Genomic DNA, 144179 nt, shown 5'->3' with positions numbered 1-144179 from the left:
CCATTTTTGTTTTGTTTTTAATTGATGCTTTTTATGCGGTTTTTGGCCTCAGGACAATTAAAAACTGATTTTTCCCAACCGATGTGATACGACCTTGTGGTGGTGGATGGACTTATACAACGAACAGTATCACACCAGCACACCCGTGCACACTGAGTAGTACAGTTTGTTTAACGTCAAACGTACACCTTAGGGATTGTTGTATGATTCATTTGTCATTTGTAGTCGACCACTATTAAATTATGATGCTTATAGCAGCATCTATTGCTACATTTTCTAACCATTCATTTTTCTTGTGCCATACGTATTCCCCCTTCTCCGATAGTATTCCGTTGCAATTTGACGTTATCCTGACGAGTGGTCTTATTACTACAGCGGTTTGAAAGCTCAACTATAATGACTCTGTATATATACTATGTGCGAAATAAATTACTGTCGTAACTTATGAGAGTAAGAAGCACAGAGAACCTCTAAATTTAATGACAATGTAGCGCCTGGTGAAGTTGTAATATTAGAAACTAGAGTTTATTTGCAATAATAATTATTGAATATAACGGGACTACCACGGGAAAGTGGGAGTTTTGGGCGGGGAGAAACGAAAATGCAGCACAACACGGCTGATCCCGGCGGAGGTTCGAGTCCTCCCTCGGGCATGGGTGTGTGTGTTTGTCCTTAGGATAATTTAGGTTAAGCAGTGTGTAAGTTAGGGACTGATGACCTTAGCAGTTAAGTCCCATAAGATTTCACACGCATTTGAACACATTTTGCAGCACATCATCAGGAAAATGAAATAAATAATAATGTATAACGAAACAGTAGCGTGAAATGTGGAAAAACCGACGCAGAAATCGTAAAAAAAGCCAGCACACAAATAGCGCAAATTCTCATAAAGTAACAAATATTGGAATCGTTAACAAGGACTGACGTCTTATATAGCTTAATTCTAGAAAGCGATTCCAATATTTGTAATTTTTTCGCAATAGTGTAGACAGCAACTGAAAATGGAGAAATCCCATTACATTTCAATGTACACACCTATCGGAAGAACGATGTAACTAATGAACCATGGAATTGTTGGAATCGATAACTAGAGATCAATTCTAAATACCGATTCCAACCATTCGATGGTTCATAATTTTGGACATGTTTGCAGTAAGTGTGTGAACTCGGTTTTGGAAGATTTCTAGAGTTCTTATTAATCTCTGAACTACTGTGAAAAAGTAACTAATATTGTAGTTGCCGTATCCAAATTTTATTCTTTTTCACGGTAGTGAAGGGAGTAATACCAAATGAAGAATTCCTACAACAATTTAGTGCAGACACTTGTTGCAAAAACGGTCTAAATAACGAACCGTGAAATGACTGGAATCGGTAACAAGAATTAACAACCTATATAGGTCAGTTCTAGTTATCGATTCCAATACTTGCTACTTTTTCGCAATACCTCAGAGAGAAATTACAAATGCAGAAATTCTATTAATCTAAGTGCACACATATGCTTGGAAAACGATCTAAATAATGAACTGTTCAAAAAAAATGGTTCAAATGGCTCTGAGCACTATGGGACTCAACATCTTAGGTCATAAGTCCCCTAGAACTTAGAACTACTTAAACCTAACTAACCTAAGGACATCACACACACCCATGCCCGAGGCAGGATTCGAACCTGCGACCGTAGCAGTCCCGCGGTTACGGACTGCAGCGCCAGAACCGCTAGACCACCGCGGCCGGCAATGAACTGTGGAATGGCTGGAATCGATAACTAGAAGTAAACTATATAGCTTGATTCTGAAACGTCCCCTTTGGAAAATTATATATTACTGTGCTGGTAAACCTCTTACGTTATTTGATTTTCAAACAGCTTAGCAAAACTGAACGTACTCAGACATTTCTCTCTTTACTTATTCTGATCATCACTAAACTGACACACAATTTTTTTTTTTTGAGCGCAACGCAGTCTGACTTTCAATAATCCCTACAAAAGATTTCCTAACAATAACCAATACGTTTCATGAATCACATACCTCACAAAAATCTTCGTTACACGAACTACTGCAATACAGCGAGCGCCAATACTGCCAGCTAAATGAAAGATTCTAACTACTGAAGGCACTAACTACTAATAGGCATACTTAGGAAATGAAAGATTTTGGTAGAGAACAAACAATGTATTTACCTTAATAGTGTTCTAAAGTCATCATATGTATATCTGTCAATTCATGACATCCATCTTTACAAATTTCCTTTTTCTGGCGGACGCACGTCCAGATCGTCCGTTCTCAAAACTCTGGCAACTCTCTCCCCACATCCACCGTTGTTGGCGGCTCACCTCCAACTGCACAATGCTATGCACTGTTCACATCGAACTGCCCAACACTACAATAGTGAATATTCCAACAATGCCGACCAGCGACAGACTGCACACAGCACAGTCAGTGATTTCCATACAGAGCGCTACGTGGCGTTACCAACATAAAAACCTAAACAGCCTACTTACAATTCTAGTTACCGGTTCTCACTTATTGTGAATTTTGGCTACTTGTGTAGTGGCTTTTCTGTCAGGATTTCGCTGTCGATTCCTCCACATTTCATGTGATCATTCTTTTTATGTTTCATATATGTTGTTATTTATTTCATTTATCGTTTGGACATACATGCATCTCCGAAGGAACTTGGCATCGTACTTTTGAACAACAAAGCACTGCAATATCGTATTCATTCGCCGACACCGGGCAAGCGATATTCAATTAAAATGTCTTTCCTCCGGAATATAAATAACGGGTGTACGAGTAGAGGTTGTGGACATGAGGAAGTATGCGCCTGGCCGTGAATCGTGTTCGGCACGGTAGCTCAGCTTGTTCGATCAGAGGGCTGGCTGCCCTTTGTAATGAAAAAAAGTGAATTATTCAGCGATGAAATTGAAGGGGTGACATTCACCCAGACGAAATACCGACAACAACAACGAACAAAATGGAAGAAAAAACGTGGTAAGGCGACCGCTCGCGATAAGGAGGGAATTCGGATTCGAGTCCTAGTCTGGCATAAGTTTCCACTATTCAGCTCACAGTTATCCATTCTCGCAACTGCAAACGCATTTCATGTATTTTATAACGACTACAGTCGCCGCAGTGCGTGTTCCTTTGGATACGCATGCGTTTCCGAAAGAAGTTTGCATCGTACTTGTGAACAATACAGGCACTGCAGTATCGTATAAGGTTTCCAGAATGAAATTTTACTGCGCAGCGGAGTGTGCGCTGATGTGAAACTGCCTGGCGGATTAAAACTGTGTGCCGGACCGAGACTCGAACTCGGGACCTCTGCCTTTCGCGGGCAAGTGCTCTACCAACTGAGGCCCCGGGTTTGAGTCACGGTCCGGCACACAGTTTTAACCCGCCAGGAAGTTTCACATCGTATAAGGTTTCTATTTTCAGTACAGTATCGTGCCAAGTAATCAGGGGATAGTATAATTTGTAACACCCCACCCGTCACTTATCTGGTTTTGGTGTGTGTTCGCCCCAGGTAATTGACTAACAGATCAACAGAGAGTGCAAAACTGCCGCAATGTCAGATAACGCAAAGAAAGTAATAAGACCCTGTGACTCCTGATTGAACTGCGGTGGCAGTGTTGACATTAATTGATTCAGAATTGATCCCTTTTAATTAAAAGGGGTCCACATTGATGTTATATTCAGCTATTGAGCACCACATGCAAATGTTGAACATAAAATTAATTAAGAAAGTGACTTGGGATTTCAACTACTTGATTGAAAACAGATGCAGTCGATTAGCACAGATTTATTTTAACTCACGACCTTCAATCATCACATTACATGACTCTCCTAACAGGCAGTGGTAATAAATTGCGTTTGCGTGGACTAAAGCGCGATAAATCAAAAGTAATTCCTATCGACTGACCCAGGCGTAATGCGAAGTGCGAGAAGAATTCTACAATACACGGCCCATGAAACATTCGTGGAAACTTAGCCGACGTGATCCAACAAATTAATCAGTGGCCGGAGCGGGCGCAATATCACCGAATTCAGCGTGGCGGCGCGGCGTCGTTATGCGGACGTCGGCCGACCTCGTGGTGCTGCAAGGCTGCGCTCGTCTATTCACTTCTAGCTATCTTACTCAGTACATAGCTGAACGAAAACTTTCTATCTCCAAGCTCAATCGTTCCATTTGCTAAGTCCTAAACTGCAGAGATGCTCACTCTCTCTCAGGCAAGCTGAGTAAAGAACGCCACGTCCACACTCTAGGCAAGCTGGGAACGGAAGACCACTACAGGGACTTCTCCCAGTCCGCTCTTCGCCTCGGTTTCCCCTCCAGCAAAATCACTTACGCCAATTTCAGCGAAAGTCGCGTTAATTATGCGTCGCTTCCCAGCGCCGACCAATGCCTGCTCTGGGAAGTGAACAAATTCCCACAAAATTTCCCTTCCTCTCAACTTCTGCTATTTAGCTCCTCCCAGGCCACCCATCAAGGTTAGCGTCTGCAAAAAACACCATTTTTTCTGGAATTGTGACTCCCAGGAGAGTACTTCAAATTCCTTGGTCCTATGTTCCCATCAGATGCCGGCATTGTGCCTTGTAAGTCATTTTTGTTCAGCCCTACTGCTCGCTTAATGTGAGTTAGGTGATCTTTAATGAATTCATCTAAGGGGCATAGTTCTTGCCATCTTACAAATTATCCAGTTATGTATGTTTCAGACACTCTTCAAAAGGCCCATTCATAAGTTTTGTAGACGTGTTCTTTCATTTTTCCCTCAGTGCGATTCTGAAATATCGAAGGGATTTCGCGCATTTTTTACGACGAAGCATTCACACACTGTAAATAGGCTGTTTAGGTTTTCTTATTGGTAACGCCACATAGCGCTCTGTATGAAAATCACCAGCTGTGCTGTGTGCAGTCTGTGGCTAGTTTGCATTTTTGTCTGCCATTGTAGTGTTGGGCAGCTGGATTTGGCTCATATTAGTTGTAATGCTGCATTTGCTCTGCTAATTTAGATTTACTGCTGCTTGCTTTGCCAATTTGCATTTTTTTGTCATTGTTGTTTGTGTTAATTGTTTTGTGCTGCTGCATTGCCTCGTCCCTTAGTTTAGCATCTGAGCTCAGTAGATTTAAGTTAACTTTGGAGGGGGTGGGCTATATAAGAGAATGAGTTGCGATGAACTGGAAGAAATGCATTGAGAAGTTATACGAAAAAAGTACAGAAAGGAGGTATAGATAGGACTTTTTGGGAATAATGATGAATGAAGGGAGATCTCCAAGAAGTAAAGAAAGTTTTGTTTGCAAAGCACTGCAGTAAAACAAACCCTACACTTCCCTCTTGTGTTATCCCACTATGTGTTTGTGTACCCTTGTTTATTTGTGTTTTTCCTGTCTTTATGTGTTTAGCTAATAAGATTTATGTTGTAGAATTTTTCTAATACTCAGCTACATTCACTATGATGAGGAATACTGTTATCCTCAAATATAATTTGCATTAATAATATGTTATTTACTTTGTAAAGATGTTAGACATTATTAATTCTGTTCTGTTTCAATGCTCATATGGGAAATTAATGTTTCGAAAACTATTCTCATTATTTTATATATTTACTTATGTCATAATTCCTGTAACACTGATGTATATGTTTATTTCTATTCTTTTGTAAAGCCTGTATTACTACAAATGTTATCTGTATTATTATGTTTTTAATGATGTTTTCTGTATCTCTGTAATTGTATCCTGATGTTATAAAATTGTAATTGACACCAGTTTATCAAATTAAGTAACTTGTAAGCATTCATTTCACTGCACACATTTCTGTTGGTCATAGTATATGCACAATATGTGAAAAAAAAGAGGACTGTTAATGTTTGCACATGTGATAACAATTCAGCAAGAGACTGGTTAACAGCATTGCTGGTTCTAAGGATGTTTAATTTTTTTTTTTTTTTTTGTGAGTGCACAAGTAGTGGTTCATGGACTTGCTATATTGTCCGCAAGACTCCTTGATGGTGATTGTGCACCTGCACAGTTACAACAGATGGCTGCTGGCCGTCTCTACAAGGACTACAGTGGGTCTGCACCTTTGATGGCCCACCAATACCACACTCTCCACTAGGACTACAGTCGGTATGCTCTGTGATGACCTACCTACCAATATTCTTCCAAACTTCGACTGACTCTGCTGTGAGTTTGCTCTGTTGTGGCCCATTACCTGTCAGCATGTCAAGAGTCAGCACTGTCTTTCTGTTGGAAGGACAACACTACTTCTTCAAGACCGCATGGAAATCCACTACTTCCATGTGCATTTTGTTTTACTGCTCAGACTTTGAGAAAAAGACTGCTATTTTACTGTGATGAATGATCAGGACTGTCTTTATGGACTGTGAGAAAATTTTAGCTTTTGACCAACATTGTATCAATAAGTGTGTTCATATGATTTCTTTGTTATCGTAATTGTGAAAATTTTTTTAACAAATATGTATTGGCCAGTGCCCAAAACATTTTGTAAAATTTTTTGTGGGGAGCATGGGGGCCATGTAAGTAGGCTGTTTAGGTTTTCTTATTGGTAACGCCACGTAGCGCTCTGTATGAAAATCACTGGCTGTGCTGTGTGCAGTCTGGCTAGTTTGCATTGTTGTCTGCCATTGTTGTGTTGGGCAGCTGGATGTTAACAGCGCATAGCGTTGCGCAGTTGGCGGTGAGCCGCCAGCAGTGGTGGATGTGGGGATGTGAGATTGCGGATTTTTGAGAGCAGATGATCTGGACGTGTGTCCATCAGAGACACTACATTTGTAAGACTACATGTCATGAACTGATATATATAATATGACTTTTGAACAATATTAAGGTAAATACATTGTTTGTTCTCTATCAAAATCTTTCTTTCGCTAACTGTGCCTATCAGCAGTTAGTGCCTTCAGTAGTTTGAATCTTTTATTTAGCTGGCAGTAGTGGCGCTCGCTGTATTGCAGTAGTTCGAGTAACGAAGATTTTTGTGAGGTAAGTGATTTGTGAAAGGTATAGGTTAATGTTAGTCAGGGCCATTCTTTTTTAGGGATTATTGAAAGTCGGATTGTGTTGCGGTAAAAAAATATTGTGTGTCAGTTTAGTGCTGGTCAGAATAGGTAAAGAGCAAACTGTCTGAGTACGTTCAGTTTTGCTCAGCTGTTTGAAAATCAAATAATGTAAGATATTTATCAGCACAGTAATTCAATAATTTTTCTAAGGGAATGTTTCAACACTGCTCAGCAGCTGTATTCAAATCACCGTCTGGCCACCCACATTCATATTTTCCGCGGTTTTTCCGTGCTATATCTTGATAACGTCGGGTTTATTCCTCCAACCAGACCACAGCCAATTTATTTTGCCACATTTGGCCAATCTGGATATAGCCAGGCGCATGTCCAGTGACACCGAAACAGAAGTAGAGTTGGTGGATGATGAAGAAGAGGTGTAGGGGTTTTCTTCTGGGGGAGGGGTTGGAGGAGGAGGAAGAGGTTGGGGGACTTCTATAGCCGACGAGAGTCAGGAATAAGGCAGAGGAAGGTGCTACAGGAAGCTCTCCACCTCATTTACCCGACCAAATAGGACGGATGTGCACCCAGTCAGTGTTTTGGCCGGCTACAGGCACATCTGATGAATAAAGGTTTTTAGCAACGACAGTTGCAAAGGAACACATCGGTAGGATGGGGATGGGGGGAGGCAAAGTTCCGGAGTTTGTAGTGATATCGACGTTGACGGAAACCATCATCACATGCCGTCTACTCGGTGTGTTGCGGGTGTTGTCACACTACAAATAAATACCGTCCATGTACACTTTATGCAATTTGTAACCGGCCACTTCATTCACTCGATTTCCTCACTCTCCCTTCGTCAGCAAAGAGGACTGTTCAATGAAGGCTGACTGTTTGGTCCAAGAAAACAGTCAGTACCCGTTGCTTCACTGAAGATCCTAACGTATCCCCCTGCTTCCTCAATTAAAATGCTTACCTCTCACACACCTCGCCAAGGAAATGATTACCCGCCCTCAGAAATACATTTTCTGTTGCTATGTTGGTACATGTTGCGAAAAAAAGTAAAGTGTGAACTTGATGTGTCAAATGATTATTTTTGCATAGCTTTTGTAAGTAGATCGTTTATGTTTTCTTATTGGCAACGTTACGTAGCGCTCTGTATGAAAATCACTGGCTGTGCTGTGTGGAGTCTGTGGTTAGTTTGCATTGTTGTCTGCCATTGTAGTGTTGGGCAGCGGCAGCTGGATGTGAACAGCGCGTAGCGTTGCGCAGTTGGAGGTGAGCCGCCAGCAGTGGTGGATGTGGGGAGAGAAATGGCGGAGTTTTGAAATTTGTAAGACTGGATGGCATATATATTATGATTATTAAGGTAAATACATTGTTTGTTCTCTATTAAAATCTTTCATTTGCTAACTATGCCTATCAGTAGTTAGTGCCTTCCGTAGTTTGAATCTGTTATTTAGCTGGCAGTAGTGGCGCTCGCTGTATTGCAATAGTTCGTGTAACGAAGATTTTTGTGAGGTAAGTGATTTGTGAAAGGTATAGGTTAATGTTAGTCAGGGCCATTGTTTTGTAGGGATTATTGAAAGTCAGATTGCGTTGCGCTAAAAAAATATTGTATGTCAGTTTAAGCACAGTCATGTATAATTTTTCAAAGGGGACGTTTCATATGTCGACCCTTAGCCTAGGATACCTCACTGGAATCTTCTGATTTTTTTCTTGTAGTTTGTGTAATTAGTGTAGCTGTTGTTTATTGCTAGCACGTAATTATAGAGAGAATTTCCTTTGTAGTTGTAGTTTTTCATTGTTGTACAGTAAAACAGTTGTGGCATGCATGTAGATTTGCACCAAGTATTTCGCAGCTGCGCTTGCAATTAACTAGACATTATTTTCAGTGCTATGTTAATGTGTTCCCCTATTTTTGCTCTTCAAATTGTGTTCTTCTGTGTTGTCGTGTGAAATATTGTGACAATAATGGCGTGTGAAAAACGTAATACTAGGCTCCAAAGTAAACTGAGAAATGACAGTGAAGACGAAAGCAGTGTGTTAGCGCCACCGAGTAATGAATTAACTAATGTTCAGAGTAGTAATTTGGTAATTGTACATAGGGAAATGGAGCGGGCTGCAAACAATGGTGTAGACAGTGAAACAATTAGTGAACAGGGAAGCATTATCGATCGATCCGTCGGCAACAGCTTGCCTCAGGAATCCGAAATGACAGGACACAGTCTTGCAAAAACTGTAGAATCAGGTTTTGCGTCCTCACCCTTTTCTCAAATAAGTCAAGACACATTTTCTGCTTTTCAAACTGCGTATATTGCCGGTTCAAATGCACTGCCGAATAGTACTGAGGAACATGTTTCAGACACCAGTGCATTGTTATTACAGTTAATGCAACAAATGGGACAAAGGTTACAAAAGTTAGACACAACGCTTGAACAAAATCAGAAACAAATGGGACAAAATCTCCAGAAGTTAGACACGATGGAACAGAATCAGAGACAAACACAGCAAAAGCTTCAAAAGTTAGACACAACGGAAGAAAATCTTCAAAAGTTAGACACAATGGAACAAAATCTTCAAAAGTTAGACACCACACTTGAACAAACACGTGAAGATTTAACTACTGAGTTACATAACATCGAATCGAAATGTCAAAAAATCTGTAATGACGTAAAAACACAAATTTGTGAGCATTTCCAACCTATTTTTTCGCGTCATGAAAATGCATTACAGAATCACGAAGCAGCCATAAAAGAACTGCAAACTATTGTTCATGAAAATCATGAGACCTTGCAAGCTAAAATTGACTCAGTTGCGTCTACCGATTCGATTACGCAACTTGCAAAAACTCAGGAAAACTTAAAGGACACAGTAGAAAGACACATGGAGGAAATTAGTTCATTATCAGAGAAAGTAGTTGAACTTTCGGATCAGCTAAATAATTTATCTACGAAGGTAGATGATAATCTGAATGACACAAAACCGGTAGTCTTTAATGACACAGAAGAGTGCGAACAAATTAGGAAACTGAAACAAAATCTGAATCAAATTGATACGCAGCACCAAAGAGAAATCCGGGAAGTACAAGATCAGCTGACACAGGTAATACAAGAATTAAGTATTTCAGAGGACACTCGCGCTCCAATACGGGAAGAGGGACATAGAAATACGGAACAGCCACAAAATAATAACACAGGACACTTCGGAAATTATGAAAGAAATTGGCAAGGTACACCGAATTTTGAGATGGAACCGCCGAAACGACGTAACAATGACCGACATGCGACTCGCCGACATGATGATTTTGACTATAAGCTGTTCATTACTACACGTAAATTCAAAACGTTTAAGAATTCTGCCAACGACATTCATCCACAAGCGTGGCTCCATTAATTCTCTCATTGTTTTCCTCCCAACTGGTCATTAGAGCACAGATTAGAATTTGTGTGTGGCTATTTAGAGAATGAACCAGCTGTAAGAATGCGATCGGTCATTCACGATTGCCACAGTGAAGGAGAATTTTACCATGCCTTCCTCTCAGCATATTGGTCTCAAGCTACACAAGACCGAGTAAATCATAGCATCATAATGATGAAACATTTCGAACAAACTGAATTTTTCAGTCTTGTGAAATATTTTGAAGACATGTTGCACAAGAATCAGTACCTGTCAAACACATACAGCCCCTCAGAACTCATCCGCATTTGCTTAATCAAATTACCTGAACATTTACGACATATTATTTTGGCAGGACATTGAAGCTTTTCAGGAACTGTTAAAAGAACTGGAAATTGACACTGACAATCGCGGAACGCGAAAACAGGAGCACAACAATTACAGATCACATCCGTCACAATTCCGCGATGACAGAAATAATATACGACAAGGCTATCCTTTCAATGTAAATCGTGACCGAAATAGACACCACCCGTATGACAACCGTTGGCAGAGTAGTAATAATTACAGGGAAAGATCACCTCTCCGCGGTAATGACTATCAGAGAGACAATCAGAGAAACAGACAATATGGGAACCAAAATAAATATTATCAAGGGAGACAGAATAACTTTTGAAGCAACGGTCCAGCATGCAGTTACGACTCAGGGAGAAATTCTCCACCACGTGACCAACAAGAAAGAAACTATGGAATCTACCGACATGACGACAGACGATATGATCGTAACGACAGACCTGAACTGCATCAGAACTGGCGGGATTTAAACAGAGCAGGGCCCTCTCGTCACGGTGAATTTGTAGAAGGTAGGTCTCCAAATCCCAATAACGATGCGCGCCAACAAAGAGACAATAGGCAATGACTCACACCGCTGGCAGCCATAAAACGTACTTATGAAACTGACGACACAGCTGCCGTAGCTAGTAATTACGTAAAAATGGAAGACATTAGGGACATCTTACTCCAGGAACATGACGTAAAACATAACAACATTGCATATCCTGTGATTCACATTACTGTAAATGACGTAAAATTTACGGCAGTACTTGACTCTGGCAGTCCCATTTCAGTAATTAGTGAAACAGCTTTTAGCAAATGCAACAAATCGAACGATTTCCCCACACTTCCGTTACGTAAGATTAAATTACAAGGTGCAATCTTTGGAAAAAGTGTAGATGTAAGCCAACAAACCAATTTAGAATTCTTTTGCCAAAGCCACAGCTTCTCTATGAACTTTCTTATTGTTCCATTATTGTCGACGGAAATTATACTAGGAGTAGACTTTTTGAATGAATACAAAGCTATCTTAAGCTTTCACGATGCTGAAATAAGTTTAGAGAAAGAAGGTAAGTCAATAGCTTTGAAATTTGAAGACTGGCTCTCAAACCATGATGAGGAAATTAATCGGCTTTACCTTCTGTTAGACAACAGTTCGGAATTTTCTACAGAACTAGACACTAACAATCACTCTGCAAGTACTGACAGGGATGATATCGACGGCATATTTTAAACTAACGAGTTAATTCAGAATAAAATTCAAACAATTGAGAATTGTATTGACACTGATAGGCAGGACCTTTTTGAGATTTTACAAGCACATTCCACAGTTTTTACTCACAAAACAGGAACAATCAAGGGATTTCAATACCAATTTCGTGTTCGTGAGCATACTAAATTTTGTGTTAGACCATACGTAATTCCAGCACATTATAGGGACCGTGTTAGAACAGAAATACAATCTATGCTTGACGAGGGCATTATTGGGCCTGCAGTAAGCTCATACAACAATCCGTTACATGTTGTTGAGAAGAAAAATGGATCTATCAGGCTTGTCTTAGATTCGAGACAAATCAATACTATCATTATTCCTGAAACAGACAGGCCGCAAACGTTGGAAGAACTTCTTCAAAATTTTAATGGTGTAAAAGTGTTGTCTTCCATTGATCTCAGATCCAGCTTCTATCAGATCGAACTTCATCCAGAATGTAGAAAATACACAGCTTTCCTTTGTTTCGGCGTTTGTTATCAGTTTCGGAAACTTCCTTTTGGTTTGAGCATTTCTTCGGCAGCATTCATTCGCGGGCTACATTCCATATTACCTGAGTTCTTAAAACGTCACATCACCTTATATGTGGACGATATTCTAATAGCAGAAGCTTCATGGGAACAACATAACCGCATCCTCAACAGTTTGTTACGTATTTTTGCAGAATCTGGAATTACAGTTAACTTTGAAAAGTCTGAATTCGGTAGGTCAAAGGTGAGGTTTTTGGGACATATTATTTCTTCTGAAGGCATTCAGCCGGATCCTGAAAAGTTAGAACAATCAGAGCCATTCCAGTTCCATCCACAAAAAAACAAGTCCGCAGTTTTCTAGGTCTCGTAAATTTTTACCGTCGTTTTCTGAATATGCAAATTCTTGTTACACCAAAACTTTGTTCTCTCACTGGAAAAAATACTATTTGGAACTGGGACGAACAAGCACAGTTGGAATTCAATTCTTTGAAAGAATCGCTACTTAACGCGCCAATACTAGCTCATCCAGATCTGTCACAAGATTTCTGCCTTAGCACGGATTCTTCTAAAGTCGGTCTTGGTGCCCATTTATTTCAAGAAGCCATAGAAAATGACACTACCATTCAGAAAACCATTGCTTTTGCTAGCCGAGTGCTAACAAAATCTGAAAAAAATTATTCCATTACTGAATTAGAACCTTTAGCTATCGTTTGGGCATTTAACAAATTCCGTTTCTTTCTTTCTGGCAAGCACGTAAAAGTATACAGTGATCATCGTGCATTACAATTTCTTATGTCTTCAAAATTAAATCATGACAGGTTAAAACGTTGGGCATTGTTTCTGCAAGAATTCCGCTTCACAATAGTCTACATTCCCGGCAAGGAGAACATTGTTGCGGGCGCGCTGTCACGCGCACCGGCTGGGCTTGAGAAAAGTACCACAGAAGGCAACCTCGAGAAAAATTTCAGTATTCTTTACATTCAGAAAGTCGCCTTTGAAAACTTCATCACCACATCTTTAAAGGACATTGCTCATGAACAAGATAAAGATCCGATTTGGAAAGACATCAAGAACAAATGGCATGAAAAGACACACACGCAGATTCGACATTATTATCTGGTTAGAAACAACATACTGTTCAAACGCTGCTCTGTTGATCACAAGCTATGGGTACTTTGCATTCCTGACGATTTTGTTAATAAGCTCATTTGGTACATTCATTTCAGCTATGCACATTTTGGTCCACGAAAATGTTATCATATTCTTCGAACGACTTGTTATTTTAACAATATGGAAAAGAGAATTCGAAGAGTCTTGTCTATTTGTAAACTTTGTAACTCCGTTACGTAAAGCCACTGGACGGTCTGTATCCAACGCCTTTGTTAAAAATTTCTTACGTGAAGTTGGCCACGTTGCTAAAGTCATTTCAGATAACGGACCGCAATTCAGATCTGCTGTTTGGTCACGCATGCTTCGGAATCATAAAATAAAACCTGTTTTTATTTCATTGTATTCACCACATTGTAACCCCTCCGAACGGATTATGAAAGAAATCAATAAGCTTTGCAGACTTTATTGTCACAGAAAGCATCAGCATTGGGACAGATATTTACACTTATTTCAAAACGTGCTGAATGAAATGCCTCATGACTCCACTGCTTTACCACCTACTCTTGTACTGAAGAATGAAGAACCACCGAACAGAATCAGAGAGCTTGTAACTTTCCCGAATACACGTAAACTTCGACACAAAGACATAATTGATGTGGCTCTTAAAAATATAAAATCTGCGGCAGACAAAAGGAGAAAACTACATGGTAAAGCAAATGCAAAGAAATTATATATTGGTCAGAAAGTTCTCATTAAAGCTCATTCATTGTCACATAAGAAGAAACACTTGAGTCACAAATTCTTTCTAGTTTACAATGGACCTTACAGAATCCGACGTATACCACATGATAACTGCGTTGAAGTTGAAACTCTGCATACTAGGAAGAGTAAAGGTTTACACCACATTTCACACGTAAAACCGTTTATTGAAAGATAATCTGCTTTTTAACTTTGTCTTTGCCATAAAACGTTTCACTTCACGTTACTAGTATGCTTTAGAAACTGTTACCGTGCAACAATGTTTGAAGTTAAATATCCAGTCAAGAACCAAGAGAACTTATTTAAACAGAAATTACGAATGCATTGTTATTGCGAACAGACGACACAGTGTTATTGTGTGTGTACATTCTTGCTTGTTAGTTGCACGATGACGTAACGACTATAAGGCTCACATACTTAGAACATTTACCAGTACTGCTAATGAGATTTTAATGCAACATTTTGGTTTACTTGAAAATACATTCTGAATTAAAGTACTTTCTGAGAGATACCAGATGACACAGTGGTTAGTTTATGTGACAGCTACACGATTATATCACGACATTACTAATGAGTGACAGACAATTTACAATGTTGCTTTTATGGTGTATCTGTTTTATATCTGCACAGTTTTTCTGAATTATTCTGGAAAGTAAAAATGTTTTAGTAGTGACTTTTGTGGTATAGCTACAAGGAGACAGCCTTTTCCGTAGCACAACAATACGTTACAGCACAGTACTTTCATCATCACAACAATAAGTGTAATAACTAAGATATCTCCACACAAAGCATTTCACTTTTGTTTATCATGAGGTAAGTACATTGGCTTCTGCAGAACTTAGCTTTCGGAGGAAAATAACTAGGACACTTCCACAGAGATTATCTTACAACAAGATGCACATTTAGCGCTACAGGACACGCATTTCAGTGATTAATTTTGTACTTAAAACATTTATTTTTAAAGATTTTTGAATTACAAAGATTGTTTTCTGTGATACATTTCATTCCATTGCTGTAATCTGTAACACCTGAGGGTATAATTACATTAATGCTCAGGGGGTTACACGCCTACTTTGTGTACCATGTGTTTGGCAAGCACAAGGAACCCTAGCTAATGTGGTATTTGCTTATACAACTTTACACATCGGTACCATATTCCTCTAACACATAAATTACATAGCTATCTGATCATTTAACTGAGAGATAAACTTTTTTACTACATCAGTGACACATGTTTACACAATTACACAGTTGGATAACTTCACACTTATGAACTGTATTTTGTCTGTACTGTGTGAACTGTTCATATTTTTTCGGAACCATTGTGATACTATGAGAGCTTTGAATGATGTATTTGGTATGAGATCATGATTTTTAAAGTACGTTTGAAGTAGATGACACTATTGAAATCAGCAGAGAATTTTTTTAGGTTTTGGAGGAAGCTACGACGATTTTGAGAATTGACTGAGATGTTATGATATTATTACGATGACGATGTGTATTATGCTGTTGCGGTATGTTTATGATCAATAAGCTGATGCTATATGAGTTATTTGAGTATGCTACGTATCTGTTATGATGAAATATTGAAGAAGTGTCGACGAATACGTATATGAATAATGAGTAGTGGTTAGGGACTCTGATTTGTGGAAAACGATGTTGGAAACCAAGAATCGTACTTTAAGAGTTATGAAATGTGTGTAAATGCGTGAATGTATCACAATACCGACGAAAATTTTTTGGACAATGTTATATTCATAGGATTTTGTTTCTACACATTTGCAACGCAAATTCTTGACCTGTGAAATATTTTTATATGAGACTGTCACTGTAACGGAAACTGCTGTCGTAAATATTTCCGTAAGAAAGTTAAGTGACCACCTGCACGTAATGCATCGTGGGCACCCAGGTGCGTCAGACGCCTGGAGAAAAAGCCATTAGTGTGTGTGTTTTCAGAGGCACAGGTAGAAAAGAAAAAAAAGGGAGGCCATTATCCTCGCTATTGACATTCCTTTGTAGAAAACACCGCAAATACGACACGCTCATTACTTGGAAAGATACTTACATCTGCACACCTGATTATGACAAGCGTCTTTCTCGAGAACTGAGAGAATTTTTTACTACCTTATGAAATGCCATATGGCTAATGAATGATGTTTCATGCCTTCCTTTGCACATATTTGTTCATTTTCTTTAATATCTAGTTCCTAGCTGCACTGCAGCATTGGTTAAAATAAAATTTTATAGATGTACTAATATAAATATTTTCTGTCTACAGATCCAGTAAATACTAATTTTGTAATACATTTCCCAAAAATGGGGAAGCACAAAGACATTTCCCTTCACAGGAATTGCATACGGAATTTTCTTTTCAACTACTTGGTAATTTGTTTTGTAGAATAACTTCTTGTGGTGCACCACTTTAATTACATAGACATTAAGATGTGAATATACATTTCCCTCATCTGCATTATTGTCTTTAGTGTAATGTTTTTTTTCTGCTTGAGCTTTGTCATGCTTAGGTATAAGTTATAGCATTTACTGCTGCTGTTTGCCAGGCATAGTGTTACTGAATTTGACTTTGTGTTACTCTTCTAAGCCAGTTTCCTACTGATTTATTTTTCTTGTTTGCTACACATTGCCTTATATTAGTTGTAATATTGGAATTGCTTTGCTAATTTCTATAATGCTGCTTGCTTCGCAAATCTGCATTTTTTTCATTGCTTTTTGCGTTAATTGTTTTGTGCTGCTGCATTGCCTCGTCCCTTAGTATACATATCTGAGCTCAGTAGATTTAAGTTAGCTTAAGAGGGGGTAGACTATGTAAGAAACTAACTATGATGAATTGGAAGAAATGCATTAAGAAGTTATAAGAAAATAGTTTGGCAAAAAAAGTAGTGCACAGTGGAGAAAAACTATTTTTGAAAGAGGATGTGAACAGAATACAGAAAGTATGCTTGGATAGGATTTTTTTGGTGGAAGCAAAGGTTGAAATAAGACGAAAGATCTATGGAATGAAGTTTTGGGTTGGACTGCAGTACCAAATGTTATACTGAAACCGACCCCTGTCCTTTTCTTTTGTGTTATCCCACTATGTGTTTGTGTACCCTTGTATATTTGTGTTTTTCCTGTCTTTATGTGTTTAGCTGATGAGAGCTATGTTGTAGAATTTTTCTAATACTATGTTATTTACCTTGTAAATATGCTTAGACATTATTTATTCTGTTTTGTTTTAATGCTCATGTGTAAAGATGATGTTTCAAAAGTTATTCTGATCTTTTATGTATGTACTCATGTCATAATTCCTGTAACAGTGATGTATATGTTATTTCGATTCTTTTGTAAAGCCTTTATTACTACAAATGTTATCTGTATTGTTATGTTTTTAATGATGTATTTTGTACCTTTGTAATTGTATTCTCATGTTATAATATTGTAATTGACACCTGTTCATCAAATTAAGTAACTTGTAAGCATTCATTTCACTGCACACATTTCTGTTGGTCATAGTAATGCACACTGTGTGAGAAGTAGGGACTGCTAGTGTTTGCACGTGTGTTAATAATTCAGCAAGGGACTGGATAACAGCATTGCTGGTTCTAAGGACAATTCCAAAATTTTTGTGAGTGCACAAGTAGTGGTTTATGGACTTGCTATCTTCTCTGCAAGACTCTTCGATGGTGATTGTGCACCTGCACAGTCGCAGCAGATGGCTGCTGGCCATCTCTACAAGGACTACAGTGGATCTACACCTTTGCTGACTCACCAATACCATACTCTCTACCAGGACTACAGTCAGTCTGCTTTGTGATGACCTACCTACCGATATTCTTCAAAAGTTCGAATGACTCTGCTGTGGGTTTGTTCTGTTGTGGCCCTTTACCTGTCAGCATGTCAAGAGTCAGCACTGTCTTTCCGTTGGAAGGACAACACTACTTCTTCAAGACTGCATGGAAATCCACTACTTCCGTGTGCATTCTTTTACTACTCAGACTTTGAGAAAAAAAACACTGTAATTTTACTGTGATAAATGATCAGGACTGTCTTTATGGACTGTGAGAAAATTTTAGCCTTTGATCAACATTGTATTAATAAGTGTGTGCATTTGATATCTTTCTTACTGTAATTATGAAAAAAGTTTTCACAATTTTGTATTGGCCAGTGCCCAAAACAATTTGTAAAATTTTTTGTGGGGAGCATGGGGGCTATGTAAGTAGGTCGTTTATGTTTTCTTATTGGCAACGTTACGTAGCGCTCTGTATGAAAATCACTGGCTGTGCTGTGTGCATTCTGTGGTTAGTTTGCATTGTTGTTTGCCATTGTAGTGTTGGGAAGCGGCAGCTGGATGTGAACAGCGCGTAGCGTTGCGCAGTTGGAGGTGAGCCGCCAGCAGTGGTGGATGTGGGGAGAGAAATGGCGGAGTTTTGAAATTTGTAAGACTGGATGGCATATATATTATGATTATTAAGGTAAATACATTGTTTGTTCTCTATTAAAATCTTTCATTTGCTAACTATGCCTATCAGCAGTTAGTGCCTTCCGTAGTTTGAATTTGTTATTTAGCCAGCAGTAGTGGCGCTCGCTGTATTGCAGTAGTTCGAGTAACGAAGATTTTTGTGAGGTAAGTGATTTGTGAAAGGTATAGGTTAATGGTAGTCAGGGCCATTGTTTTGTAGGGATTATTGAAAGTCAGATTGCGTTGCGCTAAAAAAATATTGTGTGTCAGTTTAAGCACAGTCATGTATAATTTTTCAAAGGGGACGTTTCACTTTTTATAAAATATTTGAGTTGACTATGTTTCGTTTAAATGAATAAACTGGAACACTGTGCCGATATCAAATTCTAAATTGCGTAAATTTTACCAGCAACTGAAATTTATCCAAAGTTTTTCGAGTTTTATGAGCAGCCTATTGTTTCGTTTTCTACAGTTATGGAATGAGTCGGTTAATTCAAACGTAGTCGTAATTCATATGAAGATGATCCACATTAGGAATGGTCCAAATGGCTGTAAGCACTATGGGACCTGACACCTGAGGTCACCAGTCCCCTAGACTTAGAACTACTTAAACATAACTAACCTAAGGACATCACATTTTATCTGACAGGTAATGGCCAGTGTTTCCTTGGATACTTATCGATTATCTTGAAAAGGACATAACCATGACTGATGATGTAACTCTTCAAGCTTTCCCGGCGATCTAATGACATCTTGGGTTGTCGGGTGTTCTGCCGGATATCAGCTTCGTACTTGCACGATATTTCGGTCACGTAGCTCGAGACCTTCATCAGGTGCGACCTGAGACTGCTGCTCGAGTGGACCTGGTCCAGTATTTATGCCTATGGCCTTCCCCCTCCACCAACGGCTGCAGGCGCTTCGTCTGTGGTCCGCGCCCATTCCCTGCGACCTGCTGGAGCGTTGCTGCTCCGTTTTCCGTCCGCTGCGGTTCTAAGTGTTCCCTCTGCGGTCCGCGCCCACCAAACCCGCTCCTGGGGGTTTCATCTACGGTCTGGGGTACCAAGCGTTCCCCCTGCGGTCCGCGCCCGCTCACCACGACCTGTTGGAGCGTTGCCGCTCCGTTTTTCTTCCGCTGCGGCTCTGGATGTCCCCTCTGCGGTCCGCGCCCACCAGTCCCACTTCTGGGTGTTCCATCTTCGGTCTGGTGCGCCTGGCAGTCCGTCAGGGGCTCGTTTACCACCTCCATGTCTCTGGTTCTTCTGTATGTGTAGTGTTGCAGCTGGCCCCGTTGCTCCTTTAACAATTCCAGAGCCGGATCCCAGGCTCTGCTTAGCTGGTATCCCGTGTCACGATTCATAAGATCGTCAGCCATTTTAATCTCTATCGATTCTCTTATAACACTGTCCCAAAATCTGGGTGTTTGTGCTAGAATCTTGGTATCCTCATATTTCATGGCATGATCTAGTTCTAGACAGTGTTCAGCAATGGCTGACTTAGTCACCTGTCTTAATCTAGTGTGCCTCTGATGTTCTTTGCACCTGATCTCCACAGTTCTTGTCGTCTGGCCAATGTAGGACATGCCACATTGACAAGGTATATTGTAAATCCCTGGTTTTCGTAACCCCAGGTCGTCTTTGACACTCCCCAGCAGTCCCCCGATCTTGTTGGATGGACAGAAAACACACTTGATATTGTGTTTACGGAGGATCCTACTGATTCTGGCAGAAATAGAGCCAGCATAGGGCAGATATGCCACCTTCTTTGCTTAATCTTGGTCTTCTTCAGGAACCTGTGGTATAGTGGCTGGTCGGAGTGCCCTCTCAATTTGTCTGTCTGTGTGTCCATTCTTGGAGAAAACTGTTTTGAGACGTTCTACCTCTATGGGTAGATTCTCTTGGTCTGACAGGGCACGTGCTCTGTGGACCAAAGTCTTCAGAACCCCATTCTTCTGTGCAGGGTGGTGACAACTGCTGGCCTGCAGATATAAATCAGTGTGTGTTGGTTTTCGGTACACACTGTGGCCAATTGATCCATCTGCTTTCCTCTGGACTAGTACATCCAGAAATGGCAGCTGGCCATTCTTCTCCAGTTCCATGGTGAACTTGATATTAGGGTGGCATGAGTTAAGATGTTCAAGAAACTCATTGAGCCTGTCCATCCCATGTGGCCAGATCACGAAGGTGTCATCCACATACCTAAAGAAGCATGTGGGTTTAAATGTGGCTGTCTCCAATGCCCTCTCCTCAAAACTCTCCATAAACATGTTGGCAACCACAGGGGACAGTGGGCTGCCCATAGCTACACCTTCAGTTTGCTTGTAATATTGGTTTCTGTACAGGAAATACGTGGATGTCAGTGTATGACTGAACAGGTCCAACAGAGCACCGTCAAATTTCTCTGCAATCAGTTCTAGTGAGTCCTTCAGTGGGACCCTGGTGAAAAGCCATACCACATCAAAACTAACCATGATGTCCGAATCTGTGATGTGCAATTGCTTGAGCCGTTGCAGGAAATCTTCTGAGTTGCGGATGTGGTGAATACATTTCCCCACATATGGAGACAGGAGGCCTTTCAAGTACTTGGCTGTTGTGTACGTAGGTGCCCCAATGTTACTGACAATAGGACGTAGGGGCACGCCCTTCTTGTGTATTTTAGGCAGACCATACAGTCTAGGTGGCACTGGCGCTTTTTCCCGTAGTTGTCTGATGATCTTATCGGGCATCCCTGTTTCCTTCAAGAGAGCACTAGTCTTCTTGGCCACCTTGTCCGTGGGGTCACACTCCAGAATTCTGTATGCAGGGTCCTCCAGAAGATGGCGCACTTTCTCATCATGATCCACCCGCTGCAAGATGACAGTGGAGTTCCCTTTGTCTGCTGGCAGTACCACAATGCTGTTGTCTTCCCGTAGTTTCTTGAGTGCAAGCCTCTCCTCGGTTGTGATGTTCGATTTCGACGGCCTGGTCTTGGTGAGGGCCCTGCAGGTCTCTCGGCGGACTTCCTCTGCCACATTAGGTGGAAGTGTGGCTGCAACTTGCTCTACTGCACTGACGAACCCTGAAATGGGTATGTTTCTAGGGGTCGTAGCAAAGTTGAGACCCTTGCTGAGTACCTTTAAGGTTGTATCATCAAACTGTATGCCACTCAGATTCGTCACCGTGCGTGTCTCTTCCATCTGCTGTGCTTTCTTGCTCATGCGGTCAAACTTTGCAGATTGGCAAGATGAGGCGAACGACCGTCGCAGGTAGCAAGAGGAGAACCGCACCGGAAATGACCGCGGAGAAGCCCTCGGACGCTGGCGCGCCAGGTACATACAGTCTGCGGCCGCGAGCCCGGCTCCAGTTCACCACCGGCAATGGAGAGTGAAGCTTTGACAATGCCAGCTACTCGTGCTGGAGAAACGTCAGTAAAATCATTAGATTAACGTCAGCCGGAGAACCCGAGACAGAATTCAATAGGCAGTTTGTCAACGAGTGGCCACAAAAGCCTTAACAATTTCGTATCTGGTGTTTTACCGGATACCTAGACCTCACGGCGCACTCGTGAAATGGTTGTACGGAAAAATCCCTTGTTCATCGTGTTGTGGGTTGGCAGGAGAGCCAACACCGGTATGAGAGGAAGCCGAAAGGCACGCGTTTTAGCTCACGCAGGCTGGCGTGAGGTCTGGAACAGGACAAGGAAATTAGACTGTAGAAAAAACTCACGTAGCTGGTGGAATACTTAACTTTAATCCATAAATGGTGAACGTCGCTCTTGATGGTACATTATTCATAATCCCAATAGTAACTGGTAATGGCGCCTTGCTAGGTCGTAGCAAATGACGTAGCTGAAGGCTATGCTAACTATCGTCTCGGCAAATGAGGCTCTGATTCATTTGGAGAAACTTAAGAATATGTAGTTCACTCAGGAAGAAGTGGCTAAAAAGATCCTTGTTCGACCGATGCTCATCAGTCTGGAACCCTTACCAGGTTGGGTTAAGAGATAAATAAGTTCCTACGAAGAGATTCATCAAGGGATCGTTTAGTCGACGTTACCACATTACGGAGGTGCTCAACGAACTACAGTGGCACTCGCTGCAAGAAAGAGTGTATGCGGCACGGTCAGGTTTACTATCGAAATTGCGAGAGAGTGCGTTCCGAGTAGAATTCGGTAATATAAAATAACAAATTCTAGAAATTAGGTTTAGCGACGGTCATCATTCCCAAGCGTCATCCGGGAATGGAATAGGTGGGAGGCGGGGGTGGGGAGGAGGGGAGAAGACAGTCTACCAGAAGTATTTTCCACCTTACATAGCAAGGTGGCTTGAGAAGTATAGTTGCAGATGTAGATGTAGAATGCTCTACAGCTTACATCGTTCAAATAAATTTGTCTTTAATCACTTTCGACTTTCGCCAGATCCGTCGCTTCCCACCTTTATTTCGAGAATTGTCTTGCGATAGACAACATCCTACAAATGATGGTAGTTTATAACACCAGACGCGGGGTCGTCCACCTTATGCTCAACTGGTGCACGAACGATCCCCCCCTCAGCACGCACCGCAAAATGCGACATCCGCAGTGCTTTACACCCGCGGACGGCGGCACGCTATTATCGCGTCCAATTATTGCAACAGGCGAAAATGGAAATGGGCGTTCGCAAATAAATCAGCAGACTTACCCTTATATTTGTTCAATAGTCGGACCATTTAATTACACACAATTACAGCCGATTATTTGTATTAAATTGAGTTTGGGTTATCTGCCGCTGAAAACTCAAATAATTAATGCAGTAATTTGTTAGGCTGCAGTGCCGCATTTAACGGTCGCATTTGTGCAGTTTTATTGCTTGCCAGCCACGGGTTGTTAGCGGTGCAGACTAGAACCACACGCAATGTGTTCTGAGACGTTTCCGCCCTCCTAGCATCTTAGCGCTATCGGTATGCCCTAAACAGCTATATCTCGCTCTGAGAAAATACACTACTCTGCAAAACGTAAGAACTAGGTAGATAATGTAACATAATATATTAAAACCTCGATGGAAGTATATGAAAACGCAGGAGCATGTTGACGAAGGGCTCCCCAGGTGTGCACAGAAATTTGAACGTCACAAGGCGTGAGATCATCGAGATTAGAGCGCCAAATGGAGGTGGCCCCACAATACGACACAGTTGGAGGAACAGGAAAAGATAGCATGCAGTTACGCTGAACTGTGGTGGCGTTCCTCATCGCAACGCGGCCCGCAGACGACACGTGAATGACTTCACGTGGGGAGGAGTAACCGGGAATATGACAGAAGGCCGAAGTGCGACGAGTGTAACCAAGGAGTTCGGTATTGCTCACACAGCATTCTTTCACGTGCATCGGAAGCGTTCCGAACCAGAGGCACTGCTGCCCTAAGGCGAGGAGGTGGTCGGCCGCGGTCAACTATAGCAGCAGATGACCGCTACTCCATGTAACAGGCAAGAAGGGACGGGCGTCGAACGGCTGGTGTAGCTTGTAATGGGACACCCGTCTCTAACACTAGCTTTTTTTTACAGAAATAACCGATACCATGTATACTGTCGATTCTTGTATAGGTGAACATTCTCAGCTGTTTCACTGATTTTGCATATGATGCATTATATTTCAGGCTAAAATGTATAAAAATAAATTAATTTGTTGTCCGCCCCCGGTAACTGAGTGGTCAGCGCGACAGAATGTCAGTCTTAAGGGCCCGGGTTCGATTCCTGGCTGGGTCGGAACTTTTCTTCGCTCAGGGACTGGGCGTTGTGTTGTCCTAACCATTCTTGCGAGATTGGTTTAGTAGGAGGGATAGAGAAGATGAAATGAGGAGTTGCGGTTTTAATCAAGGATTCGTTTAGTAAGCCCGGGGATGTTACAGAAACACTCGTCAAACTGCAGAGGAATATGTTGGAACAGATGTTATGTGAATCACGGCAGCAGTTGAAATTCCGAGAGTGTACGTTCCAAGGCTTCTCAAGCAAGATACTGCTGCCTCTCACATACATGTCTCGAGATGTAGAAAAAAAAGAGAAAAAAAAGAGTTGATACTGACAACTGTTTCTCTCACTATTCACGAATAGAAGAGAAAAGCGGGACTTGAGAATGAGAGGGAAACAAGAAATACACCAAGCCACATACCGTAATATGGAGTCGATAAGCAGATGTAGATGGAACTGCTAAAGCATAAATTTGACAAGAGTTATGTCAGTGTACTCGTTTTTTAAATGCTTTCTAATGTCGTTGTAATGAGTACATCGTTCTGTTGCTTCAGTATTTTTGTTGAAACAAGAGTTAACAGGATGAAACACGCTACATGCCCCTTTGCCTACTATCATCCGCTGGAAATCTCGTTTCAATGTGTTGAACAGTTCCCGAAATTGAATGGTCCTTATGTGCTACAGTGGAAAAAAAGTGTCTCGGAGCACAAGAGTTTATATTTAAATCGTTTCCGTATTGTGAATCATCCACGAAATAAAAAGAGTGTTACGTCCCATGCGACTCCCCTTATACTTACACTGATCAGCCAGGACACTATGGCCACCTATACGTAATAGCCGGTGTGTCCACCTTTGCACGGATAACAGTGGCGTCATGTCGTGGCATGGAAGCAATGAGGCCCTCGTAGGTCACTGCAGGGAGGTAGCACCACATCTGCACACACAAGTCACCTGATTCTCGTAAATTCCGGGAAAGGGGGCGATGAGCTATGAAGCCACGTTCAATCACATCCCAGATGCGTTCGGTCGGGTTCAGGTCTGGTGAGTTGGGGAGCCATCACAGCAATTGGAACTCGCTGCTGTGTTCCTCGAACCACTCCATCTCATTCCTGGCCTTATGACATGGCGCATTATCTTGCTGAAAACTTTCCAGGATCTGTGTCTCGTGCTTGGCTCAATGTAAATTTAATGAGTCCTGTCGTAAATCGTAGCCACTATTACGTCTGGAGTAACAGACACTGTACAGTTACTGCACCGAAAAAGCAAAACGACTCAGGTGAACCGGAGAACCGGATCAGAGATAAACGATATACAGGGTGAAGAGAAAACGCAGCACTTGGCGGTCGGCATGCGATTCCTCATGCCAATGCAAGGCAAAAGAGTACCATGCAAAACTTAGTCCCACCAATAGGTTTAATAGAAATGCGATTTAAAAAATGAGGCTCTAGCAATGCTGTAATTGTATGCTGTGTGGCCAAGAACAGGTAGCACGAACTCTGCACTGCGCCAGAGCTGTCCCATTAGCTCAGTATGCCATCGCAGCAGCTTAGCGTTTTCGGTCAGAGGTCTGGTAGCCCTCTGTAATAACAAAACTGAGTGAAGTATTCAACTACGAACTTGAAGGGGTGTCATGTGAAGTGCGCCAAGACCAATCCTCCAATAACGAACGAAGAGACGACCTTTTCTTTCTAAAAAAAAAAAAGAGAAAGAGAGAAAAAAGCGCGACGAAGCAATGCCATGGGGAACGATTGCAGACTCGTCGATGTTCGAGTCGCCTTCACGACAAGCATTTTTTTTCTGTTCGAGCATGAAATTGAATCCAGTTGAACACCTCCACAGTGCTGTGCCTTGTATATTTATTTAAGTACTGATATCCTTATTTAAGCATTAACATATAACATGGACGTCTTAACAGATTGAACGACCACTATGGTTCGTCTGTGGTACAAATAAAGCCAACAGAAAATAGCAGTGGATACAGGAACATAGTCTGCGTCCAACGCGGCACAAAAACCAGGGTAGGTAGGCTACACTAGATTGAACATTATGCTACGCACAATAATTCCATTCTCCATATCTGGCTCCAGGTTTATCTTCACAGAGCCGGTACGTACAGATACGAGCAACGTTCACTTTATATAAGATGTTTGCAGCGACGCCGGCCTCTATGACCGAGTGATTCTAGGCGCTTCAGTCTGTACCCGCGCGACCGCTCCGGTCGCAGGTTCGAATCCTGCCTCTGGCATGGATGTGTGTGATGTCCTTAGGTTAGTTAGGTTTAAGTAGTTCTAAGTTCTAGGGGACTGATGACCTCAGATGTTAAGTCCCATAGAGCCCAGGGCCATTTGAACTTAAAGCGACCACCGTGCATTTTCAAACACTTCTCAACTCACTGAATCATAATTTTCTGAACCCTATGCGACACACTTGCATGAATTATTGCCGAAGTGACATGCACACGAGCTATTAGACTGTCTACATCCACGGATGAAGTACTATAAACTTGTTCCTTCAAGTGTCGCCATAAAAATTCGGGGAATAGGGTAAGGGGAACTTGGAGATCAGAACACTGGACCTCCACGACCAATCCATTTCCCTGGCGACGCTTCATTTAAATTGTCATGCACATTCATTTTAAAGTGTGGCGGTGCTCCATGACGCTGGATCGATAGCTGTCGCCGAACACCAAGTGGGATGTTTTTTAATCGTCAGTCAAACTACTGCAAAGAAATGTACTGTACAGGGGCGCATTCAACTGTCCGACATTCGGTAAGGGTCCAACAGCACTCGTCCCACGATTCCAGTCCACAGGCTTATGCTAAAGCGTGCCTAAAAGCCATGATCACGGGTGACATGTGGGTTTTGTTCCAACCAATAATGATTGTTGTGGAGATTGAAAATGCCTTCATGAGTGAAGCTAGATTCGCAATTGCTACTAAATTGAAAGAATTAGCTGCAGTTGATCCTCTGGGACTCCTTGCTAAACCATTGAATGAATTTTCTTGTATTTTCGTCCCTGTTGAACCTACTTTAAAATTTGTTTCTTTCACACCGTTACGTTCTGTATCCAACGCCTTTCTTAAAAATTTCTTACGTGAAGTTGGACACGTTGACAAGGTCATTTCAGATAACGGTCCACAATTCAGATCTGCTATTTGCTCACGCATACTTCGGAATCGTAAAATCAAATCTGTTTTTATTTCATTGTACTCTCCACATTGTAACCCGTCTGAACACATTGTGAAAGAAATTAATAAGCTTTGCAGACTTTATTGTCACAGGAAGCATCAGCATTGGGACAAACTCTTATTTCAAAATGTACTGAATGAAATGCTTCATGATTCCACTGCTTTACCACATATTCTTGTACTGAAGAATGAGGAACCACCGAACAGAATCAAAGAGCTTGTACCTTTTCCGAGTACACGTAGACTTCGACATAAAGACTTCGTCGATTTGGCTATTAAAAATATAAATTCTGCTGAAGACAAAAGGAGAAAACTACACGTAAGGCAAATGCAAAGAAACTACACATTGGTCAAAAAGTTCTCATTAAATCCCATTCACTGTCACATAACAAGAAACATTTGAGTCACAAATTCTTTCTGATTTACAATGGACCTTGCAGGATCCGACGTACAACGCATGATAATTGCGTTTAAGTTGTAACTCTGCATACTAAGATATGGAAAGGATTACACGATATCTCTCATGTAAAACCGTTTATGGAGAAATAATTTGCTTTCTGACTTATTCTTTGCTGTAAAATTTTTTCTCTTCAAGTTACTATTACGCATTGTCACGTTTAAAAACTTAACATGCAGCGATGTTCTGAAGTCAGTTATCCAGTCAAGAACCTATAGAACATTTTAAGACAGTAATTTTACGAGTACTCTTTTATAGGGAACAGACGACACAGTCTTATTGTCTTTGACGACACAGTCTTCGCTTGTCAGTTGAACAATTACGTCACGACTATAATGCTCACATTCTTGGAACATATACAGATAATGAGGTTTTACTGCAACATTTTGATTTACCGGTACTTGAAAGACATTTTTAATTAAAGTGCTTTCTGGGAGGCCACAGATGACACAGTATTTGGTTTGTTTGACTGACACACGATTATACTACGACTCTACTGATGAGTGACACACTTTTCATTATTGCTTTTACGCTGTATCTGTTTTATGTCTGCATAGTCTCACATCCATACGTTACAGTACCTTCAAGGTCACGGCTATGAATGTAATAACTACATTTATACGCATAGCACTTTACTTTTGTATATGACAAGGTAAGTACATTGATTTTTGGAGAACTTTGCTTATGAACGACGATAACTACAACACTTGGTACATTTTTACTGTTAAGCTATGACAGAAATTTTCTTACAGCAAGAAGTACAGTTTAGCGCTACACGATACGCATTTGAGTGATTACTTTTTGTACTTGAAACATAATTAGAAATATTTTTGAACTACAATGATACAGAGAATATTTTCCGTGATACATTTCATTCTGCAGTTTTAATCTGTAAGATCTGAGGTATAATTACATTATCCCTTATGGGGGTACGCCTGCTTTATGTACCATCCGTGTGGCAAGCGCAAGGAGCCCTCGCTAATATGGTATTTGTTTATACAGCTTTATACATCGGTACCATAATTCTCTCACACAGAATTAAACAGCTACCTGGTCGTTTAACAGAGAGAAATGAACTACGTCTCTGACACGTGTGTAGATAATTACACCGTTGGATTACTTTGCATTTATGAAATTGTACTTTGTCTGCATTTTGTGAACTGTTGACAAATGTTTTCGGAACCACGGTGATATTGCGAGAGCTTTGAGTGATATATATTGTATGTATCATGATTTCTGATATATTTTTGAGGTAGATGACAATATTGAAACGTGTGGAGAGCATTTTTAGAGGTTTTGAGATTATTGAGGGAAACTACGACGATTTTGAGATTTGATTGATATGTTATGATGATATGTATTATGATGTCGAGATATGATTATGATCAATATGAAAGTAAAATATATGTGAATATGAGTACGAGAATGCTGACGGAAATTTTCGGACACTGTTATTGATGAGATTTCGCTTCAACACACTTCTCCCACAATTTTTCAACCTGTGGTTTTTTTTATTTGTATGAAACTGTCATTGTAGCTGAAACTGAAACTGTCATTGTAGCTGAAACTGTTACTAAAGAGTATACGTGATCTTAACGTCATGCTCTGCTGTGCTGGGCCACCTTGAAATATACTCATTGCTGTGTTGCATGCCAACTTTACTGGTGCCACTTCAGCCGCTTTTAAGCTCGCTGCACTCCCACAAGCGCTCGCATAGCTGTAGAAAGGAGAGGCCGTTGACCTCGCTATTAACATTTCGTTGCTGAACACACCACAAACACGACATACACGATTACTTATAAAAATATGATCACACTTTGAAGTTTGAACTTCGTGCTATTTAACTGAAATGCTTATTAATTGATGAGAAATATTTTTATGTTTACACACCTAATTATGACAAGTGTTTCTCTACGAGAGTTGAGAGAATTTCTACTGACTTATCAAATGCCACATGGCTATTAAATGATGTTTTTATGTTTTGCTTTGTACATATTTCCTTATTTTATTTGATATCTGGTTTCTAGCTGCGCTGCAGCATTGGTTTTATTAAATAAAATTCAATACGTATGCTAATGTGAACACTTTCTGTCAACAGATCCATTAAATAATAATTTTATGATCCACGTTCGTAATAGGAGCATTTGGAAACGAAAGAACAACAAGAAGGAGAAGGGACTAGTAACAGGAGCTGCATACATAATTTTCTTTTCAAGAACTTGGGATTTTTTCTGGTAGAATAAGTTGTTGTGGTGCACCACTTTAGTGTTAAGATGTGATACAGAATCATTACATTTCACATGGGAAATAGTATAGATCTTGTTCCTTGTGGTGGCGCTTTGCATAGTTTTATGGTCACAGATTCACACATGCTATTGTAAACTTATACATATATTTCCCTTATCTGCATTGCCCTATTTACTGTAATATTTTTTCTGCTTGTGCTTTGTGATGTTTAGGCATAAGTTATTACATTTTCTCCTGCTATTTGTCAGGCAATGTCCTACTGAATTTTACTAAGCCAGTTTTGCCACTGATTTATTTTTCTTGTTTGCTGCATGTTGCCTTATATTAGTTGTAATGTTGCATTTTATTTACTAATTTAGATATTCTGCTGCTTGCTTTGCCTATTTGTTAATTTTTTGTGCTCCTGCATTGTCTAGTTCTCTAGTTCATGTATCTGAGCTCAGTAGATTTAATTACCTTCAGAGGAGGAATGCTATATGAGAAAATGAGCTATGATGAGTTGGGAAGAAATGCATTGAGAAGCTATAAGGAAAAGGTCTGGCCAAAGAGTATTGTATATTGAGGAAGAATTATTTTGAAAGAGGAAATGAGCAGATATAAGTAGAGTATAGTAACAACAGGTTTAGATAGGATCTTCTTGGAAACGAATGATGAGGTAAGAAAAATATGAAAGTATAAGCACTGGTTGAAAGTATACATTCAGACAGCATGCTTAGATAGGAGTTTTTGTGGAAACAAATGTTGAAGTAAGAGAGGTCTGCGAGAATTAAATGAAGTTTTGGTTCGAAATGAAGTAGTTTTGGTTGAAAGTAAAGGAGATATGTGCATGAAAGATATTCTTGAAACGAGAAAAATGAAACAGAGGTATAAAATGCACACCACAAGTACTGCAGTATCAAAAGATACACTTATACTTTGACACATTTGCACTTGAAAACAGATCTTGTCCTTTCCTTTGTGTTATTCCGATATGTTTATGTGTACCCTTGTGTCTCTGTGTTCTTCCTATTTATTTGTGTTTACCTGATAAGATAAATGTAGTAGAATTTTTTTCTTCTAATACTAGGCTGCGTTCACGATGATGAGGAATACTGTTGTCCTCAAATCTAATCTCTGTTTTTGTACCATGTTCTTTACTTTAGGGTGATATTCAGACATTATTTATTCTGTTATGTTTACTTTTAATATTCATGTGCCAAGTTGTAGTACTCATATATATGCTTATTTCCATTCATTTTGTGAAGCCTTTATTACTACAAATGCTGTTTGTGTTATCGTGTTCTTTACTATAATGATGTTTTCTTTACAATTGTAATTCTATTCTTATGCTGTAAAATTGTAATTGTATAGACACCAGTTCTTCAAGTTAAGTAAATAGTAGGGATTCTTTTTACTGCACCCATTTGTCTGTTGGTCACACTATATGTATTAAATTTCAGAGAATTGGGATTCTTTTTACTGCACCCGTTTGTCTGTTGGTCACACTACATGTATTAAATTTCAGAGACTGTACGACTTTGGTAGTTATTGCACGTTTGTTGATTATTCAGCAAGGGACTGGTAGACAGAATTGCTGGTTGTAAGACTATTGCAAAAAAAAAAAAAAAAAAAAAAAAATTGTGAGTGCACAAGTGGTGGCTTAGGAACTTGTAAATATGCGTCAATCCTGACTACACAAGTGTGGTTCATGGACTTGCTATATTATCCTCAAGACTCTTCAATTGTGAATGTGCACCCCCACACTCTAAACGGATGGCTGCTGGCCATCTCTCCAAGGACTACAGTGGGTATGCACCTTTGATACTACAGTGCGTCTGCTCTGTGGTGACCCACCAATTCTCCAATATTCTTCAACATTTCGACTGATACTGCTGTGAGTCTGCTCTGTTGTGGCCTATTACCGATCTTACGAAATCAGCTGAAATCTTCATGTCAAGAGTCAGCACTGTGTTTCCGTGGGGAGGACAACACTACTTCAAGACAGCATGGTTGTCCACTACTTACTTGTGGATTTTCATATACTGCTCAGCCTTTGTGCGTAAAACTAGCGTAGACTTCTCTTCCGATGAATTTTTAGGATTGGTTTTAGTGACTGTGGAGAGAATTTTTACTTTATTGGTTCAAAAATGGTGCAAATGGATCTAAGCACTATGTGACTTAACATCTGAGGTCATCAGTCCCCTAGACTTAGATCTACTTAAACCTAACTAACCTAAGGACATCACACACATCCATGCCCGAGACAGGATTAGAACCTGCGACCGTAGCAGGCGCGTGATTCCGGGCTGAAGCGCCTAGAACCGCTCGGCCACCGTGGCTGGCTTTTACTTTATTGACCAACAGCATAGTACTTAAGCTTTGTGTGCATCTGATCTATTTGATACATCTAATATAAAAAATTTTAACAACTTAATCTTGGCCACTGCCCAAAACACTTCGTAAAATTTTTGAGGGGAGCAGGGGAGGGGGGGGGGGCTATGTTAGTAGCCAGTTTGTATGTTGCCAGCGCTATAGACTGTGTTAATATCGCTGACAGCGCTCTGCGCCCTCGGCAAGAGATTCTGTGGTTGGACGCACTAGCAATTAGCGAGTGGATGGAGAAGTGTGTGGACATGCGCATTTTTTTTATTGGAGACTCTTTGTTGGCAGGACATGCCCGATGGTTGTTGTAATGTTTGGGCACTTAAATTATTGGTAACTATATAATTTTTGGAACTAGATGTCACATGAATAAGCTAAAATTTTCTAAATACATTGTTTGCTCTTCAACAAAATCTTTCTTCTGCTAATCGTGTGGCACCTAGTAGTTAAGAGTCTGTAGTAGTTAGAATCTTTTCATTTAGATGGCTGTAGTTGCTGCTTGCTGTAATTCTGCAGTTCGTGTTATGAAGATTTTCTGTGAGGTAAGTGACTTTTTTAAAAAAAATGGGGATCGTGACTGGAATGAGTTTAGGCAATTAACAGAGTTGGAGGTAGTTTCATATTTTCTTTAATTTCATGTTCTTTGGATTTTTATTATTTTAAGATTTCTTTCAATTCAGGGCTATTCTTCCGTGTTAATCATTGGAAGTCATGTTGTCTCTATATAGCAGTCAGGATGCGTTGGGGTTGTATATTGTGGATTATAAATGAATAGGTTAAGTTTGAGTTGTCTTTGTCAAGGAAAATTCTGTAGGTCAGTGTTTAAACGATAAAAATAAGTAGAAAGACTTTAGTTTCAAGGCCTATGCGAAAAGGACGGTGGTCAGTCGGTATCAAACCACGAATGACCCTACACTACAACGAAGCAGTCTCCGTCGGTAATACAGGAAGACTAAGATGAGACAGAGAGTTTTACAGGATGTTGATGGGGAAGTTATTTCAACAGAGGAGAGGCAAGATGGCTGAACCGAACTGGATAATAAGTCGCCGGTAGTGAAGTGCGTCTTTGAAAGGAAATCCGCACCTAAGAAACTGAAAGTTATAAAATATTTGCCAGTGTATCGCAATTTAGGTTTAATCCGTCCAACATCAACGGGAGGAGTCAGACTGACCGGCTGGAGGCTTGAAAAGAAATGAGATGTAATGGAAAACGTCACCAGTGTGCATGTTAAGATATTGCGTCGTAAAAACAAGATGGATCCCTTCACTTTAATATCGGGAAGACCTAATCCTCCGAGCTTGCGGGGCATTGTCACCTCTTCATACTGAACTCTGAAGATATATCGTAGCCATAAGAATCGACTGCATTATTGTTTGAGTCTGCAATTCATCATCGTGGGAAACAGGAATATCTGTACAATGTAATGCACTTTACTGAAAATGTAGTTGCCCAGACCTGCACTTGGTGAAAGACTCTAAGGGAACGGCGTTCGAGTTTAAGTAACGCTCCCTAAACACGAGTCGTAACCTCTCGCCAGCTAAATGTCGTCATTTTGATAAGGTCTTCCATGATCCCCGAAGCCTTGCGACGAGCGAACACCGTCAGCCAAGGAATTACCACTTGGTTAAAGCTCTGCAATGACAGTAACGTGCATTTGTGATCACTAATGTGGGCACCAGCAATACGACAAAAGGGATCCAGGGTAACCTTGAGCGCGTAAATATCATCGGCATTTCGTACTAAAATCATGACGTCGTCGGCGTAAGCGCGGACCTAGAAACGTTCTCCCAATATAGTTCAGCCACGTAGTTGCATGACAGTACGCCGAAGCAAGGGTTCTAAGATCAAAACAAGGAATGATATGGATAAGGAGCTTCCCTGGAGCAGATACCGTCGGATCGAAATCCGGGAGGTTAAGGTGACCAGTGAAAAGATTGCCTAAGAACTGGCATGCGTCGTGAGAATCCAGAGCAGTTATCACATTCATAAAAAAACTGTGACTGACACTATCGAAGGCCTTGTGGAAGTCGAGAAAAAGGAAGTGGCCAGAGCCACCGTCACATCTTGACATTCCAAAACAAAAGTTAGTATCACAGTCCATTCACAAAAACTTAGTGAACGGCTATGATTTTGTCGAGCAACTTAGGGGGACAGGAGCTTTAGCTCGAGTAACAATTTTATAGTCGAAATTTAGGAGAGTAAGCGAGTCAAGATCAGTCGACCCTTGGTTTTGGATTTTACCTTCCGTGAAAGGAGCAGGAAGCGTATCACTTCATTGACCATCGACATTATTGTGTCACTTATGAGAGGCCAAAAATGAACATAAAATTCTTTTTCAATACCATCCCATCCACATAACTTCAATGATTGAAACCTCTAAAGAGCGTCATATACATCGTCTTTGTTTAAATCACTCAAAAAAAAAAGGTCATGAAATTTAGAGGTGACAACGCAATCCAGCAAAAGGGAAAAGTCAGGAAAATTTTCAGCCGGAGCATGGACATCGCACAGTTTATTAAAGTAGTTAAAAATAAAATTGAAAATGTCACGGTGGGAGGCTGACACACGACCATCGGCGTTAGCGAGGGATGTAATGCAAACGCGTTTCCTGCGCGCCCGCATACGGATAAGATGGTATATTGAAGTCAGTTCGTCTTGTAAAATAGAACGTAGTTTGTAATTTTGTCCGGAGTCCTTCCATCTGAAACTGTTTTAACTGTAGAAATTTGGCTTTAACTCTCCGTGCAGAGGAGCTTGCCTAGCGCTAACGTAAAGTTTATTTAAATGCGCAGTAATAAAATTCATGAGTCCACCGGACATCTGTCGCCCTTTAGGGCACCAAAACGCACGACAGACTTATGAATTTGTGGGTTCGCACGCAGTGCCCTCCAATACACAATAGACAAGTTCCGTGCTATAGTACTAGAGCAACAGGCACATACTTCCTGAATGACAACACCAAGGGAATGTTCTTGTAGATAAGCTATGATGAACATCCAGGGAAGACGATAAAATTTTACACACTGCTCACAGAGTTAAATGTGATGGCTACAGAAAAATTATCAGCAAAACAGGCGGGTATCACATCAATGTCCAAAAGCTGCCCGTACCAAGGAATCAGGAACGTAAAAGCGATCAAGTCAGCTGCTAGAGATGGCAGTAAAAACTGTGTAACGGACAAATGTAGGATACCGACAAACTCATACGTCACGTAGGTGCAAGGAATGTACCATGTCATCGGGTTCTTTACTAAAACTAAAACTGGGACTGACCCATCGGCTGAAGAACGCCGTTAAAATCACCACCCAATAGAATCTTTGTAGCGGACGAAGTAGGTAAATGGTTTCCTCTTTTAAGAAACGCGAACGTTCCATAGAGTGAGCGGATCCAGAATGGGTACAGAGAAGAAGTAAAGTGCGATAACAAAAGGTGCATTCGCGACCCCTACCATCATCGAGAACTTTGAAATCTCGTAATGGTATTTCCCCCCTAAAAAACCAGGCAGTGCCTGCAGACAGTTCGGAAACCACATTAAAAATAAAAAAAAGACCGAGAACCCAGGAATTGAAAACTGGTCAAACAATACTGTCTGTAGAAAAATTACGGGTCATACATAACTGTCGCAAAGCGGCGAGCGTGAGTTTAAAACCAATTCTGTTAATATTCTAAATTAGGAAAGTATATCCTTTGTGGACAACTGAACTGGAACAGAAACTACAAAATTGTAAAATCATCATCGAACAGACCTATGTACCAGTATCTGAGGCAGAATCAATGGACGAAACGGAGGGAGAAGTGTGAACATCTCTGCCCTTCTCCTATGGTTTTGCTTCTTCTTTGATGAAACTCTCTCAGGATGGATATGTTGTTCACTGCAGCTTCTCGGAATTGCTGCTGCCTCATGCAGTTGTGTGTGTGGGTCATGAACAAAATTCGTTTCAGACTCAGATGGAGAGGCTTTCGCAACTCACTTGTCGATGGTCAGGGACTTGCATATGGAGATTTGTTTGGTGATGACAGGGCCCTCCTGCCACTGGGAATCACTCAAATTATGCTCATCACGAGGTTGTAACATGGAGTCCACGACAGAGGCTGAGACAACAGGATAGGTATCCCACAGAGCCAGGGAGACAAGTGGGCTCAGTAGTGTAACAAAGCTGGTTCTGGTCCATTTTGTTTGTGTGGGTTGCATACGTTCAGAAGTGAGCATACATTCAGAGATAAAGTACCCCTCCTCCTCCCCTTAACCCAATGCTACACTAATTGATTTATGATCCGCTGGGTGTTGATTTATGACCCCCTTGGGATAATCCAGCCTTCTGAGAAATCCCCAACCTTCCAATACCCCATCCTCCTCCCTCACCCCTCTGGGAGAATCGACTCTTGTTCAATTGCACCTTTCCTGGGAAATCCCCCAACCACCACTCCTGTCCTTCAATTCACTCTCCCTTCATCCATCTGGAAATTGTGGGGAAAGACTCAATCTGTGCAGAGTTGATGGAGAGGAAGGATTTCACGACATTAAATTCAAATCGATGCCAGTTATATATTGATCAGTTCACATGCATATCCTTTATTTAATCAGTTTGTAGGAGGCAGGGCTCCTCTCTTCTACTCCCCCACTCATGAAAAGAGCCTGGAGAGGAAGGTGTTGTCTTTATAAGATGTTGGTGTTGGACAGAGAGAAGTTCAATACATGTATTACCTCTAAGCATGCAGCTGATTAATGAGGAATGGAGGGAGGTGATAATGGATGAGTGTGGGGTAAATACTTCAGAGCAAATAATGGCAATGCAGCAGGATGGGTCAAAGATACATTTCACAACTTATAAAGACTACTGCCTGTGCTGGAGCTGTTCATGTTTTTTTTTTTTTTTTTTTTTTTTTTCAAATGGCCTGTCGATTCACAGTGTAAGAGACAACTTTGTTCTATTCCACTCTCCCAGACAGAGTGTACCAGAGGTGTTTCCCTTGGTTTACAGGCCTCGACTGAGCTAGTTGAAAACATCACCACCAGTGGGCGCTTGAAATGGGTTTTGTTCCCCCACTACTTCCCTTGGGAACCAATAGGAATGTAGCATTTCTTCTCCCCCACCCAAAAATTGATAGGAACCAATAAGACATCTGATCACATGATTGTGAAATCAGGGAACATAAGACAGATGTGGTCTCAGTTAAAGTCAGCCAATGGAAGAACCATGAAATGTCAACAGCTGTTGATTTCCTCATCTGCCTCTGGCTCACAGAAACAGCATAAAAATAGATACATATAGTTCAGCTCCTTGTCTTTGTTCAACTCCATATCTTTATTCATGGATTCTTATCATTTCTTCTTGTTTGTTCAGTGACCTCCAATGTGTCCGGACTGGCAGCAACCTCTAGTGTGTCTGGACCAGCAGTGGAACAAGCACCACATGATCCTGTAGTGACCTCCAGCCTATTTGATCCAGTGCCATGAGATCCTGTAGTGTACCTGACCAGCATGTTGGAGCAGGACAATGAGCTAATATTATCCAATTCATTCATCAATGAAGACACCCAGCCAGTCCCTGACTTTCAGAAGAACTGTGCTAGGGTCCCCACAGAATACAGTGTGGGTCATAGCTGGTCTCTGACACACACACCATCCCAGAATACTCCAGAATTACTGCAAGGACAGGTTGCTGATGTGATAGGTGAGAAGCTGCCAATTTTCTCCAGTCTCTTATCTCTAATATTCACTTCAGAGCTTAAATATTGATAGAGAAGCATCAGTAGACAGTGACTGGCATGCTATGTTAAGAGACTGAAGATGCATCAACAAGGGCTAAAGTGCAGTTTATGGAGTTGGAATGGAATGAACTGTGTCATACAGAACCCTACATCAATTAACAGATGGTCACCAAGTATAATCCACCACATTCTGCCCTGCACACTTACTTTGTTGGCCTGATGCTATGTATAACCTCACTGTATTACTGTGTGGCACTTGTGGTGAATTTTGAATGTCAGTTCATTTATTTACAGCACACCACCATTAACAATTTCTTCAGTCTATAGGTAGTGCTATCCATTGTGTTGGAAAGACTGAAATGTGGGATGCTTTATGCTCAAACTGGTATAAAGACATTGTGAACTATCTCCATAAATATAGTGTGCATCTGTATGATTTAGAGTACTGCATCAAACAGAGTCAAAAGAAGAAGCTAAGGGAACACACATCAGTTTGAGAGAAATACTCACTGAATTCTATGCATACAAGAGACCTTTATTTCCAAAATACTGTACTATTGTGAAGACTGAACCAGTGTATACCATTGCTGATGTGTAAATGAAAAAAATTTATCGCATATCTTTGTTGTTTTTCTTATTTAACTACCCCATTACTATATAATGTAAGACATAGTCATTGTAGCTCAGTTGGTAAGATGGTTACACTACTATGGCTACATATATTATTATTACAAGCGTCCATTTTTTCTATGAAAGCCGACTGCACACCAAAACCTGACATAGTTAGTATCATGACTGGGCAGATCAAGCATCAGGACTTTGTTGTAAGTTACTGGTCCTGTGATGGTGCAGAAGAAGACTGGAAGAGGAAGAAGAATGAGTTACTCTTACCCAATAACATAAGACCGATAATTATAGATCCATTCAACTATGGCAAGGCAAATCTTCCCATGTCACTACTAACACACTTGGATGGAGTCCGCTTTGAGCATGTATGTGTATATTCAAAAAAAATGTTTAAGTACCATTTACCACAAAAGATATTATAAGGTGTAGATAGTGCAACATACAGGATATTCAGTCAAAGCAATCAAATCCCTCTGCAATAAAAAGTAAAGCCAAACACTGTGTTCATATTTGACTATGCTGCTGTGGAAAACCGAGATCAAATTCTACGATGTTTCTGTTTGTTCATCATGGGTGTTGATGTATTTTATTTGAGTCAAATATATTCTAGAATTTTGAAACAGTTGGTGACAGATAATGCAGATCTCATTATTGCTTTTAAACAAGACAATTTTAATTTAAAACAAATTCTCTGGGAGCAAACAGTAACTAACATGTCCTGCAATGATTTTGTAAAGATATGCACAAATTGCTGGATCACACACAGTACACGTTTCTCGTTATTGATGAATTAAGAGAACTGAATGATGGATACACATGGAACATCAAGGAGCTTCTTTATGTAGCTGTGAAAGAAGTGATGAGTACATTACTTTACATCAAACTATGGACAAGTTTGAATATATGTCAGGCACTGAGCCTGATAGTACAGACAGAGAATGGGTCTATACATAGATGGAAAATTTCAATCCTTTGAACATAAAGTTAAGGACCTAGAGATGTATGCCCAGACCCTTCTGAGACTGACTGATGACTTAGATGGTATGAGCTAGAGATGTACACTGGGATTATTCTGTGAAAGAAATTAGGCAACTTAGCTGTAAATGTTGATGGAACTGAAGAGAAAGTACATGACTTAACTGTAAAGGGTGATGGAATTGGATGGAATGTATGTAATGTGCAACCTTCAAAGAGGTCTGCTTGGTATATAACAAGTTGTAGACTAATGATAAGGTCATCATGGCACGAAATGCTGTATGAGAGAATTTATGACTGGTAAGGTTAGGACATCTGGATCAAATGCAAACACTGAGAGAGAAGCCTTCAAACCAGATACTGTATCTCTTGATGAACTTTCAACAAAATTACAAAATGACGATGGCATGGCGGATTTCATTAACTTTTTCAGTGATAACAGAATAGACAAAACATTCAGCATCAGTGGTGGAAAAATCATACATGTTGGGCACAAATCCCATAAATTTAAAATAAAAAAACCATACAGCTAAGCGACAGGGAATTTTAAAGAACAACTGATCTAATGAACCTCATTTTCCTGAATACCACAAGAACTGTAAATTATTCATCCAAAAATATGGAGATCAGCTTCTGTTGGTAATATTGCTCATTCGAATGAGGTTGATTCAGTAATCTCCAAGCGTAGAGAGAGAGTAAGAATTGAATGAGTATGGAGGCAAAAGTTCAAGAACTACACAAACCAGCACCCCCCCCCCCCCCATAGGCATGTTATTATTAAATGTTTGGATGACTTATGGCAGGCTGATCTTGTACACATGTAGGAATATTCACATGTGAATAATGGATTCAAGTATATTTTTATGGTTATTGATACATACTCCAAATTTGCTTGGGCATTATCAATTAAAACCAAAATGGGGAGTGATGTCGCAGAGGTCAAAGATTCTACAACTCCACAGCGCTGCCATCACAGACACAGATTCTGTTGCCTAACAAATGTTTCTCTGACCACAATTGTTCAAATATATCATTTTCCTTTTCAAATATTAACACATCCAACAACATCATCAAAAAATAGCCATCTTACCTCACCCCTCACACGTGAAGAAAAAATTTTATACTTTTATAACTTGTCATGGAAGACTTCTGAAAGCAATACTTAAATTCCTAAAAATAAAATTTCCTTTAACTATTTGCTCACATAACTACATTTTTATATGCGGATGCACAACCGCATAGTGAGAAATGTTTGCTAATTCACAGCTTAATTAGTAAGCAGTCCAAAAAATGACAAGCTATTTCTCAACACAGATCCTTTTAAAGTTTATATCACGCCCTTCATTAACACAGGACCAAACTTGGCTTAAGTCCTACTTGTCCAATGGTCACAATATAACATGTCCATTACTTAATACATCATATAAATGCACTAAATTGTCTGAAGAATAATTTTCTACCGCAGGTGCCTTCACTTAAGAATCCCACACGTAGCAACTATAACGCAAAAATAAGTCACTGAAAAAACTTTCACTGCAGACAGTGCTCCAGTATAGGAAGATAGTTGAAGCAGAGTTATGCCAGATGGTAGAATAATCTAAAGTACTAGCAATAGGGAATATGTAGTAGGCATTTGCATCTCGGAGACCAACACGCACAAGTAGATATTCCACTGTACTTGCACCAAAGATATGTCACTTCTTGTACATCCATTGATAGGCAAGGCAGTTGCAGGTGTACCACAGGTGCAAAAGAGGGAGTATTGCATGATGTGACAGGATAAGTCTCCTCACTGACCGAAGGGATAACTAGGCACTCGGAGCTAGGCTCTCAGAATAGCACAGCTTCGTATATCATAGTCACTCCCGCAGTATACTGTTTATGGCACAAGTTGAAAGAGAATATTTTTTCGAAACATCATTTCTACCGACCGGACACCACTATAGAGCTGTAAGTGGTGCTGAGTAGACTAGCGTTCCTTTCGAACATGTTGCATATCATCATAAGGGAACAGAGTGGATCGCAGGAAACTGCCATCTACCTCGAGTGAAAGATTAAAAACCCAAAATTTGTATAGACCACTTCTGCATTCGACAAAAAACCCATGCTAGTGGAACTTTCATGATCAGTAAAGGAGCCGTGGGCGTTATGACGTAATAATATCCTGTCAAATTTAAGCGGGTCAAGAAGCTTAACGAAAAACATACACTCAAGCACCAAAGAAACTGGTATAGGCATGCGTATTTCAATACAGAGATATGTAAACAGGCAGAATACGGCACTGCACTCGGCAAGCTCTGTATAAGACAACAAGTGTCTGTCGCAGTTTTTAGATCGGTTACTGCTGCTACAATGCAGTTTATCAACATTTAAGTGAGTTTGAACGTGGTGCTACAACCGGAGCACGAGTGACGCGACCCAGCATCTCCGAGGTAGCGATGAAGTGAGGATTTTCCGGTACGACCGTTTCACGAGTATACTGTGAATATCAGGAATCCGGTAAAACATCAAATCTCCGACATCACAGCAGCCGGAAAAATATCCTGCAAGAACGGGACCAATGACGACTGAAGAGGATTGTTCAAGGTGACAGAAGTGCAATCTTTCCTCACATTTCTGCATTCAATGCTGGGACATCAACAAGAGTCAGCGTGCGAACCATTCAGCGAAACATCATCGACATGGGCTTTCGGAGCCGAAGGCCCACTCATGTACCCTTGATGACTGCACGACACAAAGCTTTACACCTCGCCTGGGCTCGTCAACACCGACCTTGGACTGTTGGTGATTGGAAACATGTTTCCTGGTCGGACGAGTCACGTTTCACGTTGTATCAAGCGGATGGACGTGTACGGGTATGGAGACAACCTCATGAATCCATGGATCCTGCATGTCAGCAAGGGCTGTTAAAGTTGGTGGAGGATCTGTAATGGTGTGGGGCGTGTGCAGTTGAAGTGATATGGGACCCCTGATACGTCTAGAAACGACTCTAACAGGTGACACGTACCTAAGCATCCTGTCTGATCACATGCATCCATTCGTGTCCATTGTGCATTCCGACGAACTTGCGCAATTCCAGCAGGACAATGCGATACCCCACACGTCCTGAACTGCTAGAGATTGGTTCCGGAAACGTTTAAACAGTTCCGTTGGCCGGCAAACTGCTCACAGATGAATATTATTAAGCATATATGGGATGCCTTTAATCGTTCTGTTCAGAAGAGATCTCCGTCCCTTCGTACTCTTCCGGATTTACCGTATGGACGTGCAGCATTCATGGTGTCAGCTCTCTCCAGCACTTCTTCAGACGCTAGTCGGGTCCATGCCACGTCGTGTTGGCCTGTGCATTCTTGACGTCATCACTGGGAGCAATTATCATATTTAATCCTGCCTTCCGCCATAGGCTCTTTGTACCGTAGACTTCAGCACTTCAGATCCTTCCTTGGATTTGACCTGCTTGTTCCTGAAGATGATGGCGCGTTAAAGTTCAGGTTAGTCCTAGAGATTCTACGTCGTTGGCAACGGTATTTTGTCTCTTCTTGATTTCGTTAGGTTTGCGCTGTTTGTTTATGAGTGCATTTTTCCCTAATATTTTTGATATTTTCTTCTTTGCTGTGGGTCGATCATATTTTGGAGTGCATAAATAGAGGATAGGCCTACAATTGTTCGTACATCAGCTCTCGGAACTTCATTTGTGGTACGTTCTTGGCTTTCTCCTGGTGACTAGTCATCGGTCAGTGAGGAGCAGCATTTATCCGTGGGCTCCTGTTAAAATTCTTTGCCTTCTTGAGTTGTTGGAAATTCGGTTCTCTCAGTGATGTCTGATGCAGCTATGTCTCCTGCTGTGAAGACATCCAGAATGAACGGGAATATTCCTGTTCATTCGAAATATTACTCAGCTGTTTGGATTAGTAGTCGTTATAAACAAAGAGAGAGAGGGGTGGGTGGAGTTAAGAGTATGCGTGTAATCTTTTCCGTTATCTTACAGCATACTCTTGACCGATGCGCCATACAGTTCAATAAAGTATCACAAATGGCAGTCTCTGCTTGGTTTCGCTGTTTGTCGTTCCTCATACGACGGTGATTCTTTTGAAAAATAATTTTATTTTCTAGTGGATACCTAGATGGTAATCATTACTTACGATATACAACTTAAAGATTACGTAATTTGGAACAAAATCTTATATTTACCTGCTACAACCAATAAGATTACATGTGATGGTGTCAATATAGAATCAACAGCTGCATGTAGTTTTTCGTTATCGGTAATAGTTTCCAATGTAGAGAAAATGCCACTGCGTCTTATCAGACCTTACCCCATTGTATGGACAGAAATAATGTGGGGGGGGGGGGGTGGGGTGGGGGTGAGAACCACATAGCTGCCCTTTGGGTGCGGACGACGTAGGAGGTGGACATAGGGAAAATGGAGAGGAAGAGATGGGAGCATATAGCTAGGAAGGAGGGAGGAGAAGGTTGACAGAGAGAGGGGGGGTAGAAGGAGGTGGACAAAGAGAGGGGGAGGAGGAGATGTGGTCAGCGTATGTAACGTACATGTGCGTAGTCGAAGCCAGGGGTAAAAGCCTCTGTATATACACAATGGGCAGAAACAGTCTCAGTAGTTTGTAGGGATGCGCATGCAAATTCAAGCGGCGCGCTAGGTACCATTAGTGTCAGTTTTTTTCATAGCGTAGATGATAGCGCATGAGACTGTTCAGCGTTTGGCTCGGTTCGATCTTTACCACCGTCCCATGTTCAAATTTTGTATAGCTTCTTGTTAGATTTTAGGAAACCAAACGCAAAAAACATTTGGCGACATTGCCTCTGCCGTGCCGCTTTAATCTGTCCGCGCATAGTTATGGCCGGCTAAATTCAATGTTAATTAACTTGGAAACGGCGCAATTTTTTTCTTAAAAATTGTTTTTCAGCACAACCTACCCTGATACACAGAAGCTTTTCACGCTGTTTCTGACAACCCTGCATGCCACAGTGTAGACTCTACTTTTGAGATTAAGTGTAGCGACAAGTACCAGGTGCCGACCCAAGCTGAGAGACATTTATTAGTACATGGTTTAGCCTCAATGGGCGGCAGTGCATCCAGTCGATCGTACAAATGGTGAATACTGTCCTGGGATACGTTATTCCACGCCTGCTTGACATGTATACGTAGTTCTGTAAGAGCTGTTGGTCAACGAGTTGCATGAGTGACTTCTCGTCCCGTCATATTCCACACGTGCTGGAGTAGAGACAAGTCCGGAGATCAAGATGGCCAGGGAAGTTGCTGCACGTCTTGCAGAGGACATTGAGTTTCACGGGCAGTGTATCGTCGAGCGTTATCCTGTTGGAACAACATATCGCTTTCCTGATGCAAGAACGGCAAAAGAACGAGCTAACAATATTATGAAAGTTGTAGTGTACCGCGCCCCACGCCGTAAGGTGTAGGATGGGGTTACCTTAATGTCTCGGACGAACGCACTGTACAAGAGAGCACTCACCAGGTCTGTGTCGTAGTCTCAAACTACAATCAGTTGCGTGAAGGCAGAACCTCCTTTTATCACTGAAGAGCACTGCACGCCATTTCAACTTCCAAATGATCCTCTGACAGCATCAGTCGAGCCGAGCACGTCGATGCTGTATCGTGAGTGACAGACGAGCTAGAGGTGTGCATGCTCGTAGTCCCACTGCTACTAACTGGTTCGCAACAGTTCGTGCCGACACATCTGAGCTCACAAACCATCTGTGCTGTGGTAACTGTACGATCTGCCTCTGCTCCCCTTATAATTAGACGATCCTGGCTGGCGTGTGTGCTGCGTGGACCTCCCAAATATCGTCTACGTGTGTGAGAATGTTCACGTAAACACTGATACCAGCGTCGTTGCACAACTAACGCAGCACGTCCAGCTTATGTGGCAATTCTCCGAAAGGCTCATCCCGCCACTCGGAAGACCATAATTTGACTCCTTTCAAACTCGCTCAGTCGGCTGTAGGAAGCACGTCTCCGTGGCATGGTTGGCTGCTTGCATCACACTCTTGCACCACACTGAGCCTTCTGCCTGTGAGCATTCCGTATTAGACACAAATGGCTCTCTGGTAACTATGCTATTGCGTTATCCGTTGGCGGACGACGTTTGAAACGTCCCCTTAGAAAAATTATGAAAGAGTGTGCTAGTAAACTTCTGCTATAATAGCTAAAAATTATGAAAGAGTGTGCTAGTAAACTTCTACATTATTTCATTTTCAAACAGCTGAGCAAAACTCAACGTACTCAAACAGTTTTCTCTTTACTTATTCTGATCATCAGTAAACTGACACACAATATTTTTTTAGCGCAACGCAATCTGACTTTCAAAAATCCCTACAAAAGAATGGCCCTGACTAACAATAACGTATACCTTTCATGAATCACTTACCTCACAAAAATCTTCGTTACTCGAACTACTGCAATACAGCGAGCGCCAAATACTACCAGCTAAATAAAAGATTCTAACTACTTAAGGCACTAACTACTGATGAGTCCAAACGCCGGCCGCAGTGACCGAGCAGTTCTAGGCGCTTCAGTCTGGAATCGCGCAGCCACTACGGTCGCAAGTTCGAATCCTGCCTCAGGCATGGATGTGCGTTTTGTCCTTAGGTTAGTTAGGTTTAAGTAGTTCTAAGTTCTAGGAGACTGATGACCTCTGATGTTAATTCCCATAGTGCACAGAGCCATTTGAACCATTTGAGTCCAAACAGCCACAGACTGCACACAGCACAGTCAGGGATATTCATACAGAGCGCTACGTGGCGTTACCAACATAAAAACCTAAACAGCCTGCTTACACGTTGAACCCGTTATCAGTACATCTGCTATCCCTCAGGTGGCTTATGCCGTCATCGGATCAAAACCGACGTCGTCCTTCCGGATATATTAATATTTTTTCCGGATATAGATATATATATCACATTTTACGTCGAAAGGAGAGCCCGAACTGTGATCCTTTTTTTTTTCCGAGGGAGTCAGGCCTGTTGCAAGTTAGCCTGCCGTGTGCTATACCAACACGCCATACCGAACACGCACTACTCAGAGAAAAAGAGAGAGAGAGAGAGAGAGAGAGAGAGTAATAGAGAGACAGGGGGGAGGGAGGGAGAGAGAAGGAGAGTGAGAAACGAAAAGTGGAGGCGAGGGGATCCCCGGCGGCGTGGCGCGGCACCGGATGGATGCCTCGAAGCGGGCAATTATTATAGCAGCGGGAGAGACGAGATTTTCCGAAAAGTGATCGGATATAAGTCTGGCGCGGCGCGCGCCTGAATAATGTATGCGGCGCCGCTCCGTGCTGCGCAGCGCGCAACGGGCGGCCTTTCTTGAGGCGAGGCGAAGAGGCTAGCTGCGCCGCGCTGCTCATTGTCGGTGGCGCAGCGAGGCGGCGCACGTACGCCATTCAGAGATGGTATTACATCGGAAGGCAACTAAGGAAGCGCGGCCGACGGGGGAGGAGGCGGAGGCGGCGCTACGACTCGCAAGGAGGGGCGGCAGCCAAATAAAGAATTCAGCAATTTAAAAGGTGCGCCGAATTTCTCCCAGAGGGGCCACCGGGGCGCAAGTGTTTGGCAATTTCAGCGGGCGTGGCGGCGCCGGCAATGCATTGTAATGCGCCTCGCCGGCCGGCAGTACCGCGCTCCCCGCCATAAAGCAGCGCGATTTAGGCCCGACACCCGCCGCTGCCTGCCTGCCTGCGGCTCTGGGCACGCGGGAACCTGCGGTCGGGGCGCTCCGCACTTTCCCATTGTGACTCGCTTTGTAATGACGAAAGCAGTTCAGAACATTAAAAATATTCCGCGTAGCGCTAGACAGAGTACACTACCTCAATCGGTAGCGTTAACTTGTGGAAGGACAAGATTTACATTGAGAGCTGTTTGTGAAGGGTAAATGTACCAGTTTGAGGTAAAGGATAATGGTCCGGAAACGACAGAGTCCAAACATACACTATGTGATCAAAAGTATCCGGACACCCCCAAAACCACAGGTTTTTCATATCAGGTGCATTGTGCTGCCACCTACTGCCACGTACACCATATCAGCGACCTCAGTAGTCACTACACTTCATGAGAGAGCAGAATGGGGCGATCCGCGGAACTCACCGACTTCGAACGTGGTCAGGTGATTGGGTGTCACTTGCGTCATACGTCTGTACGCGAGATTTCCACACTCCTAAATATCCCTAGGTCCACTGTTTCCGATATGATAGTGAAGTGGAAACGCGAAGGGACACGTACAAATGGTTCAAATGGCTCTGAGCACTATGGGACTTAACTGCTGAGGTCATCAGTCCCCTAGAACTTAGAACTATTTAAACCTATCTAACCTAAGGACACCACACACATCCATGCCCGAGGCAGGATTCGTACCTGCGACCGGAGCGGTCGCGCGGCTCCAGACAAGGGACATGTACAGCACAAAAGCGTACAGACCGACATCGTCTGTTAACTGACAGAGACCGTAATGTGTAATAGGGTCGTAATGTGTAGTAGGCAGACATCTGTCCAGATCATCACACAGGAATTCCAAACTGCATCAGGAACCACTGCAAGTACTATGACAGTTGGGCGGAATGTGAGAAAACTTGGATATCATGGTTCAGCGGCAGCTCATGAACCATACATCACGCCGGTAAATGCCAAATGACGCATCGCTTGGTGTAAGGAGTGTAAACATTGCACGATTGAACAGTGGAAAAACGTTGTGTGGAGTGACGAATCACGGTACACAATGTGACGATCAGATGGCAAGGTGTGCGTACGGTGAATGCCCCGGGAACGTCATCTGCCAACGTGTGTAGTGCCAACAAAAAAAATCGGAGGCTGTGGTGTTATGGTGTGGTCCTGTTTTTCATAGAGGGGCCTTGCACCCCTTGTTGTTGTGCCTGGCACTATCACAGCGCAGGCCTACATTGATGTTTTATGCACCTTCTTGCTTTCCACTGTTGGATACTAATTCGGGGATGGCGATTGCATCTTTCAACACGATCGAACACCTGTTTATAAATACCGGTCTGTGGCGGAGTGCTTACACGACAATAACATCGCTGTAATGGACTGGCCTGCACAGAGTTCTGGCCTGAATCCTGTAGAACACCTCTGGGATATTTTGGAACGCCGACTTCGTGCCAGGCCTCACCGACCGATATCGATACCTCTCCTCAGTGCAGCACTCCGTGAAGAATGGGCTGCCATTCCTCAAGAAACCTTCTCGCACCTGACTGAACAATTGCCTGCAAGAGTGAAAGCTGTCATCAAGGTTAAGGGTGGGCCAACACCATACTGAATTCCAGCATTACCGATGGAGGTACGTACTTGTAAGTCATTTTCAGCCAAGTGTCCGGATTCTTTTGATGACGCAGTGTATAAGAGAAATACGTTCTGATATCTCGGACAGTGGAGTACCTGTATCGGAACTGTTGTTAAGTAAGGTAGGATTATTGGGTTTAGCTTCTCGTCGACATCGAGGTTATTAGGGATGGAGCACAAGCTCAGATGGTGTCAAGGATGGAGAAGGAAATCATCCATTCCCTTTCAAAGAAAGCATCCCGGCAATCTTCTAAGGTTAGCTTACACACTACTTGACCTAAATTATCCTAAGGACAAACACACACACCCATGCCCGAGGGAGGACTCGAACCTCTGCCGGGAGCAGCCGCACAGTCCATGACTGCAGCGTCTCAGATCGCTCGGCTAATCCCGCGCGGCAGCGATTTAGAGAAATCACAGAAAACCTGTATGTGGATGGCGGAGTTTGACCGTCGTCCACCTCGCTCGGTGTTATTGTTGTTGATAAGATCGTGGTGGAGGAAATTTCCAGACGTTGTAGTGTGGAACAACTCTACTAAAAATGGGCTCTAAAATAAATAACTTGAGAACTACGAGCACTTTTTCATCTTCGATACTGTGAAACACAGCTCTTCTTCTGAACAAGTGGTAATAGCTCTTAAGGTATGCAGGTTAGAGCCCATATTTACTGGATATATATATATATATATATATATATATATATATATATATATATATATATATATATATACTGGTTTGTGTATGAGGTTTAACAGTACCGTTTGTTACTGCAATTTTTTCTTCCATTTTCCCGTTTCATGAGTGGAAGAGAAGCCTCGAAAAGTGACCTCGAGCCTACTCTTTCCGAACGACACTTCTTATCTACGTTGTGCGTTCGTGTTTGTACAACTAAGACTTACGATACTACATAATTATGTTTATGTACAACTTTTATAAAGTCACGTGTCTTACAGTCCGTGTCTGACACAATTTACATATTACACAATTATAGGTTTGAAAATAATTATCAAAAACAGTACCTGTACAGCTACTTGGTATTCAGTAAAAGGTAGTGTACTAACATCCACATTATTAGCTTTAAAACGTTTTATTGTCTGTACCCATGTTTTGTCTACAGGGTTCTTGTCTAACTCCATAGTTTTTTTCTGCCATATTATGTCTGCTGTCTTCTTTCTTCATTCGTATTTTGTTATTAATATACAAAGTGTATCATGTATAAATGCAGATACTTTTATATCTGGTTTACTTACTATGTGCACATATCAGTGTGTTGGTCGTTTTTGTTCTGTGTCGAGCAGTCATCCCGCAAACACGTCAGGTAATTTACTACCTGATGTTATCGGTCGTAACTGCACCGCTAAGTGGAATAAGCCTGTTAGTGCAGACTAATCGTCTAGCGACCACATGTTCATACTACAACACCTGACTTCCTGCCCAGGGGAGTATAACCATTAAATGCTTTCTCTTGTTTCATGTATAACCTAAAAGGGGTTGTGTGATGTCCTTAGGTTAGTTAGGTTTAAGTAGTTCTAAGTTCTAGGGGACTGATGACCATTCCCACGCCCGGGTTCCCGGGTTCGATTCCCGGCGGGGTCAGGGATTTTCTCTGCCTCGTGATGGCTGGGTGTTGTGTGCTGTCCTTAGGTTAGTTAGGTTTAAGTAGTTCTAAGTTCTAGGGGACTGATGACCATAGATGTTAAGTCCCATAGTGCTCAGAGCCATTTGAACCATTTGAGCCAATAACCTAAAAACATACCACTTGTAATAGCTATAATGTTAGTCTGGAAATGACATAAATACTGATGTAATATCGTTCAGTACACTTTCCTCAGTCATCAACAGAAATCTCTGCACTTATACCTGTTACATTTTGTACAAGGATAAACTCTGTACAACTCTTTTAACATGAGATGGTATCCCTCTGTTTCTTAATATTTCTCCCATTTTGTTTTGATTTACTTAATCAAACACCATTGAGCAAGGCAAGGCAAGAAAAGGCGATAAACTGAATTCACGGTGTTTTTCTGTTAATTGTGTCATAGTGAAGATACAGTCTTTACATGATCTTCCTTTGTTGAGCGTCAATAACATAGTTTCAATAACTGTCGCTAAACGTTTTGTTGAAATTCCAGTATAAAATTTAAAACATTTGAGATTCAAGTCTACTTCCTTTCTTATAAATTGGGCATGTTGGGCTGTATTCCATTCTTCAAGTATATGCCCGCTTTACTAGCAATATTCATAAAATCGAGTGTTCTTATTTTTACAGTGTTAGATGCAAATTTTGTCACGTCCTGGAGTCCTCGTGTTCTTGCTAGACGTTATTGCATCCTGCAGTTCGCCCAGCGCTAAATCGACATTTCTTTCTGCTTCAACCCTAATCACCTGAGTATCTTGGACATCTGCCCAGAATGTTTTGTAGTACTGTAACCGATTAGTTTCCGATATTGTATTTATTTCCAGTTTTCTCTTGTCTTCCTCTTCCTTTACGTTCAATGCCTGTAAGATGCTTGTAGTTTTTCCAAGTATGGTTTCTAATTTGCGTGACTCACCTTTTCACTAGAGCTGATTTTCTTTTACAATCTAGTCTCATCTCTTGATAATTTGGGGGATTTAACATTTTTCATTAAGCATATTTCCTATCTTCGATAAGTCTACGTTTCATCATCCCTCTACTGCAGACTCCTTAGTCTTTTTTCCTTTATGTTATTCATATCTGATTCATGTTACTCACTTTAAAATTCAAACTTACGGACTCTTCAAGACTTTAATGATATACACTACTGGCCATTAAAATTGCTACACCACGAAGATGACGTGCTACAGACTCGAAATTTAACCGACAGGAAGAAGATGCTGTGATATGCGAATGATTCGCTTTTCAGAGCACTCACACAAGATTGGCGCCGGTGGCGACACCTACAACGTGCTGACGTGAGGAAAGTTTCCAACCGATTTCTCATACACAAACAGCAGTTGACCGGCGTTGCCTGGTGAAACGTTGTTGTGATGCCTCGTGTAAGGAGGAGAAATGCGTACCATCATGTTTCCGGCTTCGATTAAGTTCGGATTGTGGCCTATCGCGATTGCGGTTTATCGTATCGCGATATTGCTGCTCGCGTTGGTCGAGATCCCATGACTGTTATCAGAATATGGAATCGGTGGGTTCAGGAGGGTAATACGGAACGCCGTGCTGGATCCCAACGGCCTCATATCACTAGCAGTCGAGATGACATGACAGGCATCTTATCCGCATGACTGTAACGGATCGTGCATCCACGTCTCGATCCCTGAGTCAACAGATGGGGACGTTTGCAAGGCAACAACCATCTGCACGAACAGTTCAACGACGTTTGCAGCAGCATGGACTATCAGCTCGGAGACCAAGGCTGCGGTTATCCTTGACGCTGCATCACAGACAGGAGCGCATGCGATGGTGTCCTCAACGACGAGCCTGGGTGCACGATGGCAAAACGTCATTTTTTCGGATGAATCCAGCTTCTGTTTACAGTATCATGATGGTCGCATCCGTGTTTGGCGACATCGCGGTGAACGCACATTGGAAGCGTGTATTTGTCATCGCCATACTGGCGTATCACCCGGCGTGATGGTATGGGGTGCCATTGGTTACATGTCTCTGTCACCTCTTGTTCGCATTGACGGCACTTTGAACAGTGGACGTTACATTTCAGATGTGTTACGACCCGTGGCTCTACCCTTCATTCGATCCCTGCGAAACCCTACATTACAACAGGATAATGCACGACCGCATGTTGCAGGTCCTGTACGGGCCTTTCTGGATACAGAAAATGTTCGACTGCTGGCCTGGCCAGCACATTCTCTAGATCTCTCACCAATTGAAAACGTCTGGTCAATCGTGGCTGAGCAACTTGCTCGCTACAATACGCCAGTCACTACTCTTGATGAACTGTGGTATCGCGTTGAAGCTGCATGGGCAGCTGTCGCTGTACACGCCATCCAAGCTCTGTTTGACTCAATGGCCAGGCGTATCAAGGCCTGTTATTACGGCCAGAGGTGGTTGTTCTGGGTACTGATTTCTCAGGATCTATGCACCTAAATTGCGTGAAAATGTAATCACATGTCAATTCTAGTATAATATATTTGTCTAATGAATACCCGTTTATCATCTGCATTTCTTCTTGGTGTAGCAATTTTAATGGCCAGTATTGTATTATTAAAATTGTATCAGCATTATTTTGTTTCAGTTTTGAAGCTATGTTCCATCTTTTAAGTAATTTTATTTTTGAGATTAACAAGACTTGGTTTGCAGAAACATCTGAACCTCTAAATATTCTTTTGTCTTTCATTAGAAGCCAAGTCTTCTTATTTGCTATTACGTAGTCTAAAATTGTGGCAGAGTTTCTAGCTTACTATTTATACTTGTGGATCTGTTTATGCCTGAACAACTTGTTCGTTATCCTTCACTCATTATTTAATAATAACACCTTCAGTCTGTGTCCATTACTATTTTTTATATCTTCCCCTTTCGAACTAATAACATTTCCCACAGGGCTGTTACCCACCTGTGCATTTAAATTTCCTGTTATTATCCGATAGCCACTTATGTTTATTTTATATGGAGTTCTGTGTAAAATCTCGTAGAATTCTTCAGTTATCATACCGTTCCTCTTCTGTGGCACACACTTGGATGACCTCGTGGAATATTTATTCTGACCATAATTTCGGTTGACTAATTGACGTATGCCGTTCGTTAAAGTCTTCTTCCACAGAACAGCGACTCCAACACAGGCTCTACCAGTTTTAGCGACTCCACTCAAGACCGTTAGAACTTTTTTATTGTTCCAGAACGTCTTGATTTCTCTTATGGTTTGTGTTATGACAATATCAATATTTCTGAATTTTCCAGTCGTTCTCTTTTATCCCTGATCAGTGGTCATTCGAAGTAGCTAATTTGAATACACTGCCTACTACAAGCAGTTTGTTCCTGTTGCATACCAATGTTGTCTTCAACTGATCGGTCCAGATCGTTTTTTTTTCTGGAGATTTTGAGTATTTACTTGTATGTTCCAGGAAAAACGTGATGAAGCATCTAAATTTTAAGAAAGACGGCTCATAATAATCGTGAATATAGCCCCAATGAAGATAAGTATAACAGAGAAACTATTACTTCTCTGTCTTGTGCAAGCACAGGATAGCTCGATGACTGCAAAAAAGTAAAAGAAGATCGGTAAGAGAAATGTGATCTGTGAATCACACGCACATTTTTCGCGCTGAACAGAGTGCCACAACGTTCTCGTACAATAGGTAAAAAAGTTGTTGTCGTTATCAGACCGAGGGCGGGTTTGAAGCAGATCATCACGCTAGTGTATCCTCTGCAAGGCTTTCCATTTCCTAAGGGCGCAGTCTTGAAACATTCAGAGCTCTAATGTCCTCGGTATCGACGTGTCGTTAAACCCTAATCTTCCATCCTTCTACATCTCCTCATAATTTCGGCAACCTACACCCATATAAACCTGCCTACGTACTCAAGCCTTGGTCTCCCTCTACAATATTTACCCCCACCACCTCTCTCCATTGCAAAATTGTCAATGTGTTGATGTCTCAAGATGTGCCCTATCAACCGATCCCTTCTGTTAGATAAACTGCGCCACAAATTTCTGTTTTCCCCCTTCGGTTCGGTACCTCCTCATTGGTTATTCGATCTACGGTACTTATCTAATCTTAAACATTGTTCTATTGCATCGCATTTCAAAAGCTTGTACTATCTTCAGGTCTGAACTGATGCTCGTCTTCGTTTCACGTCTGTAAAAGACTACTCCGCAGTCGAGTAACTTCAGAAAACACTTCCTAACATTTAAATTTATATTCGAGGTAAGCAAATTTCTCTTTTTCAGAAACATTTTATTAATATTGCCAGTTTTCATGTTATAGCCTCTCTATTTCAGCTACCACCATTTCTTTTGCTGCAAAAATAGCAGAACCCGTCTACTACTTTTAGTGTGTCAGTTGCTTATCTAATTTCCGTTTCATCCTCTGATTGATTCGAATACTTTCCATTGTCGTTGTTTTACTTTTGTTAACGTTCGTCTTGTTATCTACACTCCTGGAAATTGAAATAAGAACACCGTGAATTCATTGTCCCAGGAAGGGGAAACTTTATTGACACATTCCTGGGGTCAGATACATCACATGATCACACTGACAGAACCACAGGCACATAGACACAGGCAACAGAGCATGCACAATGTCGGCACTAGTACAGTGTATATCCACCTTTCGCAGCAATGCAGGCTGCTATTCTCCCATGGAGACGATCGTAGAGATGCTGGATGTAGTCCTGTGGAACGGCTTACCATGCCATTTCCACCTGGCGCCTCAGTTGGACCAGCGTTCGTGCTGGACGTGCAGACCGCGTGAGACGACGCTTCATCCAGTCCCAAACATGCTCAATGGAGGACAGATCCGGAGATCTTGCTGGCCAGGGTAGTTGACTTACACCTCCTAGAGCACGTTGGGTGGCATGGGATACATGCGGACGTGCATTGTCCTGTTGGAACAGCAAGTTCCCTTGCCGGTCTAGGAATGGTAGAACGATGGGTTCGATGACGGTTTGGATGTACCGTGCACTATTCAGTGTCCCCTCGACGATCACCAGTGGTGTACGGCCAGTGTAGGAGATCGCTCCCCACGCCATGATGCCGGGTGTTGGCCCTGTGTGCCTCGGTCGTATGCAGTCCTGATTGTGGCGCTCACCTGCACGGCGCCAAACACGCATACGACCATCATTGGCACCAAGGCAGAAGCGACTCTCATCGCTGAAGACGACACGTCTCCTTTCGTCCCTCCATTCACGCCTGTCGCGACACCACTGGAGGCGGGCTGCACGATGTTGGGGCGTGAGCGGAAGACGGCCTAACGGTGTGCGGGACCGTAGCCCAGCTTCATGGAGACGGTTGCGAATGGTCCTCGCCGATACCCCAGGAGCAACAGTGTCCTTAATTTGCTGGGAAGTGGCGGTGCGGTCCCCTACGGCACTGCGTAGGATCCTACGGCCTTGGCGTGCATCCGTGCGTCGCTGCGGTCCGGTCCCAGGTCGACGAGCACGTGCACCTTCCGCCGACCACTGGCGACAACATCGATGTACTGTGGAGACCTCACGCCCCACGTGTTGAGCAATTCGGCGGTACGTCCACCCGGCCTCCCGCATGCCCACTATACGCCCTCGCTCAAAGTCCGTCAACTGCACATACGGTTCACGTCCACGCTGTCGCGGCATGCTACCAGTGGTAAAGACTGCGATGGAGCTCCGTATGCCACGGCAAACTGGCTGACACTGACGGCGGCGGTGCACAAATGCTGCGCAGCTAGCGCCATTCGACGGCCAGCACCGCGGTTCCTGGTGTGTCCGCTGTGCCGTGCGTGTGATCATTGCTTGTACAGCCCTCTCGCAGTGTCCGGAGCAAGTATGGTGGGTCTGACACACCGGTGTCAATGTGTTCTTTTTTCCATTTCCAGGAGTGTACTTTCCAGACACTATCCACTCCGTTAAACTTTTCTTCCAAGTCCTTGACAGAATTTCTAAGTCATGAACAACCGTCGAAGTGTGGTTCTTCAGCTTCTCCTGGCGTTTTTCACAACGAAATAGCTCGTGGATGAACGACCGGACGTCAGCGTGAAACGGGCATAATATTTCGGCAAGCGACCACACTGCCATCATCTGGTGCGCTGATGAACTGACCACTTTGGTGACGGTGCGATATGATGATGGCAACGCGGCCGCTTGCCGAAATACAGTGCCCATTTGACAGTTCACACGTGAAATATTTCGTCATACCTCAAAGATTTTATTTCTTCTACTGTACTTCAATTCCTTTTCCAAACTTCTCTAGGTTTTCTTCACAGTTGATTCGTTGTACGGATTGAATAAGCTGCGTGGGATTAGCCGAGCGTTCTGAGGCGCTGCAGTCACGGACTGTGCGGCTGGCCCCACCGGAGATTCGAGTCCTCCCTCGGACATGGGAGTGTGTGTTTGTCCTTAGGATAATTTAGGTTAAGTAGTGTGTAAGCTTAGGGGCTGTTGACCTTAGCAGTTAAGTCCCATAAGATTTCATACACATTTGAACTTTTTGATTGAATAACATCAGTTATTGCTCCCGAGTCTTACAACTGCCGGCTGGTGTGTGCAGAAGTTGTGAATGACCTTTTTCACCCTGTATTTGTAACATGTCAGTTCCTCGCTGCTAGTGTCGGCTAGTGATAGTGGCAGTTGTGAAAGCTAGCACTCTGTTTCCGGTTTCTTCGAAAGAGGACATTCTCCAGACTGCAGGTAATGGGCGGGTCTCCATTTAATCAGACTAAATAAATAGTGGCCGGAGCTAACCCTGCTGTTTTCAAAGACGGGTCATTTCCACGCCAGTACTGATGTTTCCCAGCACCATTTGGGAACAAACTTCTGAAAGTATCGGCAGCAAGAAGCAGCTTACAGTAGTGCTGTGGGTGGTAACAGCAAATGGCTAATCGAAGTGCCTGCAGTCTGCTCTGGAGGTTCACTGGCTTAAAGATCTGCGTGATAAAATAATTATGTGGAGCGGTTTGGATCCCGCGAAATTTAGGAGTCGGCGGCAACACTCGTGGACTCCCTTCTGGAGTGGAGGTGGTCTTGCAGAATGTGCTTCAGAAGTCATTAGACGGTGATCAAGGGAAGTTTCGAAAGTGTTCAGTAATGCGTCCCCGCGAGCGGGCGTGGGAACCGCCTTAGCCAGTTGGTTGCTTTCAGGGCTGCCGATGCTCTTTAGTGAGAGCACACGGACTCCATAGGACGAGACCGCCTAGCAGAGCGTGAAGCGTCTAGCAAGCTGGAGGTGTCGTTTAATGAACGAAGCGGATTTGTGAGGTATATTGGAAAGTAATAAATTCCATTTGGCTCCAGGGGAAATTTGAAGTATGAAGTTCTTAGGCGTCTACTTCGCCTTTTTAATTTTGCATTGTTATGCTGCGTTGTTTATAGAGTAGATGCCACTGGAGACGGTGTAGTGATTATCTGCGCTGTTAGTTTCCCAATCTAGTGGTCGGAACTGACAGTTTTTTGAATGTAGTCGATTTCCTACAGGGCACAGATCAGTGGTATAGAAGGAGTAACTATTTTAACCCCGTCTGGCGATCCTTACTCAGATTCATGGTATATGTGTAGCAGTGCACGAAAGTAATCCAGGCTCGCCCGCCCGGTTAGCCGTGCGGTCTAACGCACGGCTTTGCGGATGGGGAAGGAGCACCTGGTCCCCGGCACAAATCCGCCGGCCAGTCTGCGGATGGTTTTTAGGCGGTTTTCCATCTGCCTCGGCGAATGCGGGCTGGTTCCCCTTATTCCGCTACACTATGTCGGCAACTGCTGCGCAAACAAGTTCTCCACGTACGCGTGCACCACCATTAGTCTACCACTCAAGCATAGAGGTTACACTCGTCTGGTGTGAGACGTTCCCTGGGAGGCGGGGGAGGGGGGGACCGGGGGCCGAACCACACAATAACCCTGAAAGAGTGGTTCGGTGTGGGGCAGCGGAGGGGTGAAGTGGACTGTGTTAGTCGTCATGGGGTTGTGGACCACTGCGGCTGCGGCAGGGACGGAGTCTCTCCATCGTTTCTAGGCCCCCGGTTAACACACAATACAATACACCGGGGGAAGCCTGCAGAGCAATAAGGTGTGTGGTTGGTTTCGTGAACAGCACCGTAGGCTGTGACTGCGGACACAAATGGGACTTCACCAGATGCTACGAAAGCTTCGTAGACAGGACGATAAGGAACGGACCGTGTTTAATCGACGCTATCTTCAAATTTTCAAAGAGTGAGGTCCAGTGAACGTCGTCAAAAATAAAAATAATGAGAAAAGAAAAAAAATAAACGAAAAGCACGTCATGAACACGGAGATATGAACAGCCGTAGGTTTCTGCTAAAAAAGAACAACTCTTCATCAGACACTCGGGCCACACATTGCTGACGTCACGTAACGGATGTACGTACGAGGGTTGGTGAGTAGAGTTCCAGACTTCACCTCCTTTCAACGTCAGGATCATCTCAGACTGACAGATTTTATTCTATAAGTAGGACAAATGTCAACGGCGTTAGTCGCGAGGGCGCGCTTATCAGTGTTCGCCATACTGATGATCTAGTTTGTGACTAACAGTCCATTAATCTGGTGATATTACTGACGAAATCAGAATATCTGTAGACAATACACGCACTGTCAGTCGTAACTAACTCCGTTTACGATAGACAAGATGGGAGCCAGGAGGCCGCAGTGACACTTTCGTGAAATCAACCTAGTAAGCTTAAGGCCGTTTTCTAAGTAAATGCAGCCCCCGATCTGCATAAATACGGACCATGAAGTATGGTTGCGTAATGGACAGCCGGAAACAAGTATCCACGGTATGGAACCATACGTCGCCCTATCGTCTAACCAATTTAAAACAGTTCCATTTCGAAAGGAGGTATTGCTAACTGTATTTACGAGCCACATCGACGTTGTTTCACTCCCTCACTAGGAATCACAAAGTGATGCTACAAATTATTATAACATTTTTGAAGCTTGCGATAGGCACATCACAGAAAAAGACCTGCAATTTCGCTAAAGATATCGAATTGCCACACGATAGTTCCCTACCGTTTTCCAATATGTTTGGACCGTTGATAAATAATGATGTGTAACAGAACGTAAGGGCGATCGTACGGTGCCGGGATTTCCTTATTAATGACGTGAACAATAGTATTATTGCCGCGCGGGGTAGCCGAGCGGTCTCGGGCGCCTTGTCACGGTCCGCGCGGTTCTCCCCGTCGGAGGTTCGAGTCCTCCCTCGGGCGTGTGTCTCTGTGTGTGTGTGTGTGTGTGTGTGTGTGTGTGTGTGTGTGTGTGTGTGTGTGTGTGTTGTCCTTAGCGTAAGTTAGTTTCAATTAGATTAAGTAGTGTGTAAGCTTAGGGACCGATGACCCCAACAGTTTGGTCCCGTAGGACCTTACCATAAATTTTCAAAAATAGTATTATTGGATATGAATTGTAATTATCGGGAAAGCATAAGTTTACAATCCGAAGAAGATTTTGATAGTCAGAGCAAGGCTATGCGCTACACTTCGCGGGTTAGAAAATAGAGTGGTTAGATATGGATCAGCGCCCTTAGTAGCCGTTACGAACCGTAAAGCGGGATTGGCGATCCAACGTCAAAAAACAGGCATACTCAAACCTAGGAAGAAGAAATTGGCAGGGTGTGTCACAGCACCGCATTTAACTCGCGTATGACTTATTTTTACTAGCCATGGAGGCCTAGCGCATAGAGCACTAGGCTCAGGTCCTGGAGGTTCTGGGTTCAGTCCCAGCCAGGAGCTGGGATTTTTCCTCGTTATAATGCCAGCAACGTAGCCCCAGATCCACACAGCCTCCTATGAAATTGAGTATCCAGGGTCATTCCCGTGACTAAAAGGCGGCCGGTCACCCTCCCCTTCTAATGCCGCGGCGAATCAAAGGCTACAGTCAAGCCAGGAGTCCGTTCACAGTCAGCTTGCAGTTACGTAAAACTACAGAACACCAAGAGCGACGTGATGTTAGGTAAGGGCCAAAAGTGGTATCGCGAGATGGTCGGAAAACGATACTGCCTGCGTTTCCGTGAACTGAAATCTTCCTAGTCGCTTCTGGTTGCCTTTTTATTAATTCAAGTACGCTTCATTTGTGCAACTCAATGTTCTTGCAGATCATTGACAGTCTGTAGTGTAATCCTTCCTCTTCCCTCGCTACCTTCCCAGATTCAGTATCGAGATAAATAAAGTAAGGGGACAGCCTCAAATAATTAATTATTTAACAAATAAGACTCAATTAGCACAACGGGTATCACAAGGGAGCGCTCCGATTAGCGAGGAAGTTAGCCATCTATTCCACACACTCTGACTCGATCTATATTTTTTATGTCATTAAATTTTTGCCCTGCCTTGGTTATGCTCATTATAATGTTTACTTTTAATTCAGGGATGGCTGATATGGTGGGGATGGGGTCCAATTTTCTCTTTGCCAAAATTATTTATTACAGCTTTTGTGCACATGAAACCAAGGAAATGTATGCATTAACAGTATCCTTGCGCTGATGGCGCGTACTTCTTGGTCCACTGGTCTCTTAGGTACTATATGTTCGTGGATATTGGTGGAATCTATGTTGCTACACTAGGAGACAATGATGTTTCTATCAAAATGGATTTCGATGTGCAATTCAAGCACGAATATCTAGTACCCCTTGCGTACAGTCCGGAACAAACATTCTGCGGTAAATCCATTTTCTGTAACGTTATGTAGCTGCTACTTTAATCACTCTGTTTTCTCACTATCATTTTACTTTAAAAATAAAGTAACGTTAGAGATAAGTTTACTTATATCCGTACATGTCTTCCTTACTTCTACGCGTACAACCTGAAATGTATGATAATCCCTGATCAAGCCAATGACGAAGAATATCTGGGAGGAAAGAGATTTTCCAACGACGAGAATGTTGGTGCCTGGCGTGACAAAGGAGCAGAGTTGTACTTTAGAGGAACTAAATGACACACTGGACGTTCCGACCATTGTTAATAGAGACATGGTGACTGTTGAAAAATGGTATCACGTATCTATGTCACTCTGAAGGGAGTCATTCAGTAATAGTTACATGGACTCCCATAATCATGTGTAATTTTTTTATGTCGTACCCTATAATTCCCTAACAAGGTAATGTAGTGTTGCGGGTCGTTGATTGTCGAACCCAGGACTCCAGACGGCCGAGGTGAAGCCGGGACCCACCGCGCCGTATTTCGTCGGGAGGTCAAGCAAGTTCAACAGCGTCAAGGGCCAGTGCAGAGTGATACAGCGGTATTCGGAAGCGTTTCTTTATTCACATAATACTTCGATGGGTGCAGCTTAGTGTCAGCGTGCCGCCTGCAGCGTTGTCTCGCGAGTCCAGCCGACTGAGCAACTCCTGGTATGGCGACGCCGCTGCTCCGTCAACAAGGCCGCTCAGCTGGAAGTCAGCCGCCCCCTCCCCGGTCGCCGCCCACCGAAGCGTCGCGTCTTGTGATTCTGGAGGCTGCTACAGTCCCTGGTCGTCGCCACCCTCCACCCCGTTTGGCCTGCTCTGTCTAAGCATGGGACGAAGGTGGATGTACTGGTCACCTGTGGCGCTCAAGCCGCCGCTGCTCCCAGGAGAAGACCGGACTCGAACCCGCGCCCTCCTGGAAGCAGTGCCGCAACTTGCTGCTAGTGGTGCTTGCCGGATGACAACACCCGCCGCCATCCCTGGCGCTGCTCCAGCGCCGTTTCGCCTCGCCCGGACCCCGGTACGCCAGGTGGGAAGCGAGCGTGGCCCGTCCTGGACCCACTGAAGACTGCTATCATTGCCCTCCTTCAGGCAGACCGTGCAATCTCCAAGTACCTGGCTGCTGTTCCGTCCCACCCTGGTGTTGTGTCCCCAGAGGTGGAATGCAGCCCGAACAAGTACATAGAAACAAAGTACAGATTTACACAGAATATTTACAACATCGCTGCCAGACTGGGCCCTATAAGTGTAGACCAGCACAGGTCCGTCCCGACTCTCCACTGACCTGGCATACCCCTCAAGCTAAACGAGCCTGACTATTTATATTGCTTTTCCCCTCGCTTCTGACGTAGTGTCAGAGAGAGACAGAAACTATGGCAGCGGTAAATTCCCATATGTCGACCACTTACACATCACCACTCCTGGCTCTGGCCTACTGCCTCGCAATAACTTAAAGAAACGCTGCGGTTCCCTGCCTCGCTGTTGCTTCACACCAAACAAATCGTACGTGCAATACGCCACTGCAGCTCCGCGCCATGTTTACTCTGCCTGGCCTAATGGCTGCCGATTATAACCATACACTGCCAGTGGCCCGAGACTTCATCGCCCACCCGCCCTAACCGAATTTTGACAAAATTTCCCTTTCCTACGAGAAAGACTAATACTAGGGCAGCAGTAAAGTCACAATAGGAACCTTGGTTTACTGACGGAAGTAATGTTTCGTCGGTCACGGTGACTACGTTAAGGCAATTCTGCACCACAACACAGTGAAACAGTATAACTGGATGTGGTATAAAATTCGTCAACTTAGCTTTTCACTGGACACATTTTTCTTTTCCATTGCGACAGAGGAATAATCGTATATAGTGTTGACATTCTGCGTGACGACAAAAAATGCAAAATGAACGCAAGTAAGAGCCGAGAACTTGTCCTTTAGTAATATTATTTCATGAAGTATTTATCGACAGAAGCGTTACTGCCTGTTATCTCTCTATAAGTTGCTAGTGAAAAACTCTGTAGACGAATTTAGCTTTGTGAAGTGTCACTGAGGGCGAAGCGCGGTGTTTGCGCGGCAGGCAGAATATATGTGACGCGACCGCCCCGGAGCCATTTGTGATTCCTGCGCGATGGCAATTCCGCCGCGGGGTGCACTAAAATAAAGCGCGCCCGCAGTTATTGTAAAACACGCGGAGCGTGTTCTGCCGCAGGACGCCCTATATCACGTGAAGCTGGCAGCTTACTACGCGCTGGTAACTTCTGGGCATGTGCTCACCAATACTCATCAGCAGCCGCTCTCAACTGGAGCTGCTTCACGTGCTTCATTGCTGTGGCTCTTTTCAAATCCTTCACGTCTTATACACCAAGGGGAAAGAATTTAAATTACGCCAACAAATGCGTGTGTATGTATATCCGGAATGAATCTTTTACTCTGCAGCGGAGTGTGCGCTGTTTCGAAAATTCCCGGCAGATTACAACTGAGTATTTGAGAGGGGCTGAAAAACCCTGATCGTTCGATTGCGTGCTCGGTATTCTTGGCGACTGAACTATCAAGGCACCATTCATGAGCTTTACTTTCGAGTACCTCTCTCGTACCCTCCACACTTCACAGAAGTTATCCTACATATCGTCCGTGTGTGTGAGCGCGCGCGCGCGTTGTGTGTGTCTGTGTGTTAATGTCAAAAAGAAATTTTCTTAAACAAGTGTTGTTAAAATACTGACTTACGAAATACACTCTAACAAAAATAAACGACGCACCACGATGGAATTATGTATATTGGTCACAAATTCATACAGGTTTCGACGAAAAATGAAAAATTGTAAACTTTGGCGGCCGATGGATCAATGTGTGACGCTGAAGCACAATTTCAACTGCGCAGCTGGCAAGGATAGTAAACAGGGAACACGTAGATTTCCGGGTATTAAGTCTTTGCGAATTTCATTCTGTGTACTCAGTTGAACAATAATACGCCTCTCAGACAGGGCGTGAACAATGTACACAGTTTCAGCAGTTAGGAGAGGGCGTATAGTTGGACTCAAAGAAGCCAGTTAGAATAATCGGCGGATCGGCCGACTTTTGACTAGCAGCGATGTTTGCAGGAATGGGTGTACCTTACATATATACATATACAGTTAAGGCTCACCGGCCATTTGATCATCTTCTTCTGTGCGGATGCACAAACAGTGCCCGATCTCTTACGGGAATCGGCAAAAAGCCGCGAGTAATGAGTATAATGTGCCGGGGTACTATAAATATAGTGCGGGACAATAAGATGGGAATGTGGGTCTCACGGGAGGCGTGCCAGAGATGAGTCCCTGCAGTCGCACTATCCTCTGTGTCCTCGGTGGCGCCGGCCTTTTGTGGCCGAGCGGTTCTAGGCGCTTCAGTCCGGAATCGGGCTCCTGCTACGGTCGCAGGTTCGAATCCTGCCTCGGGCATGGATGTTTGTGGTCCTTATGTTAGTTAGGTTTAAGTAGTTCTAAGTCTAGGGGACTGATGACCTCAGATGTTAAGTCCCATAGTGCTCAGAGCCATTTGAACCATTTTTTCCTCGGTGGTTCAGGTGGATAGAGCGTCTGCCATGTAAGCAGGAGATCCTCGGTTCGAGTCCCGGTCGGGGCACACATTTTCAACTGTCCCCGTTGACTTATATCAACGCCTATATGCAGCTAGGGGTATTCATTTCATTGTAATGGGTGTACCTTGCCGAACACAGCGTCAGTGAGGAAGCGGTAGCCCCAGAGGGACGACAGACCCCGAATTCATCATTATCATCGATCCGACGCTCAACCCGTGCTTCAGTGATCACAAGGACCATTAATAGGCGGCTCACAGAAAGAGTGACGAGCTCACGGCGCCCCTTGCACCGAATAACGTTGACTTCTGTACACCAACAGTTCCACTTGCAGTGGTGTCGAACACATTCGGCCTGAAATCTCATTGACTGGAGAAGAGTTATCTTCAGTGATGAGCCCCACTTCTAATGAGCCCCGATGACCAGCGAAGAATTGTGTGGAGACCATCGGACAGCAATGTGATACCAACCAGAATATCGCCCGCCCTACAGCCCGACAACCTGGAGTGGTGGTCTTGGATGCTATTTCACTTCACAGCAAACCTCTTTGGTTTTCATCCGCGGCCCCCTTACACCACAACGAAACGTCCACGATATTTTGCGTCCCGTCTTGTTGCCCGTCATGGCAAGCCATCCTGGGTTTACATTTCAGCAAGGCAATGAATGCCTCTGTATTTTAATGTAATTTGTACCTTGGGGATGCACTCTCGTTGTTGGCTGTAGATCATGTTTGTGCTATTCCTATTATGTCTATTTTTTGTTGATGGGGTGTGTGTATATGAATAGCTGTCTTTTGTTCTTCACACCTTGTACAGAGACAAAGATACTGTTTCAGGCACGATGGAAGGAACTGGGCGGTAGCGTCTGCCTGTAAGGGCCTCTCAGATAACAGCGTCATATGACACTCTCAGCGCAGTGGCTGTGGACCTGGAGTTTTCTTCAGACATCTTCCTACGATCAACGAAAGGACAACATGGCCTGACGTACTACTCAAACCAATGGAAAACAACACACGGAACTGTTTTCAACGATGGGAAAGAAAGATGCAGATGTACATGGGCTCAAGTACAGCATATCCATGTTGCCTTTTTGTTTTTGTGGTGTCTCTTCCACAAACGCTATATTACAAGAGATATGGGGGTTATGCCGTCTTTTGCGGCTGTATAAAGTCTGTCACACACACACACACACACACACACACACACACACACACACACACACACACACACAAACAAATAGTTGGATACATAGAAACACAGTGATTAATAGCAGTCACAAAAAGTTGACATGTTGCCTCAAGACTATAGCATTCCATACGATCGAAACAAACGAAGTACATGTAGCCATGAGATAAATGTGGTAATATAAACCAAAATGCACAAGTGAGAGAGTGTTGTTGTTAGTGCAGTCCAATGCGTGAAAATTGGACGCCTGTGTACAGGAGAACGCACGAAAATAAGATTCTTAATAACTAAGTCATGAGCTGACAATAATTGTAGCTTCTAGATCAGGGATATTACTGATTATATTCGTTCAAAATTAGTCATGTAGCGCCGGCCACTGTGGCCGAGCGGCTCTAGGCGCTTCATTCCGGAACCGCTCGACTGCAACGGTCGCAGGTTCGAATCCTGCCTCGGGCATAGATGTGTGTAATGTCCTTAGGTTAGTTAGGTTTAAGTAGTTCTAAGATGTTAAGTCCCATAGTGCTCAGAGCCATTTGAACCAGAAATTTCTTCATTACTCGCTTCGAAACAGATTAAATGAATTGACAGCACGAGACAACAGTGACTACCTAAGGGCTACTACACAGCTGTACACAGTTTCATTATTGTTGTTGTTATTGTTATTGCTATTAGAGTGGTTTGACACAAAGCATTAACAGCTTGAAGTCATCCAATTTCTGCCAGTACAGAAATAAGGAGAGCAGCAATGAAGTGACATACGAACAGTAGGTACAGTGCACAAATCTGAATTTGTTTCGTTTTAAATGCGGTTGCAGTGTGAAAGTCAGAGTAGTGTCGCAATGGAGAAGATTAATACAGGGGAAGCATGTTCTGTAACAAGTGTGTACCCTCAATGTGGGCAGGTAGCTTTCTTTTGGTAGTGTATGCGATGCACCACGAATTCTTTCGTTATTCGTTCTGACTTTTGTGTTAGCACAAGAGCCAACACCGTGTTACGAGTGGAGGCAGAAATGCACGCGTTTTAGCTCACGCAGGCTGGCGTGTGGAGGGAAGAACTATACTGACGTGAGGTCTGGAACATGACAAGGAATGAGAATTCAGAAAGCGGACATAATTAGTTTGATACTTAACTTTAATCCATTAATGATGAACGTCGCTCTTGACGGTACATGATTCACAATATTATCTGTTCAGAATACATTCTTGACGCTAGTAATTATAGTAACCGAATAGGGCGCCTTGCTAGGTCGTAGCAAATGACGTAGCTAAAGGCTAGGCTAAACTGTCGTCTCTGCAAATGAGAGCGTATGGAGACAGTGAACCATCGCTAGCAAAGTCGGCTGTACAACTGGGGAGAGTGCTAGGGAGTCTCTCTAGACTAACCTGCCGTGTGGCGGCGCTCGGTCTGCAATCACTGATAGTGGCGACACGCGAGTCCGACGTATACTAACGGACCGCGGCCGATTTAAAGGCCACCACCTAGCAAGTGTGTTGTCTGTCGGTGACACCACACTAACACACAAAAATACACACGCACGCACACACACACACACACACGCACGCACACACACACACACACACACACACATACACACACACTAAAACCAAATATCGTTCATCATTTTAAAAATAAAAGGCTTCCAAGAAAAGTCTTTCATTCTTCAGTTTTAGTTAGGTGCTCAAGTTGGTGATAAAGTGGAGCAACGGCGGGGGGGGGGGTTGACGAGAGGAGGGGGGGGGGAGGTGGAGGGTACTAGCTAACGTCTGATTGTTCTGTGGGGTTACGGTCTAAGGAATGTTGGGAATCACTGGTCTAACGCAATGTCACGCTAAGACGAAACCGGCAAATCAGTCTTAGTACCTAGAGACAACGCATCCCGGTGGAACATACAGCGGGTGGTGTGTTTGCAGTGGCGCCACCCCGGCGCTCAAAAGCGAAACGAAACGCACGAGACACGGGGGCCGGCAGGGCGATTAAGACCCGGGGCGAGAACAAACAGGGCGCATCTGGCCAGCGAGTGACCGGGCCGCGCGGGGCTGCCAGCGCAAACACGCTCGCCGAGGAGGTGACCGGGCTACCGGCAGATAGCGGTTTAATTTGCTGCGCCGCGGCACCAGAGCAAACAGCCGGCTAACAAACCCTATTAATGGAATTTTCACCTCGGGCCAACAAATCTTAATCAGCGCGCTAGCCGCGGGCAACTTGTCCGTGGCGGGCGCCCGCCGCGCGGTGCCTCGCCGTCCCCGGCGATTGGTCAACACGGAGGAGGCCGGCGGCCGGTGTTTTATGTGTGCGGCCTTCTTTATTGGCAGAGCGCGGCCCGCGTGTCCGGAGGGCAGTAATCGAGTTAGCGGCGCTTTAGTGGCGGCCCCCGGGCCGAGGGCCGAGCGCCGGCTGAATGTTGCAGCGCGCCCGTCCGCGTTATAACTACCGGCGCGGCCCCTGCAAAATGCAGCGCGCGCGCCGTTTGCGCCAGCGGCTAGCCAGCCGGCTGCCTTCGTCGGTGTCGCCGTGGCGGGGGCAGGGAAGAGGCGGCAGCACGCGTGTCGCGTCCCTTACTTGTAAAGCAAACGTGAGTGCCACCCGCACATACCCCGTTCCGTGCCGATGCACTGCCTGACGAAAATAAGTGAAGCGCCCTGAAGACAGTTATCAGCGTAACTTCATACACATACACACTACCGCTGGGTATGTAAACGATAAAATTTGCGCCTGCATCTCGTGGTCGTGCGGTAGCGTTCTCGCTTCCCACGCCCGGGTTCCCGGGTTCGATTCGCGGCGGGGTCAGGGATTTTCTCTGCCTCGTGATGGCTGGGTGTTGTGTGCTGTCCTTAGGTTAGTTAGGTTTAAGTAGTTCTAAGTTCTAGGGGACTGATGATCATAGCTGTTAAGTCCCATAGTGCTCAGAGCCATTTGAACCATTTTTTGATAAAATTTGCAATTCTCGGTGACGGGTAGTACGGTCACTATATCAGAGTTCTTTCTGCTTACAAGGGGAACGCCTCAGATACGGCCAACCGATTCGGTCCATATTCGTCAAGTCGCTTGTGTAAATCCAGAGGCATGTGGCTCGCCGCGATACATCGATTCGGCTTCGTGCAATCTCTCCGTTGCGCGGTTTGGCGGGTCCGCAGCGCTTTCTGCCGGCCTTTTCGCGCAGTAGGGAGGTGGCTCGGAGCTGGCGAGGGAATTTGGAAACGAACACCAGTCAAGAGCAGACATCGCCTTCTTACTGGTGTCGCCTGATTACCTTCCCCACTGCTGTTGCGCGAAACTGAAAATTTGTGGTCCAAACTGCTGAAGTCATCGGTCCCTAGGCTTAGACACTAAGTAATCAAACTTAAACTAACTTACGCTAAGGATAACACACAGACCCATGCCCTCCCGCGTGAGGGGCCACGCAATCCTTGACAAGGCGCCCAAGACCGCGAGGCTACCCCGCGCGGCTCTGTTTCACGAACAGCTCTTCCGTATTTCTTCAGTGCGCCGAGCCCCATGGGAAGCAGGCGTGATGCGTTTTTACACGTTTTTTATTCAATATCACTTCACAGTCCTCCAATATAATCACCCTGCTTCTTTATGATTAAATCCCAAAGTCTCGGAAGTGCTATTATTCGATCCAGGACACCACTTCCGTTCATTAGTCGAATGGCTCACATAAAGTGGAAGAAAGCTCTTTCACAGAAAGATAACGACGTCTACGCACAGATTTTTTCAATTTCGGGAACAAGTCTGGTGGATTCACGTCCGAGCTCTAGGGAGGACGCTGTAACACTTCCCAACCGTATTCGCGCATTTTTGGGCTATAACAATGTAGATATGCGATCGAGTATTGTGTGGAGAATGAGTGACCCAGCCTCGAGCAACTGATGTCGGGTTTTGTGCATTTTTCTTCGCAGTTTTTGTGTGAATTTACGATAATACACTCCCGTGACGCTTCTTCCACATGGCATCCTATCATGATGATTCCTTGGTGATCATAAGCAAAAACCATAATTTGCTTGAGCTTTGATTGAGCGCGTCGAAAGTTTTTTGAACGTGGAAAATTTGAAGCTCTCCACTCACTGGACTATGATTTCAACTCCAATTCAGAGTCTCTAATCCGCGTTTCATCAATAGCGACAATTCGACACGAGAACCCTTGGCCTTCACAATCGAATCGTTGTTTCAGCAAGTTTGCAACGTCCAGGCGTTTCACCTTTTCTTCAGCAGTCAATCAGTCGAGGACCCAAAAATTTTTTTCTTCTTCAAATCATTTGTCAGAGTACAGGATACTGAAGCTGGGGGAATTCCCTTGGCTTCAGAGAGTTCCTCACAAGTCCCACTCCGATCTTCTTCAAGAGCATCTGCTACAAGTTTCACTCTTCGCTCGTCTGTTGTCGTTTATGGCCTTCCGGACCTAGGATTATCGTCTGTGCTCATACGACCATCACGAAAATGATTAAGCCAAATGTGAAACTGTACTACGGTCCACAGTAAACTCACCAAAAACTTCACTTAACGCGCTGTGGATTTCTGTCGCGTTTTTGTCGATTTAAGTTTCGATCTTGACGTACGATCTCTGGTCTTCAACAGTCCCCGAGAACCCTACAGGGTTCGTTTCTACCTGTCGCTAATTTTATTTCTGAGTACACAGTGAAAAAACAAAAACACGTGCTTCTTCCTCAAGCTCCAAACTACATCGACGTAATTTTGACTGTTGTTGCGTCAAACGATCTATAGTAATATAACCTGAGCATTATTTATGACAAGTCCCTCGTAGTTTCGGCTCCCCCAGAATTATTGGACGCTGGTTCTGTCAGTTGAGTGCAGGTAGGAATGCTTTTTTGAGGGCTGCAACCGCCTGAGTTTTGTTCAACGCAACATAGTGGATTCTTTTTTTTTCGATCGTTGGCGGGCGTGTTCTGGTGATGGAACTGTGGGCCATTAGTCGGAATATTTGGTGCCTTGTTGGCCGCTCCTGTTGGGCCCTTTTTACCGTGCCTTGTGCGTAACCTACATTAAACTTATGATTACGTGGCACTGCAAGAAAGAGGTTTAAATGTCACTCAGTTCCTTTAAAAGAACTAAAGACAGTTCAATGTAGTGAATACGTCACTAGCTTCTATCGCTTTTGAGCATTTACCAGTGATTACTTCAATCATACCATGCAAGTGTAGATAACATTGACTTACGTAAGATCTTTAAATCAAGTGTCATAGTGTCTTTCTTGTTAGTTAATGCTATCGAAATGAGTTGCTCGTACTGAGGCGTTAAGTTTATCTCTACCAGGACTGGTTGCATACAACCGTTAGTTGGTTGGCGTTGTATCGCGTAGCTGGACCGTTCTGATTTCATGTAAGGAGGATCACTCTGTCGCGTGCTTTCTGGTAGCTTTACTATCTTCTCACGTGCTCACGTGACCGTCTTACTGACCGCGCCAGTTGTGTTGTGCTTCCGCGACACGCGGCCGCGAGTCACTGACGCTTGTGTGCGATCCTTTCCCGGGCTTGGTGATTTCCGCTCTGTATCTTAAAACAACTCATTTGATAAGCTGTTCTTACATGGGAGTGTGTGTGCGTAATTTGCTATGCTATCCGGGCCACCATTGGTCGTTCATGCACAACCACAGTGTATTGTAGGTGTACCTCTGCATCTGTCTGGCGCTACAGTCTGGAACCGCGCGACCGCTACGGTCGCAGGTTCGAATCCTGCCTCGGGCATGGATGTGTGTGATGTCCTTAGGTTAGTTAGGTTTAAGTAGTTCTAAGTTCTAGGGGACTGATGGCCTCAGCAGTTAAGTCCCATACAGCTCAGAGCCATTTGAACCATTTTTTTGCATCTGTCTGGCCTTTCCAACAGTATGAACAGTGACGCCGTCTCGTAGTGCTGTCGGAGTGTTCCGTCGCACCTTTCTGGAATTATGATTTTAATACCTTTTCAACTGTTTGTTTGAATAAATGCTCAAAATTTTCGATGATTAATTACTGCTGTTTAAAATGAGAGGTTTTGGTCTTAATATTATCGCTATTTTGGCGTAAAATTTAACTGCTCTCAAGGTTAATTATTTTGGAATTGAAATCTGATTCTTAATACTGGAGTTATTTAACATATTTGATTCTATATTTTATTATTTACTGCATTAAATGAAATTTCTTGTCTTAGTATTAATCTCATTTGGGCGTATAATCTTTACTACTGTCAATTCCTGTAACTGAAGTTTATTTTAAATTTCCAGTCATTTAAGTTTACAGTCTGAGAAACAATTCATGATGATTACTGTTCAAGCCAAGTGCGTCGGCGAATTTTATTACGCGATTGGTCTACACAGCGCGTGTCCCACTAACGCCTATTTCTTCTCCTGTTCCAATCTACAATGCCGTGTGTGTTAATTTTAGCGTATTAATACGCCAGTAACGCGCTCAAGACGAATAGGTAAGCCGCAGCACACGGGACAGAAGATGAAACACCTGGAATGCATTCTGAAGAGCAGTTGGTACTACACCAGTTGCATGAGAGCTGTCACCCGGAGAAGAGAAAATAGGAAAAAGAAATGTTGAGAATGGTCTTTCTGGCATACATTCCCAAGATGACGGACAGAATCGGCGATATATTGCAAAAACTCGACGTAAAGACCGTTTTCAAACCAACCCCTAAGATCGAAGAGTGTTTTTGATCGAAAACGGACAAAAGGTATCCATCCGCAATGTCAAGAGTACACCCCGTGACGTGTACATACGAAAAAATACACATTGGAATGGCCGGACTATTCGTCAACATAAACGTGAGGATTGGTTGAGAGAACGGCTGTGGTGGAGAACGCGCTGTGTGAGACTGTCTACATAATAAAATTCACCGACACCCAACTTCCTGCTGCGGAGAAAAGCTACAACGCCTGTTTGTTCACGAAAGCCATAGAAATTGAAAACATGACAATGGTTTTAATAAGAATGAAGAAAGCCTCAAGATGAACGGATCCTGCATTTCGAAACTGCAGCGAACGACCATCAGAAGTAACAAGAGGAGAGTTGCAGCGGTAATGAGCATGGAAAGTCCCTCAGACATAGGCACAGTCGTAAACCTGTGGCCTCGGTCTCTACTCCGCCGCCAGCAAAGGAGGATGAATCTTTGCCACCCATGCTCACGAAACGTCAGACACATCATTAAAGAGACGTCGGACGAAGATACCGTCAAAACCAAACAGACAATACGTCAACTAGTCGCTCTGAAAGACTCAACAGTTTTAATTATCTCGTGAAAAAAACATCAAGCCACGACATTGTAGCTTGGTGATGATGTTGGCTTTCCCTACATATTAATACTTCATTTGCGACGAATTTCTCCCAACGGTGTATATCTTAGCAGAGACATTCGTTGGAGAATTCTGCATTTCGACTGTCCTACCTCGAAAATCACTTCATCATCGTTCCGGAAATAACTGCCAAGCAATTGTGTCTACACCTAAGGGAAGAGGAAGAAGTCAGTGTGTCATGTCAGGAGAAAACGGGAGGTGAGGTAAAAATTGATAGACCAGAGAAGCAGCATGTGTGATTGTGTTCTTTGCAGAACGAGTTGAGGGTTGTGGAGTAAAAAACTTCCCATAGACAGATTCATGCGACACTTCATCTTGACAGCCTCCTGCAACTTAGTCACGAGATTTGATTACTATGCCTGTAATACACGAAGCGCGTTTAGTAAGTAACGCATGTTTTCCAACATAATCTCCGTTCAATGCGACGGCTTTACGCAACCTCACTGGGAGGGCCTGAAGGCCTGCATGGTACCACTCTACTGGTCGACGTCAGAGCCATCGTATTGCTGCGTCGATCGTCTTCCCATCACCCACGTACTGCTTCCCGCGTAGTAAATCCGCCATTGGGTCCGACAGATGGAAGTCGAAAGATGGGACATCCAGGATGTAGGGTGGATGAGGAAGAACAGTCCAATGAAGCTTTGTGAGCTTCTCTGGAGAACACAGACTTGTTTGAGGCCTTGCGTTTTCGTGGAGAAAGAGAAGTTAGTTTGCATTTTTGTAGCGACAAACACGGCTGAAGTTTCCTGATGGTATCACAATACACTTCAGAGTTGATCTTTGCATCATGAGGGAAGACATCGAACAGAATAAACCGTCTTTATGGTCAACTGTTAGGTGGCGAGGAACCCAGCGTGCACACACCTTCGAGTACTCCAATTGGTGGATAAGTGTGTCAGCACTGCCAACACAGACGCCCAACAGAGCAGTGGTCCGTCAATCACCTCCATTGAGCGAGTCTGCACGTTCCATCACTGCAGGAATCACAGCTGTGTGCGATCTGCCGGCACGTGGGAGATGCGACCTTGTTGCAGACGTCTCACTCAACGACTCGCCGTGCTTTTGTTTACTGCCAGGTCTCCGTAGACATTCTGCAAGTGCTTATGAATATACGCGATGTTCTGGTTTCTACCAAAAGAAGCTCAATGACAACTCTCTGACGGGAACAGATGCCATTGTGAAGGCTACATATACCGCCACCATGTACCGGAGCTTCATGAAACTGTAGGAGCTGAAGCGGGAATATTCCGCGATGTCCCACAACAAATTCCGCATTTTTTAACCGAAATTGGTCGAGAAGAAAATGTTGCTGTTCTTATTCAACGCCCTTCGTATCATACCTCCCCCGCCTGTGACATTACCCTTCCCGTTTACTTCCGTGATGTTATGTGACGTTTTCATCTTTATTTTTCCGTTACTGTCGATTAGGCACCTATTTGAACAATATTATACGTCTGCTGCCGCATAATTTTCAGTTGTCTTAAAACCTATACTAATAATAAATCTGTAAAACTATCGTGTTTGTCTGTTTGAACACGCTTCTGCAAATGTAATACCCAATTTTCGTAAGGTTTTCGCTAACAACTTAAGCACATCTTGAGGCACCGTACAGGCTTAATTTATCAGAAAGGGATCACTGAAAAAAATGTGATTTGAGGTTTTACTCACGTTAATATTATAAATGTGAAAGTAACCCTGTCTGTCACGTTTTCACGGCTAAACCGCTGAACCGATTTAAATGAAATTTGGTATGCAGATAGCTTGAGCCCTGAGGAAGAACATACGCAACTTCAGAAAGTGTGTAGTACACGAAGACTTGAAGAATATTACGTGAATTAGGGTAGAGTAATTAGTCTTTGAAAAAGCTATGTATTGTCTGGATTTTGATCTTTACGTTATTTGTGTAAGTTCTTTTATTGGTAGATAAGTGCTACGTGATACGATTAAAAGTAAATAATACAATGCCTATACAATCTTCAATGTGTTTAATCCAGACTTCCCCACCATTTGTTGCATAGTGCTTATGCTTACCCTTTAACAGGCAGACACGTGAGGACAGCTGACGTTGTTGCACATGCATGTTACTTAGTCACCATCCCTCATCATAACAAAGCTACCGATATGTGAGCATAGTGCCAGGTAACAGCTAGTGAAAAATAAAGATACAGATCTAACCTGCCTTCTAGTAGAAACTGGGATAAGTGGATGCAGAGAGAGACACTCGTGCTGGCGTCATTGAAAAAGTTTCGATTATTGTGAACACTTTTTCTAGGTTTCACTGTGACTGTTACTGATATCGATTGAAACAACAAGTCTACTTTTACCACTCACTATTTATGTATTTCCAGAATGCATTTCGGTGGTTTAAATATCCGTCGTCAGGTGCATTTATCTAGGTTAATATACCATAATGTGTATGTTGTGTTACGCCTTTCGAAAAAATGGCTCTGAGCACTATGGGACTTAACTTCTGAGGTCATCAGTCCCCTAGAACTTAGAACTACTTAAACCTAACTAACCTAAGGACATCACACACATCCATGCCCAAGGCAGGATTGGAACCTGCGACCGTAGCGGTCGCGCGGTTCCAGACTGTAGCGCCTAGAACCGCTCGGCCACCCCGGCCGGCTACGCCTTGCGAGTGACCTATGGTACTGCCTAGTACAGAAAACACTATTTAAGTACGTGGCTCATAGTTTTGTGGACGTCTTTGGCTGAAAGAATAAACGAAAAGATAATTGTGAAGATCAAGTAAATGAAATTAAATATCTCCAGTACTTGCAATCTCCATTCCTGTACTATTACGTCACACACACAACACTGAAGGAACTAAACTAGCGTCTACAGTGATATAAGTACAAAGGATATGCAGAAACACAAAACAGCACTTTGGAGCAAGTCTCAAAGCATTGTGGAGATTTTTGGTTACATAGATAAATAGAAATGTAAGAGTAAATATTTCTATTGGAGACAAATTCTCTTCTCTCGAGTTTACGTCACTTAATACTTTGTACACATTTAAGTAATAAGGATGATATATTACAAACGTTAAATATAATAATTATGTTTCTAATAAAGGCAAAATTTATTTATAAACAACAGTTTACTTTTCATTATTGCGTTATATTTGTAGTGTGTGAGTGTGAGCGTATGTATGTACGTGTGTGTGTTTTATATCTAGATTTGTTTTACAATATAACCTGTCCAATGAGTCAGATTACTGAAGAGTGGCAGTAACAGTTAGAGAGGATACGTGCCACGTAGGCACACGGTTATGGATGTTATTGCAGTGATACGTGTACCTCGGGACTAATTTTGTCCAGTTATGCTGTCTACAAATAATCCGACGCCAAATCTCTGCGACAGCAAACAGCAGGTGAAGCAAAAGAATAGTCCACAAATTGTCTAAAAGACTGGACAACTTACAAAACAGTGACGCAGTTGTTGGAATAAGCGAAGACCTCTCTTCAAGCAAAGACTTGTTCATTAATTTTTCTACTAGTAACTACAGTTTTACACTCAAAAGTTTTCATATTTCAGGTTATATAAAGAAAAAGGTTGAAAGTATTTTCAGGTAGCTTTCCACTGGTGGCGTGTTTAGCGATCTATGGTTTCATACTCACTCCACTCTTCTTCACGCAACGTAGTGCTGAGTCTTTTAAGACCTTAGCATCGACAACACGTTACAGTGTTAGTAATGGACTATAATACACACGAAAGACATCATAGAGTGCAAAATCAGTAAATTATAAAACCATGACAGCACATACTCTAGGTATTTTTCTAAAACTACCTAAATTCTTGCTTCTTCACTCCAACAAATAGATGTATTGACCATCCCTCATGAGACGTCCGCTATACTTTCAAGCGTGTCAGTTCTCGGTATTAATCATGATACAACCATAAAAGATGAAGGAAAACTGCAGCACTTTGAACACTATGTCGGCAATCGCTGAGCAAACACTGTCTCCACATACGCGTACAGCATAATTACTCTACCAGTAGATGGGTTACCAATTAGGTACACTATGTGATCAAAAGTATCCGGACACCAGGCTGAAAAAAATTACAAGTTCGTGGCACCCTCTATCGTTAATGTTGGAATTCAATACGGTGTTGGCCCACCCTTAGCCTTGATGATAGCTTCCACACTTGCAGGCATATGTTCAATCAGGTGCTGGAAGGTTTCTTTGGCAATGGCAGCCCATTCTTCACGGAGTGCTGCACTGAGGAGTGGTATCGACGTCGGTCGGTGAGGCCTGGCATGAAGTCGGTGTTCCAAAACATCCCAAATGTGTACTGTAGGCTTCAGGCCAGGACTCTGTGCAGGCCAGTCCATTACACGGATGTTATTATCGTGTAACCACTCCTCCACAGGCCGTGCATTATAAACAGGTGTTCGATCGTGTTGAAAGATGCAATCGCCATTCCCGAATTGCTCTTCAACAGTGGGAAGCAGAAAGTTGCTTAAAACATCAATGTAGGCTTTTGCTTTGATGGTTCCACTCAAAACAACATGGGGTGCAAGCCCCTCCATGAAAAACACGACCACACCATAACACCACAACCTCCGAATTTTACTGTTGGCAGTACGCACGCTGGCAGATGACGTTCACCGGGCATTCGCCATACACACACCCTGCCATCGGATCGCCACATTGTGTACCGTGATTCGTCACTCCACACAACGTTTTCCCACTGCTCAATCGTCCAATGTTTACGCTCCTTACAACAAGCGAGGCGTCGTTTGGCATTTACCGGCGTGATGTGTGGCTTACGAGCAGCCGCTTGACCATGAAATGCATGTTTTCTCACCTTCTGCCTAAGGGTCATAGTACTTGCAGTGGATCCTGATGCAGTTTGGAACTCCTGTGTGATGGTCTGAATAGATTTATGCCTTTTACACATTACGATTCTCTTCAACTGTTGGCGGTCTCCGTCAGTCAACAGACGAGGTCGGCCTGTACGCTTTTGTGCTGTACATGTTCCTTCACGTTTCCGCTTCTCTATCACATCGTAGACAGTGGACCTATGGATGTTTAGGAGTGTGGAAATCTCGCGTATAGACGTAAAACACAAGTGACACCCAATCGCCGCCCAGAGTGGCCGAGCGGCTCTAAGCGCTACAGACTGGAACCGCGCGACCTGCCTCGGGCATGGATGTGTGTGATGTCCTTAGGTTAGTTAGGTTTAAGTAGTTCTAAGTTCTAGGGGACTGATGACCTCGGAAGTTAAGTCCCATAGTGCTCAGAGCCATTTGAACCATTTTTTTGGCACCCAAACACCAAACCACGTTCGAAGTCCGTGAGTTCGCTCCATTCTGCTCTCTCACGATGTTTAATGACTACTGAGGTCGCTGATATGTAGTAAGTGGCAGTAGGTGGCATCACAATGCACCTAATATGAAAAACGTATGTTTTTGAGGGTGTCCGGATACTTTTGATCACATAGTGTATGAGTAAACTAACCATGTAATTTAGCGTCAAAACAGCTTGACAACACACATTGGGGAAAAAGCAATGCTCAGAAAATCTCCTTAGAAACCCCAGCGAAATGAATGTTCGCCTTGCTGGTAGTGAGTAACTGATGCTGCATTTAGTGATTTTCGTGAGCTCCTGCAAAATATCTTTTCTCCAAGATAGCTGCAGATAAACTGTAGCCACAGTGGTAATACTCTAATACTCGTGAGCAGATAAGTATTTTTCATATTCATGTGCGATAAACTTTCTTTTTCACAACTCACCACCCAGCCATTACCGATTCTTCCTATAGCTAAACTCGATTCTACCATCTTCCACTCGGAACAATATCTCTGCTTGTGACGTCCTTTCGACTAACACGCTAATAAAACACATTAGCGTACTGCCACTACAGTCTATAGCCCACGAAGTTAATCTGTAAACCACATACCGTGGGCCACATTTGGCAAAAATATCGGTAGCAACAACATATTAACGCAACATCGGTCTCTGTCGACAGCTAGTTCCCCTGATAGTTAGGCAGCGTAACAAGTCACACAGCTGCATTCGTCGTACGGCACCAAAAGTGACCGCGCAACTTCCTGCAGTGTCATCCTACTTTCTAACAGCCTCCCGCAGCCACTGAAGAAGCCTGGAAGATTGCAGAATGCATGTGTAACTGACTAGAAGAACACATCATTTATCGACTTTTGTGAAGTGCACAGTTTTACATTTCTGAACATTTCTAGTAAGTATGTCGTCCTCGCACCACTTCAAGATGTTATCGACATTTGACTGGTTATTCACGCAACTTTTCGGGTGTTACTTACATATACATAACTGAATCAACAGTAATGAGTTCAAGGTCACTATTAACATTGTCTGCCATACCATTAATGTACGTGTACAACATCAACAGGAAACGTCCCAACAAACTTCCCTGAGGCGCTCCTCTTGTCGATGGTTTTCTCCAGCCAAGATAACATGCTGCGTTGGAGTGAGTCTTATTTGTCACTTTTTTCCTTTTTTCGTAATTTCCTTGTTCTATCCCACAGTTCGATTCGATGTCATGTGGAAATGAGCTGTGTAAAATTTGGACTTAGTAGAATAAAGGGCCTACAGAATCGGAAAATTCATAAAAATAATACCATCAATTTCGCAACGTATTACTTTTCGATGAGAAATTCATTCATTACCCGATGTAGGTCTGTGGTTTGATTATTTCAGGCGCACCGAGTGGCCGTGCGGTGAGAGGCGCCATGTCACTTATCGTGCGGTCCTCCCGACGGAGGTTCGATGCCTCCCTCGGGCATGGGTCTGAGTGTTGTTCTTAGCGTTAAGTTAGTTTAAGTAGTGTGTAAGACTAGGGACCGATGACCTCAGCTGTTTGGTCCCTTAGGAATTCACACACATTTGAACATTACTTCAGACTTTTTAACGTAATGCATTCTCATGTGTCAGATCAGTTTCATTAGATCACGTGAGACGTCAATGAGCCCAAGAAAGAGGGCAGAGAGTGTCAACTCGTTTCTTTTTACGACTCAACCCTGGCCACTACAACTAGTCTTTCACTTTCGAGGAAAGGCAGCAGCAGCGGCAAGGACCATGTCTTTGTCTTTAGTTTACGGGAAAAATTTTATTTACTCATATATTACTCTCACAAAATAACTAGAGGCAAACTGCCATGTGTTCAACAAACATTAAAGGTTTTCATTCACAATTTGCAGGTGTGAAAAAGTGCCGCATTAGCTGCGAGAGGAGTCATGACTTATTGGGTAAAAACACAAATTCTGCCACAAACTCAGAGCAATTGCGTATCAAAATTAGAAGCTTTGTACCAACAATAAGGGCAATTATAAAATCAAACCGGATGATCGTCGAACGTCCATAAGCGAAAAGAAGAAGAATTTCTTTAAAAATCTGATGTCAGTTTTCCAGAAGCTCGATCCAATGCAGTAAATATCATTACCATTCTTCTTCTTCAGGAACGGCGTCATCCAAGAAGTTTGATGATCCCCATTCTGATCTACTATTTGTCCGTGGCTTTTCTGAATAGCGGTTCTGTGCTCAATTCAAACAACTGGCTGAAGTTATTCAGTCACTATAATCTTCTACGTCTTGGACGAAGTCCGCCATCAGTACTTCCTCATAGTGTTAGTTGCAACAGATAGTATTTGTTGTTGTTTAAAACTTGGTTCCTAAATCTCTGTCTTACCATTAGACAGGGTGCGTCAAAAGAGTCATAGAAAATTTATTTCCCGTTCTACAATGTTAAATTTCTGGAAATGGAAAGCTTAAAGTCCAATTGGAAAAATAAATGTACTTTGCAAATGTTGACTTTGAATTGGGCTTCATCCGACCAAATTCTGCTACCCATAAATCCCGGTTCACGTCTCACCATCTCCTGAACCCATTCACAAAATTCTAACCTTCGATCTGGATCGTCGTCACTTAGCTGTTGCACTAGCCTTGGAATCTACACACGAAACTTGCCTTTCTTCAGAATGCGTAGCACACTACTAGCACTTACATTACTCTCATGTACCGCTTGCCTTGAAGAGTTTTGAGGCGAACGCTGAAACAGTTCCAAGACCGCAGTTGTGGAATCATCACTTGTAGCTGTACGAGGTCGCCTTGATCGACCTTTATGCACATCACACACTGTTCCATGAATTTCGAATTTGTCTCGTAGACGTGTAATTGTTAACTCTAAAGGTGGTTCTGTACCATACTCACTTCTCCACTGTCTTCGAACCTTAGCTACATTCTCAAACTTCCAGTACCACTTAATTATCTGCTTCCGCGCTTCAATGCTCAAACGCACATCCGCCATGTTGCAGTTACCTTCGTGCCACTGCTGCCACCTGTTGAAGAAACATAACATTACTTTCCCACAGATATTTAACCTTGTAGAACGGGAAATAAATTGTCTATGACAGTTCAGAGTGTGTATACATTTTTTTGACGCACCCTGTATAATCTATCTGAAACCTACCAGTGTCTCCAGGTCTATTCCACGTATACAACCTTCTTTCATGATTCTTAAACCAAGTATTAGCTATGATTAAGTTATGCTCCGTGCAAAATTCAGCTTCTTCTGGCATAGCTGAACCAGCCGATCACGTCGATCATGACCAATCCTTAAACCAAATTGACATACTTATGTCAACGTGCCGACCATAGCCTACCTTGGCACTACCACTAAAGAAGGTAAATGTTATTTGGCCAACCAATGATTGAAAGAACAACCAGGGTTCGTGCATAGAATCAACCACCAGCTACTTGAGAAAGAGAGAAGAGCATATGAGCGAACAGAGACAGCTTGGGGTGGCGAAAGTGAAGTCAACATGAAATTCTACATTTCTGTAGGTGATTTATTTATTAATTTATAACGTAGTTTTATACATAAATAAACTTGAAAATAATATAAAGGAACATCCACTATTGATTCAGTGCTGATAATTTTACTGACGTATCGATCGTTTAACTTTCTATCGTTCAGATCTGCCTTATCTTTTCCCTCAAAGAAATGTGCCGAAGTGTTGAAGTCAAGTTCAAACAGTGTTAAATCTTACTTAATTTCGAGGAAGCTTCGGGAGGATCGACTGATGACCAGGATTCGAACTTGATACCTTGCCTTTCGCGGGCTATGTTCTTATATAGAATTAAAGTGTTAATTTACATATTACATGACCACAAGTAATAAAGAGGAAAAGACGGCAAGCAGTAATGATTTCCACACTTGCTGCTGACTTTGATAAGTGTAGGATCAGCGACAGGAAATCGTTTAAAACCTGACTGCTACAATCAAAGCATTAGAACAAGATATCGTTGATTTTGCAGTCAACAGGAATTATTTTCGCAAGTCATGAGAGAATTTCTAAGAAAACTGTTGCTGAAGTCAAGAGCCAGTTTGAATACATCACATTACAGGCGGCTATCGTCCACTGGGATGGCAAATTACTCCCAGAATTAACAGGCAACCATAAGTTAGAGAGACCTGCTGCGGTTCTCCCATGGGACTGTTTTCTTATGGTTCTACAGAACAGTTACAGGATCGAAGAATAACATATGTTCCTATCTTACACGTACGTTTACATTTTACTTTTTAGTCATTTCCTAAACAATGACCCAAGTAAAAATGCGTTTTGTAAGATTACAAGCACAAGAAAAACGATATAATAATTTTAAATTAATTTTATCGATTTAGGATAAATGGAGAGATATTCTGTTTTCCACATCTTTATTTACGATGGACGTCACTTTGTAATAAACTTTTCCTTTTTCCTTAGTCTGTAGTCAATAAGCAGTGTACTTTTTTTCCTTCTGCCTTTGCTCCATTGTAACATATCAACATAATGTAAAGCTCTTTCTGACTTACACTATTGTTGGGTCAGTAGACTATAGTCAAACGTTTTTTGCTATACTGAACGAAAAACACGCCTAGGTCAGTATTTTTTATTAGTGATAACAGGTTTAGATCTGCCTAGTAGATCTTCTTCAGATGCACGCTGGAATCGCATACGGGAGGACGACCGTTCAAATCCGCGTCCGACCTTTACGTGATTTCCCTAAAACGCTTGAGGCGAATGTCGAGATGTTTGCTTTGAAAGGGCACCGCCGATTTTCTCTCCCCTCCTTAAAACACAGTCCAACGCTGCGCTCCTTCTACAAGTATTCGCCAGTCCTTCACACCTGAAACAGAATTTGTGTACCCTAACTGTCTGCCTGTAGCGTTATTCATGTGAAAGTGTGCGAATGTTTCTCAATGTTTGCCAATTGCATAGCCACAGTCTAAGGCATTGCTCCCAGAGCGATTCTTCCAATCCGGAGCGGAGTGTACGATGATATGAAACTTCTTGGCAGGTTAAAAATGTGTGCAGGACCAGGATTCGAACTTGATACCTTGCCTTTCGCGGGCTTTGTTCTTATAGAGAATTAAAGTGTTAATTTACATCTTGTGCTACAGTGACTTAATATCTCACATGTTGATTCCTATAATAGGGTGCCAGCCCGGTATTCACGTAGGGGGATGTGGAAAACCACCTAAAAATCACATCGAGGCTGGCCTGCACTCAAACCATTCGTTGTAAATCTGCCGGGCCGATTCGATCCTTGGCCAGCGCATCTCCCCGTTCTCGAAGCATTTTTTTAATTTCATTTTGTTCGTTGCATTTTATCGGGCGGACGTCCCATGACACCCGTTCAAGTTCATCGTTGATCCATTCACTAAGTTTTTATTAAAGAGGACAGCTAACCATCTGACCGAACACGCTTGGCTCTCCGGGAGAGTAATCGCTTAATGTTACAATGCTGCTTCCTTGCCTCCAGTCTGCGCATTTACATTAAATAACGACATATAATATTCCTAAATTTACATGCCCTTTACAGCTGCTCATCTAATGAAGTACACTCGGACTAATACTCATGCCCTTTTTCATCCGTTGGGAAGACTATTACCACGTGTTCATGGCACAGACGTCTGTAGAAATGCATGTTCTAACCAACTGTGAGCGGTTATCTACTCACAGTTAGTTATGGGTTTCAAAATAACTGGTTTAGGTTATTATAATAATATTGAAAATTTATACAGCAAAATATTTTATCGAAGAATTTCATTGTTTCTTCAGTACCTTTCATAAGCAGTAGTCCAACAAACAGAATTCATCAGACAGCACGGTTCGCACATTCGTCAGTAGATAGTTGATGAGCAATATATTTGTCAATGATAAAAGAAAAACGAAATTTAAATTTATTTCTTCCAGTATAAAGCAAATGTCGTCTGTGTCAATTTGCTGCGCACTTTCCCCCTGTACATCTGCGAAAAACAAACTTTCTCTTCCCGAAATACGATCTTTTGCTTCCACAGTTTACTCAGTATCGCAGAAGCGAGCGCTTTATGTAAACCAGCGTTTGGGCGCGTCCGTTACAAAAACCACGATACGCAACTTATTTCAATTATAGACCGCATGATTATACTCCTCAATTTTAATTTTATAAACAAACAAGTCGGACGGAGGTCGGTACGGTTTGCGGCCAGTGTAAACAACTGTACCAATATTCCCGAACTGAACCCAATTGCAGCTCGTTCCTGTCAAATCATGAATATTTGAAAATTAGCGGCCGGCCGCGTTCGGCGGGCAGGCGGCCGGGCGAGGTAAGCCGTGATGTTGGCAGCGCCGGAGAAACAGCTGAGGGACGGACGGCGCGGGACGGCGCTTGGCAATTCAAACAAAACACTGGCTGGCTGCTGGCACTACTCAATGTTACGGAACTGAATAGAAAGGCGAGGTCAATTAGTTCTGGCCTAAGTGGGTACAATGGCGGGCCGCCTCCTGTTGACACAGCCACAAAGCCGCGCCTCAACTTTGCGACCGGCGGTATCAATTATGAGAGGAAATGGTAAAGTAATAGAAGAAAGGCTTCCTCTATAGCCTCCTCCTTGTTATGTATATAAAGAGGACGGAGGTATACATTGAAAACGGGAAGCTTTTTATAGCCTCTTGAAAGATGCTATGAAAAATTTAGCGTCTCAGTAGCTAGGTTGCTGGATTTAGACGTGGGATGTGGGAGAAGGTTGGCGGGAGAGGAATTGTAGGTGGAGGCGGGAGGGTGGAAGGGGGAGAGAAGAGTAGGGGAGGGATGGGGAGGGGAGGGTAGCGAAGCGAAGGCAGGCCCCGGCAACGGCCCGCTCCGCCGTACACCTCGCCTCACCTCCGACAGGAACGTCTCCACATTTTTCCTTCCGCTCTCTCTTTTGTCCGTGCATTATTTAGGAGCCGACAGAAGAGAGAAGGAAGGGGAAAAGGGTCATGCATGAATGACTTGACTTGCAGTATTTGACAAGGAAGAGTTCAGATTCCCGCTCCCTCCGCTAGAATGTTGTTTGTAGCGTCAGCCTGATATCTCTCTGGGAACTTTGTGAAAGGCCGGTAGCGAGCGCGAAGGCGCCGCCTGACAAGCGAGTGGGCTGGAGGGGGGCCGGGAGGGGAATCCCCCGAACAGAGAATAGCCGCGTGTGCGGGTCTCCCAACCACGCAGACTGCCAGCAAACACAGCTTGTGGCACGCTGGGTGTCAATAAACATTCGCCAAGACAGGCGGAACAGCTAATGGAAGAAACGAACGAGAAAGGCCATCGTTTCTTCCTTAGTTATTCCATTACAGGAATCAACATTTGAGGCAGTAAGTCACTGTAGCAAAAGACGCAAATTAACACTTTTAATGTCTTTAAGAACATAACCCGAGCAAGGCAAGGTTTTAAGTACGAATCCTGGTCCGACACACAGTTTTAACCTGCTAAGAAGTTTCATATCAGTGCACACTCCGCTCCGGATTGGAAAATTCTTTCTGGAAACAACCAGCCTCTTAGGCTGTGGCTAAGCCATTTCAGTGCGATGTTTTTTCTTACAGGAGCGTTAGTCCAGCAACGTATCTGCTTGGGAAACTGCAGTGATGAGGCTGGAAAAATCATTTCGTTAGCTTGCAACTGGCGACTTACAAACCACCATGAACTATGTACAGGGTTATTATAAATGACTGAAGCGATTTCACAGCTCTACAATAACTTTATTATTTGAGATATTTTCACAATGCTTTGCACACACATACAAAAACTCAAAAAGTTTTTTAGGCATTCACAAATGTTCGATATGTGCCCCTTTAGTGATTCGGCAGACATCAAGCCGATAATCAAGTTCCTCCCACACTCGGCGCAGCATGTCCCCATCAATGAGTTCGAAAGCATCGTTGATGCGAGCTGCAGTTCTGGCACGTTTCTTGGTAGAGGAGGTTTAAACACTGAATGTTTCACATAACCCCACAGAAAGAAATCGCATGGGGTTAAGTCGGGAGAGCTTGGAGGCCATGACATGAATTGCTGATCATGATCTCCACCACGACCGATCCATCGGTTTTCCAATCTCCTGTTTAAGAAATGCCGAACATCATGATGGAAGTGCGGTGGAACACCATCCTGTTGAAAGATGAAGTCGGCGCTGTAGGTCTCCAGTTGTGGCATGAGCCAATTTTCCAGCATGTCCAGATACACGTGTCCTGTAACGTTTTTTTCGCAGAAGAAAAAGGGGCCGTAAACTTTAAACCGTGAGACTGCACAAAACACGTTAACTATTGGTGAATTGCGAATTTGCTGCACGAATGCGTGAGGATTCTCTACCGCCCAGATTCGCACATTGTGTCTGTTCACTTCACCATTAAGAAAAAATGTTGCTTCATCACTGAAAACAAGTTTCGCACTGAACGCATTCTCTTCCATGAGCTGTTGCAACCGCGCCGAAAATTCAAAGTGTTTGACTTTGTCATCGGGTGTCAGGGCTTGTAGCAATTGTAAACGGTAAGGTTTCTGCTTTAGCCTTTTCCATAAGATTTTACAAACCGTTGGCTGTGGTACGTTTAGCTCCCTGCTTGCTTTATTCGTCGACTTCCGCGGGCTACGCGTGAAACTTGCCCGCACGCGTTCAACCGTTTCTTCGCTCACTGCAGGCCGACCCGTTGATTTCCCCTTACAGAGGCATCCAGAGAAGCTTTAAACTGCGTATACCATCGCCGAATGGAGTTAGTAGTTGGTGGATCTTTGTTGAACTTCGTCCTGAAGTGTCGTTGCACTGTTATGACTGACTGATGTGAGTGCATTTCAAGCACGACATACGCTTTCTCGGCTCCTGTCGCCATTTTGTCTCATGCGCTCTCGAGCGCTCTGGCGGCAGAAACCTGAAGTGCGGCTTCAGCCGAATAAAACTTTTATGAGTTTTTCTACGTATCTGTAGTGTGTCGTGACCATATGTCAATGAATGGAGCTACAGTGAATTTATGAAATCGCTTCAATCATTTGTAATAGCCCTGTATTTCGCATTTTAAACCAAAGCATTGCAATGATTGCGCCTGAAACTTACGAATACTTAACGGAGATTGTAGGTCGTCATCTGAAGGTGAATTGGCTTTCACTATGTCTTTTGTATTTTATTTTATAAGAAAGTTGTTTACAGAACTTTCACCATGAAAGGTAATATATATTAACATTTTCGGGGTTGATAAATTCGGAAATGTCACATATCATAGAAGTCACTAGAATTGAGGCTTCAGTTTTGTATTTTTTCTATCACTCATGTCTTTCGTTTCAATTCGTAGTAGTTTGTTGAGGGGCAAATCATACATGTTGCTATTTTGTTCAGACGTCAGGCTCATCAATTGTTGTGCTATTAAGTCGCCATAGTACAACTATTCGTCCAGTTCTCTTATACACATTTATTTAAACCGGTAGTCTTCTTCTTTTCTGTTTTCGTATTTCGAGACATACCTTATTCTTTACATTAATATGATTGAAAACTTTTTATGTGGTACTTGACGTTCATGACATCACATCTCAAATCTTTATAAAAATAATCGTCTTTATGACTTCTCTTTGTCTGTTATCATGTACAAATTTCAGCGTACTTACTTTGGAGCCAACATATGTTATTGCACATAAATCACCTTAATTTACTACCTCAACATACTACACACTCATATGCCATAGTTGCCTGTCCGCTAACATCGCAAGAGATTCCCATCTAACCCGCGAAGCAATGTACAATTACGCACGGCCACCACTTCGAGGGAATTACGCATGTACAAATGCACATACTCAGTTCCGCTGGAAGCGCAGAAGTTGAACTGGTAAAAGTTATCGTGTGGGCGTGGCGTACCTTTAGACAGCTGCAGTGAAACTAACACTCCCTAAGAACAAAAGAAGCTATTATAATTATTGCTTGTGTTGTTATATTCGTAAAGGCAGTTGGAAACAAAGGTGAATTTGACTACGTCTACATCCATTCTTCGCAAGCCACCTTGGGGTGCACGGCAGAGAATACTTCGTGTACCAGTGTTACTTCTTCTTTTTCCTATCCCAGTGGCGCGTGGTTCGCAGTAAGAACGATTAGTGGTCAGACTTCGTGCCGGCCGAATCTCTCTAATTTTATTTTCATGGTCTTTTCGCGAGATATACACAAGAGGAAGCAGTGTTCTGGTTGACTCTTCTAGAAACGAACGCTCTCGGAATTTGTAAAAGTAACCCACGCCGTGATTCGGAACGCCTCCCTTGTACCTTCTGCCACCTGAGATGGTTGAGCATCCCCGTGACACATTCGCGCTTTACCAAATGAACTTGCGAAGGAAGGCGATGGTCTTCTTTGCATCCTATTTATTTCTTCTATCAAGCTTGTCTGGTGCGGATTACAGGCTAACGAAAAATATCCAAGTATCGTTGAACGACTGTTTTGTAAGCTACTTCCTTTGTTGATGGACTACATTTCCTAAGGATTCTTCCATTAAATCTCAGTCATCTGCCTTACACACGATTAATTTTATGTGCTCGTACCATTTCAAATCGCTAAGTAGACACACTCCTAGATACACTGAAGCGCCAAATAAAGTGGTATTGGCGTGCGTTTTCAAATACAGAGATATGTAAATTGGCAGAATACGGCGCGGTGGTTGCCAACGCCTACATAAGATAACAAGTGTCTGACGCAGTTGTTACATCGGTTACTGCTGCTACAGTGGCACATTATCAAGATTTGAGTGAGTTTGAACGTGGTGTTATAGTCGGCGCAAGAGCGATGGGACACAGCATCTTCGAGGTTGCAATGAAGTGGGGATTTTCCCGTACGACCATTTCACGAGTGTACCGCGAATAACAGGAATCTGGTAAAACATCAGATCTTCGACATCGCTGCGGCCGGAAAAAGATCCTGCAAGAACGGGACCAACGACGACTGAAGACAATCGTTCAACGTGACAGAAGTGCAACCCTTCCGCAAACTGCTGCAAATTTCAGTGCTAGGCCATCAAAAGTGTCCGCATGCGAACCATTCAGCGAAACATCATCGATATGAACTTTCGAAGACGAAAGCCCACTCATGTATTCTTGATGACTGCACGACACAAAACTTTACGCCTCGTCTGGGCCTGCCAACACCGACATTGGACTGTTGATGACTGGAAACATGTTGCCTGCTCAGACGGGTCTAGTTTCAAATTATACCGAGCGTATGGAAATGTACAGCTATAGAGACAATCTCATGAATCCATAGACCCTGAATGTCAGTAGGAGACTGTTCAAGTTGGTGAAGGCTCTATAATGGCCTGGGACGTATGCAGTTGGAGTGATATGGGACCCGTGATACGTCTCTAACAGGTGACACCTACGTAAGCATCCTGCCTGATCACCTGCGTCCATTCATGTCCATTGTGCATTCCGTCGGACTTGGGATATTCCAGCAGAACAATGCGACATCCCAAACGTCCAGACTTGCTACAGAGTCGCTCCAGGAACACTCTTCTGATTTTAAACACTTCCGCTGGCCACCAAACTCCCCAGACATGAAGAATATCGAGCATATCTGAGATCCCTTGCAGCGTGCTGTTGAGAAGAAATCTCCATCCCCTCTTACTCTTACGGATGGTGTCATTTCCCTCCAGGACTATTTCATACATTAGTCGAGTCCATGCCACGTCGTGCTGCGGCACTTCTGCGTGCTCGAGCGGACCCTACACGATATTAGGCAGGCGTACCAGTTTCTTTGGCTCTTCAGTGTATTTTACGCAAGTAACTACTTCCAGTGATTGTTCTGCAATTGTGTAGTAACCCCATAAACGATCTTTCTGTCTGTGTGTTCGCAATACCCAATGGTTTTTTTTATATTGAGGATCAATGTCACTCCGTGCATCAGGCGTCGATTCTCTGCAGGTTTCCCTGCATTTCGCTTTAATTATCTCTCGTCCAACTTCTCTGTATACAACAGCATCATCCCCGAAAAGCCTCATAGCACTTCCGTCACCACTAGGTCATTTATAACTATTGTGAAAAGTAATGATCCAAGCCAAAAGTTACTTTTACACCTGAGACACTGTGTTTTGTTAGCTAGAAACTCTTCAGTCCAGTCATACAGCTGGTCCGATATCCCGCACGCTCGTACTTTGTTCACAAGGTAGCTGTACGGAACCAAATATATTCATCCGGAGGAATTTTCGGTCCCTTAAAATGGCGTAAAACAGGTTCCAAAATTCTACAACAGACTGACGTCATAGATAAACGACCCTTCTTGAAAACGCTAATGACCTGCACCATTTTCCGAACACTTCGCTCCTGCTCTCGGTACATTGCTGCTAGAATCGGCATCCCAGCAGGTCCAGTGGCCTTCCGTCAGTTGATCCATTTCTGTTGCTTTTCTGTCCCGTGTTCACTTATTCCAATGTCTGTCGTTTTGACGTTCGTGCGAAAATTTAAAGGAGGATGTACAGTACGACCTTCCTCAGTTACTCAGTTTTGGAAAAAGACGTTTTGTATTTCGGTCTTCTCTGTTTCGATACCATTATACACTGAAGAGCCAAAGAAACTGGTACACATGCCTAATATTGTGTAGGGCGCCTGCGAGTGCGCAGAAGTGCCGCAACACAATGTGGCATGGATTCGACTAATGTATGAATAAGCGTTAGAGGGAATACACATCATGAATACCGCGGGTCTGTCCATAAATCCGTAAGAGTACGACGGGGTGGAGATCTCTTCTGAAAGGGACGTCGCAACGCATCCCAGATATGCTCAATAATATTCATGTCTGAGGAGTTTGGTGGCCAGCGGAAGTGTTCAGACTCACAAGAGAACCAATCTGTAGCAATTCTGGACATGTCGGGTGCTGCATTGTCCTTCTGGAACTGTCCAAGTCCGTCGGAATGCACAGTGGACGTGAATGGATGCAGGTGATCAGAAGGGATACTTAGTACGTGTCACCTGTAAGAGTCGTATCTAGACGTATCAGGGGTCCCATTTCACTTCAACTGCATACCCCTCACACTATTACAGAGCCTCCAGATTATGATGAGTGTTTTAGGGCAACAGAGCCTCCACCAGCTTGAAATGTCCCCTTCTGACATGTAGAGTCCATGAATTCATGAGGTTGTCTCCATACCCGTACATGTAAATCCGCTCGATTCAATTTGAAACGAGACTCGTGCGACCAGGTAACATGTTTCCAGTCAGTCAAATGTCGGTGTTGACGGTCCCAGGCGAGGCGTAAACCTTTGTGTCGTGCAGTCATCAAGGATACACGAGTGGCCCCTCGGCTCCGAAAGCCCATATCGATGATGTTTCGTTGAATGGTTCGCACGCTGATACTTGTTGATGGTTCAACACTGAAATCTACAGTGATTTGCTGAAGGATTGCGCTTCTGTCACTTTGAACGATTTTATTCAGTCGTCGTTGGTCCCGTTGTTGCAGGATCTTTTTCTGACCGCAGCGATGTCGAAGATTTTATGTTTTACGGGATTCCTGATATTCACGATACACTCGTGAAACTGTCGTACGGGAAATCCCTACTTCATCGCTATCTCGGAGATTCTGTGTCCCATCTTTCGTGCGCCGACTATAACACCACGTTCAAACGCACTTAATCCTCGTTAACACATAATTTTAGCAGCATTAACTCTCTAACAACTGCGCCAGACACTTGTTCTCTTAGATAGGCGTTGCCGACCGTAGCACCGTATTCTACCTGTTTACATATATGTGTTTTTGAATACGCGTGCCTATACCAGTTTCTTTGACGTTTCAGTGTAGTTACAGAGTGTTTCGTGAATTAAATTGAAATTTGTGGTAAAGACTAAAGGACCAAACTCCGGAGGTCATCGGTTCGTAGGCTTACGCACTACTTAATCTAAAATTAACTTACGCTAAGGACAACACACACACACACACACACACACACACACACACACTGATGTCCGAGGGAGGACTCGAACCTCCGACGGGGGGAGCCGTGCGAACTGTGACAAGACGCCTTGATCCCACGGCTGCCCCGAGCGGCTTCATGATTTAACGTAAGACTAAAACTCCTTAGAATTTTCTGTCATGTCAGTGGATATAATTTTATTTTCGGATTCTCTTACACGTATGGCTCTTCTGGCGCTAATTTTGGATTCGTTCAGTTTTTGTTTGTCTGTGAGGCTTTGGCTACGTTTGCATTTGCCTTCATAACAGGACTGTAACACCACTGTCGAGGCACTGTGGGTCTTCCTCATCCCTACCAACTTTGCTCGGCACATACCAGTCTAAAATCGTATTGTTCAACAATCTTAAACTTAGTCCATTGACGCTCAGCATTGTCAGCGCTGGAGTAGAAATCTTTATGTTCACCGCTCATTTAATATGAAATGTATTCCCTGTTTGGGAGAATTGTCTTCCTACCTTTCTTTGCGTTTCTATTTACAGTCGTATTCAGCAATGCTGTGACGGCCTTGCGATAACTGATTTCCTGTTTTTCGCTAACAGAGTCGGAAAGTTCTGGCCTTTGATTACCAGGAGATGTAGTACGTTGCCTTTGGGAGTCGGTTCCGTGATTACTTCGGATAAGACATTTACAAGAATTTCATTTGGTTCCCTGTTCATACTATCTGTCTTAATCAGAGCAGGTAAGTAGAAATCTCTACCTAACACAACAAAATGACCAGGAAATTTACGCGAAATATTCTCAAAGTTTCCCCTCGAACGTTCCGCCGCTATTGATTCCATATTTTTAGGTTTCCAGAAGGCTCTTGACACCGTTCCTCACAGCGTCTTCTAACCAAACTGCGTGCCTACGGAGAATCGCCTCAGTTGTGCGACAGGATTCGTGATTTCCTGTCAGAAAGGTCGCAGTTCGTAGTAATAGACGGAAAGTCATAGAGTAAAACAGAAATAATATCCGGCGTTCCCCAAGGAAGTGTTATAGGCCCTCTATTGTTCCTGATCTATATTAACGACATAGGAGACAATCTGAGTAGCCGTCTTAGATTGTTTTCTGTCATTTACCGTCTTGTAAAGTGATCAGATGATCAAAACGACTTGCAAAATTATTTAGATACGATATCTGTAAGATGCGAAAAGTGGCAATTGATCCTGAATAAGGAAAAGTGTGAAGTTATTCACATGAGTACTTAAAGAAATCAGCTAAATTTCGATTACGCGATAAGTCACACAAATCTGAAGGCTGTGGTTCAAAAATGGCTCTGAGCACTATGGGACTTAACTTCTGAGGTCATCAATCCCCTAGAACTTAGAACTACTTAAACCTAACTAACTTGAGGACATCACACACATCCATGCCCAAGGCAGGATTCGAACCTGAGACCGTAGCGGTGGCGCGGCTCCAGACTGTAACGCCTAGAACCGCTCGGCCACTCCGGCCGGCTCTGAAGGCTGTAAATTCAACTAAACACTTAGGGATTACAATTACAAATAACCTAAATTTGAACGATCACATAGATAATATTGTGGGTAGAACAAACCAAAGACTGCGATTCATTAGCAGAACACTTAGAAGGTACAACAGGCCTAATGAAAGAGACTGGTTACATCACGCTTGTCCGGCCCATTCTGTAGTATTGCTGTGCGTTGTGGGATGCGCATGAGGTGGGACTGAAGGATGACATCGAAAAAGTACAAATAAGGGCAGCTCGTTTTGTATTATCGCGAAATAGAGGAGATAGTGTCACAGACATGATACGTGAATTGGAATGGCAATCATTAAAACACAGGCGTTTTTCGTTGCGACGGGATCTTCTCATGAAATTTCAGTCACCACTTTTCTCCTCCGATTGCGAAAACATTCTGTTGGCACCCACCTACATAGGAAGAAATGATCATCAGAATAAAATAAGAGAAATCAGGGCTCGCACAGAAAAATTTAAGTGCTCGTTTTTCCAGCGTGCCGTTCGAGAGTGGGACGGTAGAGATAAAGCTCGAAGGTGGTTCATTGAACCCTATGCCAGGCACTTTATTGTGAATAGCAGAGTAATCACGTAGATGTAGATGTACCGCTCCTACTACTACTGAACGCGGTAGTAATACCAAAAGTAAATTATGCACAGATCCACAGCACAGAATTATTTGTTTTTAAGGCATGGTATGAACAGAAGAAATCCGCCTTCTACATCTGCATAGATACTCCACAAGCCACGTACGGTGCGTGGCGGAGGGTACCCTGTATCACTACTTATCATTTTCTTTCCTGTTCCACTCGCAAATAGAGTGAGGGAAAAACGACTGTCTATATGCCTCTGCATGAGACCTAATTTCTCTTTATCTTATGTTCGCGGTCCTTACGCGCAATGTATGTTGGCGGCAGTACAGTCGTTCGGCAGTCACCTTCATAGCTCAGGTCGCTAGCTTATGTCTATGGGTGATGCACGGCTCGGAGGTAACCGGTTCGGATCCTAGTGGTGGATGACATTTTCACTACCTGTATTTGGCCGGAAAGGGAAGGACAAGTGGTGGCGTAAAGTTCCTGATCGCCAATCTTTGCGCTAATGACCTCGCTTGGATTCCAAACCTCTCGGTAGTGTCTAATAAAGTGATGGTAGGTGACATTGTTGATGGTGACTCGTCCGTCAGATGAGGCTGTTAACCTCGGCGGCCCTTTGGTGCTATCCGATAGTAGTAGGCTATGTGCCGGCACCGGGTTTCACCATCTCCATCCACAGTAACATAAACCCAACACTACACCGTACAAACAGCTGCATCTACATCTACATCTACATCTACATCTACATGGATACTCTGCAAATCACATTTAAGTGCCTGGCAGAGGGTTCATCGAACCACCTTCATAATCCTCTATTATTCCAAACTCGTATTGCACGCGGAAGGAATAAACACCATTATCTTTCCGTACGAGCACTGATTTTCCTTATTTTATCGTGGTGATCTTTCCTCCCTATGTAGGTCGGTGTCAACAAAATATTTTCGCATTGGTGATTGGAATTTCGTGAGAAGTTTCCGTCGCAACGAAAAATGCCTTTCTTTTAATGATGTCAACTCCAAATCCTGTATCATTTCTGTGACAATCTCTCCCATATTTCCCGATAATACAAAACGTGCTGCCTTCCTTTGAACTTTTTCGATGTACTCCGTCAGTCCTATCTGGTAAGGATCCCACACCGCGCAGCAGTATTCTAAAAGAGGACGGACAAGTGTACTGTAGGCCGTTACATTTTCTGAGTGTCCTGTCAATAATACGCAGTCTTTGGTTAGCGTCCCCACAACATTTTCTGTGTGTTCCTTCCAATTTAAGTTGTTACTAATTACAATACCTAGGTGTTCAAAAATGTGTGTAAAATCTTATGGGACTTAACTGCTAAGGTCATCAGTTCCTAAGCTTACACGCTACTTAACCTAAATTATCCTAAGGACGCACACACACACCCATGCCCGTGGGAGGACTCGAACCTCCGCCGGGACCAGCCGCACAGTCCATGACTGCAGCGCCTCAGACCGCTCGGTTAATCCCGCGTGGCATAATACCTAGGTATTTAGTTGAATTTAGGCTTTTAGATTTGACTGATTTATCATGTAACCGATGTTTACCGAGTTCCTTTTGGCACTCATGTGGATGACCTCACTTTTCGTTATTTAGGGTCAACCGCCTCTTTTCGCACCATTCAGATATTTTTTCTAAATCGTCTTGCAGTTTGTTTTGATCTCCAGATGACTTTATTAGTCGATAAATGACTGAGTCAACTGCAAACAGCCGAAGACGGCTGCTCAGATTGTCTCCCAAATCGTTTATATAGATAAGGAACAGCATAGGGCCTATAATACTACATTGGGGAACGCCAGAAATCACTTCTGTTTTACTCGATGACTTTCCGTCAGTTACTTCGAACTGTGACCTCTCTGACAGGAAATCACAAATCCAGTCACATAACTGACGCGATATTCCATAAGCACGCAATTTCACTAAGAGCGTATTGTGTGGTACAGTGTCAAAATCCTTCCGGAAAACCAGAAATACGGAATCGATCTAAAATCCCTTGTCAATAGCACTCAACACTTCGTGTGAATAAAGAGCTAGTTGTGTTTCACAGGAACGATGTTTTCTAAATCCATGTTGACCGTGTGTGAATAGACCCTTTTCTTAGAGGTAATTCGTAATGTTCGAACACAATATAAGTTTTAAAATCCTGCTGCATATCGACGTTAACGATATGGGCCTGTAATTTAGTGGATTACTCCTACTACCTTTCTTGAGTATTGGCCTCATCACAGTCATCTACACGACTCAGATATACATTTGATCCCTCGTAACAGGTCGTAAGGAGAAACGGCAAACCACCGCAACTAGGACCTTACCTAGAACGACGATGCAGGATTTCTGCGTCTGCTCCCTTTCTCTCACTCTCTGAGTATGGGAATACTTTGACTTTTTTGATGAACTGTAGCTTTTATTGCAGTTTTATTTCCCTCTGTACCAGAGTGGTTTTATGCGGCTAAACTCGTCCTGCTGATAGTTAGTGTTTACCAATGCTTCATTTTTTATTTCTCCAATGTGGTGATCTTAGGGTCTTAGAAACTATAAAGAACCTAACTTGGTGTCTACTGCTTCTTGTTTCTACACAAGCTACACAAGCTTCTGTTTGTAAAGATCATTGCATAAGCCACTATAACCAATACGATCCACATTCACCAGATGTCTAGGTCAACAGTCCTGCTTTTTGGCCACTTGATACGCTGCTATCGCAGTTAGCAACGCAGTCGAGCAGGGGTGTGGTGACTGTGTATGTTTCATGAAAACTGGAAATGCAGCGTTCCTAGTTAGAGTCCTAGTTGAACGTAAAGTTTTAATCAGAAAAGTGAAATATTTAAGTTGGACTGTCAATGTTTTTCTAAGCTGGTCACCGTCGTCTCAATGCAGCGTCGTTTCTCACGCAGCGAAGATCGTGAATGCGAACCCTACCTAGCTCGTGGGCGTGTCTTTACGGCCCTGGGAATAAAAGGATGAAAAAGGAGCATACACTTTCTGGATTGGAAAGGAAGGGATATTGGATATAACGTCCTGTCGACATCGAGGGCATTAGAGGAGGAACACAAGCACGGGTTGTGTCAAGGATGGGGAAGGAAAGCGGCCGTGTCCTTTCAAAGGAACCATTTAGGGAAATCACGGAAAACATAAATCTGGATGGCCGGACGCCGGTTTGAGCCGTCGTCTTCTCGAATGCGAGTCCAGTGTGCTAACCGCTGCTCCACCTCGCTCGGTTCTGGATTCGTCCCAGTTAATAGGTTTCAATGTGATCTGTATAATAGTTCCGATTCAAACCTGTTGTGTTGAAATTGGCTGAACTGATGGCCAGTACTTGTACCAAGCGGATTATTTACGAACTCCAGTTCTGGTTATATTTTTCCCGAATTAGAGAGGAGTACTCCTGCAAACCTTATTGGACCGGAGCTCTCTGCAGATAGTTGAGTAAGATAAATGTACCTATTTCCACAAAATAATTTTCACTTTTTATTGGAGATGAACGTCAGAAGTTGAGTTTGTAAGGAAGCTGGATAGCAGGAGAAGAGTAACAACCGTACTTGGATAGCTCATTTCGTAAGAGAATTGTCTTCGAAATTCGAGACCAGACAGGCACATAGTTCTGGTCTGTCAGGAAATCTCAACATCTTACACTCCACTGCAAAGTGAAATAAAAGAAATGGTTTAGCGGCGATAAAGTAGACGCAATGTTATGAGCCTGAAGTATATTTTTAATCGTGATACACGTTAATCCTGACTGCTGAAAAGGGAGGGAAAGAGGAGGAGGGAGGGGGGTTTGACTTCAGTGTCACTCAACTGCATAGCGACTCTCGGCATGTGTAAAGACATGTCACCATGAGACAGTGCAATGGCTTTGATGTTCATGGTTTAATATCCCACAAATACAGGGTGATTGGTGATTTCTTCCGCCGTGTACAAACTCTAGGGATTGATTGATGAGGGGATACGGAACAAAAAAGTTCTAATGTCCGGAAATGCATGGCTTCCAAGCTAGAGACAATTTATACAATCATACATTGTCACAGAGACTGCGGTCTAATACACGCTGTACCATGCAGCCAGTTACAGTATGTGTTAAAATGGTTTCCATGTGCCTCAACGCACGCATTTACGCGCCGTAGCATGTTCTGTCTCACACATTCAGATCGTTCAGGCTGCATATGAATAGTGTCAAAGGCAGCATGAATACGTTGCTCCAGTGTCTCCGCCCCTCGAATGGACTCTGCATACACTATACTTGTGAGATGGTCCCATAACCTAGAAATCGCATGTGTTGAGGTCCGGTGAACGAGCAGGCCAGGCAACGCCACCTTGTCCGATCCATCGAACAAGGAAGGCACGATTGAGATGCGTCTCGATGTAAACGGCGAAGTGGGCTGTAGCAGTATCATGTAGCAGCCACATAACCGTCCGAATCATGAATGGAACTTCTTCCAGCAGGGGAGGCGAAGTCACCTGCAAGAAACGCCGATAGCTCCGGCCTGTTAGGTGACGTGAAAGGAAGGCAGAGCCCAAAATGCGCTCGCCAATTATCACAGCCCACACATTCCGGCGGCACCGATGCTGATGATTCGCTGGCACCATAGCATTGGGGTTCTGCGTACTGTCCCACAGATGACGGTTACGAAAGTTGAAGATACCACTCATAGAGACCACCATAAAGATGGCCTCATCTGTGAATAGGATGGCTGCCATAAATCCCAGAATCGTGGTTGCCTGGAGAAGAAGCCAGTGACAAAAGTGCTCCCGATGTGGAAAGTCTGTCGCTAGTGATAAGGTTCAAATGGCTCTGAGCACTATGGGACTCAACTGCTGTGGCCGTAAGTCCCCTAGAACTTAGAACTACTTAAACCTAACTAACCTAAGGACATCACACACATCCATGCCCGAGGCAGGATTCGAACCTGCGACCGTAGCGGTCGTGCGGTTCCAGACTGTAGCGCCTTTAACCGCTCGGCCACTCCGGCCGGCGCTAGTGATAAGGATGGTAACAATTGTCATGGAGAATTTTCCACTCGGTCGTTTGGCGGGCCAGCTGCCTGGTACTGACACGGCGGTCGCCTTCCACAGTGTTAATCACATTTTTCTCCAAGTCTAGTGTCTGAGAATTTCGGGTACTTCCTTCATGATTTCCTGCTTCCTGAAACGACTCTGTCTAAGACAAACGGCGAAACACTGTTGCAAACATTGAATTCTGTGGTTGTCGGCGGAGATAGGTCTCTTGATACAACCCTGCCGCCCGCCGCTCGTTGCCGTTTGCCTTTCCGTAAGTTAACAATATACCGGCAAACTCTCGATTAGTATGCGGAAATATTTTGTACAACGCTGTATCACATCCTGTACAAGGTGAGTCAGCAAGAGAAGTGAATCGGACACAGCATTACCAGTGAGGAGAGGGCGCTAGGGCATGACGTGTCAGAAGTACCACCCTCTAGGAGGAAGCCATGCATACTGCAACTGTGGCTGCACGGCACAGCGCGTATTAGACCGCAGTCTCTGTATCAAAGTATGATTGAATAAATGTTCTCTAGCATGGAAACTATTAATTTCTGGACATAAATTCATTAGACTTTTTTGTTCTGCGCCCTCTCATCGATTAATCCCTAGAGTGTGTACATAGTGGAAAAAATCACCCTGTATAAACGTCACCTTCTCTGCTTTTCTAAAGTGTTTCGGACAAGAAAACTGCAACGCCTTTGATCATCAGCCTGCGGCACCTCAGAACAGATGACTGTTCAGTGGTCTAACAGCAAGCAATGCCTTCACGGTCATTAACTTTATATTTTAGCAACATGCAAAACAGTATATGACATATAACCATCAGGATCTGTATGCGCTGCGACTATTCATTTGCACTTCATAACAGGTATATATTTTTGACACGGTTTTTGTGTTGTTGGAAATATCATTTTTACTATCTATCACGAAGGTTTGAAAATGGGTCCCGGCCCGAAATTACGTATCGTGTAAATAAAAAAAAAACTTAAATTTGCAGCTTTAGCTGGTTTGTCGTTGTACTGAGAAAGAAAAGAATTCCAGTAGTTCTTTGTTAAGCAGCCGAAGTGATGAACTAGAAATACAGGCAGTTAAAAATGAAAGTAATGACACGCTGAAAGTTATTCCATACGAGATTTATAGTGCCATTAAAAGCACGAATAAAGGAAATGCGCCCGGAAATGATGGTTTTTAAATGTTCAAATGGCTCTGAGCACTATGGGACTTAACATCTGTGGTCATCAGTCCCCTAGAACTTAGAACTACTTAAACCTAACTAACCTAAGGACATCGCACACATCCATGCCCGAGGCAGGATTCGAACCTGCGACCGTAGCAGTCGCGCGGTTCCGGACTGAGCGCCTAGAACGGCTAGACCACCGCAGCCGGCGGTTTTTAAATAAAAATCGTTTCAACTAGAGGGGAAGTGATACATAAGGAACGTCTAAAATGTTCCCTGAAGTTAGATCTATTTTGTGTTTGTTCTGTTTAACACGAAAAGAGCACAGACAACACAAAGCTAATGCTCTGTTAGCATCTCTCCCTACTGCACAAGATATTCATTAAGATTATCACCAACATCTCGGATAGCACTTCAGATTTTAATGTAAATAGTTTTAGAAGTGTATAAGGTGCAACGGGCTGTTGGAAAATCTTGTAAGAAATTTTACAACAGGACAATCAGTATGGATTACCACTTTTTTTTACCATTTTCTCTGTGATTCATAGATTCTGAGAAAATTTTTTACACTTTTGCAAAATTTCTACAAACAGCGATATGGACATAAGACATTGGTCCCACGTACGTTACTGAGTAAACACGAAGGAAACCAAAGAAAAACTTAAAGTAGGAATTACAGTTCAGAGAGAAGCAACAAAAAACTCGAGGTTTGTCGATGACATTGTAATTTTGTCAGAGACAGCAAAAGACTTGAAAGAGCAGTTGAACGGAACGGACAGTGTCTTGAAAGGAGAATATAAGACGAACATCAACAGAAGCAAGACGATGATAATGGAATGTTGTCGAATTAAATCAGGTGATGCTGAAGGAATTAGATTAGGAAACAAGACACTTAAAGTAGCAGATAGATTTTGCTATTTATGCAGTTAACGATGGCCGAAGGAGAGACCTAAAATGTAGACTGACATGGCAAGAAAAACATTTCTGCAGAAGTGAAATTTATTAAGGTCGAATATAGACTTAACAGTTAGGAAGTCTTTTCTGAAGGTATTTGTCTGGAGAGTAGCCACGTATGCAACTGAAGCGCGGACACTCTACAGTTTAGACAAGAAGAGAATAGAAGGCTTCGAAATGTGGTGCTACAGAAGGCAGAAGATTAAATGGGTAGATCTCGTAACTAATACGGAGGTATTGAACAAGAAATTTGTGGCCCAACCTGACTAAAAGAAGGGGTAGGTTGATAGAACACATTCTGAGATATTAAGGGACCACCACTTTAGCATTGGAGGGAAGTTCAAATGGCTCTGAGCACTATGGGACTTAACATCTGAGGTCATCAGTCCCCTAGAACTTAGAACTACTTAAACCTAACTAACCTAAGGACATCACACACATCCATGCCCGAGGCAGGATTCGAATCTGCGATCGTAGCGGTCGCGCGGTTCCAGACTGAAGCGCCTAGAACCGCTTGGCCACCTCGGCTGGCAGGAGGGAAAAGTGTGTGTGTGTGTGTGTGTGTGTGTGTGTGTGTGTGTGTGTGTGTGTGTGTGTGTGGAGTGGGGGGGGGGAAATTGTAGAGGGAGACCAAGTAAGCAGATTGAGATGGATTTAAGTTGCAGTACGTATTCGGAGATGAAGAGGCTTGCCATGGAGAGCTGCATCAAAAACATTATTACACCGAGAAACGTGGAACATGTATCATTGTTACACCTTCCGTAAGATTTCATCAAGGTAGTAGAAAATCCAAAACAGGAAGTGGAGCTAAGCAAGGAGATTGCATGAACCAAGGAATTACTTTGCCAGATTCGACAGATAAAAAGACAGAGATTGTAAAGCAGGGAACCGTAAGAGGAGACCTTTATCTCGCGGGCATTTCAAAAGGCTGATTACGAAAAACAATGAAAGTGCGACATGTTTTGTTGTTGTTGTTGTTGTTGTTGTTGTACTCATCTGTGCGATGACTGGTTTGATCCCGCTCTTCACGCTAGTCTATTCTGTCAAAAAGGAACGTGGCCTATGTGAGAAAAGCCTTAATATATCAGTTTATATTCCCGGCGGGGTCAGGGATTTTCTCTGCCTCGTGATGGCTGGGTGTTGTGTGCTGTCCTTAGGTTAGTTAGGTTTAAGTAGTTCTAAGTTCTAGGGGACTGATGACCAAAGATGTTAAGTCCTATAGTGCTCAGAGCCATTTATCAGTTTATATCTAGCTTGTCCCCTGCCTGCAGAGGCCGATAGGCAACGAAAGGAAGTTATCCGAGAAATAACATGTGATACATACATTAAAGTTTATTACATTCACGTTACTAAGCCACACATACGCTCAATATTTATTGCACAAAACACTGTGTCGACATATTGCACAAAAGTGCGAGGCTAAGAACGGCACAATATTATTGCGCAATATTAAATTACTTATGCCTTGGATGGATCCGTTAGAACTCTCTCTTCGAAGTGAACATGTTGATGCTCTATGTTGTGGAACTCCCATATACTGGTATTGCAGTCGCTACATGCTGCAAAAAGAAAAACAAGGGAAGCGGCGACGGGCGGGAAAGTGCCTAGGAAGGCGTTCTACACAAGGCCATACTAGCGTGCTAAGAGAACTTGCAGCAGAACCAAGTCACTATCAAAATTTTTAAAGATGGACGAGGAATCTTTCAAGGAATTGGTGAGCCTAGTTAACAGCTTACGTATACAGAAAAAATACTGTTCATGTACTCGTCCGGTCTCACTTTCCGCAATACTGGCAGCGGTCTATAAATCTGAAAAGAGTAAGATACATTATCGTAGAGGCTCGGTAGGTAGTGCCATTATGTACTTCTCTAATAAATAATTCAAGCTTCTGTAACAAGCAAATAAGAAGTTGTAGCATTAGTTGCCTGCATTTAAACACTTTAGTGGAATGTTTGCACAGCTAACTACTAAATACAGATATAATCAAACTAATCAAACTATTCCCCTGAATGCACTTCAACAATTGATTCCGTTCATTTGTTTGTCTTGATTTATTCATATTCATATGACGTCGCTGTTTACAGATCCATAAATCACAGAGTTTCAGCAGAGTTGTACATCACCCTGACACGGCGCTATGTAATGCACGCTGTATTGTACATCACCCTGACACGGCGCTATGTAATGCACGCTGTATTGAGCGAGCGTCGATATTTTTAAAGCTCTTCAGTCATCTTCAGTGTATTGCACAAACCTTCAATACTACTCTTAAACGATCAATAATATTGCGCAATAAATTTTTGACATGTGAGGGCCCTTTAGAAAAGAATGCCAATGTGAGCCCGTCTAATTCGCTGCTGATTTTAACACATCAGTCCTAGCAATTCTACACTCCTGGAAATGGAAAAAAGAACTCATTGACACCGGTGTGTCAGACCCACCATACTTGCTCCGGCCACTGCGAGAGGGCTGTACAAGCAATGATCACACGCACGGCACAGCGGACACACCAGGAACCGCGGTGTTGGCCGTCGAATGGCGCTAGCTGCGCAGCATTTGTGCACCGCCGCCGTCAGTGTCAGCCAGTTTGCCGTGGCATACGGAGCTCCATCGCAGTCTTTAACACTGGTAGCATGCCGCGACAGCGTGGACGTGAACCGTATGTGCAGTTGACGGACTTTGAGCGAGGGCGTATAGTGGGCATGCGGGAGGCCGGGTGGACGTACCGCCGAATTGCTCAACACGTGGGGCGTGAGGTCTCCACAGTACATCGATGTTGTCGCCAGTGGTCGGCGGAAGGTGCACGTGCCCGTCGACCTGGGACCGGACCGCAGCGACGCACGGATGCACGCCAAGACCGTAGGATCCTACGCAGTGCCGTAGGGGACCGCACCGCCACTTCCCAGCAAATTAGGGACACTGTTGCTCCTGGGGTATCGGCGAGGACCATTCGCAACCGTCTCCATGAAGCTGGGCTACGGTCCCGCACACCGTTAGGCCGTCTTCCGCTCACGCCCCAACATCGTGCAGCCCGCCTCCAGTGGTGTCGCGACAGGCGTGAATGGAGGGACAAATGGAGACGTGTCGTCTTCAGCGATGAGAGTCGCTTCTGCCTTGGTGCCAATGATGGTCGTATGCGTGTTTGGCGCCGTGCAGGTGAGCGCCACAATCAGGACTGCATACGACCGAGGCACACAGGGCCAACACCCGGCATCATGGTGTGGGGAGCGATCTCCTACACTGGCCGTACACCACTGGTGATCGTCGAGGGGACACTGAATAGTGCACGGTACATCCAAACCGTCATCGTTCTACCATTCCTAGACCGGCAAGGGAACTTGCTGTTCCAACAGGACAATGCACGTCCGCATGTATCCCGTGCCACCCAACGTGCTCTAGAAGGTGTAAGTCAACTACCCTGGCCAGCAAGATCTCCGGATCTGTCCCCCATTGAGCATGTTTGGGACTGGATGAAGCGTCGTCTCACGCGGTCTGCACGTCCAGCACGAACGCTGGTCCAACTGAGGCGCCAGGTGGAAATGGCATGGCAAGCCGTTCCACAGGACTACATCCAGCATCTCTACGATCGTCTCCATGGGAGAATAGCAGCCTGTATTGCTGCGAAAGGTGGATATACACTGTACTAGTGCCGACATTGTGCATGCTCTGTTGCCTGTGTCTATGTGCCTGTGGTTCTGTCAGTGTGATCATGTGATGTATCTGACCCCCTTCCTGGGACAATGAATTCACGGTGTTCTTATTTCAATTTCCAGGAGTGTATTAACAAAAATCTCACAGTTGGCACAGAAACATAAATGTCTCTTAACCTTTGCGGGCGAAAATGAGTTCGCTATCAATCACCAAAGCGGCATACCTCTAAGTCTTCTTCAGACCGCCAAGCCTACATGAGAAGTCAAAACCATCAACCCTACGTTGTGAGAGAGAATCCTGAGCAAACAACACGTTCTGCTAGGTAGGTATTTTTGAAGAATCACAAGAAAACCATCTCCCCACTTCGTATATTTTTTCTGCTACTTCTTACTAACTGCTTACACAGAACTCAAGTTTTCATCTCTTAGTCACACTTATCTTCATGGTAAGCTAGTGTTTCCGTCAACTAAACGAAACTTTTGATTATTGGTGTATTATCTTTGTTCTTTGATTTGCTGGGAGGACTATTTGGTATCCTTGCCACTGGCGGAAATACACCTGGACCAGTGTCCTCGCTTTCTGAGTGGTTATTTCGGGAATCTGCAAGCCTCTTGCGCCATCCGCCCTTCCCTGTACTTAAAACCCAACACCTGGAAGCCAGATCTCTCGCTTCCTTAATTCATTCTAATGCTTGAGCAGAAGGGCGGCATCGTTATACAACGTAAGTCTCTTAGGCGTTGCATGAATACTGCTCCCTACATAAATTTGAACTAACTTTGTAGTCAAATCTTGATCTCTCTTTACAGCATAGACCTCCACATTTCCTTCAATCACAGACTGATTACTCATGATATGCCCTAATAACTGATCCCTTCCTTTACTAAAGTTGTTCCATAAATTTGTCTGTTCCCAAATTTGTTGCAGTCTCCTCATTAGTTATGAACCCATCTAATCTTCAGCATTCTTCTGTATCACCACGTTTTAAGAGTTTCTATTCTCCTATTGTCTGTATGATTCACCTACCACGTTTCACTTCCATATAAGACTACTCTCCCGACAGTTACTTTCCCAAAAAAATTTCTAACAGATTTGTGTCAGGTAGTAGCATACTTCTCTTTCCAGATTGGATTCCATTAGGAAGTTTGTACACCACGACCAAGCAACAAGCATTGCAAACAAGGAAAACTTCAGCATTGGCCGCACAAATTTGAAACTTTTTCTTTTCTTTACTATTATTGCACATCGATTTTAATCACAGAGTGGTCACCTTCAGTGCAGAAATTAGTCCAGTGAACTCGTATAATCACGCACAAAATATAACTTCAAACAAAGGTGTTTATCGTGAACAACATGCATTAAATTTTCCTTGTTTTCAGTATTTCTCTTTTCCAGAAAATGTTTCCTTGTTACTGCGAGTCTGTAATTTACTTGCTCTTTACGTCTGTCTTCGTCAGTTACTTCGATGCCCTCATAGAAGAACTTGTCTACTACCTTCATGTCTAATTTTCCAATCAGTTATTTCCTTCGACTATATTCCATTAACTTGTTTTAGTTTTGTCGATGTTCAACTTACAACTTTTTTTCAAGGCGTTATCCTTTCCCTTCAGCTTATTTTCCAAGTTCTTTCCCCTCTGAGAGAACTACATCATCGGCAAATAATAACGCTTTTTCCTTCTCCCTGTACTTTAATTTCCTTTCTATATTTGTCGTTTATATCCATTCTTAGAGTGACGTAGAATGCGCGACAGTAAAAAGAATGTTCAAATAAATTTGCTTACCAACAAAACAATTGCATTAGAAAATGTGATACATCCAATCTTCAGTCCATAACTGTGAATAAAAAAAGACCTCTATAATGAAAAGATTATCCGTAGCGAATGTAATTAAATATAGCTTTGACTCTATAACATGTCAATAAATTTCAAATTCCAGGTATCACAAGGAACGACATCTGCAGTAATCAAGATTGAGAGATGAGATGAACTGAATAAGTTATAAGACTTGTATTCTGAAGGAACTTGGTTCAAACCCCCGTCCGACTATGCTGAGTGGTTTCCCATAAATCACTTCAGGATGATTTCTCTTACCGTAGCGGTCGCTGGTTACCTGTTTCACTTTTTATCACTATAGCTCTACTGATCCTTATATCAGTGGAATGTCAAAGCCTAACATCGTTTTTTATTACAGTTTTATGGTATTATTATACCACAACACGAAGACAGAAGGAGTAAATTTTCAATACCAACCAACTGGGGACTAACTGCATATATCTCACCAACGTAGCGGCGTGTGCTATACTGACTCTAATTGTAATACGACATGATTTTTTACAGAAACGTCATGTCATTAGAAACTTGTTGCGACATACGTGAAGACTTTAAAATGATCAGCTCTTTGTCCAAAATGTGGCAGTTGATCCTAAATATAAATTAACTTAACGAAATGTGTGTAATAAACGAAAACAGACAATATCGTTTAGATACATTGCCGTGACCAGTCACACGAATCATTAATAAATGTCGAGTATGTAGGACCATATTTTCGTAGCAATTTAAGGCGAAAGGAACACTTAAGTCTATCCGAAACGCAGATGTTGGAGAGATTTACAAGAAGAATCTTAAAGATGCATCTCAAGCAGTAGATTAAAAAAACGTATGCGTAATTTTTAAGTATTTCTCGCCAGGAAGTATTTTGGCCAACCTCCACCATAAAGAACGTCGCGTTTCTGGGAAGCATACCCAAATCTTCAGGTAAAACTCTTACAATAATTGTTGCACTTCAGACAACACGAATAAAATCCAGTTCATATATTCTATAAATCATCAGATTTATTTTCTACAAGCTCATTGTTACTGAGAAATACGAAGACAACCTGATATTTTGTAGATTACGTGCAGTGATTAATATTCATTTTCTCTAAAGTTCTGTTGGTCTTGTGAGAATTTTTCTTGAGGATGGGGGCTTGGCAGTCCGAAACGCATTATTTAATTTAATAATGTGAAGAGCATTAATAAACATTGTGACTGATGCTGACTACACCAACTTTTAAGCCATCATACAAACACAACGTCGTATGCGGTAAAATGAAATTATATTTGTTCACCAGTCATAGACCCTTACAAGTAGGAATAACGGATGTAGTAAAGAAGATTCATAGAAGAGTTGCGCAATTTATTACGGAATAGTTCAGGCAAGTGAAAGCATAACAGAAATGCTCAACAACTCCGATATGGGAGGGCCATAGAAGGGCGCTGTTCATCAGATTTCAATACTAGCCAAGAAACATATTAAGTAGCTTAATTCAGCTTGTGTTTTACACAGTAAATACGAGGGTAAAATTAGAGAAGTCAGGCTTCTTCCCCCTTACGATGATAGACGTTCAAGTCGTCCTGTAAAGAAAATGAAGTCAAGGAAGCCACAGTATGAGAAAGCTGCACCACCTTTACAAGACGGGTTTGGGCAGAACAATGCCTTACAGGGAAAACACCATATGACTATACCCCATAACACCAGTATCGTACTATATCGAGACTGTGCAACTACGTCAAGCACCAAAACAGCCCAGAGAAAAGGACCTATATGATTTTGGAGAACTATATGGAAATAACTTACCCCAACAACCCCCACAGATGGAAATCGGAGGAGCTAATATTTGCCTCCTTTATAAAGAAGTAATGAAAGAATCTGAATAAATAAATGACTTCATTTCTTTTTGTCGGAGGCCTAACCCTAGACAGATTCAGTGAAAGAATGTTTCTATTTGGGCTACTCAGAATAAATTAGTTATTCTAAACTGATCAGTTGTAACGTCTTTTATTGACAGTCAAAAGTGTATGTGTGCACATCCTTTTGAGAAGGGCGCGTCGGAAATAACACCCCAGTCACATGGCATGTTCATCCACACGTGGATACAACATCGAAACATTTTCCTGGAAACTATACATGTGTAGTTATTCTCATTAATTGTGGCTACATGTATGAGCACTTGCATGTATATAATTTCTTGCGATATGTATGGAAAGTGAATCCATCATATCTGAAGCTATACTCGGATGTTACTATCGATATATCAACATACAGCGTGCACATATTAGTGAGTGAAAGTCAGAACAGTTCAGTAGTGCACATTAGAGCATGTTCCAAGATGCTACTCCAGGCAGGTGTAAAAATAAATGTGCGCAATGGAAAATACTTAACGCGAAAATGAAGATGTGGTCCTGTCTGACTACCCCCTGAAGCAGATCTTAGGGTCTCTTAATGGTGATATTATTTCGTCGTTGTTGCTCTTTAACATATAAATTACATAAATGAATGATTAATGGAACTAGTAATAACAAAAATAAATGTTCTAACTATAAAGTGTCCTGAGAGCAAAGACAGCAAGTCCATCTGTAACAACAAAAGCTAATACTGAGCGACCGTCAAACATGGGCGCTCAAAATGGAGGGCCTCTTTCTCTCCCCTGCTGGTTCCCAGCAAAGCTCGGCTCCCCTCCCTCATAACTCGAGAAGGTGAATCATATTCTCGAAACCATGGAATATTCTCCCTCTCTACAGATTATTGTGATCGCCGGCCAACCATATTTTGGTCTTTTGTCGTCCAGCGCGGAAGTTTGCGAGGAAATATCTATCCTCGTTAATTAGGAATACATATAATGGTACGCTTCTCAGAGGAAAAATCCTCAGAAATAACCAGCCTGCGTGATTTCCGAGGTAACGCTTCCTCGTTCCTCTCTGCTCCGTCCAAGATTTTCAGAATTTCCGGAGTATTATCCAGTTATCCTTCCGGCCCCTTCCGTCTTGGCTATATCCTTTGTGAAGCACAACCAGCACACCTGTGCGGGGTTTTCCACCCAAGGCTTGAGTTACGACTGCCGTTTCATTACCACTAGCGTTCCAACTTTGATAATAAAGACACTCCATCACCTTTCATGCAATAAGCGTTAGCCACTATTTACAAGGTGTACATGACAATGTCAGTCTTCTTTAAATATTCCTATATACGATGTACAACCCATCAAATGATAGCTAATTCTGGTTGTAAATCACGGCAAAGTTTGTAGATGAGTGCTTGTAAGGTGCGAAATTATAGCCACCTTACAATGTGTTTCAACTGAACAACCAGAGTACAGATATTGTTGTCTTGTCTTTCATATATCAGCATTAATAACAATAATAATAAACTTACTTCCCACACAAGTGCGCAGTACGTCAAGCCAGCTATGTAGTATACACTACCTCATCAAAATTATCTGGTCACTTATTAGTGGACATTGGTATGGGGTGTGTCTACAATTTGCCTTTATGGAGGCTTGAACTCTGCTGTAGACAGATTCAGTGGGGTGTCTGGATGTCCGTGGAGAAGCAGCAGCCCATTCTTTCTAAAGAGCCGAAACCAGAGGAGGCAGTGATGTTGGACGCTGGAGTCTGGAGCGCAGTCGACATTCTGATTCAAACCAAACGTGTTCCATTGGGCTCAAGCCGGGACTGTGGGGAGACCAGTCCATTTCAGGTATGTTACTGTCTACAAACCATTGCCCCAATGATCGTCCTTTTGCTAATAAAAGCCGGGCACAGACTATTCTATTTAATTATATGTATGTTTTCCATGCGTCTAAGTGGCTACAATAGCAAAACACTAATTCGACTATTTTAATCTAATTGTCTAGATTCATGTGTTTGTTGGTGTCATGTGTGTGTTGTTTACGTGTAAAGTGTATTGTATATTCTCTGAGTGTTATCATGTTCAGGTGTAATAGTTTCTGCAGTCAGTTTAATTTCGACCGAGCGAGGTGGCAAAGTAGTTAACACACTGGACTCACATGCGGGAGGACGACTGTTCAGACCTGGGTACGACCATCCTGATTTAGGTTTTCCTTGGTCTCCCTAGATCGCTTCGGGCAAATTCCACAATGACTCCTTTGAAAAGGCAAGGCCGATTCCCTTGCTCATACTTCCCTAATCCGAGTTTCTGCTCTGTCTCTAACGACCTCGTTGTCGACGGGACGTAAAACACTCCTCCTCCTCCAATTTCATTTCATAATTCTGTCTTGCAGTTAGGATTACAGTACTGAATGGGATAATCTGTGGAGTAGGTATGCTGCCAAAGTTCGATTTCTTTTTTTTAGTTCCATTTTCCTAAGGGGCTTTAAAAAAAAAGGGGGGGTATGATTATTGCTTCGGGTGCAGGAGGTCAAAAAGCAAAAAAATAAATTAATAATACGATACGAATTGACGTTATCAGTCTCTGTTTCTGCCTGGCAGCTAGCCGACAGAGTGGCATCACACACAACTGTGCCTAGGTGTTGAGAAGGCGCTTTCAGAAGGACGTGGGCGGCCGACCGAGGGCGTGCAAGCAGTGGGACAAGTCACTTTTGTTTGTGCCTAGAGGGCTCGCTGGGATCGTCTTCCTCTTGTACGCATTGAAAAGACAACGCAGAGAGGTGGCACCAAGCCATTTAAGTGGGTCTCCAGTTGTGAATACCGGATGAGTGGGTGCCAGAAAATGCTGTTTGTGAGTTAAGCCCGAGACGGAGGAATGAGGGTGGCAAAGCTTTCAGACCAGATAGCGTCTTCTCCAGGCTCATGAAATCAAATAATCGCTGAAAGCTACATGGTTGGTATTTACTTGATTTCTTGTTGGTGACGGCCGCTGTGGCCGACAGGTTCTAGGCGCTTCAGTCCGGAACCACGCGGCTGCTACGGTCGCAGGTTCGAATCCTGCCTCGGGCATGGATGTGTGTGGCGTCCTAAGGTTAGTTAAGTTTACGTAGTTCTAAGTCCAGGGGACTGTTGACCTCAGATGTTAAGTCCCATAGTGCTTAGAGCATTTCTTGTTGGTGAGGAAGTTCGGCGCCATCATGTGGAGAGGAAGATGGGTTTTTGGTAGCACTTGCCGCCTAAGGTGGTGGTGAGTCTGATTGTCTCCTCTACATTAGACACGTTTTTGGGGGGTTTAAACTACTTTGATTGGAAGCTGCATCTCACGTCTGCCTAGCGATTGGTCGATGGAGAGGCATGGGCGCACCGCTCCAAGCTCAACAGGCAAGCCATGGCGAGAAAAACTTGGTCATCCAGTCGTCAGACTCTGAATTGCGCGTTTTTAGTCGTTACTTGATCTTTCTGGTGTGAGATTGTGAACTCGGCAGTTTCCGTTCTGCTTGGTCATTCTGACTAAGTCTATTCGATGTTAGGACTTTGGAGAGAAGGGACTTTGTGTGCAATCTGGGTTCTAAAGATTAACCGCTCATTTTGTCGAACTAAGAAAGTTTTCGTACACTGTAGCTTGCCTTGCTTAGAGCCAAACATTTCCCGTTTTGCATTGACAAGTGAGTGATACTTCAGACATCATCCAGGGGCAACGACGGACAGTGGAGGCAGACTGCCCTACCATTTTATTTGCATCCGCTAGAGGCACATGCGGCGAGTGCAAGACTTGCAGCAGCACCGCAACGTCTGTTGTTGCTGCCAACGAGTCGTCCACAGTGTGCGATGCAAAATGTTGAGTTCACATCGGAAGAAGGATGATGATGATGATGACGATGATGTTGTTTGGTTTGTAGGGCGCTCAACTGCGCAGTTATCAGCGGCCGTACAAAGTCCCAATCTTTACACAGTCCAGTCTCGCCACGTTCACGAATGATGATGAAATGATGAGTGCAACACAAACATCCAGTCGCCTGGCAGAGACTTAACCCGGCCGGGAATCGAACCCGGGACCCCGTGATCCAGAGGCAGCAACGCTAGCCTTTTTTTATTATTATTAATTTATTTTTTTGCTTTTTGACCTCCTGCACCCGAAGCAATAATCATACCCCCCCTTTTTTTTAAAGCCCCTTAGGAAAATGGAACTAAAAAAAAGAAACTAAGTGCCACTGCCACTTTTCATCCTATAACAAAAAAATCTGCTCCACTTCAGGCGTTGGTTCCTGACTAAACAGCCCCAGAAAGCTGCCTATATACCAGGGGAAATATGAGAATTCAAGGTTAAGGCTATCCTTACAAACAAAACAAAATCTTCCTTTTTCTGAATTTTATTTTTATTTTTATTTTTTTTATTATTATTATTTTTTTTATTTTTGTTGTGTAATTGATCAGAGGTCTTCTGCGCCCCGCTGGTAATATGTTGAGTCACGTCTTCTCGGAATTGATGTGTTCCGTTCAATTGTTCAGAAATGTTCATTGGTTCAAACAGGAAACCTTCTTCTCTCTTGGCTTAACACATTCCAGCTGCGAGGCGGGTCGTTGAAAGCACTCCCAAGGAAGTTCGAGAAAAATTGTCTGTATTTTGGGTGACGGACAACGTCATAATGACGGTCATTGAGGTATGTCCAAAATCGAGTACAGAGTCTACAGTTTGTCCAAATAGGTAGTGAATGGCATGTCCGCGAATCCAATTCACAGCATTGGTCTTTGTCCGAGGAAAATAGTCACGTTCCGGAAATAATAATGAAAGGGGAGTAATCAGATCCGGAATGTCCCGCGTTAGAAAAGCCACAATACGACGAATCAATTGCCAAACCTCCGCCACCGGTCCGCAAACAAACCGATGTTCGCCATTGTCTAGCACTCCACACGTGGAACATAGAGGTGATTGGACGAGGTGGATACGATGAAGGCGAGATTGGTTGATTACCATTGGTTGATTACCATTGACAGTAAGGTACCAGACAGATTGAACATTCGTGTCAAGGTAACAGGCGATCACCGCGCGCCATACATGACGCCAGTCAACCTGGGGGAACTTTCGTTCAATCTGGTTAGGTGGACGACCCAATTGGAGAACATTGTATACTGCCTTTGTCTTGAGTGAAAGCTGTCTTGGTAAGATGAGGCGTAGATAACTGAGTTCAAGAAAGAAATATCTTATATAATGGAACTGGTCCGGAACATCCGAGATCATCACTGGGGCTGACAGTGAGACCGGCGTATATGCCGACAGGAGGAGACTAGTGAGGCTCGTTGGGCAACGTGTCCATACCGTCATCTGGGAGCTGACAAATAGGGCGCGAGCTCTATCCGACACGTGAAACAGACCTGTCCCACCTCGTTCAGGGGAAGAGTAAGGGTTGCATAAGTAACTTTGAACAACAGCCCAGAGCTGACGAAAGATGTCATCGCTGCCAACGTACGACGGGCCACAGTAAGCGGGAAAGGTAGAACTTGTCCTACATGGAGAACTCGGGATGCGATATATGTACTGACATACCGAGCTCGTTGGAGAATATCTAGGAATCGAAGGCGATGGTCCATAAGACCTGCTCTGATCATTAAATGGAGGCGTCGGCAGTTGATGGTGGCTGAACGCCTGGTATCAGATGAAAAATCTATTCCCAAACAGCGAATGGTATCAACGGTGGTAAGAGGTGTAAAGCACTCCACGGGAAGTCCACATAACTTGTGACTTACGTGCGTTTAAAGAGCTACCCGACGCCTCACCATAAGTCGCTACCCACGTCAAAACAGCTCGAACATCGTCGGCATTACTTAAACAGATGACTACATCGTCAGTACAGGCCGTGCAACAGAATCGGTAGCGATCTATGGACAACCCTACCAAACGTTGTCTTAGTCCACATAGCAACGATTCCAAGGGAAAGGCGTACAAAATCGCTGATAGAGGGCAACCTTGACGTACGGATCGACCTATTGTTATCGGAGGAGTGAGTCTGCCATTGTACATAATCCTGGGTGAGGCACCCCGCAGAAGGCGCATCACTACCGTGATAACGGCGACTGGGAAACCCATATGGTGGAGAACGGCCGTAAGGAACGAATGGTCAACTCTATCAAAAGCTTGACTAAAGTCCGAAGTTGCCCCAGAGAGGCGTTGTACCTGGGTAACGGCGATCATATCCCTGCAGCGGCATAAAGCCGTGCGGATATTATTATGCCCTCCCAAAGGTGCTTGGTCTGGCGACACAACATATCGGGCAACGTTTTTAAGTCGTACCGCCAAAAGGCGAGTGAAGATTTTCATATCACTGTTAAGGAGGGTGATGGGCCTATAATCACTGATATTGTTGCCACCATGCGGTTTATGTACGGGAATAATAATTCCTTCCATGAAAGCGTCCGGCACAGGTACTTCCGGAGACATCAGTTCCCGACAGATGGAGGTGAAGGTACGATAAAATTCGAGGAGAAGACCGTCGGGTCCTGGGGAGCGATTGATGGTTCCTGCCCGGATCGCATCGCGGACTTCATCATCAGTCACCTCTGACATCAAGTCAATCGCTGCATCTTCTGGGATACCACCGAAGTTGAGCTGCGAGACTTCCTCGTTCAACTCTGGGGAACGTGGAATTGCGGCGTAGAGCTGCTGGTAGTGGGCGTGAAGCACATTCCCTATTGCAGATTGGGTTACGTAGCGACGCCCTTCTTGGTCTGTTAGGATGTGAATCAATTTTCGGCTTCAATTATGGTGATCTTGGATGACATGGTACATCGACGGATGTTCATGAGGCATGCGATCAGCAGTACGAGATCGTACTATCGCCCCTTCCAAATGCCTTCGCATGAGATTGGAGATTTGGGCCTTAGCATGGTTCATCCTTGTATGGCGCTCAGGGGAGGCTGGCATTGTGGAGCATTCTCGTAGGATCCTGTAGTAAAAGGCCATAGTGCTCTTCCTCCAGGCGACAACATCTTTGCCATACCGGATCAAAGTTTTTCGAAGAGCAGCTTTTGCACACTGGATCCACCAGGATATGGTAGACGGATACGTGGGACGGCGTCTATTACATGTGATCCAAGTGTCTTCTATTAGAAGTCGACAGTCAGGTGAATTAAGAAGTGTCGTGTTCAGTTTCCATAAACCACGTCCGTGCCATACTGCCTGTCTTAACAACATCACAGAAGTAAGCCTCATGATCTGAGAAAGCAACAGGCCAGATTTCAGCCTGTCGAGTGTGTTGAATCAGGGATCGTGAGATGTAGATGCTAGAGGAGTGCGCAGTGTAGTACCTAAAGCACAAAAGATCACCGTGAACATGTCTCCACGTGTCGACAAATTGTAGTCGCGTGACGACTATGCCATTAGACCACTATCTGCGGACTCGCAAGAAGGAGAGACGGGATTCAATTTAGAGAACGTGGGGGGTAAACTGACAGCAATATTTGTCGAGCGAGGAACAGAACTTAGGCAAGTGGTGCTAATCTTTTATCTCTCCTTTCTTGTTTTATTGGAGTCAAGTGGGCACTCAGCTGCTGGAAAAAATTAAGGGAATATGTGTCGTGGCGTTAGAAGACAAGTAACGGCACCGGTTTACTTACTTTATTCAGACCCGATCTTTCCTCCACTAACTATCAGTCAGTATTAATTTACATTTTTTCCCTTCATTACTAAATTTATGTATTTTCCTGTACTAAGACATTCGAAGCAGGTTTTCTTTCAAGCGTATCTGATGCTTGTGGTGACGATAACATTGTATATTTTTACAAATAAATGTAATTGTCTGGATCACGGATTTTCATTTAACAGTCTTGATATCACTTACATTACTGCAGTTACAATACTGTCCACCACAACTTGGTTGTTTCAGCCATGATTAATAATCAATTTATTTATCACCATGTTAATAGTGCTTCCTTCGGCGTAATAGTTTTGTGGGCGCTAAGCTCATAGTGACCACTGCATCACAGGATCCAAAGTGAGGGGGATTAAGATTAACAAACGTGTTACGTCGTTTAGCCCAGGGCCAGGGTGTGCACCAAGTGCAGCGTTATTGACGATAAACAGTCTAAACAAGAATAGAATGGTTCAAATGGCTCTGAGCACTATGGGAATTAACATCTCAGGTCATCAGTCCCCTAGAACTTAGAACTTCTTAAACCTAACTAACCTAAGGACATCACACTCATCCATGTTCGAGACAGGATTCGAACCTGCGACCGTAGCAGTCGCGCGGTTCCGGACTGAAGCGCCTAGAACCGCTCGGCCACCGCGGCCGGCAAGTATAGAATGGAAGCTTTTGAAATCTAGTGCTGCAGAAAAATACCGAAGATCAGATAGGTATATCGAGTAACTAATGAAGAGCTACTTAGTTGAATTGGGAAGAAAAAGTTTATGGTACAACTTTACTTAAAGAAGGTCGCGTTTGTTTGGAGCGCGATCGGTGGCGGTTGCCGCGGAAAGAGTGGGTGTGGGGATCCCGCAAGATACTGACGCGTACCCGGCTCACTCTTCGTACTATGGAGCAGAACGCGAAGTTAAAAGATTTATTTGAGTGGTAAGAAGACAATAATTTGGTGGCGCGTGCACGTTTGCGTTGTGTGAGCGATACATTCAGTGGCCAGTTTAAGAAAAATCGCGCTTCTCATGAACGTAAGTGTAGACACATCTCTCGCGCCGCTGCAACTGAACTAGGAGTATCATGATAATTTTCACAATAAAGTGGTCGATATACTTGTGTGGTTTGGCTGTGAAAGTGAGTCTCATTTATGTACGAGAATAGAGTGTGATCAATGAGGAAGAACTAATTTCAGAACTGAATTGATATTTCCAGAACAGTGTTACTTTAATTAGTGTTCCCTCCGAGTCGAATTTTTATATTCCGTTGGAACATTTCAGGAGGAAGTTCAACCAGTGCTGAATGTTCAGATAAATGTTCAGCCATGGTCATAAAAAAAAATCATTCCTACCATTACAATAAAGCCGTGCAGTTTAGAAACTTCAAATGGATGTAAGTTGCAGTATTTACGCAGAGAGAAAGATATTTGCGTAGGATAGACAGGCATGAAGAAGTGGATCAAACCGCTCCTCAAAGTAAAGACTACAGCAATTGTGACAACGGTATTTGATTTCGCAAGAGGTACTACTCATAATTTTAAAATACACAACTTATAAACGAAAACTGACAAAAATAAAACGAAGCACCAAGAATAGGAGGAAAAACGAAATGAAACTTCACTCATTGAAATGATATGTGATGTTATTTCAATGTTTACAAAATCGAGCCAAATTTACAAAGAACTTGGCTGTATGAGCCACTTGTCAGTGCCACACTACGCAACCTATGGTGTGGCTATATATACTGATTAATTTGGGAAGGGGTCCTAAAGCCATAGTATCGTCTCCCGAGGCAATTTGGCCTACTGCTCTTGTAACTGCTCCTTAACATCCTGGATAATGCCACTTGGACGGAGTCGACATCAGAGCAAGTTTTATCGTTGACATGTCTGTAGATGTTTGCTAAATACGGAGTACGTCAGCAGTTCAGAGAAAAATGTTCAAGTGTGTGTGAGTTACCTTTGGTACAGAGCCGAGTGGAGGGTCTGAATCAGAGGCTGAGACGGTTCTGCGACCGTGTGGGCTGCAGATTCCTCGATTTGCGCCATAGGGGGGTGGGGTTTCGGGTTCCGCTGGATAGGTCAGGAGTCCACTACACGCAGCAAGCGGCTACACGGGTAGCAGGGGTTGTGTGGCATGGACTGGGCGGTTTTTTAGGTTAGATGGCCTCGGGCAAGTACAGAAAGGGCAACAGCCTCAAAGGGTGCGGGGCAAAGTGAGGACATGCGGGGACAAAGCAGCAATCGGTATTGTAATTGTAAACTGTCGAAGCTGCATTGGTAAGGTACCGGAACTTCAAGCGGTGATAGAAAGCACCGAATCTGAAATCGTTATAGGTACAGAAAGCTGGCTGAAGTCAGAGATAAATTATGCCGAAATTTTTACAAAGGCATAGACGGTGTTTAGAAAGGATAGATTGCATGCAACCGGTGGTGGCGTGTTTGTCGCTGATAGTAGTAGTTTATCCTGTAGTGAAGTAGAAGTGGATAGTTCCTGTGAATGGGTGGAGGTTACACTCAACAACCGAGCTAGGTTAATAATTGGCTCCTTTTACCGACCTCCCGACTCAGCAGCGTTAGTGGCAGCACAACTGAGAGAAAATTTGGAATACATTTCACATAAATTTTCTCAGCATGTTATAGTCTTAGGTGGAGATTTCAATTTACCAGATATAGACTGGGACACTCAGATGTTTAGGACGGGTGGTAGGGACAGAGCATCGAGTGACATTATACTGAACGCACTATCCGAAAATTACCTCAAGCAATTAAACAGAGAATCGACTCGTGGAGATAACATCTTGGACCTACTGATAACAAACAGACCCGAACTTTTCGACCATGTAAGTGCAGAACAGGCAATCAGTGATCATAAGGCCGTTGCAGCATCCCTGAATATGGAAGTTAATAGGAATATAAAAAAAGGAAGGAAGGTTTATCTGTTTAGCAAGAGTGATAGAAGGCAGATTTCAGACTACCTAACAGATCAAAACGAAAGTTTCTGTTCCGACACTGACAATGTTGAGTGTTTATGGAAAAAGTTCAAGGCAATCGTAAAATGCGTTTTAGACAGGTACGTGCCGAGTAAAACTGTGAGGGACGGGAAAAACCCACCGTGGTTCAACAACAAAGTTAGGAAACTACTGCGAAACCAAAGAGAGCTTCACTTCAAGTTTAAACACAGCCAAAACCTCTCAAACAAACACAAGCTAAACGATGTCAAAGTTAGCGTAAGGAGGGCTATGCGTGAAGCGTTCAGTGAATTCGAAAGTAAAATTCTATGTACCGACTTGACAGAAAATCCTAGGAAGTTCTGGTCTTACGTTAAATCAGTAAGTGGATCGAAACAGCATATCCAGACACTCCGGGACGATGATGGCATTGAAACAGAGGATGACACGCGTAAAGCTGAATTACTAAACACCTTTTTCCAAAGCTGTTTCACAGAGGAAGACCACACTGCAGTTTCTTCTCTAAATCCTCGCACAAACGAAGAAATGGCTGACATCGAAATAAGTGTCCAAGGAATAGAAAAGCAACTGGAATCACTCAACAGATGAAAGTCCACTTGACCTGGCGGGATACCAATTCGATTCTACACAGAGTACGCGAAATAACTTGTCCCCCCCCCCATCTAACAGCCGTGTACCCTAAGTCTCTAGAGGAACGGAAGGTTCCAAATGATTGGAAAAGAGCACAGGTAGTCCCAGTCTTCAAGAAGGGTCGTCGAGCAGATGCGCAAAACTATAGACCTATATCTCTGACGCCGATCTGTTGTAGAATTTTAGAACATGTGTTTTGCTCGAGTATCATGTCGTTTTTGGAAACTCATAATCTACTATGTAGGAATCAACATGGATTCCGGAAACAGCGATCGTGTGAAACCCAACTCGCTTTATTTGTTCATGAGACCCAGAAAATATTAGATACAGGCTCCCAGGTAAATGCTATTTTCCTTGACTTCCGGAAGGCGTTCGATACAGTTCCGCACTGTGGCCTGATAAACAAAGTAAGAGCCTACGGAATATCAGACCAGCTGTGTGGCTGGATTGAAGAGTTTTTAGCAAACAGAACACAGCATGTTGTTATCAATGGAGAGACGTCTACAGACGTTAAAGTAACCTCTGGCGTGCCATAGGGGAGTGTTATGGGACCATTGCTTTTCACAATATATATAAATGACCTAGTAGATAGTGTCAGAAGTTCCATGCGGCTTTTCGCGGATGATGCTGTGGTATACAGAGAAGTTGCAGCATTAGAAAATTGTAGCGAAATGCAGGAAGATCTGCAGCGGATAGGCACTTGATGCAGGGAGTGGCAACTGACCCTTAACATAGACAAATGTAATGTATTGCGAATACATAGAAAGAAGGATACTTTATTGCATGATTATATGATAGCGGAACAAACACTGGTAGCAGTTACTTCTATAAAATATCTGGGAGTATGCGTGCGGAACGATTTGAAGTGAAATGATCATATAAAATTAATTGTTGGTAAGGCGGGTACCAGGTTGAGATTCATTGGGAGAGTCCTTAGAAAATGTAGTCCATCAACAAAGGAGGTGGCTTACAAAACACTCGTTCGACCTATACTTGAGTATTTCTCATCAGTGTGGGATCCGTGCCAGATCGGGTTGACGGAGGAGATAGAGAAGATCCAAAGAAGAGCGGCGCGTTTCGTCACAGGGTTATTTGGTAACCGTGATAGCGTTACGGAGATGTTTAACAAACCCAAGTGGCAGACTCTGCAAGAGAGGCGCTCTGCATCGCGGTGTAGCTTGCTGGCCAGGTTTCGAGAGGGTGCGTTTCTGGATGAGGTATCGAATATATTGCTTCCCCCTACTTATACCTCCCGAGGAGATCACGAATGTAAAATTAGAGAGATTCGAGCGTGCACGGAGGCTTTCTGGCAGTCGTTCTTCCCGCGAACCATACGCGACTAGAACAGAAAAGGGAGGTAATGACAGTGGCACGTAAAGTGCCCTCCGCCACACACTGTTGGGTGGCTTGCGGAGTATAAATGTAGATGTAGATGTGGATGTAGGCTAAACTGCTTAGGTCATCGGTCCCTAGACTTACCCACTACTTAAACTAACTTCTGCTAAGAACAACACACACACCCATGCCCGAGGGAGGACTCGAACCTCCGGCGGGAGGGGACACGCAAACCGCGCGGCCACTCCACGCGGCCATATGTGCACGAGCATTGTTCAGTTGGAAAATGTGTTGTGATGGAAGGTTTATCGCCTTTGGCTATTTATTCTCCTAGAGTGACAGGTTGGCTGAGTTTTTTCGCTTTATTGTCACCAGTTTCAAAGGCGCTTGGGTGCTCATATAGGTTCTTTAGTCCTTTGTTATTTAAGAAAGTTGGCTAGTGGGTGTTTAATTGCCCATTGTGAGGTTGGTATCCCCTCGTCCTGGGTTGTTAGCAGGATTTGGTATTATGGCTTTGGATATCTCTGTGCCTTGTGCCACTGTTGAGTTTTAGCTTCGCCTACATTTGCAAACTGGTGGATCGTTTCTCTGTTCTCGTGGATTTTTTGAAACGATCAGGTTGGCTGATGTTTCAGTTTGGCAGCAAGGCATTTTCTTCTCGTTTCCCCGTGTATTTCTCCCTTCGTGGCCCATCTTTAGGCTCCTAGGCTCCACTGCAGGCATCTGTTCTGGAGCGGTTGCAACCGTGGAATTTTCAGGCTGATCGGAAGTTATTGTTGTAGTATGAAAGAAACAGATCCCAGTTTATGGTTCTGAAATTCAGAAGTGAGGCCAGGAAGCCTCTCCATTCGATAATTCGAAGAATCAGCGTATGACACATCGTATATCGCATCGTCCTAAGTTGTAGGTTGGTGGCGACGTATCTAACGATTACTAGGTGGAATATGTCGGTCCTTGGTTGATGAAGCTGGGAATGCAGCTCGGTTCTCGAGATCCATGGACAGAGACTTTTAGCTCATTTCTAGGTCCAGTAGTAGCTGCCCCTAACGGTTGATTCGTCTGGAATACCATGCCGGACGTTTAGAGTTAATATCTCCTCCCAATACGACCTTCTCAAATCTACCAGACAGCATGTAAGTCCTCCGCTGCCAATGACTTCTTTGGGCTGTCATCATGCTGTCATCATGATTTTTCCCATTGCTGTAAATATTGTGACTGCTATGACCCTTAGCAATTGTATAAGTGGTAGGTCGTGTAGGTGGTGTCGGATCTTGTTTTTGACTTACCTCGCAGTGCCTGTTTGACCGATCCCGTCAGTCCTATTGACCTACATACTTGGTAGACTGAAAGGTCGGTTTCTTACAGCATCCCTATACAAGCATTTAGTCACTTCCTGCTAATAAAGTTATTTAGCTCTGTTTGCTTATGTTTGACACCACTAGAATTCCAAATGCATATTCGAAGCTGTCTTGTTCCTTGTCTGTTGTCCATGCCTTAAGGTGCAGTAAACGTCTTCATGATAACCTCAGTCATCGTTTTTGCTCCAACTTCATTTGGAGCACTGCGATGTCTGATATCGCGGGTGCCAGAGTTGCTAATGTGGCGATGTTGGAGGCAGATGTACGTAGACCCCAACGTGTCGGCAAACTATCGTTGAATCCCAGAATGAGATTTTCACTCTGCAGCGGAGTGTGCGCTGATATGAAACTTCCTGGCAGATTAAAACTGTTCGCAGGAGAGCTTCTGTAAAGTTTGGAAGGTAGGAGACGAGGTACTGGCAGAAGTAAAGCTGTGAGTACCGGGCGTGAGTCGTGCTTCGGTAGCTCAGTTGGTAGAGCACTTGCCCGCGAAAGGCAAAGGTCCCGAGTTCGAGTCTCGGTCGGGCACACAGTTTTAATCTGCCAGGAAGTTTCATATCGTTGAATCCGTTTCCTAGTGGTCCTCTGTGATGGTTCTGTTTCCTGTTGTTGTCCAGTCGATGGTGACTGGGGCGCCTGTCGCTCCAGTTTACTCGTTGTCACCAGAGTATTTTCCAATCGAATGTTCGTCGCTTTCGGTTTTGTGTTTTGCTTCTGTCTTCGGACCTTGTACTTCTTTAGAAGCCTCTGATACTTTCCGCAGGCCCACCATAAGGCACAGTGGTCCTTGCCGCAATTAGTATGCTTTGCTTTCAGTTCTTGCGTTGGTGACTGCCTGCACATTTCGCATAGTAGGGTGGCAAAAGGCAACAGCTTGCCGTGTGTTCAAATCTCTGGCATTTCTTGTACCGTGTCGGTCCATCCTTGTTATGATAGTCTTCTATACACACCCTCGTAAACAGGAGGAAACTTATTTCGTATGGCATGTATTTTTTCCTGGCTTTAGAGAAAGACTGACGCGCAAGTTGGGCAGCGGTATAAGATCATCATTTACGGAATCGCCCTCTCTCCGTTTGAATCGATGCTCTCTGGCGTTAGGGGAGCCTACTTACCTTAGTGCCAGTTTTAGTTGTTCCTACCTGACTTGCACACGCAGTTTTTAACGACTAACATTAAATCCTTGTCTTCTGATGCTGGAGAGGAAGTTAGGCACGTTATGTGTTTCGAAGAACTTGATCATCTTCCTCTAGTCTTCGAAGGTGTCGAAGTGGTATTTTACCAGGCAAATCTGGTAAATGGCCTTCAAATTCCTGGAAATTTGTTGCTCGAAGGTACTCTTTAGTTCTGCAAGCTGTTCTGTGTGGCAGATGGTGACAGGTGGTACTGGCTTTCGCCGCCCCTTCTCTACTGTAGTATTTGCCAGCTGTTTCAAGTACCCGGTTGGATATTCGTTGCCCGGTTGTTTTCGTTCGAGTTCTTCCTCGAAGTGATACGTGTCTACCTGTTGGTAGTCTAGACTGTTTCCTTTTGGGCTCCACCCCTTCTTGCGACCATTGGCAGTGTTATCTCTTGAGTGGAACTTGGACAACTCGATCCAACTTTCGTCCTCATTTCTGCATCTACATCTATGTGATTACTCTGCCATTCACAATAAAGTGCCTGGCAGAGGGTTCAATGAGCCACTTTCAAGCTCTCTCTCTATCGTTCCACTCTCGAATGGCACGCCAGAAAAACGAGCACTTAAATTTTTCTGTGCAAGCCCTGATTTCTCTTATTTTATCGTGATGATCATTTCTCCCTATGTAGGTGGGTGGCAACAATGTTTTCGCAATCGGAGTAGAAAACTGGTTATTGAAATTTCATGAGAAGATACCGTCGCAACGAAAAACGCCTTTGTTTTAGTGATTGCCACTCCAATTCACGTATCATGTCTGTGACACTATCTCCCCTATTTCGCGATAATGAAAACGAGCTGCCCTTCTTTGTACTTTTTCGATGTCATCCGTCAGTCCCACCTGATGAGGGTCCCACACCGCACAGCAGTATTCCAGAATAGGGCGGACTAGCGTGGTGTAAGCAGTCTGTTTAGTAGACCTGTTGCACCTTCCAAGTGTTCTGCCAATGAATCGCAGTCTTTGGTTTGTTCTACCCAAATATTATCTATGTGATCGCTCCAATTTAGGTTATTTGTAATTGTAATCCCCAAGTATTTATTTGAATTTACAGCCTTCAGATTTGTGTGACTTATCGCGTAATCGAAATTTAGTTCATTTCTTTTAGTACTCGTGTGAATAACTTCACATTTTTCTTTATTCAGGGTCAGCTGCCACTTTTCGCACCATACAGATATCATATCTAAATCATTTTGCAAGTCGTTTTGATCATCGGATGACTTTACAAGACGGTAAATGACAGCATCATCTGCAGACAAGCTAAGACGGTTACTCAGATTGTCTCCTATGTCGTTAATATATATCAGGAACAATAGAGAGCCTATAACACTTCCTTGCGGAACGCCGGATATTACTTCTGTTTTGTTCGATGACTTTCCGTCTATTTCTAAGAACTGTGACTTTTCTGATAGGAAATCACAAATCCAGTCGCACACTTAAGTGATTTAAACTGCTTTGTTACACCGAGGATATCTACTTCTATGTTTCCCACATTGGCAGTTGTTCTTCATTGGAATTCAGGAATATTTACTTTGTTTTCTTTGGTGAAGGAGTTTCGGAAAACCGTGTTTAATAACTCTGCTTTAGTGGCACTATCATCAGTGACTTCACAGTTGTTGTCGCGCAGTGAAGGTATTGGTTGCGTCTTGCCACTGGTGTGCTTTATGTATGACCAGAATCTCTTTTCGTCCTTCTCGCCGGGTTCCGAGGTTGTCAGCATGACCTCTCCATCTTCTTGATAGTCTTCCGAAACGTCTTGTCATTGTTGTAGTAGGCTGATTTCGTCGGCAAATGTTTCAACATATCACGGAACCGCTGGCTTCCGCGATCTGTCTTCTTTTCTGCCAGTAGCAATTGCTGCTGTCTCTTCGTTCATTCCATCACTTGTAGCAGTGTTACTAGGCGGTTACGCCGCCTCGCTGGATGTCTGGTAAGAACTTAAGTAATACCTGATGTGGTCCTACTTGCATACTCGGACCTTGCCCTAGCTGGCTCCTTCTGCCTAGAGGAACCCTGACTGACCATTTGCAGGTTGGGTCCAGCGCCTCAGTGTCCCGTTTAGTATTCATCTCCCAGCCTGAGTAAACCAGACCACCTCGCCTGTCGCTAATTCAGCTTGGGCAATGCTCGAACTCACGACAATTTTAGTTGTTTCGCTTCTGCATAATGATACGACTTCTACGGACCTGTGTGCTGTCATACTGTCGCATCAGATGTAACAAATGAGGACGCAGGTTGTACCGCCCAAGCCACTACTGGCCATGACCTGAAATCACACCCCATGGCTACCCACAGCATGCCACCAGCAGTAACACCGCTGTGCCTCTCCAAAACAATGGAAGAATGGGGCCTCTCTCCAGGTCGCTGCCGTAGTCACAGACGATTAGCATCGAGGATGGTGCAAACCGCAATTCACCTACAAAAACAAATGTGTGTGAAATCTTATGGGACTTAACTGCTAAGGTCATCAGTTCCTAAGCTTACACACTACTTAACCTTAATTATTCTAAGAACAAACTCACACACCCATGCCCGAGGGAGGACTCGAACCTCCGCCGGAAGCAGCCGCACAGTCCATGACTGCAGCACCTGAGACCGCTCGGCTAATCCCGCGCGGCAATTCACCTACAGCTACATCTACGTGTTCCACGCTGAACACATTGCGACGCCATTCACCAGCAGTCAATGCCTGCCCGTCACGGTACGATTCTAAACGCAGATTTTCTATTGTGATGTTAATGGCAGCCTAAGCATGGGACAATAATTCCCTACCCGGCTGCTGCTGTCTTCAAATAATGGTTCGAGATTACACAGAGCGTTTCAGGTGTGAAGAGCTTACGATACGCTTGGTGCGTAATATGGCTGTCTTCTCTTGTGGTGGTCAGATGTGGTCGACTGGAACATTGAAGATGAGTACAGCTGCCCTCATGTTCTCATACCGTCCAACATCGAGTCACAGCAGAACCGAATCCTGATACTTAACAATTCGATCAGCTGTCCAAATGCAGACCCACAATGAGATCCCTTCCAAAGTAGCTCAGGTGCTGATTGCGCTGTTTCCTACGAGGACACTGTTCACGCCCCTTGTATACCCTAGAAGGTCTGATGACAGCGCTAACAAGGGAACCTCCCCATCGCACCCCCGTCAGATTTAGTTATAAGTTGGCACAGTGGATAGGCCTTGAAAAACTGAACACAGATCAATCGAGAAAACAGGAAGAAGTTGTGTGGAACTACGAAAAAATAAGCAAAATATACAAACTGAGTAGTCCATGCATAATATAGGCAACATCAAGGAACCTCTGAGCTGAGGAGTGCCGTGGTCCCGTGGTTAGCGTGAACATCCGCGGAACGGGAGGTCCTTGGTTCAAGTCTTCACTCGAGTGAAAATTTTAATTTTTTATTTTCAGTTTACGTGACAAACTCTTATGTTTTCATCACTTTTTTGGGAGTGATTACCACATCCACAAGAAAACCTAAATCGGGCAGGGTAGAAGAATCCTTTTACCCATTCGCCAAGTGTACAAGTTAGGTGGGTCGACAACATATTCCTGTCATGTGACGCACATGCTGTCACCAGTGTCGTATAGAATATATCAGACGTGTTTTCCTGTGAGGAATTGGTTGACCTAGCGATCAAATGTTTTCGGTTCCCATTGGAGAGGCACGTCCTTTCGTCTACTAATCGCACGGTTTTGCGGTGCGTTCGCAAAACACAGGCACTAAACTTATTACAGTGAACAGAGACGTCAATGAACGACCGGAAAGATAATAACTATGCGAAAGTAAACTTTTCACCCGAGATAAGACTTTGAACCCAGGACCTCTCGTTCTGCAGCTGCTCACGCTAACCACGGGACCACGGCGCTCCTGAGCTCACGCTATCCATGACGTTGACCATCTTGCACATGGACTACTGAGTTTGTACATTTTGCTTTTTTTCATAGTTTCACACAACTTCTTCCTGTTTTCTCGATTGATCTGTGTTCAGTTTTTCAAGGCCTATCCACTGTGCCAACTTATAACTAAATCTGAGGGGGGTGTGATGGGGAGGTTCCATTGTAAGCACGGACTACGCTAGTGCGCCCTGGTGGCCGTTCTGCATGTCACAGCAAATTGTATCTATACTCATTAACCAACCATACATGTACCAACTCATACCGACTCCGACCGTGTCTTTGGGCTGCTTCAGCTTTTTTGTCAGGCGGTGTGCGATGTGTTATTTACTTCATAGTGGTTTCCCGAGTGTGGATGTAGATGTAGACGCAGATGCAGAAAGGAGGAGAGAGCGTAGCGGAATTAAAGGCCGGCCGGCGGCGGCGCTAACGCGCATTAGAAGCGGCGGCGTTTAGCGGCGGCGCTATCAGTTAGCGGTAATTCAGTTTGCGCGCCTCGCCACATGATGGAGTGCGCCCAGCCGGCGCGCGCTCGGGGCAGTAAATTAAACGCCAGCCGGTAGCGGCAGCGGCCGGGGCCCAGGAGCCGGCGAGTGGGGCGTGGCCGGCGCGGGGACTCCCCGCCGACGCCGAGTCGTCGCTCGTCGCCTCCTAATTGGCTGCGTCGCCGAGACTGATCTGGTAATTACGATCCCTTTATCGCCGGGCGCTCTCGCAGATTAGTTTCATTTGTCGGCGGCCGCATCAGCGTCGCCCGCCTAACTGCCGACTCGTTTGTTTCCCCTCCCCCGCACCCGCCCGCCCCCGCCGCTCCGGCGCCGCCTCACCTCACCTCGCCACACCTCGCTCTGCCCGCCGCGCCGGCCCGCCGTATCCCGACTTCTCTCGGCAGTCTCCGCCACTGGTACGCGCCGCATTAAATTACACGCAGCGGCCTGACTTAATTTCGAGTAAACAATCGGATTACGTTGCCACCTGAGCGTTTACCAGCTCCATACATCATCCGAACTCGCGCTGGGGCAAAGGATTACACCGTTCACAGCCCTCATCAGCAGGGGTTACCTTGCTCCTATTAAACGAAGACATCGAGGATTCATCATCAGACACTAAAGACAAACTCGCCATCGTCGCTCTTTGGCTGTAGTTGCTGCAGCTCGTCCCAATGATAACATTTTGCAATATGGATGTTCTGGGCCTGCGTTTCGATATTTTACCTTAGAATTTTTCCTTCCAAATTTTTTTTTTTTATATATAAAGCTGTCAAGTCGAATTAGGTGTTTTTTTTTCTCTCCCTGTCGTGTTAATCAGTGTCTTCCTCTCTTTAATGTCTTTCACAATTTGTTCATTGCATTACACTGAGATAACAAAACCCATGAAACATCTCCGAAAATCGTGTCTACCTCTTTATGCATGTCGTAGGGCAGCAACTCGACGTGGCGTGGACTCAACAAGCTGCAGGAAGTCGTCTGCTAAAATATTGAGCTAAGCTGCCTCCATAGCCGTCCATAATTACGAAAGTGTTGCCGGTGCAGAACTTTTTGCACGAAGTAACCTTTCGATTATGTCCCATAAATGTTCGATTGAATTCATGTCGGGCAATCTAGATGGTCAAATGATTCCCTCGAATCGTCCATAATGTTCTTCAAACCAATCACTAACAATTGTGGCCCAGTGACAAGGTGCAATGACATCCATAAAAATTGTGTAGTTGTTAGGAAACGTGAAGTCCATGAATGTCTGCAAATGGGCTCAAAGTAGCCGAACCTAACCATTCCAGTCAATGACGTGTTTAGTTGGACCAGAGCACCCATGTAAACATAGCTTACACCACTATGGAGCCATCACCAACTTGCACAGTGCGTTGTTGACAACATGGGTCCATGGCTTCGTGTGGTCTGCGCCACACTCGAACCCTACCACCAGCTCTTGCCAACTGAAATCAGGGCTCATCTGACCAGACCACTGTTGTCCAGTCGTCAAGGGTCCAACCGATATGGTCATGAGCCTAGGAGAGGGGCGGTAGGCGATGTTGCGCTGTTAGCAACGGCACTCGCGTTGGTCATCTGCTACCATAGCACATTAACGCCAAATTTCGCCGCACTGTCCTAATGTGTACGTTAGTCGTACGTCCTACATTGATTGCTGCAATTATTTGACGCAGTGTTGTTCCTCTGTTAGCTCTGACAACTCTACGCAAAGGCGGGTGCTCTCGGTCGTTAAGTGAAGGCTGTCGGCACTTTGCTGTCCGTGGTGAAAGGTAATGCCTGAGATTTGGTACTGTCGCCACACTCTTGACACTGTAGATCTCTGAATATTGGATTCCCTAACGATTTCCGAAATGGAATGTGCCAAGCGTCCAGTTGTAGCTATCATTCTGTGGCCAAAGTCTGTTAATTCACACCGTGCGGTCACAAGCACGTCGGAAACATTTTCACACGAATCACCTGGGTACAAATAATAACTCCGCCAATGCACTGCCGTTTTTTATACCTTGCGTATGCGATACTCCCAACAGTATATGTGCATATTGCCATCCCATGACCTTTGTCACCTCGGTGTATCTTTCAGCCCATGACATTTTTGTGGCTCTCCACACCACCTACTGCTTCTATTTTTACTAGTTTTCCCAGAGTCCACCCTTTATAGCCATACCTTAATATGCTCCAAATAAATTACTTGATGAATTTCTTCCTTGTTTCTGTATTAGGGTGGTCGTTTGTTAACAAGTTACTCTTATTTATGAAGATCTATTTAGTATTTAGAACATTATTGAACGCTTGTTTGTGTTTATTTTCACTTTGTGGTTTTCCAAGGCATGCGCTAAGTATCGTGGGAGGACTTAAGTGCATGGACTCAGCGCAGAAATATTTAACTCTACATCAAAATGTTTGAACATTTGACCAGACGATAGAAGAGAGGTGCTGTACATCACGGTGTGATTTACTGATGAAATTCCTAGACCGTACTTTCCTAGTAGAGTCGACAATATATTGCCTCCACCTACACATATCTCGCGAAAAGATCCTTAAGGGAAAATTAGAGAGCTTCTCGCACGGAGCCTTACAGTAAGACTATATAACAAAATTTTACTTTTTTACTGTAACTGTAAAGAAAACAGCTACTCTTTATGTTTTAGAGTACGCTAATAACGAAAATGTTAATGAAACAGCAAGATTACCCCTGGTTTTGAAGTTACGACAACTTTATGCTATTGCCTATATAAGCTTATGCATGTTTTTATGTTGGTGTTGTCCCCCGGAGGGTCGTGGAAGGCGCAGCCGCTTTGCCTGGCGTTTGTAGTGTTCTGCTTGAGATTCCCTGATTAGTGTCCAGCAGTAAACGTCTAACATTGTTGCACTCCACTTTCTCTGGTACCTCATTTCCACGTCCGAAATATTCTGAAGGAATCGTTCTCCGTGCTCCCATGTTACAGTGTCACAGTTGTCAGGAAAGAAGTCCAAGTGCCAATCTAGGAAATGTAACCTTAAGACATGTAACATTTACTGTAGCAATGCAGACGTTTTGCCACAAGACCCTGTACGCGCGATTTCCATACTCCTAAACATCCCTAGGCCCACTGTTTCCGATGCGACCGTGAAGTGGAAACTTGAAGCGACACATACAGCACAAAAGCGTACAGGCCGACCTCGTCTGTTGACTGACAGAGACTGCCGACAGTTGAAGAGGGTCGTAATGTGTAATAGGCAGACATCTATCCAGACCATCACACAGGAATTCCAAATTGCATCAGGATCCACTGGAAGTGCTATGACAGTTAGGCGGGAGGTGAGAAAACTTGGATTTCATGGTCGAGCAGCTGCTCATAAGCCATACTTCACGCCGGTAGATGTTAAACGACGCCTCGCTTGGTGTAAGGAGCGTAATCATTGGACGACTGAACAGTGGAAAAACGTTGTGTGTACTGACAAATCACGGTACACAGCGTGGCGATCCGATGGCAGAGTGTGGGTATGGCGAATGCCCGGTAAACGTCATCTTCCAGCGTGTGTAGGGCCAACAGTAAAATTCAGATGTGGTGGTGTTAGGTGTGGTCGTGTTTTTCATGGAGACGGCTTGCACCCCTTGTTGTTTTGCTTGGCACTATCACAGCACAGGCCTACATTGGTATTTTAAGCACCTTCTCCTCCCCACTGTTGAAGAGCGATTTGAGCATGGCGATTGCGTCTTTCAACACGATCGAGCAGCTGTTCATAATGCACGGGCTGTGGCGGAGTGGTTACACGAAAATAACATCCCTGTAATGGACTGGCCTGCACAGAGTCCTGACCTGAATCCTATAGAACTCCTTTGCGATGTTTTGGAACGCCGACTTCGTGCCAGGCCTCACCGGCCAACACCGATACCTCTCCTCAGTGCAGCACTCCGTGAAGAATTGGTTGCCATTCCCCAAGGAACCTTCCAGCACATGACTGAACGTATGCCTTCGAGAGTGGAAGCAGTCATCAAGGCTAAGGGTGGGCCAACACCGTATTGAATTCCAGCATTACCGATGGAGGGCGCCACGAACTTGTAAGTACAGGGCTATTACAAATGATTGAAGCGAGTTCATAAATTCACTGTAGCTCCATTCATTGACATATGGTCACGACACACTACAGATACATAGAAAAACTCATAAAGTTTTGTTCGGCTGAAGCCGCACTTCAGGTTTCTGCCGCCAGAGCGCTCGAGAGCGCAGTGAGACAAAATGGCGACAGGAGCCGAGAAAGCGTATGTCGTGCTTGAAATGCACTCACATCAGTCAGTCATAACAGTGCAACGACACTTCAGGAAGAAGTTCAACAAAGATCCACCAACTGCTAACTCCATTCGGCGATGGTATACGCAGTTTTAAAGCTTCTCTGGATGCCTCTGTAAGGGGAAATCAACGGGTCGGCCTGCAGTGAGCGAAGAAACGGTTGAACGCGTGCGGGCAAGTTTCACGCGTAGCCCGCGGAAGTCGACGAATAAAGCAAGCAGGGAGCTAAACGTACCACAGCCGACGGTTTGGAAAATCTTACGGAAAAGGCTAAAGCAGAAGCCTTACCGTTTACAATTGCTACAAGCCCTGACACCCGATGACAAAGTCAAACGCTTTGAATTTTCGGCGCGGTTGTAACAGCTCATGGAAGAGGATGCATTCAGTGCGAAACTTGTTTTCAGTGATGAAGCAACATTTTTTCTTAATGGTGAAGTGAACCGACACAGTGTGCGAATCTGGGCGGTAGAGAATCCTCACGCATTCGTGCAGCAAATTCGCAATTCACCAAAAGTTAACGTGTTTTGTGCAATCTCACGGTTTTAAGTTTACAGCCTCTTTTTCTTCTGCGAAAAAAAACGTTACAGGACACGTGTATCTGGACATGCTGGAAAATTGGCTCATGCCACAACTGGAGACCGACAGCGCCGACTTCATCTTTCAACAGGATGGTGCTCCACCGCACTTCCATCATGATGTTCGGCATTTCTTAAACAGGAGATTGGAAAACCGATGGATCGGTCGTGATGTAGATCATGATCAGCAATTCATGTCATGGCCTCGACGCTCTCCCGACTTAACCCCATGCGATTTCTTTGTGTGGGGTTATGTGAAAGATTCAGTGTTTAAACCTCATCTACCAAGAAACGTGCCAGAACTGCGAGCTCGCATCAACGGTGCTTTCGAACTCATTGATGGGGACATGTTGCTCCGAGTGTGGGAGGAACTTGATTATCGGCTTGACGTCTGCCGAATCACTAAAGGGGCACATACCGAACATTTGTGAATGCCTAAAAAGCCTTTTTGAGTTTTTGTGTGTGTGTGCAAAGCATTGTGAAAATATCTCAAATAATAAAGTTATTGTAGAACTGTGAAATCGCTTCAATCATTTGTAATAACCCTGTATTTTTCAGCCAGCTGTCCGGATACTTTTCATCACATAGTGTCTATACATATATGCCTCGACCCTTTTTATGATCAGCTTTCGTGAGTTGTTGAGCTGTTTACGATCAGCATGCATCTTCAACACATAGAACATCAGGATGGAGATTTGTGCAACAGCCTTGATTTAGAAACCATCACGACGTTAGCCGCAACTTATGTGGAGAAGACGACTAAAACCTAAATTATGATTCTCCCTTCTCCTTATCAGATGCCCATAGCATTTACCGCTGCACGATTACGTTCAGTGTAAATGTAATACTCCACGTCTTTGAAGAGTACTTACCATCACAAGTCGCCATGAAATGCCTGCCTGCTATAATTATCCACGCGTCCAACTTATCGTCAGCACACGACCTCAGGGAGTTAATAAAGTCTTGAAGAAACTTTAATCGGTTTCTAACGAATTTTAGGTTTTAGTCGTTTTCTCCACATAAGTTGCGGCTAACGGTGTGATGGTTTTTAAATCAAGGCTGTTGCACAAATCTCCATCCTGGCCTCCGCCGGTTTAAATAATCCTCATAGGAAAAAATAACATTAGGGAAACATATTTGCTTTGATGTCCCCTACAACCTCCCAGAGTTTGTCGGTTTAAATACTTTTCACCCTGTATATTGTGCAGCTCGAGTCAGTGCGCAAACCATTTGAAATGTGAGGTCTACGTTTGCTGTCCGTGTGTGACACAATTATTCTTAGAGTAATATAACCAACGTAAAAAGTATAGTTTGCGGCGCAAGCACGTGACTGGGCTATCTGCCTACAGCGTTCCTTCACCGTGGCGCTAGGAGGCGGAAGCTGGCGGGTCCACTGTCCCGAGGAAAGACCCCTTTACGCATTTGACTGTGGGCTGAGTGGATCTGGAGCCGTGCTGGAGCAACTGGAAAGTTAAGTAATCCCCACCCCTATCTGGTATCGAACCTAGGACCTCCAACGCCAGTGTCTAGCACTCTACTCACATTTCCTTCCTCCCTTTTGTTCGTCATTGATCTCGTCATTTGGTCCGGGTGGATGCCACATGATACCCCTTTAAGTTCATCGTTAAATATTTCACTCAGTTGTTTAATTGCAGAGGCCAACCATCCCTCTGACCGAAGACGCTGAGCTAGCGTGCTGACAGCCGCTAGACCCTTTTGGCCTTGAAACTTCAAAAATGGTTCAAATGGCTCTGAGCACTATGGGACTTAACAGCTGTGGTCATCAGTCCCCTAGAACTTAGAACTACTTAAACCTAACTAACCTAAGGACATCACACACATCCATGCCCGAGGCAGGATTCGAACCTGCGACCGTAGCAGTCGCGCGGTTCCGGACTGTGCGCCTAGAACCGCGAGACCACCGCGGCCGGCCCTTGAAACTTCCTGGCAGATTAAAACTGTATGCCGGACCGAGACTCGAACTCGGGGCCTTTGCCTTTCGCGGGCAAGTACTCTACCATCTGAGCTACCCAAGCACGACTAACGCCCCGTCCTCACAGCTTTACTTCTGCCAGTACCTCGTCTCCTACCTTCCAAACTTCACCTAAGTTCTCCTGCGGTCCGGCACACAGTTTTAATCTGCCAGGAAGTTTCATATCAGCTTACACTCCGCTGGAAAGTGAAAATCTCATTCCTTACGGCCTTTCTTAGATAGTGTTTATCCTGCAAAAGGAATAAGTAATAAATTGTGTTAATTATATAACAAATTACCTTGCAGAAGTACCTCCCAAAAACTTTACGATTCTTATACCTACTGCTAAGAACGTGTGCTCTGATAAACTAATATTATTATCGTGTGACCAAATATATACAAGATTTAAAATTAATTTCCAAATTGATTATGCGTCATTGTTTGCATTCCAGAGTGGAATTTCTTATGGAGCTAACGGCTTTAGCATGCTGCGGCGCAAGATAAGATAAGCACCCTGAAAGCCATGGAAATTAGTGATTATTTCTTGTTAATGAAGTATCTGAGAGTTGATTATATTTGTTACTATTACATAACTTGTTTCTTACAACACGCTTAAGGTTCTCCTTCATTGTAAATACATGGAACTTCACTAAACTTTACTAAATGAATAGACGAATGAACGAATATATAAAGGAAGTAATCAAATGCACATGTCAAAGACGAATGGTTAAAGCCTTATCGTCCTTCCTTTACCTTCCTTCTTTCCTTCTTACTTTTCTTACTTGTGGGTCATATTTCATGTCGGTGAGAAACCTGCTCGGACAACGTTACACGTAAAGCAAAACCGGACCGAATTCCCAAATCCCGTTTAAGGCAGTGCAGGCTGTTTTCCTTTCCATACCTCAAATTGTTAAGGGCCTAATTCACAAAAATCAAAAACACAACAAATGGCGCTGTCTATAATGTGACGTAAGATAAAAAGAGGAACAACTACAGAGCCATAGTTCTCTACATTCGAGCCACGACCTCATATGAAATACTACATCTGCACTACTAGAGAGATACAGCATTGAAGCACCACGTAAGTTGAAGAGGCTTATAAACATTTTTCTTTGCACACGTGGAAGGCTATTACGCCATTAATGATTGAAACACTGGCAGAATATTAGCCATTACCAACGCAGGATTACACACATATGGGTTTTTATTAAGCACTTTGCTAGATTTGATCGAATGTAATCTCGGCTAATCCTTTCCTGGACGGCTGCCGTTCAATTACTGCTGCGTGGCGACCTGATTTGCCGCTGGTGTTTATAATCTGATTTGGGAGAGTATTAACATATAGTTTGTAACAAACGTCATTATTTCCGGCAGCGTAGTCACTGGAACATGAGCAGCCAATAATTATTTGCGTGCATGCAGTATAACCGGGCGCTACAGGCAGCACTATACGCTCACTGCAGACTTCAAAACACAACTTTCCGCGTTTCTTAGCGGAATCTGAGGTTAAAAGTACGGAGTCTCAACGGAGACTTTGCAGCTAAGTATCAGGGTGTCTCTCCTAATTTATCAGACGATTTTTCTCTAGAGTTTCTGAAACTTTCGTTTTTATGATATTTGTCTAGAATCATGGCATTGAAAGCCCAATGTAAACAGTTTTGTTTACCACCACAAATAGAACTAACGCTTTAAGACTACACTTTGAAGACGCACTCCACACTCTGAAGCTTGAGGAAAAGACGATAAATTTTCGTGTTTGGCGGTCTCCCTAAGTATGCATTTTAGAACTGAGATAGTTACCAGACTGATGTGAGGGCCAGTCTATCGTCTGAGCACATATAATCTGATATTTATTTAACTGTTTGTAAAGAGAAGCAAAACGACACTTTCACTGGAAACACGGGACTTGCATGAAACAACCTACGAAAAGCTTTTGTTTGAGCTGTCCCCACCTATAAATCTGAAATGTAGTTAAAATATTTGGGAAACACAACAGAGCCGACCTGTGTGGCCGAGCGGTTCTAGGCGCTTCAGTCTGGAACCGCGCGACCGCAACGGTCGCAGGTTCGAACCCTGCCTCAGGCATGGATGTGTATGATGTCCTTAGGATGGTTCGGTTTAACTAGTTCTAGGTTCTAGGGGACTGATGACCTCAGATGTTAAGTCCTATAGTGCTCAGAGCCATTTGAACAAACACCACAGAAAATTCAGCTGACAAGCCTTATTCGAAATACGCGGCATGTGTGTCAGCATTATTTGGATTAAAATATTTCAGTAAATGAAGATACTGCGTATTTATGTACTGATAAATTGTTGTGAATGTAGTAACTGAATGCCAATCTGTTGTTGTTGCCTTGAATGCGAAAGGTGCGTTTACACCTGTACGCTTAGTGGCTAGTCGCGGTGCGGCTGTAGCTTGCCCCACTCGGAAGTAGAGGCACCCACTGTGGACACAGGTGTGAATGGAATCACTCTCACGCATATGTTCAGGAAGAGGCATGCAACCTACATGCGTGTCTCTACTTGCGTGTCGGGCAAGCACAGTCGCACAGCGACCAGGCACACTGGTGTAAACACAGCTGAAGACAGCTTTGACGCAGCTCTCCATGCTACTTCATCCTGTGCGAGTCTCCATCTCCAAATAACCACAGCAACCTACATCCTTCTGAATATGCTTACGGTATTCATCTCTTGCTCTAGCCCTAAGATTTTTACCTCCCACATTTCCCTCCGTTTCCTCTCCACTTCGCCCGTCGTCAGACATTTTGCTTTCCAAATAGCAAAACTCTTCAGCTACTTTAAGTGTCTCTTTTCCTAATATAATTCCCTCAGCATCACCTGATTTAATTGGACTACATTCCATTACCCTTGTTTTTCTTTTGTTGGTGTTCATCTTATATCCTCCTTTCAAGACACAGTCCATTCCATCAATCTGCCAAGTCCTTTGCTCTCTGATGTCGCCTGCAAAGTTTTCATTTCTTCTCCTTGAAAATTAATTCCTACTCCAAATTTTTCTTTGGTTTCCTTTACTGCTTGCTCACTGTACGGACTGAATAACATCGGGGATTGGCTACAACATTGTTTTACTCGCTTCTCAACCATCGTTTCACTTTAATGCCCGTCGACTCTTATAACTTCTGTCTGGTTTCTGTACAAGTTGTAAATAGCATTTCGCTCCCTGTATTTTTTCCCTGTTACCTTCAGAATTTTAAAGAAAGTATTCCAGTCAACACTGTCAAAAGTTTGCTCTAAGTCTACAAATGCTACAAACGAAGGTTTGCTTTCTTTTAAAAGAAGTCATGAGGTCATTGTTGCCTCGTGTAACATTTCTCTGTAATTTCCTCTGTAAAGAGTTTGCGTTAGTATTTAGCAACCATGACTTGTTAAACTGATAGTTCAGTAATTTTCAAACCTGTCAGCAGATGCGTTCTTTGGAATTGGAATTATTACATTCCTCTTGAAGTCTGAGGGTATTTCGCCTGTCTCATACATCTTGTATACCAGATGGAACAATTTCGTCATGGCTGGATTTCCCAAGGCTGTCAGTAGTTCTGAAGGAATGTCGTCTGCTCCCCGAGCTTTGTTTCGACTTAACGTCTATGTTATTCTTAATTCACTCCAAACAAACAATGCAGCAGCAAAATGTTACCACGCTATAGTTCCTTGGCGATAGTCGATTTGCAAACTTGAAAATAGACTGTTGTTTGACAGGGCAGCACTAGATCAAAGATGTGGCAACACAGTAAGAAATAACAATATTTATTACAAGTACGTTACAAAAAGGCACTTAAGTTTTGTACAGTTTGATGCATAGCATTTGGCGTCTTAAATCTAATACAGTAATATCTGAATAACTTTGTTCTATCATCACAGTCGACATAGTGTAACTATCACTGATAATAATGTTTACAGACACTCTGTTATTGACCATAGCTCTCCGTAAATAGCGACTGCTAAGTCGAGGGCAGTCTTCAGAATAGTGCACTGACCAGTCGTCAGGCACTGATCTAAACTGTCGAACTGCTGGTTCGTTACTTTCTTACTGCTTCTGCGGAGCGGTCTGAGTGTCCGTGGCACGTCTTGTTTTGAGACTGTTACCAGAATAACTCCTGTGTCCTCCAGTACAGGGCTGGGTATTATAGGTATCGGTGTGTACAGCATTCTGGACCACCACCTCTAAAGGTCTCGCTGTATCGTGGTACAACGTGCAATGTGTGGTTTTCATCAACAATAAAAAGGGTGGAAATGATGTTTATGTTGATCTCTATTCCGGTTTTCTGTACAGGTTCGGGAACTCTCGAAACCGTGGTGATGCAAAACTTTTTTTGATTTGTGTAATATGTACTCACTGCCCTCTTCGAGTCCTAGCAGTTTGTAACGGGAATTTCGGAACACCCTATATACACTTAGGTAAGTTCCAGCAGATGACATTTTGTCTTGTCTTGGTGCTTATGCCTTTTCAGGACGATGCCTGAAGTGTTGCAGTAGAAGCAGCATACATAATCTAAGCACACCGCCGTGGCACATTAAGACTTATTCCTCTTGTCAGCAGTGCTTGCATAATAAGTTCACTCTTAAAGAGAAAGAATTTTCCTGTTGTTGACGTGTTGCACCTCCTAAACATATTCTTTGCTTAACATAAGCTACTTCAAATGGCTCTGAGCACTATGGGACTTATCATCTGAGGTCATCAGTCCCCTAGAACTTAGAAATACTTAAACCTAACTAACCTAAGGACATCACACACAATCATGCCCGAGGCAGGATTCGAACCTGCGACCGTAGCTGTCGCGCGGTTCTAGGCTGAAGCGCCTAGAACAGCTCGGCCACATCGGCCGGCTAAGCTAGTTCAGATATTTGCGTATTGGTATATGAATGATATAATTGCATAGTGGATGGTCCTTGTATTTTAAACAAATACGTCGAATGTGAAGCACATGTCTGAGGCTGCAGTTAATATTTCGATCAACCACAAATTTAATAAAATATACTATGAATAAGCAAACTTTACTTTGGAAAGAGAACTAATTTCAGATTGAGCTCAGTGTATGACAAAAGAGATAACTAATTGTTCTGAGTCGACCTTTAAGAAGGTTTTGCGAACATAAAACAGCATTTAACTTATTTACTAATAATAGATAATTCAAGAAGCGTTCTTTTGTAAACTGTTGGCCCTGAAGAAGTTGTATTTCCATAGTTACTTCCTCTTTTCCCTTTTTCTTAAGATTGAGAAAATCTATTATCGACCAAGAGAAGCCACACGACCACCTCGTGGTCTCTACTAGGTTCCTCAGATAATTCAGCCACAAGCTGCTTGTGCAATCCTGACCTATACACCGAAATGTCGATACGTATATGGGGCCTACATATTTCACGTCGCGCGGCGCGTGCAGATGCTTCCCCGCAGACTAACACGTGGTATCTGACCGGGCTCTGGGTACACGAGTCAGTACACTTATTCCATTAGCAAGGCGGGCCTGGGAAGCGCAAACACACCCGTCGCGTGGAAGCTAATAAACAGCACCGCGCAGTGAAATGAAAACGAAATGATGATAAGGAGCGGCGTGGCCTTTTACCGTTGGCATTTTCATCCCGTGGCAGCGATTTTTGTTAAATAATTCCCGTGCGGTCCTGACACGGCCGCTGCGCTGAAGCTTTAATGCGCGTTACATAAAGACACGAGCTCCGGCGGTAGCTACAGCGCATGCGCGCGCGTGGCCGCGTGTGTCAAATGTCGACTGCCTTTCGTAGTCACGCGAACCGACAGAGCCGTCTCCGTGCAAGAAGCGGCCAAATCGCGCAGCACCCGTTCGACGCAGAAGTAGCTTTCCGCCCTAAGCCATTTATTTATTCAGTACTTTACACTTTTAATACTGTTCTTGTTCAACGAACTGTATAGCCTTTAACACATTTTTTGTGTTTCTGTTTTGGAGATAAAAGTGCTGTGGCAAATGCCTTGATCAAGAATAATGCAGCATGTGGAAAATCTGACACAGTGACATCAAGAAATAGCGTCAGCGTTTTACTAATTACTGATTTTTTTGAAAGGTTTTTGCATAAAGAGCGAAAAAAAGTTCAAATATTGAAACGAATTTTAACTGTACAGGTTGATTCAGCTCAGCTTCTCGTCTCAGATACTTACTGAACCGTTTAAGATATCGTGATTCTTTTTTCACACGTATGAACTCTGAAAAAGTCCTCACTAAATGACTTAAACACGCAGACTCTACCCACAGGTCCTCACGGACCGTTCGGTACCAACCAACTGCCGTGTCATCCTCTGCAGGGGCGTCATTGGATGCGGTATGCAGGGTTGTGTGGTAAGCACACAGCTCTCCCGGCCGTTGTCAATTTTCGGGACCTGGAGCCGTTACTACTCGGTAAAGTAGCTCCTCAGCTGGCATCAGGATGCTGAGTTCAAACCGTCGTTCCAGTCCTCTCACCAAGGAAAAATCCCTGGCGGTACCGGGAATCGAATCTGGTTCCTCGAGATGGCAGCCTGACGTGCTAAGAGGTACAGAGTCGGAACGACTAATTGGCACATGGCCTCTTTCCATTGTTGTATTATTTACAGAGGTATCAGAATCGACATCGCTTTCTCAAAAGAAACTTCTGATGCTAGTATTGCAGTTCTAAAGGAACTGAATTAAATGACGTATCACTCTACACACTCTAGTTAGTAGTTTTGGAGAAATTACAATATTTACAACTTAATATTTATTAATTTTGTACCTGAAACCGATTGCTGTTTTACGCCGAAGTTCGTGATTTCATGCCCAAATAAAGTAATACGTCACGTAATATAAATCGGAGCCAGCGAGAAATACGGGCCCTGCGGCGAACTTTTGACGTCACACTAGTTGCCATGCTCGACATGCTTCGTGAACGCTCGGGTACGTCTGGAGTCAGGCGGGAAATCAGTATTTCGATGAAAAGGTATCCATGAATGTCATTAACTTTGTCATATGTTACCGATGGCGTGAGTCTATTTAAATGTGCGTTTACAAAGTATTAACGTGTAAAATGGTCTCAAATAGTAACTCGCTCCCGCTGGAGAAGATAGTTTGAAGTCATAAGACCTGTAGTGTCACGTGCAATCACGTAGACCCCTATGCCACAGGGCACGTTGTAGGTGGGCTGCTTCTGTGTTGGCAGCGCTGTGTAGCCCTCTGCATTGGATCTGTGACTGCGCTTTCTTTGTAAAAGACTCTGTGGCTGGTCGGACTCGTTGTTGGAAGTTAATCGCCAGTAGCGTTAGGCAGTTGGAAGTTAGTCGCCAGCAGTGATGGAAGTACTGTTGGGCAGTTGGAGGTGAACGGCCACCAGTGATGGATGTTAGATGTGAGAAGTTAGCATTGATGGAGGGTAGAGGTCTGAAGTGTTAGTGTAGGCTAACGATATGTACATGTTCGACTTGGAGATTGAATATTGCCGGCCGGAGTGGCCGAGCGGTTCTAGGCGCTAAAGTCTGGAGCCGCGTGACCACTACGGTCGCAGGTTCGAATCCTGCCTCGGGCATGGATGTGTGTGATGTCCTTAGGTTCGTTAAGTTTAAGTAGTTCTTCGTTCTAGGGGACTGATGACCTCAGCAGTTAAGTCCCATAGTGCTCAGAGCCATTTGAACCATTTTTGATTGAATATTATTCATGGTTACATACCTTTGTACTAGATGTCGTGTGTGAAGTGGATGTCACATTATTAAGGTAAAAAAAATACATTATTTGGTTTGCAACAAAATCTTTCCTTTGCTAACCACATGCGTGTTAGTAGTTAGTGGCTTTAGTAGTTAGAATCTTTTATTTGGCTGGCAGTATTGACGCTCGCTGTATTGCAGTAGTTCGCGTAATGAAGATTTTTGTGAGGTAGGTGCTTAATGAAATGTATAGGTTATTGTTAAGATTTCTTTTTAGTCAGGGCCATTCTTTTGAATGAAGCCAGGTTGTAATTTTTTTGAGCAGTCAGATTGCGCTGCGCTAGAATATTGTGGGTCAGTGTTGACATGATAAGAATAAGTAAAGAGAAAGCAGGTTCACTTGCATTCGACGTCACTCAACAGTTTAAGTAAAATATTAAAAAAAAAAAGAAGTTTCAGCATATATCTCGTCGTCCCCGTGACAAGTAGGAAACAGTGTGTTCCACTGCCGCAGTGTGGGTAAAAAGGGGATTCGGAGGAAATGCAAATTTCATTCCGTCTGTGTCATTCATGTTTGTCGACTTGCGGTTAGTTTGGGAAAAAAAATCTTTCACAAATTAAGAAAATCTGCGATGGGCGTTGAATACGTAATGCAACACATTTTTTTCTGGAAGAGGTTGGTTTTATTCAGCATTCCAGTACATCATATCATTCTCCACCCTTTTTTCTACAAAACTCCATCTTTCAAAGTAATCTCCGTTCAAT

The sequence above is a fragment of the Schistocerca cancellata genome, chromosome 5, assembly GCF_023864275.1.
Source record: "Schistocerca cancellata isolate TAMUIC-IGC-003103 chromosome 5, iqSchCanc2.1, whole genome shotgun sequence".
Lineage (NCBI taxonomy): Eukaryota > Metazoa > Arthropoda > Insecta > Orthoptera > Acrididae > Schistocerca > Schistocerca cancellata.
This window is presented reverse-complemented; position numbering follows the sequence as displayed.